This window comes from Artibeus jamaicensis, unplaced genomic scaffold, assembly GCF_021234435.1.
Source record: "Artibeus jamaicensis isolate MK-2021 breed Jamaican fruit bat unplaced genomic scaffold, CSHL_Jam_final contig_233, whole genome shotgun sequence".
Taxonomy (NCBI): domain Eukaryota; kingdom Metazoa; phylum Chordata; class Mammalia; order Chiroptera; family Phyllostomidae; genus Artibeus; species Artibeus jamaicensis.
The window spans coordinates 3971005-4110084 of record NW_026521486.1 but is presented as its reverse complement, the minus strand read 5'-3'; the positions used below and the strand labels follow the sequence as shown (position 1 = coordinate 4110084).

Genomic DNA, 139080 nt, shown 5'->3' with positions numbered 1-139080 from the left:
TCAAGCCTGGCACACAGTAGACTCCCAACTGGCTTCAGAAGGATGGCAGGACCCACATCCAGCAGGCGCCTGGGCTGGACAGCACTGATGTGACCAGGAAAGAAGAAGTGGGCATGGGGAGGGGGTGGGGCCTCCAGTCACTGATGAGTCTCTGAGCCCCTGGGCACCATGCAGCCACAGCCTCCAGGAAGAGGCAGGAGCCGGCCTGGGGCAGGAGCCGGCGGGCCCAGGCTGTGCCGTCTGGGCCTCAGGACCCAGGGCGACAGGAACCACAGCACATCCAAAAACCCCATTTTCATCAAAACTTTCCATCTCCTCTCACCCAACCCCGTGTGGGGCAGCGAACTCTGGACTTGGATCCATGGGCAGTCCTTCCCCAGGCACGCCCTTGGTGGCAGCAAATGAGCCCGTGGGAGGAGGGACAGAGGACATGGGCTCTGCTGGCCAAAGGCAGGGGGCCGCTGCCCGTGAGGCCCCTGGGCGATGGTGCATTTCAGCGCTCTGTTCTTGTCCAGGCATCCGTCTTGCCCTTCCTCCCATCAGCCCCGCCCTTCACCTCGTGCTGAGCACTGGTTTGCACCAGGGCAGCAGCAGTAACGCAGCACAGGTGGGCCACAACCGCACCTCCGGGCGGCTCCTAACCCACCGCCCGACACTTTTAATCAAGTCCATTTAATCCTCAGCACAACCCCGTGTGTGGAGGGTACAATAATCGCTTTTTACAGAAGAGGGCGCTGCAGCACCCTCTAGGTTAAAATAGAATTGCCCAAGGTCGGTCACACAGCTAAGAACCGTGTCCAGGGGAAGTGACTGAGGATGGCCCCAGCCTCTTTGCTCCTGACCACTGCTGCAGCCCATCTCAGTGGCAGGGGTATATACAGAGCAGAGAGGAGGGCTTCCTGGAGGAAGCGGCAGCCCTGAAGGAGGAGGAAATGGGGGAGTCCTAAGGGGCCACGTCCTCTTAAAGACTAAAGCTTTCCATTGAATGGCTGGTCTCTGTTTTCAGTTTAGTTCCCACATACACTTATTAAGTGCCTACTGTGTGCCAGGCAGTGGCAGTGCAAAACCTAAGTCATACTTTTGCCTTTAAGGCACTCCCTGTTTAGAGAGGAAAACAGACCCCCCACCCAGGATTTCCACCTGCCCCAGGGCAGCAAAGGCGAGCGCGTGAGTGTGCGGCCCGGCCTGGCCGCCGTTAGGTTCCAGTGCCGTCTCCTCCGTGCTTCCTCCCAGTGGCCCTGTGGGCGGCAGGTGCACAGGACGCAGAAGTGCCTGGGAAGGGGGCCACTCTCCGCCCTCCCCTCCCCCACCACCATGGGAGGTCACTTCCTTCCGGCCCACAGGCTCCAGCACCAGGAGGAACTCACCAGATGGAGGGGCCCCTCACGACGACCCTGGTGTCTGACACCCACAGCGTCCCACTCCTTCAGTCCTCGGGGTCCCCACTGCCCAGGGCTCTAGGACGCCTTGGTTGATTCCCTTGTCCCCTTCCATCCTCTTCCTCAGGCACCCCTACATTGGAGAGGGCCAGTGTGGAGGGCAGCCTCCCTTCCCTCCTAGCAATACCCAGCTTTTCCTTTGGGGTCCCCCTTTCTGCATCACAGAGCAATGGGCCCCTGCTGCACTGGGGGGCCCTGACCACCAGGCCCAGGGGCACAAGTCAGCCCCTGAGAACCAGCTGTGCCTCATTTGAAGGTTGCCCATCTAGTCATGAGCTGGGCTGGCCCACAGTGCACCAGCCTCCTTGCTCAGAAGGGAGTGAGCTCTCTGTTACCTGAGGTGTGCAAACCCACCCGGAGGCCATCCACCCTGCATGCTGCCTGGGCTGGGCGGCTGGCCCGACCCTCCCCAGAGCCCCTTCTGAGCCCAAGCTGCTCTGTATCTTCACCTGTTTATAAAGTATTTGTTTCATACCAGACACACTTCCAAAAGCTTTTTCATGTGCTGACCACTTCAGTCCTCACAGAAACCTCTGTGAGGGGGTAGGTGTTGCTGCCCCTGTTTTACAGATGAAGAAACCGAAGTTCAGAGAGTGCAAGCCACCTGCCCAAGGCCACACAGCAAGGAAGCAGTGGAGCAAGGACGTGAGCTCCTGCGGCTGTTTTTGATCACTGTGCTCCCTGCAGTTCTCTTGATTCTCCCAGTGGGGCTGGTGTTATATGCCTCACCCGACTGATCGTGGTGGAGAAAAACAGAGTAGGTGGCCTGCTTGGGGCAAGGCGGGGACCAGAGGCATACCTGGGACCAGAGGGCAGGGCTCCCCGTTGGCGAGTCTAATCCCCGGGGTTAGACTAGAATCTCCTTGCAAACTTGGTTGGGGGAAGCCAGCGAGACCTCGTGCCCACCACCAGCCCCCGTCACACTGCTAACAATGCCGACGCTGTGCAGAAACAGAGGCGGCGCCGTTCCCCAGCCTCGATTCCCTGTTCGTCCTGTGCCAAGGCCTTCTTAGGGTCAGGCCCTTGGTACAACAGTGTCCCTAAGAGACAAGCACTGACCAGGGGGCCCATCACTGGAGGTCCTCAGTGGCGGGCACTAATTGTCTGGAAGGCCCTCCACTAATCCTGCCACCCCCCCCCCGCCCCTCCTGCCACCACTGACGGCCTGGTTGTCCTATGTCAATGGCACCACCTGGTGGCTAACTGGGACACATTCACCTGAGATATCTTCCTCTCCTCTTCCTTCTCCACCCTGGAGGGCTGTCAGCTGCCTAGCAAGGCCAGGTCAGGGCTTGACAGGCAACAATTAGACTAGTGGAGAGGGGTCATGGCAGGCAGGACCAGCAGCGTGTTGGGGACTGTGGGAATGGAGAGCAGGTGTGTCAGCGGTGGGACCCCGACAAGCCTCTCTAGGGCGCTTCCTGGGCACCCACTGGAGCCTCCTTCAGAGCACGCCTGCTCTGTTCTAACAGGCTGCAGTGGCTGGGAACCCTCTATAAATTTTTCTGGGGGAATATTTCCTGGGCAGAGCCAGTGATCTGCCACCAGGCCAACCAGTCTCTGGGCCACACAGTGACAATGGTTCTGGGTAGAGGCCTCGTAGTGAATTCATCCTACAAGGGAACCAGCCTCCCAAGGAGGCTAATTCGACCCTTGCTGCCCCACACGGCTCTTTGGTTCTATGGGGCAGAGGCCTCAGCACCCCGTGGGCAGAGGAGTATGTGCGGCCGCCACTGATGATGCAGATTCCTGGCCCCGCCCCAGAGATTCAGCCCCAGGACACTTTGGGAGGCCAAGGGATCTGTATTTTAACAGACCTTGGTCCTCAAGTTGAGAAACTGCCCTCCTGAGGCAGACTCCCTGGGGTGTGGGCGGGTGACTGGCAGCTGGGCCACCAGCCAGGAAGAGCCCCTCAAAGAGACTTGGTCCCCCAACTCCTTCCTCCTCCCTCCCTCCCTCCCTCCCTCCCACCTGGGATGGCCTGCACGGTGTCCTGGGACCCTAGAGCAAGGCCCCTCAGCTTGCACCTCGTCCCCTAAGCCAATGGGGAGAGTTTCCTCAACTGCAGTGTGAAAGCAGTGAATACCCACCTGGTACCACGGTTTGATGACCAGCTGGAGTAACGGAGATGAAAGTATTTTGCAAAGAATAAGATGTTGGTTGAAAGTAGCTGTTCTGCCCGAAACCTTTACTGAGGGTCTCTCTGAGGGACTTGGGGGGTTTGCAGAGAACAGCAAGGGTCCAGCAAGAGGAGATGGAGCAGGTCGAGATCCCAAGAGTATGCAGTTATCCACGGACGAGGAAATCTGTGGAAGGGGGCAAGGGGGGACGCTGGGGGAGGGTGGGAAGTGGGGTGGGAGGGGGCAGGAGAGGGAGGCTCCCCAGCCAGTGTGGAGTCCGGCGTTGGAGCCGGCTCCCTTTAGGGCTCCAGAGGTGGGGTGCAGGGGGGCTGGGCGGCAGCAGGGGATTCTCCTGGGGACTCTGCCCCCGCACGGCCTGCCTCCCCAGGAGAGTTCGCTCACTTCTCCCGCCCTCTCCGCTCCTCTCTGCTGGCAGGTTCCTTCCCTCAGCTGCATGGGTCACAGACAACAAAGAACCCGGGCCAACACCTCTCATCTCCGCAGGGGTCCTGAAGTCCCTCCAGTGACCCACAAGGAATTTTGAGTCACTTGTTCCTTCCTTCAACAAACCTCTCCAGGGCATTGCTCAGGGCCAGGCCCCATCCGGGACACCCTTTAACTAGGGCAGAGCTTGACACCCACACATCTAAGTCACAACCCGGTGGAAACCCAGCAGGAAGGGGCACAAGCCCAGAGCGGGCCTCCTGCCATGGAAGCCCCGGCCCGAGCATTCACAAAGCCTTGCTGGAAGCTTCCAGCAGAAGAGGGCCGGCAAAAGGGGCTGGGGTGTTGTGTCCTGGCCCAACTACTGAGGCAGGACAGGGGCCCCAGGGAGCCTGGCTGGGAAGACCTCCTCCCCGTCATCCTCTCTCTCCAGTGTCAACAGTCTGATTAATAAAACCATTTATTTTTCAGTTAAAAATGACTGGTTTGGCGGTTAGTATTGATTTCTACTGGTTTCATTTTGTGTATACAGTTTTCAGGCACACACTGAACGAAGCCTCTTTCTGGCCGGTCCCGGAAGCCAGGTATCATTGACAATGTGGTATCTCCAGAAAGTCCCTCTCGGGAAGATGGCTCCTCTGGAAGTTTGGAAACCTCTGCGTTCGCTGGCGTGAAACCCTTCTGTACAAAATGCCCTCCACCCTAGAGGGATGCTGACATCTTTTTGGGACCAGAAATTTCCAAGGGACGTGCTGATCCACAAGAACCACAGTGTGTTCTCTGTCAGACAGGAAAAGGAAGGGAAAACTCAGCTGAGCCTTGACCTTGGACCGCCTAACCATGATGCTTTTACGAGGTGGGGGCAGAGCAGCAGCCCCAGGGCCCTGCGATGATTTCACTGGCCCAGCACCTTTCTCTGGGGAAACCCCCCCGCCCGCACCGAGGACCAAAGGAACCTGTTTTCAGGCTTCTCTCGTCTGACTTGGGTGAACAGATTCATGCCTGGTGGGACGCCTTGCTGGCCACGACTTTTCTTTCCTTCCTTCCCTCCCCACGTGTATCTGCTGACCTTTGTGTCAGCATCTCTGGAAGATGAGATGGACTCAGATGCCGCCGGTCCTGCGCTGACTGTAGGAGCCGGGGAGGGGTTCCTTGCTGGAGGCAGCTGAGCTCAGAGCAGGCAGGAGGTGCTCTGCCTGGTAGCGGAGGGCTGGCACCTCACTCCCCACCTGCAGCCTTCCTGACTCCTGGACCTCACCACCTGGCCGGTGCCTGGGGCAGGGTGGGGTGGGGAACAGTGACCAAAGAAGGGAGTGGAAACTCCTCTCTGCCAGATGCTGGGCTGCGTCCATCCAAAAGCCATTGCCGCCAGGCGGGTTCTATTGTGCATACATCTTACAGATGAGGAAGCTCAGGTTCTGCTGAGAGGGAAATTCGCTTCTCCGAGGCCACACACCCATTGAGGGCAGAGCTGGGGTTCGGATCCCCTTCTGCCTGCTCATGAGCACTGACTTGTGACGGTCTCTCGGGGCTGTCCACACTCCCCAGCTAGACTGAGAGCTCCGGCAGCCTGTGCCCTATCCCAGCCCCTCACCTGCTCCGCCCGCAGCAGCCCCCCCTCCCCAGGCGAGGACAGCTTCATCTTTGCAGGTGCTCAGGTCAACCAGATGTATCTCTTGAAGGAATGAACAAACCCGGAGAGGCATCCCTGCGTGAGGCCCTTTCCCCAGATACAGAGGTGAAAAAGGGCCCCGCAGGGAATTCTAATCAAATCACTGAGAGACAAATATGACTTTGGTTACGAACTTGTAGACAGTGGAGGTCAGAGTCAGAACACACAGGACTTGGCCCTCCTGGGAAAGAACTGGCGAACACAAAGAATTATAAATAGGCAACTTGGCCTCAGATGGAGAGCTCTCCTTTTAATTCAATTCTGCGGGTGGTTAAGGGGCGCCCCGGGGACAGGGTTCTGTGCTAGATGCTGAGAACACAGGAAAACTAAGACACCCCTCCACCCATCCCTTCATCCCCTCAGGCAGGATCCCAAACTCCCGAGTCACAGACCGCACTCCCAGGGACACAGGTGCAGAAGCCAAGGGGGACAGGAGACTATTGAGAGTCCTGGGGTCCAGGGGTAGATGGGTCAAGGCCACGGTTCTGGGCCTGGTGGGAAGGGTAGGAGCAGGCAGCCTTGGCTGCTTGGCAGTGAGGGTGAGGAAGAAGCTCAGCGGGCTTCCTAGGTCACCGCCCCACCTCATAAGTGTCTGCAGTTAGTTCCTCTCCCCCCCACCCCCTCCCTTTTCCCTCTCTTACCCTCCCCCTCCCCTCCCCTCCTTTCTGCCCTTGTTCTGTAAATGACTCTTGGGCTCACTGAGAAGCCCCCGCCGGGGGATGAGCCGGGGCAGTTTGCACCCCCAGGCCCTTCTCGAGTCTCCTGAGCAGGTCTCTTTCCTCGCTGCAGGTGAGCACAGGGTTTGTGGCCCTCTGCTTCCCCATCTCCAGGCCAAGACGTCCCTGGTCCTGTTCCTTTCCCCCAGCCTGGCTTCCAGACCCATCCCCATGGAGCACGCCTCCCACTGCAGCCCCTGGAGCCGGGTGGGACACGGACCCCCGTTCTGGATGTCTGCCTCTGGGGAGTCCCCCGAGTCCTTTTGGATCCCCCATTTCCTCTGAGTAGAAGGAGGGGCCAACCAGCTATTGGCGGACCCTCTGCTGCGTCCCCTCTGTGCCCCAGAAGCCCTTCCTTCCCCTGGGGGTGTGGGAGCTGCCCCCCCCATGGGCCTTTTGGCTTCTCACCTGGCGAAGCCCGAGCCCCGCCTTTCCCTGGAGCCCCATCACCGGGATGGTCTGTTGGGAGGGGGACTGTCTGGGAAGGCCCTCGCCCCCTCCCTTCTGTCCCACTATCATCCCAGCTCCTTGCATCACTGGCTGAGACCGTCTACCGGTCGTTTCAATTTAGAAAAAGGCTTTCTCCGCTCTCAGCGAGGATAAGCCTTTAGGCAAGGATAACGCTCAGGCAGGAACTGAAACCATCTTAGTGGAACGCACGCCAGGGAAAGACGCAGGAAGGGGTCAGGAGCTGGCTGTGTGAAGGACTCAGAGCCCCCGTGGGACACGGCTCCCAGCCTGAACCCGCGCCGAGGGCAGCGGGGCGGCCGCCAAGCCCCTGCTTCTCCATAAACTGCCACCTCCCAGCACAGAGGAAGCTGGGCCTGAGGCCCCCACAGTTTGGAAGGGTCTCTCACTGAAAAACATAACCCTCAATTACAAAGCCAAAATTAGGTATGACAGTGAATGTTAACTTCCTCTGCTAATGAGAATAGAAACCACAAGGCACACATTCTAAAAGGCTGCCAGATATGATACGTAAACAGCAACCCGGGAAAGTGACAGGTATTTTGTATCAACTGCCCGGCTGCCTCTACAGCACATAGCTTGTGTTTTGTCCACGCCCGTCACCTCTTGCTCCCGCGAGGATGCTCTGTCCATACACTACAGAGAAAAGCGACTTGGGCCAAGTTTCCCTCATCAGTGAGTGGTAAGAATTTAGGGTGGGTCAAGTTTCTCACACAGGGACAACTGTAAGTGTTCCTTGCATGGACGACACTGGTTCCCCCACGTGGACTGGACGCCCTCGCTGCAGGGGCCGATGAGGACTTTTGTGTCATCGTTGTGAGTGCTCATACTTGTATCAAATCAGCAAGACCTTTAAATCCATCATGTTCACTGGATTCACTCTTCTTCGCTCAGGGCTTCCAGAAACCGCTGCTCCCCGCCGATGAATGGAATGAATGAAAACCAGCTTTAGAGCGGGCAGAGACTTAACTGAAGTTGAAATGGTTCACGTTTGCAAACTTTACGGCAACGTATGACCATGGGGACACACTGCAATTACATACTGTCACTGAGGGGCAAAACAGGACTGGTTTTTAGTGAATGGCACTGACCAAGCAGGCAGGCACATCCGGGCAGAAGGGGCCTTGGCCATTCCAGAAAAGTGTCCCAAAGAGGGTGCAGCAGCCTGTCCTGCTGGTTTCTGATCTTGCTCGGGAGGTCCAACCTTGGAAACAAGCCTTCCAGGTAGAGGTGGCCTGTGACTTAGAGGAACCAGAGTCTGTACTTATAGGCAAGGGACTTGAGTTCAAGACCCAGCCCTGCCACTTCCCATCTGTGGGGCTGGGCAAATCCTGAGGGCCCTCTGAGCCTCGCCTTTCTTGTCAGGGAGGGGAGAGCGGTTCACATTATTCTGCCTTGAAAGATGAATGGAACCCTGGCTGCTGTGGCTCAGTGGATTGAGTGCTGGCCTGCAAACTGAGGGTTGCTGGTTGGATTCCAAGTTGGCACACAAGCCTGGGTTGCAGGCTGGGTCCCCAGTAGGGGGCGTGCAAGAGGCAACCACACATTGGCATTTCTCTCCCTCTCTTTCTCCTTCCTTTCTCTTCTCTCTGAAAACAAAGTCTAAAAAAGAAAGAAAGCTGAATGGAGAGGAAAGGCCAGAAGGATCAGAAAGTGCCTGTGGCCTGTGACAGACCATGCCTGCCTACGGGGTACACGGTAACAGCTCCCCCATAACAGCCATCTTCTTTCTGGGGAGTTCTGCCATTTAGGATTCTGCTGCTGTGGCCCCAGGAGCCCTCATCTATCCCCACAGGCACGGAGAAGCCGCACTTTTTCCAAATCAGGCTTCCAAGCCAAACGCCAAACTGGGCTGTGGTTTACCAGCAAGCCAGCCCCCAGAATCCCAGTCGCCCTGGCCTGTGCCTGCCCCTGCGCACCCTGGGCCCTCTGCCCACCAGCCCAGGCCAGCCCGTGCCACATCAGCAGCCAGGCTCCGAGAGGGAGAGTCAGGGAGGCCTCACTTCACTTTCCCTTTCAGGCTTGATGGATGATAGGAGACTCCACCTCCAGCTGTCAGACTCCAGGCCGCACTTTGCCTCCAACTCCACCGTGCTGCACCCGCTCCTCTTCATCCTGGCATCAAACGTCTGTTTGATCGGCTTTTCATCCATTTTCCCATCCATTTTCCGCAAATGTGGCGATTTAGGGATGTTCTGAATCTTGCAAGAGTATAAGTTGCACCTTGGCAATATATCAATGTGGTCCCGAACGTGACATTGCGTGGCTGCCTTGCTTCCAGCCAGACCCTGGACTCCCCCCGGCTCCCCCCTCCCAGCCCCCAGGGCCCCGGCTCTCTCCCTTTGCCAGAGCCTGGGTGAGGGACAGGGGGAGGCTGAACGATCGCTCTAGGGGAACCTGTCCACACGGATGGAGACGTGCTGCCCCCTGGAGGTGGGATAGGAAGGGCAGGGGTAGGAAAGGGGTTGCGCTGGGGAGGAATATGTGGGCATCTCCGGCCTGGATCCCACAGCCCCCCTGCTCAGCCTTCCGGACAGAGAGGGGGATGGGTTGAGCCAGCTGAGTGTTCTGCATCCCATGTCTTTAGTAATAAGCGAGCTTTCTCATTTGGTTTTACAAAGCATTTTCTCAGCCATTCTCTCCCTTGAGCCCAGAACCCAGCGGGGCCGGCAGCTCCTCGTGTTTTCAGAAAAGGGGGCAAGGGGTCTGAGAAGCTATGCCAAGTTCACAAGTTACTGGCAAGGGGGGAGCACAGGTCAGTCCAGTGACAGGAAAGGCCAGGAGCTCTGGGGTGGGGACCTGCTGGCGTCAGAGCCAGGAAGCCAGGGGCCCTAGCAGGCAGGGCTGCAGGGGCGGGAGCAGATTCCAGACCACAGCTTGCAGGGAAGCCCCCAAACCCCAAGGATGGGGAAGGAGGCAGAACAGAGGGGACAGAACCGCAACCCAGCGAGGGGTGCTGGGGGCAGAGCCAAGTCAGAGCTCAGCCGGTGCACTAATCAAAGATCTGCAAAGGAAAAGCTCCTCACCTGCACTCTCCCTCCCTGCCCCTCCCCCAAAGGTGTCTACTCCCTCAAGCTCACCTGCACCCTTTCTCACCCTCTGACCCTGCAAACACACAAAGCATAGAGCCGCAGGGGGAGCCCACAGCCAGCACCCTCGCCCTTTCTGCTGGGATGCATCTTGCTTGGGGCTGGCGGGCAGGCTCATGCACTATGGCAGCTCCAGCCTGCGCCTGGCTGCCCAGCCATGGGCTAAGTCAGGAGTGGGCCGGGCAAGGCTGCAGGCAAGCAAAGATCTACAGTGAGGAAGGAGAAAGGGGCCGCCCCAGGAAAGGAGGCCTGAGCGCAGGGAGCTGGAAGAAGCCAGAGAGGCACCCGGTCCACTACCGGACCTCTGACCGCCGGACGAGAGTCCCCCCAGGAAAATCAGAGCTGTTCTTGGGGGCGGGCGGTGGGGGCAGGGGAGGATGCAGGGCAGGCCAAAGCTAACAGAAGCCCCCTATTACAAAAGGGTAAATTGTCAGGGGCCTTTCTAATCCAGAATCACCTCCCTCCGATTTCCCTGGGAGCTTGCCTCATCACAGACACCACAGGGGAAATTTCTGGAAGAAGGAAGGAGGGAGAAGTAGCGGGATTTATTAGGAAGAGTGAGTTTGTGATACGCTGGTGCTAACTGGCCAGTTTAGCTCACCTCTCAGCCCCCTCCCTTGGACCGACAGAGGAGATAAGGGAGCACCCTGACCTGACTGAGGTCTGGGGGTGACAGCCGAGGACAAAGAAGTCTGCAGGGCCACCAGCGAGCACCGCACCAAGGCTCCAGCTTGCCTCTGACCCCTCGGAGCGTGTCTTACCGAATGTAGTGTGTTGGAGTGTGGTCCCCAAAAGACATGTTCAAGGAGTGACCTCCTATTCCCGTGAATGTGAGCTTATTTGGAAATCGGGTCTTTGCAGATATAATTAGTTCCTTTCACCACAAGAGGAAATCGTCATGGATTTAGGGTGGGCCCTAGATCCAATGGCCCGTGGCTTTGTTAGAAGAAGAGGGGACCCTCAGGGACAGAGGCAGAGCAGGAGTGACGTTGTTGCAAGCCAAGGGCCACCAGAAGCTAGGCAGGGAGAGCGAGGACCCTTTCCCAGAAGCCCCAGCGGCAAGGCCTGCTGACAGCTCGATTTTGGACGGCTAACGTCTGGAACAGTGAGGGAGGAAATAAACGTCTGTTGTTGGTGGTACTCAGGTCAGCCGTGGAAAACTGAGACACCGAATCAAACAAAGCAAACAAGGATCAATTGCAAGAATGGCGAGGCTTCTTAAGAGGAGGCAGGGAAGTGGATTTAGCACCTCCAGAGATGTGCTTGGAGCAGCCCTTTTACTAAGCAGCTGTAGGCGGGAGGTGGAGCAACTTTGACTGTAAAGCCATGTGAACTCGGGAAAAGTCTGGAAAACAGAAAAGAGCGTGACTCCCATTGGGCTCTGCAGAGCCGCGCTCACATCCCTGCTCTGTCGCCTTCCTTTCGACGTGGACGTCATTCACTTCTCTGAGGCTCAGACTGTTCATCCGCACAGTGGGGATAATAACCCCGGCCTCCCAAATGTGCGAGGGTGAACCGAGAAGACACACGAGGTCCCAGCCCGCACCCCGGCGAGGCGCTCACCTCATGCCACCTCCTTACCTCTCTGACAAAAAACAAAAAACAAAAAAACTCCATAATAGTGAAATCGAATTGGTTCCCAAATCCCTAAATTGGGTGTATCGAAACTTTCTTCTTTCATTTAGAAACAACAAGGGTTTCTCCTTTGTAACTTTAAAAAATTGTATTAAAAATTTACACGCAGTAAAATTCGCTCTTTTTTATTCAGTTCCCTGGGGCTTGACAAACGCCCGTGGTCCAGTAACCACTACCTCAGTCAATACAAAGAGCGTCCCTCTGCCCCCAAATTCCCTCCTCTGGCCCTTGGTGGTCAGCACCTCCCCAACCTGTTCTCCTTCTGCCTTTCCCAGGGCGTCCTGGAAGTGGAATAACATAGCAGAACTGATGGGGGCTACATCTGAGAGTAAACTATAAAAGATGGTGGCTTGCCAGCTCTGTCCCTGCCCCCTGCCCCCGCCCCCCTCCCTCTGTCCGTCTCCCACTCCCTTGCTCACTCTGCTGCTGCATTGGGAGCTGCTTTACAGAGAGCCCCACGTGGCAGGCACCGGGGCAGCCTCCCGCCAACGGGCTGCCAGGAACTGACTCCCTGCCACAGCCGCCTGCGTGAACTCCGACACAGGTCCTTCTCCAGACAAGCCTTGCGATGACGCAGCCTGGTGACACCTCGAGTGCCAGCTCATGAGACGCCCACTGCCAGAGGACCCTGTATAATTCCTCCGTTATAATTACTGTGTTCGCTTTAACACTTGGTGAGGACTTACATAAATTCGTGAGAAATATCAGTCTGTGGTTTTCTTTTTCCCCTACTGTCTTTGTCTGGTTTTGACAGCAGGGTAATACTGGCCTCATACAAAGAGTCAAAAAGTGTTTTTTCCTCTATTATTTTTGGGAAGAGATTGGAAGAGTTTCCCGAGGCAGGAACTTAGGTTATTGATTTCAGACTTTCCTCTTTTCAAACGTAAGCATCTCCACGCTGCGTATTTCCCATCCCCCTTCACTGCACCTGCACCCCGCAAATTTCTGCATGTTTTTATTTTCAGTTCTACGGAGGTTATTTTTTAAAGTGGCCCCAAGAGATGTTTGGAGGAGACAAAGACAGCATGCTCCTCCCCTCGGCAGCACAGAGGTGTCACCCGAAGGTGACTGTCCAGCCAGGGACTCCACTTCCGAGTTGTCCTCGACCCTGGCCAGACACTGTGAACAGCCCTTGGTGACGGAGGGAGGGCCAGGAGGAGAGCCGTACCATCGAACCTCGGTCCTTGAACCTCTTGGTTTTGGACAGTTCGGTTCTTGACCAAGTTCACGGACAAACGGTCTCAGTTGTCTAGTCAAACTTCGGACCTCGATTCTCTCCGGGACAGCCTTTTCACACTGACACCTCGTTTCACGCTGACACGTCGGTCACACGTCTCTTGGGCAGCAAAGGAGATCCCCTCGAACAGTTTTCCGGAATGAGTGAAGTTCGAGAACCGAGGTTCCACTGTATGTCCCTTCCAAGCCAATGTCGTTAAGAGCTACATGTTCTTTCTGCACTCTCACGCTCTGCACTGACGGATGAAGCCTTCAAGGGCAGCAGGGCCCAAAGACGGGAAGAGTGGGGGTCCCCGAATCTCCGTGTAGAGGAAACGATGAACCAACCACGAACACGTGCTGGTCTCTTTCATGGGTGAGAAACATCTCTTTTGTGTTAAGGCATTAATAATAGTTCAGGAATTGCGTGTAAGTAAGAGCTAGAATTTCCTTGCTGTTAACCTCAAAAATCCTCACTGCAACCTGAAAGACGCCTTCGAAGAGTCCATTAAGGATGTGGCATCCCCGAAAGTACCTGAACTTACAGATTTTATCCAGAATCAATTCTTGGGTATTAAAGGCCTTAAGTTTATGGCCTTATTATACCTACTATAATGGGAACATTAAAAAAACGTGGAGGGTTTTAGACATGAGAACTATCCAGGAATCCCAGCTCACCAGCTCTGGGGAGTGACTCACAAAAGCTCAGGCCCAGAGTGAGCACTGCCCGCCAGGCCAGCCCCGACCTCTGCTTTCCCCAGCTCACGTCTGCGAAAGGCGAATGTCTGGTGGCACAGGGGTCCCTGTGTGGTCACACTCTTCTGTTTCCTTCAGCCCCGTGATGGGTGCGTAGAGGTTGGGGAGCAGTGTCGATGCAGAGGTCACTGAGCCTGTCCTCGGGTCGTTGCGCTTCATCGTTGTTTGTGAGGCAGGACGCGGCCTGGAACCGCGCAGAAAACAGCCCCGTCTGCCCCCAGGTGTTCGTAGCGGAAACGAACACCCTGCTCCGGTCCGAGGCCTCTTCCATACCATCTGCAGCCTCGCCGCCGGCAACCTCTTTTTCAGCAAAATGTGCATATATGTGAAATAGAAAGTGGATGGTTCTGTTTTAAAAGTGAATCAATATCTTCCCTACCCAGTCCATCTTCTCCCCAGCACTGCCTTCCCCAGAGCTATTGAGTTTGAGTGCTATTAATTCCTATTGGCTTTATAAGTTCTGATTTATAGGACGAATTACCTGGGTGCACTCAGGAAGGAACCTGTCAGCCGGCACTGTGGTTTGATGCTGGCGCCCTGCCCCCCCCCCGGTTTGTTCATTCGGGGCATGGAGGGCCCTTGGACACCAGGTGCAGTGGGCCTCCCCTCCCCAGCCCGCACTGCTCGCGTAAAGAGGCCTCACGTGGCTTCCTTCCACGATAAGGTCAGAGGAAAGGAGTGCTCGGGGAGAAGCTGAAGCCGGCGGAGAGTCAGAGCTGTCCTCTGGCTTCCGGGCTGGCTCAGAAAGGCGGGGCGAGGTGGGAGGCTGGGGTCGCCTCCCAGGGCTGGGCCTCTGGATGCCCCAGGGCTTCCCTGTGTCCCAGCAGCAGTCCCTGCCCTCAGCTCCTGTACCATGTCCCTGGGGGCCCCCCGAGGGAGAAAGAAGACAGTCTATACAGAGCCAGGGTGCACGGGACAGGGTGGTGCATGGGGGAGCAGTGGCCAAAGGTTCAGGTCATGTGGAAGACCGGGTCACAGCACAGCTGGGCTGCCCAAGCGGGGTGTCCCCGCCATCTGATTTCATGCACTTTATAAAAATAACCTTACTGAGATTGAACTTATAAAACCATACGTTCACCTGCCTCAAGTGTATATAATTCAAAGGTTTTGGTACCCAGCAGTGGACCAAAGTAGGTTCACAGTTGTGTCACAAAACTCGGAGTTTATCTTGCATTATTATTTATTAATTGTTGTATAATTTTCCCTACGAACAACTGTAAGCCTACTTTTGCCCACCTGTATTTGCAGAGCTGGGTACCTCCCCACAGTCTAAGGTTAGAACATTTCGTCATCCTCCAAAGGAAGGCTGCTGAGCTGGGTGGGGGGTTGACTGGGGCCTGCGCGGCCCCTCCCCAAGCACACAAGCAACCACACAGCCCCGACTGCACCCAGGGCTACAGGTCCCTGGAAGTGACGGGACACCGTTTACTCCGTTTCTTAGATTCTTCTTTCTGGAGAGGGAAAGAACTGGCTCGTGAGCACGTGGGCCGTTTGTCTGCTGGCTGGCAATTTCGTGGCAGGGTGACAGAGAAATGTCACCAATTTATGAGTAAAAATGGACAGAGAGGCCACAGCACAGCAGAATCCAGAATTCTGAAGTTTCTGAGAAGTGGGAAGCGCGCAGACCACTATCGATGCGACTCATGGAGCAAAAACCGCAGCTTGTGGGCACCCACAGAGGAGTCCCAGGCTCCGTCCTCAGAGGCTCTGCAGGGTGACTGAGGGTGGTCTCCGCGTGCCAGGGGGCGCGAGCAGGTCTGCCCGGTTCAGTGCAGGCGGCACATTCAAACCCAAAGTCCTCAGCAAGGCCAGGACCAAGGAAAACGGGGACTCTACTGTGGCTCCAGGGGAAGGTGGCTCTGACTGCAGCCAGATGGCATTGATAAGTGTATTGATTAGATTTTTTCTTTTTAATTGTAAGAAACAAAACCCAATTGAACCAGCTTCACAATAAAGGGGACTCAGTTCTTGACCAGGATAACGTGAAAAAGCTCTCCCTATAAAAATGGAGCCATGCATGATAAAATGTAACCACGGGGTATCTCGTGAGGAGTGCAGGGCTGAGTTAACCAGCAGAAATGGGCAACCCCAGGGCCAGAACAGAGAAGGCAAAAGCAGGATGGTTGTATCTTGATTCGACTGGGCAGGATGCAGGAGCGGTGGAAGGATATCAGAGGGTGACAGGGCCCGGGCTCGGCCTCCGCATTGAGATGAGATTTGGGACCGGACATCAGATCTCAGCCGCAGGACGTGGAGAGTTGAAGCTGTGACTCCTTGCAAAGCCAGGCTCCTCCGAGGGCTGATCTGCGGGTGGAAGTGTGGGCTGGGGAACCTGTCCCCTGGCACCAGGGGACAACGAGGAAGCTTGTCCGTCACAGCACAGGCAACAGCAGTGGGGGCTTCAAAAAGGATCCTTGGAGAAATGCAGACCGCACGTCTGCACTCTGGGGGCCAAACTGAGATTGTGCGCGGGGTCTCAGAACCGTATGTGAAGAAAAAAAAATTGGTCCCATGCTGGTGGTGACTCTAAACCACCTGCTAAAAGCAGATGCAAAAAGGCTTTAGAGGGACACTCCCACCATTCGGGGAGCAGGAAATCCCAAAGGGAAAGACGAGCTCATCCAGAGATGGGCGCGCGGTGGCAGAGCCCAGTGTGTGCGAAGAAAGAGGCTGCCAGGGGCGCACCGGAGGCGCAGGGTCAGAGCCCCGAGACTACATCTAAATAGGATGTTGGTAATGACTGCAGGCCAACAGAAGGACTCAGGTGCTTGAGGAGATACCAACACATCATAAAAACAAGAAAAGACAGGTTTAGAACAATATTTACAGATGAAATGCTACAGTGTCTGAGTCTCGCCTCAAAATCATCTCAGGGCGAGGCAGGGGCTGTGGGCACAGTGTGTGTAAAACAAGCCCGGCCAGACTTGTTGAAGGCGAATAACAATAAGTAGAGAAGGATTTCCTATTCCCTCATCGCTAATTTCATATACATTTAAAATTTTTCCCATCACAAAAATTTTAAAGTAAAAAGCTCCATATAGACCTGAATAATGTAAATAATAAAATTTAAAACTCAGGACAGGCTTAATGGCAAATTGGACACAGATAGAGAACTGCTAAACTGGAAGCCATTTTTAAAATAAAGATTTTATTTATTTATTTTTAGAGAGGGGGGAGGGAGGGAGAAAGAGAGGGTGGGAAACATCAGTGTGTGGTTGCCTCTCCCTCACCCCTTACTGGGGACCCAGCCCACAACCCAGGCATGTGCCCTGACTGGGAACCGAACCTGCAACCTTTTGGTTGGCAGGCTGGTGCTCAATCCACTGAGCCACACCAGCCAGGGCTGGAAGACATTTAAAAAATCCAGAATGCAAAGTGGAAAGACAAATATCTGGAAAACTTCAGGAGAGACTGAGACTCGGAGGGTAGCGGACACTGCAGAGAGCCACTTGACATTGTCCAGCGATGCTCTGACCCAGTGTTTTACTTGCAGGCAAACATCCCGAGGGAACTGTCATGTACGAGTGTGACAGTTACGTGTAGGGGCGGTCGCAGCAGTGTCGTGTGTAGTCACCTGGGGTGGCCTGCTGGACCCTTGAATGCGGCAGCTAAACACGGCATCTAACCTGCCAGAAAGGATCCCAGCGGCCAGGACACACTTGTGTTACGGTGCTAATGCAGCCAGTTTTTCAAGCTTGGGCATCCCTGTTGTGATGGAGACGGGCAAGGGGGCAGTTGGGGACAGAGGAACATGGGGTGTCCAGTGGCTGGTGGTACAGACACGTCCAAAAGCCCACCCTGAACCGCTCACCTCTGTCCTGAGCCCTCAGGGTTCCCCTGTGACACAACACAGGGGACCAGCCACGTCCCCTCCCCGGACCCTAAGCCTAGTCTAACCAAGGTCAGTTGCAGAAAGTCCTAATGCTGCATCTGGTTGGTTTGGAAGCCAGGGCTAGATTTTGAATCTTTAATAAAAATGTTATGTGCTTGGCCAGAGCTGATTTATTTGAAGGTTACCTAAATTCCTCTCAGTCCATGGGCGATTGCTTCAGTCTCCAAGGTCGATTGATTCCTCCTCTCTCAGAGTGACCGCGGCCTCTGGAACTGCCTCTCCCCGCCCGTCTGGGCCTGGCCCTGCTCTGCCTTTCTCCCCCGGGACACCCAGAGCCTCGGGTCTTCCTGGCCGCCCACGCCCGTTGACTGTCGCAGCCCACTCCAGGAACAGGCGAAGGTCTGTGGCCTCCCCAGCCTGCATCTCGAGGGGCTGTCTGTGCTGGTTTCTCGTCTCAGGCCTGCCCCCGCCCCTGGGGGAAGGGCCACCCATTCGCACCCAGCGCAGAGTGTACACCTTTAGGACAACGCTGCAAACGTACATCCCTGACGTTCTGGATACAGTAGTTTCCAGGCAAGTGCTTGGAAACACCTTCACTGAGACCTTGGCCATGAGAATCGTGCGGTGAAAATTCAGTCATTGGCAAATTGAAACTAATTTCTAAGATAAGATCCAGCTCTGGGCTGCCTGTGTGCACACACGCACAGCCGAGTCCCCCCAGCCTCTGCAGGCTGCAGAGAGAGACGAAGACCCACCAGAGGAGAAAGGCAGAGGCAGTTTGTCCTGAACTCGCCGTGGCAACGGAGTGGGAAGGCTTCCCAGTGGGGGAAGGGAAGGCTCCTGTGGGCCCTGATCGGAGGCTGCTGGCCCAGGGAAGCTGCAGGCAGGCTCGATAAAAGCCCATGTCCTGTGTAGTTGGCTAAGGGGACCTACCTGGTTCCTTCTGGTTGGTCCTACGTTGGAAGAAGGAGATAAAATTAGGGGAGTTGTAGATTAATCTAGATCTGGTCGTTCTAGCCCCGTTGTTATAGAAGCTGGTCAGCTCCTTGCGTTGGCACCAGGGAGGGGAGTGTGTCTCCCTGTCAGTCTGATGGACGGCAGGCGGGCTTCCTGGGCTGTTTATTGTAGGTCAGCGGGTGGACGGTTTCCTGGGCAGGCTGCTGTGGGTCATGGGTCCAAAGTTCCACTTTTATATATGGTCTGGCCATTGTCCTTCTGCATATTCAGTCTCTCAGGATAATTATGTCAGAATTGGTCAAATACGTCCAGCCTTCACTTTGAAGGGTAAAGTGGTCCATTCAGCAAGTTTCAAAGGTGACCTCATTGAGTAGACATTATCTGCTTGCTACTGTCAGATCTCAGGCAACTTCACAAGAATCACACATCATCGAAAGGTGGCTGCCTCGCACAGACCTGAGCCTGTGCTTGGCAGTGCCTGTGGCCGGCCTGGGAGAGAGACCAGGGCGTCCCCTCACAGAGCTGTGGGCACCCCTGCGACCTCCCCACCTTCCCTGTCCGGGCCCCACGTGGCATCTTACCAGGCAGCTCCCGGGCCAGTTCCAATGGAGGACAGACCGTTGAGAAAAGCGGGGAAAGGAGCGTGTTAATACAAATCAGAAGCCGCGGGCTTTCCTCCTACATCATCAGGGCGCATACTTGGCAGCACTGCCCTGATGCAGTCGGGACGGGGTGAGTGCTTTGTACGTCCGTCCCTGGTCTCCCCCATGGCCTGACGCTGAATGGGGGTGATGCTCCTGGCTCTTCGGCGTCTGGCCCAGGTCAGCACGCGGGGAGCTCTCCTCTGAGAAGTGAATTCCAGATCGCTGGTGCCTCTGCTTCCCAACCTGGGCACTTCCCAGGCCATTACTTCACTGTGGTACCACATTTCAAACAAAGGTAAAAAGCTGGCCTGAGGGTGTGAGGCCAGGAGGCCATGCACACAGGGCTGGTGCGGCAGAGGTGCGGCCGGGGCCCTGGGCTTACGCCCTGCTTTGCCCCTGAGTCAGCCATTGCTTCTGGGAGCCCTTGATTTCATTTCCTTTGTTTCAGACGTCTTACCGGCACAGTGAAAATTAAAATAGCAACTTTTCCCCGGCCATTCTTTCACTCAAGATACGCTGAAGGCCTACTGGGTGCCAGGCTGGTGCTGCGCAAGAAGGACAAGGCCCCACCCTGTGGCTCTCCCCACCGCAGTCAGGTACGGAGCCAGTCAGCGACCACAGACCCGAGGACTCAGTGAGGGAGGGGATGTGAGCCTCGGCCGCCTTGCCCTCACCACCCATCCGGTCTGACAGCAAAGCCTGCCAGCTCCGCCATCGGACTCGGTGACCCACATCCACTCACAGGGTTCCTGGGGGGCCTGGGGGCCCTCCCTGGCCTTTCCTTCAGTTCCCACCACAACAACTAGAGCAACGCTTTCCAACGCAGACCAAATCACGTTACTGCGCTCACACTCTCAGGGCAGGTCCGACCAGCCTGCCCCTCTGCTCAGAGCGCGTTCCCACTCCGCGCCCCCATCATTCACTGTGCTCCAGCCGCCTGTCCTCGCTGCCCAGGGACCCTGCTGCGGGGAAGTGACCTGTGTCCAGGTGTGTGCCTGTCGGTCAGGCACGGTTATTAATCGTTCCATGTTCACTCTCGGAAGGCCCTGGTTCGGATGATGAATCATGCGGCCGCCCTGGCCTCTGCACTTGCTGCTCTGTCTGCTCCCCCCACCCCCCCACCGGCCTTTGCTCCCCTGCCTCGGCCACGCCTTCTGTGACTACGCCACTCATGCAGCGCGCTGCCCTGACCCGGGCAACCCCTCTCCTCCCCGCCGATCTGCTTTTCCTCCCTAGAATTTCTCACCATCTGCCACGCTGTTTATGTTTCTTATTTGTTCACTGAGTCCTCCATCCCCATGTAGACTCTGCGAGGGTGGGGACTTTTAGTGTCGTGCCCCCTGCTCTACCCCTGGGCCTAGAACAGTGCCTAGCACCTGGAGGTGCCCAAGAGAGGACTGGGAAGAGGTGGGTGCTACTCAGGATAAGGCAGTCAGGGAAGGCTTCTTGGAGGAGTTGGCATTGAAGTTAAGACCCATATTAGTTTCCTATTGGTTCTATAACAAAACACTACAAATGTAGTGGTTTAAAAAGTTATAAATTTAGCCCTGGCTGGTGTAGCTCAGTGGATTGAGCATGGGCCTGAGAAGCAAAGGGTCACTGGTTTGATTCCCTGCCAGGGCACATGCCTGGGTTGCAGGCCAGGTCCCCAGTGGGGGACACATGAGAGGCAACCACACATTGATGTTTCTCTCCCACTCTTTCTCCTTCCCTTCCCCTCTCTCTAAAAATAAATAAATAAAATATTTTTAAAAAGTTATAAATTTATTATCTGATCACTCTGGGGGTCAGAAGTCCAAAACGGGTCTCCCTTGGCTAAAATCAAGGTGCCGGCAGAGCTGCGATCCTCCCTGGAGGCGCTGGGCAGGCATGGGAACTTCTGCCCTTTCCGCCTGCTGGAGGTCGCCCACACTCCTTGGCTCCTGGCACCTGCCTCAGCAATGGTCAGCCAAGTCCTTCGGCGATGCTGTCTCTCTGGTTCTGAATTTTCTGTCCTTTTCATCTCCATTTAGGGACCTTTATGATTATGCTGGGCCCACCCGCCAATCCAGGATTATCTCATTATTTTAAAGTCAGTTGATGAGCCAGTTCCTTCTACCTGCAACCTTAACTCCCCCTTGCATGGAGCATAATATATTCAGGGGCCCAGGGAACACGATGCGGACGTCTTCGGAGGGGGCCACTCCCGAGCCTGCCACGGTGGGGATGCTACTTTGGATGCGGCGGTCAGGAAGGCCTCCCTGAAGAGCTGGCATTGAAGGCAACACCTGGAGGACAGGAAGGAGCCAACCGTGTGAAGACCCAGGAGACCTTTTCAGGCAGAGGGAGCAGCATGTGCAAAGACCCCGGGGCAGGGAAGAGCTGAGCATATTGAAGAGCAGAAGGGCGACCGGAGCGGCTGCTACATACTGAGGGAGGGGGAAGCGGTCCAGGTGAGGCTGGGGAGGAAGTCCGATGATGCAGAAACAGATCTCGTCAAGGCCCCAGGTTCCGGTGTTTCACCACTGCAGCCGGAGCTGGCCCAGACAGCGGCAATCCATGGCGTTCCCGGGCGTGTGCCAGCGTCTGTCTTCACAGGGCCACCTTCCCTTGGTGTCAGGGTCACTGTGTCCAAATGTCCCTCTTCTTTTAGGGACACCACATTGGATTAGGGCCTGCCCTACTCCAATGGAGCCCCACCTTAACTCGATTCCATCTGAGACCCTCTTTCCAAACAAGGTCACCTTCACGGGCTCCAGGCAGCCATGGGTGTTTGAGGGGCACCTTCAGTTCCTTGGGGCCCTCCCTTCCTCAGCCTCTCTGGGCCACCCCACCCATGCTCCTTGAGCTGTCCTTGCCCAGAGCCACTTCCTCAGACACACTGTCCTCTGTTGTGGGTCTGCATATAAGTTCCCCTTCCTCTTCAGCCTGCCACTCTTTCCCCAGCCTTTGATTCCAGCTACAACTTTTTTCAAATCAATAAGCCCTTCCACAGTGCATTTTCCCAGCAGACTGCATGCAGTTTAAATCCTCCGGATGCCTCCTTTCAGGTCTAATTCTCTCTGTAAAGTGCTTATCTTAGAAAATCTGGGTAGAATCTGAGTTTGATCTTGATACCAACTAATTAGTATACACACCAGCTCCCTTGGCAAGCTGGTTATAGCTACCAGAGGGCCGGCTGGCTTCGGGCCATGGCACACCGGCGGCTGGGGGAAGCAGGGCCTGAAAGATGGCGTGTCGCTCTCCATCTCGCCCCAGCGTCCTGTTAGTCAGGTGACCCTAGAACCCCCTGAGCCCACTGACCACCCTCCAGGGGGAAACAGAGGTAACTGGGACCCCTCAAGTTCACAGGACTTCCTCGAGGCCACAGCAAGTGAACGATAAAAGACTCCGGAATCCCTCCTCCCACTCTGCCTGGGCCAGGCCCGCAGCACCCCTGTCTTGGAAGGACTTCCCCTCAGCCAGGCTTGTAAGATGACAGCAGGCCCCGGCTGTGCCGGTGACAGCCAAGAGCCCCACCTCCGGTGAACTCAGGTCCTAGAGAATGTGCCCACTACTTCATGCCACACGGGCCCAGGGGTGTCCGAGGGGTGTGGGACTTGGGATGCCCCTGGGGTGGGTAGAGGACAGTGAGGGGAACTTGCCAGATGTTTACATTAGGTGGCAGCCCTTCGAACTCTGCCAGCCTTGCCTCCTGGCTCCCATTAGTGGGCTTGTACGTTTTCGGTCTGCCCGACTCTTGAGATGACTGAGCAGCCATCGGTCCCCGCAACAGTCAAAGCCACAATTTCCTCCGCATCCAGGTGGATGGATGCATAACAACTCTCAGACCTTCAGTGATCAGCGCTTTGCAACAAGCGTTTTTTTCTCCTACTCATTACTGCTGCTTTAAGAAGACAAGGGCGCCACTGCCCACTCGGGGCTACAAAGAGACACTTGGAAACCTTCTGCGGGAGGCTGCTCTGTCACCAGCAAAGGCAATAGAATACATTTTGAACATTTTTTAACATCTTCCCCCAGCTCTTCCAAGCAAAAGCATTGGAACCCTCTGGGAATTCACTTTGCAAGGAAAGAAAACATGGCCCGGCATCTCCCGCCCCACTGTCTGCACCACATGCGCCCCCGCTGGCATCACCGCCAGTCCTGAGGCGGAAGTCTCGGCGGCCAGGATGCGGGCTCCCACGGGTGGCATCGTTGGACTCAGGAAACACCTTGCTCTCTGCAATGGCTCAGTCTCTCTGTTTTGGAAGCAGCTCGGTTTGTTCCCACTGATCACGCAATCCGCAGAGGACCAGCGGAGCGCTGCAGCGCGCTCTGTTTTTCCCTTCTGGCCAGGCCCGTCAGGCTTCGCCAAGTGCCTTTGGCGCGTGCTTGAGGGATGGATCCCGGCGCTGTCTCCAGCATGAAGTTCCCAAGGGGATGCCCATCTCTCATGCTTTAAAAAATTCCTCTTGAAAAAAATTTAAAAGTCAGCAAAGATTCCAGCCAGCAGGCACTTCAGAGACGGAGAGCTTGGAATGACTCGCTCCAAACGTATCGGTAAACTGGCAGGGTCACTCTGGCCACTGATCTGCACACCAGCTGCGCCAGGGCGTCAATGCTGCTCCTGGGGCTGGAGATGAGGGTGTGGGACAATGGGGCCCGCTTAGGGGGAGGGGCCAGTTTGAATCAGTGAAAAGTCTGAATTGAACAAAGTGTAAGAAAATGTAACCATTTGAAATGATCCCTTTACAATCTGATTTTAAACTATTTAGGCATACTATAAAGAAAGGGCATATTACGGTAAATTTTGGGGTAGCCCTTATCGATCAGATGTGAAGGAAATGATGTTCTGACTCTTGTTCTAGATGCAAGTGAGAACCAAAGTGAGTCGTTTCAATGCCCATCACTACCCAGGAGGAATGAATATGCAGTATTTATCATCAAAAGAAGCATTCGTGGAAAGGAAGTTTTTCTTCCATTAGCTAAACTTATGAAACAGTATAATAAAAAATTTGTGAAAACATGACCAAATGACCAGCTTTTTAAAATAAATCAATATTTGGCTATTTAGAAGCTAAAGTATCCTTCTGTATCCAGAGTAGAAGGTGCCTAATGTCGGGAACCATCCTGCCTGGTTTCAGAAGCTGTAACCCCACCAACAGGCAAAAAGACCCCATGGCTAGGGGACCTGGGAACCATAAGCCACTAAGGAGACGAAACGTATCCTTCTGGCAGGGGTGCAGCCTTTGCCTCCTTAAGTTCCCCCTGCTTGACCCCTGGAGGATGGCTGGATAGTCAATGACGAGTAAGATTCCTCAAGGAAGGAACTACCTAAAGACAGGCACAGTCACGAAGGGGCCATCAGGGAAGGACTTAGGGGATGGTGGAGAAGGGACAAAAGACCATCCCCCCTTGACTTTATTATAGCCTGAGTCCTCATTCTATCTGTAAAAAGTCTCCTAATCTCTTGGCTGCCTTGCTTCCCCACTTGATTCAGGCCTGAAACAATGCTGAAGGCGGGTGCAGCCCTGTACTGGAACGGGCAGTTCCCGGTGGGGGGGGATCAGGCCTAAGAAAGAGTGCATAAAGTCCTGTGGAACCTGCTCTGCTAAGAATGTCCTCAATTTAAACGTTAAGGGTCCAAGTACAAAATAAGCTTGTTCCCCAAGATTTTACAGCCAATTGGCGTCAGCCTGTCCACCAGACCCTGACTCAAAAGGTCTGTCCACCAGACCCTGACTCAGGAATGTTATCTGTAAATCATACCTTCTTTTTATGATATGCATCCCCCTGCAAACTAAACTCAGTAAAAGCCCATTGAGAGAAAGGCTTGACACCTTTCTCCTCTGAGACACTGGAGAGCCTTTCCTTCCCAAGCAGATCATGTCTGGGTAGAATTATTCTCATCCATGGCAGCCCAGGGAGCTCTTCAGGTAGAGCACCCCCACCCAACATCCTAACACCAGAAAAAATCATTTTAACCATGACCTTCAACCATCTCCTATTAAATGTTCTTTGCAAATAGGACTTTCTAAGAAAGTTGAGATCTGGACCCAGTGTGTTATTCAGAGTTCGGCAGAACAGTTGGCTAAGGCAGAAATTGATCCTGAATGAAGGCCAAGACTGAGCATCCCCATCTGAGTTGCAAAATATTGATTAAATGCCTTTAAAGGAGAATCATTAAGGCCTCTGCCCTCATGCACCGCGGAGAGCCTCTATGGAGCGAATGTTTGTTTTTCCAATTTAAAAAATATTCACATGCAGAAGAAACATGTTTCAGAATCCTTGTGCCTCATAATTGTGTAATTAGAGAAAATGTGGGCCAAACTCTGCTTAAAATCGTTACCTTCAAAAGACATTCTGGATAACGATTATGGGGTAATGCCTAACTAACTATCCCTGGGTTATATTTTTGGTCCCTTTTATTTTCTATTTGCAAAGTCCTTTGTCAGCACTCATTTTATAGACAAGAGACCAGGAGCCCAGGGCCACCCACTGAGCCTGTGACAGATCTGGTGGCGAACACGCGAGCGGCCCCCAAGGGGGGCCCACACCCACCCACTCAGCTGTCTGCAGGACTCAGTATTTCAGACATGCGTACACAGCGTTGACCAGTTCAGAGTCTAAATGCAGCCTTGTTTTAAAGACTTCCTAAGGTTCCAACAAGGTTTTTGTAAATATTTTTTTTCTAAGATTTTATTTATTTATCTTTAGAGGGGAAGGAGAGGAGGGAGAAAGAGAAATATCAATGTATGGTTGCCTCTCATGCGTCCCCTGCTGGGAATTGGCCTGCAACCCAGGCATGTGCCCTGACTGGGAATTGAACCACGATCCTCTGGTTTGCAGGCCCGTGCTCAATCCACTGAGCTACATCAGCCAGGTATAAATCTTATCTGATGTTTGAGATCAATGATAATAAATCTCCAATATCAACCACATATTGAGATTGTCACAAAAACCGTAGGCCAGCACTCAGGCTTGCGCGTGGATGAACGGCGCACAGAGAGTGGAACTGAGAAATACTGCACACGAGCGAGTTCCTTGCGGCGAGACCAGCGCGCTGCTTGCGTATCAGGCGAACTTCGCGCAATTTCCTTGCATTTTAGGGTTCGGTACAGAATTCACTAAATACTGTACAAATTATCATATAATACTAATAATTACACACGTACATGGGTTTAACATTTTTATAAACCTATAACTTCATTGAAATATTGCTAAAATCATTTTTAATTGGGAATACAGAATGATACCTCATAGTATAATACTGCGTGAAAACTGAAGAATGGTGTATTCACATAACTCCAATGAGTTTTAAGAGTATGAAACTTTTTCCCTGGCTGGTGTAGCTCAGTGGATTGAGCACGGGCCTACGAACCAAAGGATTGAGGTTCAATTCCCAGTCAGGGCACATGTCTGGGTTGCAGGCCAGTTCCCAGCAGGGGATGCACGAGAAGCAACCATACATTGATATTTCTCTCCCTCTCTCCTTCCCTTCCTTTCTAAAGATAAATAAAGAAAGAAAAAAATTTTGAAGCGTATGAAACTTTTTTTCCCTTTTCCTCCAAAGTTTAAAAGATTACAGTCAAGAATACAGTGGGCGTGGTCTAGGAGGAAAATCTATAGGCTGTCAGGAGGTCCCGGGCAAAGCACTTCATTCCTGTAGGCCTTGACCTCCTGCTCCCCAGGGTCTAGGACTCAGCTCACACCAGGATCTGGGACCCGGCCTCCCCCTTCCCAAACCCCCGCACCCTGTCCCACCCCTGGGCCTCACCCGAGGAAGCTCCTTAAATTACTTTCCTTCTGTGTCCAGAGTGGGCCTCAAGCCACCGGCCTCCTGCACAAGGCTGACTCGACTGCCCCACGTGGGCTCAACGCATTTTGCTTAATGATTCAATGACCCTAGAAAGCACATACAGGCTATCGGAGGTGGCAGTGTGGCCGTGTGAGGATAAAGAAGGGGCATCCAAGCATCCGAGCAGCCAGCCACTAAAGAGAATGCTGGTCAGACATTTAATGTGCGTACTTCGCCTTTCTCATCTTTCACGTAAACATTCATATGTTTAGTGACATCCTCTGCGGGGCTGGCTTGCAGAGTTTACCAGGAGCAAAGGGACGGGGGACAGGGAGGTGAAAACCCCGACCTGCTATGTGCTGCTTCCACGGACACCGGAGGCATCCTGTGAGAGGGACTCGGGCCGAACTCCACTCTCTGCAGAGATGACGGATAGACGTCTTCCAAGAAGGGAGCGTGAGGAGCTGAAGAGCCAACTGCCGACCAAGCCCTAAGCAAGAGTCGGTTTTCCACTCCTTCTGGTCTGCATCTAATTCCGCAGGCAAGTTTCAGAAGAATACACCAGCAGTAACAAAATCCCCGTCTCACCCTCTCAAAAGCTATAAAGGAGGAAAGGAATTAATTATGCGGAAAGCAGAGCTGTAGGGACTCTCCATGGGGACCGCAGTGGGGGACCAGGACCAAACAGATGGCTTCAATCTTCCTTCTAAAAGTTTATTTATACGTACAACCACCATTAAAAAAACAAGTACCAAAAACAAGGCTGGCCAGACATCCCAGGAGGGGCACCGAAGCAGGATGTGGCCACCCGCCAATTGACTAGTAATACAAAGCAGTGGGCCTCGGGCGTGACCCCCCTGGCTGGGAGTACGTGTCCTGGGTCAGCGGGCCCTGTCCCCACACAGCCTGTCCTGTCCCGAGGCTCAGGCCCCAGCTGGGTGTGGTGACCACCCAGTTCCCCAGTCAGTGGAAAGAGCTTCTTGAGTGGCTTCCGTGCCCTTTCTAGAAGCCTCGCCATGTAGCCAGTCAGAGAGGAGCTCTACAGCGGACAGGAGCCCCTTTGGGAGGAAATCTGGGGGCCGATGAGGCCTGATCGCACCGCACAAGGAGCTAACGGGTGGGTCTGAGGAGGTCAGCCCTAGCACATGACTTTGGGGTCTCCAATCTGTAGAAGGGTGGGAGTGGGAGATGACCAGACTCACAGTGGGGTGGACACAGGTGGGCTCCGCCACCACCACATACCCACGGTGACTGTGAGTGGGCCACCTGTGCATGCAGGTGCCAACGCTACCCCCCGACACACACGGCACACCCTTTCCAAGCAGGGGATCCAGTAGCAACGCCACACTGACCACAGACGGGACACGGCCTTCAGAGCATGGGGGCCTATTTTGAGAAGTTCGTTGTCTTTTCCTTAAAATAATTATTGGAGCAGAATTCAGAGCCCCAAAATGTGCTCATTTTTTAAATTTTTTATCCTCACCAGAGGGCACAAGAGAGCGTGAAACATCGATATGGGAAAGAAACATGGACTGGCCGCCGCTTCCTCCCATACGTAGCCCAACTGGGGACCCAACCTGCAAGCCAGGGATGTGTCCCGCCCAGGAATCAAACCGCAACCTTTCAATTTGTGGGACAACACCCAACCAACTGAGCCACACCGATCAGGGAAGGAGGTGAATTTAATTTCTAGAAATACGCAAAAGTGATTGTAACCTGCCCGATTAAGTAGAGAAATCCCAAAGTTGGTCTCGATCAAGGATGTGACCACCGAAAACATTCTAAAGGTCACGGAGGAGGGTGTAAAGTACACCGTCTATTCCGAGGGGGGAAATATTTGGGGGTTGTACTTCGTATTTCAGATGTACTTCCACCTATTTTTAAAAAGCCTTCCAGGAGCCAAATCTCAATTGTCAGGAATCCACTGAAGTCTAAACTCCTGGGGTCCCCATGGTGGGAACCCCGCAGCCCTCTGCAACATTAATGAGATTAAGTATGAAGTTGCCAGAACTGAGGCCTGCCCCTCCTGAGTGGGCCCTTCGGACCTCATGCTATAAAGCAACAGTCAATCACCTTTCAAGTTGAAATACAAACCCTTCCTCCAGGGCACCGTGTGTTCCGTACTGTTAGTGAAGAGAGCCGACAGTGTATTCGCACGTAACCACACGCCACGGGGCAGCCTGAGCCTTTACGTGAATTAGCTTGCTCAGCATGACTCACCCTCACTCAGTGAAGGAACCAAGGCTCAGAGAGGTGAACTAACTCCTCCAGTCACAGAGCAGGCACGCGAGGGACCAGGATTCGAACCCACGCCGCCCAGCTCCCACGCAAAACCCTGCGCTGCACCCTCACAAAGCAGCTCTCGATGCAGTGGTTTCCTCGTTTCGGGGGGGCGGGGGGCAAAGGCAGAGGGGCCGACCGTGGTTCTCAGGGGGCTGCTGAGGGGGCAGCAGGGCAGCAGCACTCAGCAGGGGGGACGTGAGGCTGCCGGGAGCCACGGATTCCTACCCATTGCGGGTCACAGGCCCTCGCGGCGCCAGGGAGGGCTCGCGATCGGTCGCGGCGCGCACAGGGCACAGCGCACAGAATGTCACAGTCCGCGGAGGCTCAGAGGTGGGCCCCGCTCCCCTCCCCCCATCCTAGAGGCATTTCTCCGCATCCAGCCTTTTATTTTTTTAATAAAGATTTTATTTATGTTTAGAGGGGAAGGGAAGGTGAGAGGGAGAGAAATATCAGTGTGCTGTTGCCTCTCCTGCATCCCCTGCTGGGAACTGGCCTGCAACCCAGGCATGTGCCCTGACTGGGAATCGAACCCTGATCGTGGGCCTGTGCTCAATCCACTGAGCTACGCCAGCCAAGGCTTTACATCCAGCCTTTTAGAATGTTTGATTCGCCTACTCCAAAAACAAATGTTTAGAATTGTAAAGCACTTTTTTCTTCAAGACCGAATGTCCCTACCTCCTTGCCCCGTTCCCCGCTCCCAGCAACACAGAGCCATTCTGAGAATAATTCTGAGAAGGAACCCGTCTGAAACCCAGAGTTTGATCCCAGGAAGCAGCTAGCGCTGATCGCAGATTGGCAGCTGGAGATGGTGGGCTGTGAGTGTTCCTTCCTTTGTTCACTCAGTTTATAAAGGGCCTACTAGGTGCCAGGTGCTTGGGACACCGTGGAAGCAAAACGGAGAAGCCCCCCACCCATGCGGAGCTTCCATTCCAGCAGAGGGGGACACAGAGAACAGACAGGAATGTGCAGAGCAACTTTTACATCAGACAGTCAGGGTGGACCCAGGGAGCAGGTGACATTTAGCAAAAGACTTGGAGAAGGTGGTGGAGCTGGTCACATGGACAACTAGGAGGGACAAGTTTAAGGGGACTTGCTGTGTACGTGCACAGGACAGAATATGCCCGGCGCCTTCTCTGAGGCCGACGTGGCTGGAGGGCAGAGCGAAGATCAGGGTCAGCAGACGAGGTCAGAGGGGCACTGGGACTGGTGGTGACAACGGAGAGTGGCTTTTGACACCTGTGCGGATGCTGGCACTTAGAGCTCGCCGTGGCAAGGTTCTGAACGGTGCATCCCTCCAGCGGCTGCGTTGAAAACAGACTTCAGGAGACCACAAGGGGCAGCGCTCCAGGTGGGAGACGCGGGCTGCCGGCGGGCGGCCACCGAGGTGGCGAGGAGCGAACAGGGTCTGCGTTTTTTACCCTGTGGAGCCCAGGGCATCTCAGGGCAGGCTGGTTCTGGGGTGAGAGGAGAAGGGAGAACGGATGAGTGTAAGGGTTTGGAGGGGCTGTTGCAGTCACTGGGAGACGGCAGGCGTGCAGGCCAAACGAGCTGTGTGGGTGGGGACCTCCGGAGATGGGTGTGCCCCCGGGAGCACACAGTGCTCAGGGGGAGGTTCTGGCCGGAGATGTACAGGGCAAGCTGGCAGGTATGATCAAAGCCCCAAGAGATTGCTGCCAAAGGAGAGAAAGGGTGAAATTAAAAAATTAATTTCTGGTTCACGCAGAAACGTTAATTTCATTCAGAGGGGGAAGATCATGAATATATTCATTAGGACCTCACAGAAAATCAAGTTATCACATATAAATCTGGTACAAGCTGAACAGAGTAGATGATACAAACGGCCTCTTTCCCTTGATCCCATCCTGATTTGTATTTCAAAAGTATAAAACAATGATTTCACTTATATGTAGGATCTAAAGAACAAAACAAACTAACAAAACAGAAACAGCTCATAGATGCAGAGAACAGACTGACTTTGCCAGAGGGGAGCCATTTGGGGGACTGGATGAAAAAGGTGAAGGGATTAAGAAGTACAAAGTATTGGGTTGGCCAAAAAGTCCATTTAGATTTTTTCCATAAAATAAAAGACATATTTTTCATTTTCACCAGTAACTTTATTGATTTCGATATTCTGAGCATATTGGCTGTCTCCTGTGTGGTAGAACGTTGATTGTTCTCAACTAACATCTCAATTTGACCACTGTCCACGTCAACTGGCCCGCTGACTGTGGAGCACCGTCCAGGGAGAAACCTTGAGCACAAAACTGCGCAAACCGCTTCTGACGCATTTGATCATCACCTTCTTCACACGCTGCATAAATCTGTTTTCTTTTTTTTGCCCTTCAGTTGCATTTTTATCTTGTTTGAAATAATAAAGCATAATATGCCAAAAAGTTGCTTATTTTCTTCCACCTTCGATATGAAAATGGCTACACAAAGACTCACCAATTTTGATGTTTTTTTTTAATGCACTCTGATATGACAGCTGTCACAATACACTCCAACAAAACAGTTTCGAATGAAGTTGAAGATGACTCGGTGCTAGAGGAGCCGTCGTATGGGAAAACCAAATGAACTTCCGGACAACCCAACAGCGGTTGCAAAGCAGCCGCGGGGATGGGGAGCGCGGCTCGGGGAACGCGGCCAGTGCTCTCGGAACAGCCGTGTGGTCCCAGGCGGGTACCGGAAATATCGGGGGGACACTTTGTAAAGTGGGTGGTTGTCTAACCACTACGCTGTGCACCTGAAACTAATATGAAAGAATACTGTATGTCAACTGTGACTGAAAGACAGAAATGTTTTAAAAAGTAGAAAACACGCTGTTTCTCTTAGATTGTCTAAGCTGCTAGGCTCAGAACTATGCTGGCCACTCCAAATAACCTGAAAGTTTGTAAAATTTTTGCCATTGAAATGGGAAAGGTGAATACAATGTATTTTAAGGTAAAAATTTGGTTCTGAGTATGTTAGTAGACATCCTATCTCAGGACTTGCGCTGATGTAGCATTTAAGGGTTTATACCCCGGTCTGATTTGATGCTGAGAACACTCGTGAGGTGAGTGGGAAAGCGTCAGCCCTGAGTGCTGAGGGGTCCCCTCCCACGCTCACGGCACGCGAGAACGCCAACCTGCCAGGCTCCCGCCGGGCCTCTGGCTCAGGGCCCAGCTCTCTCTCCACGTCACGTGGTGGTTCTTCTCGAGCAAAGAGACTGACGGGGAGGCTCGGGAAGGACGGAGAAAGTCTGAGGAAGAAACGAAAACATGAGAAGAAGACACTCACCAGCTGAAGGAAGCAATAAAGAACGGGCGGGACGGCGGCTCTGGGGCACCCGCTGCTCAAGACCCCGTGGCTGCCCAGTGCTGCAGTCAGTCGGGCACGTATTCGTATTCGAGAGATTCTAGCCTTGGCCGGGAGCTCCGTCGGTTACAGTGTCGTCCTGATACGCAAAGGTTGCAGGTTCAGTGCCCGGTCAGGACACATATAATTACAACCAGTAAATGCATGAATTAGTGGAACAACGAGTCTCTCTCTCCCCACCCCTGCCCTCCCTGCCCTCCCTGCCCGCTCTCTCTCTCTCCAGGAGATTTTTTTTTTTTAGAGGGGAAGGGAAGGAGAAAGGGAGAGAAATATCAATGTGCGGTTGCCTCTCATGCGTCCCCTGCTGGGAACTGGCCTGCAACCCAGGCATGTGCCCTGACTGGGAATCGAACCGCGAAGGTTTGCAGGCCCGTGCTCAATCCACTGAGCCACACCAGCCAGGGCTGAATCAGGTTTTTTTAAAGAGACGGAAGTGGGTGAGATGCTGCAGACTGAAGGTGCCGGGCACAGCACGGCCACCCTGTCCTTACAACGCTCCTTGGGGCCTCAGTGAGGGAGGGAATAAGAAGGTGGATTAAACTGCTCGGCAATTATTAAGTTAATCAGTTACATGAATCAACTCAATATGAATTAATTAACTTAATTTTTGCCACAGCCCTGTAAGGTTTTTAATCCAATTTTATAGATGTGGACATCAAGGGGCAGAGAGGGCAAGAGTGGCTGTCACAACCGCCCAGCGTGTCCCTGTCAGGACCAGGACCAGGACTCGAACCCAGGCAGCAGGGCACAGCGCCTGAGGTATTAACACGTTTCTGCAAGGCTAGTCCTAGGACAGGAAGAAGAGTTCGGATGCCATTGAAAGAAAACCTCTCGGATCATGTTTGGAAAAAGCAGTTTCTGTGGAATATATGCTTTTTTGAAAATAGCTTGGGTCTGCCCTGGCTGGTGTGGATCAGTGGGTTGAGCACTGGCCTGCAAACTGAAAGGTCATGGGTTCGATTCCCAGTCAGGCACATGCCTGGGTTGCAGGCCAGGTCCCCAGCTGGGGGTGTGTGAGAGGCAACTAATCAATGAGAAGTAAACAATCAATGTACCTCTTACACACTGATATTTCTCTCCCTCTCTTTCTCCCTCCCTTCCCCTCTCTCTACAGATAAATAAGTAAAATATTTTAAGAAAGAAAATAGCTTGGGTTCATAAAATCTTCACCACACTGGACTTAAATGTCCATCAAGAGGGGACCACCAGCCATGCATGAAAAGCAAGGAGCTGGCTCTGCGGGGTGGCAGCGGAATGCGACAAAGACTCTGTCCTTGACCAAACTCTAGTCAGGCTCCTTGAAGTCCTCCTCTCCACTAGACCTCAACCTCAGCCTAGAAAAGCGGCAGCTTCCAGCACAATCAATTCCAGCGCCTTCCCTTCACACACACACACTAAGAATCTCAAGACTGTCCCTAGGATGAGGAGCCCTGGGCCACTTAAAATGCCTGAGAAAGCTCAGGCCGCCCAAAGAACTCACCGTGGGTTCCAGCCAACGCTAGAAGTTAAGCCTCTGAAACGGCCTCCCCAAACAGTCATTTTAGACCCTTCACAGTGGTCTTCCCTCAGTCCCTTGGCCATGGATCTGTGTCTCCCACAACGCAGGAGTGTCATTCTCAAGGACCTGAAGGCCATTCATTTGAAATGCCGCCATTGGGCTGGGTAGGGCCCTGGGCCCCGGGCTCTGTGGGAGGGCAGAACCCTCACTTCTGTAACTGCCCGCAGACACGGCCGGCCTCATGGCATGGACAGTGGCCAGCCGTCTTCCTCACTTTCTGCTGCGTTCACTCCTCTGACCCCCTCCCCTCCCGGTTCCCCCTTTACTGTGCCCGAGTCAGAACGGCGCTCCCGCTCTGCCCCAGTGCAGCTCACAGAATCAAACCTGTTCTTACCACGTTCTGATGCCCGGCTTGGTTAACCTCTGACACCTGCTCAGCAGTACACGCAGTGAAAGGTGCAAGGCGTGCTCCTGAGTGGCAGGGACAGTGTGGAAGTGACACGCTTCACTTCGCCAGGGGCTCTTCTGTGCTTGTCAGTGTAGCACTTACTTAATTCCTTTTTTGAAAAGAAAGAAAAGCATGCTCAGCCATACTTCTCAAAACTGAAATAATTTTAGGTAGCCCTTACCAAGCCTGACCTGACGAACTCATTCCACCCTCAAGGCTCCTTCGAAGTGGGGCTTTCTTGGACCCGGTTAGCAGATGAGAACCTGAGGCGCAGAGAGGGTGGGCAGCCCGTTAGGGGTCACGGAGCTAGGGAGCCAGGCCCAAACCTCACACAGTCTCTGGAAGACACTGTTTATAGAGACAAAGGCATGGGGACAGCATCTACGGGGACTGAGAAACAAATCTGTTCAGGTTTGAAGAAAGAGCCATAGGTGCGCTCTCCCTCCCGGAGCACGCCGGGCCTTCGGCGGCCCCTCTCCTTCCCCCGGGCCCCTTACTCCTGCCCTTCCCTCTCTAAGCTCCAAGGGCCCTCCTTTTGCTTCTGTAACTCGTTTCCTGAGTCCATGAGGCCCAGCTGGCTCACTGCTGCTTCCTCTCTAACTTTCTAAATAAACTTTCTTATAATTTGGAAAAAAAAAAGTAAAAAGAGCACATAGGCATTTTAAACCAAATATAAAACATTCATCACTTGCTTACGCTTTTGCAGATTATTTCTAAACAAAGAGAATGCAAGAAAAAGAACTTGTAAGGAGGGGAGGGATGGCGGAGGCTGAGAGACCCTGGGAGGGAGGAAGAGAGGCGATGGGGAGAGAGAGAAGGGGAGACAGACAAAGGGAAACGAGCACAAAGCTTTCTCTCGCCGGCTCTGGTTTAAGCTCTCAATAATTTTATCTTTCCACCAAAAGGAAAACAAAAACCCAAACTCATGGAAACTGGATACATTTGGCATCTAAGTAAACATGCTTCTTTTTTCATAATCAGATTTATCTTTAATTATGAAATTTCTTAATTGACTGAAGCAAAGCACCCATAAAACCAATTCACTCCAGCCTCCAAAAGAAACTAACCTTTATTTCAGAGATCGACTTCTTGCCTTTGTGAAATGTAAACTCCTGAATTCTCACTCTATGTTGTTATGAGTAGTACCCATTTTGAAACATTTCTGATTATTCAATTCAACGTGTGCTTAAAACACAAAAAGCCTGGCAGATATCCAGACTAGACACACTTTTCCCAGGAAGGACGGCCTGGGTCTAGAAAACAGTGGCCACAGTGTAGAGGCCTCCTGGGCTGACAGGTGAGCCTCACCGCCTTTATGAAACAGTCAGACGTCCCTCTCAGAAGATTCTTATACTGAGCAGCAAGCGAGCTGCCGACTCCCGTTCACCTTTCACCTTTGTACTCACCGGCCCTAACTAATTCAAGGATATTTTAAAATACCTTACATCTCTCACGGATAGTTTTAACTGTTTATTTCAGAGGCTAGGCTCGTAATGGTGATCATACTAATAGCTGCCATACATTCAGTGTATATACTACTATTTCGAAACGGTGCTGTGCCCTGACTGGTGCGCTCAGTGGGTTGGGCCTAGTCCCACAGAGTGAAAGGTCGCCAGTCAGATTCGCTGGCAGGGCACGTGCTGGGTTCTCAGGTGCTTACGAGAAGGAACCGACCCGTGTTTCTCTCTCACATCGATGCTCCTCTCCCTGTCTTTCTTCCTCTCTTTCCATCTCTCTAAAAATAAATGAATAAAATCTTTTTTAAAAACTGTGCTAAATATTGTGTGTGTGTATATATATATATTATTTTACTTAATCTTACAGTGTTAGGCATTTAGCGCAATTAAAAAATACTCATGCATTACAAATCAATAATGTATAATATAAATATTCAAATAAAATCTATTCAGCATGACATATTAAGCTTAAAATACACACCAAGAAGCTTAATAAGCAGTTAAAAATGCAACCTTTCAACATTATATATCAGTTTTCATCTACAGAGTAAAACAGAATTTTAACTGTTTCGATAAATATACTTCCCACAGGCTCAAGTCACATTAAGAAACTGCTATCTACAATGTCTTTTCTCACTGAATTATTTTTTAAAAAGCTGTTTTCATCTACCATCTATTTCATGCTAGACACTGAGCCAGGCACCCCGCTGGCATCATCGCGTGGATTAAACGGTGCAACACAAGCTTCTACGAACCTTGCTGGACAAAGCAAGTGCTCAGTAAACATGCCTATTATGATCTCAGTTTTCACGTCCCTAATAATTCCTAAGAAGGATGATGATGCCCCACCATAAATAAGGACTGGGGCTCAGTCCTGAGTGACCCAGCTAGTCGCACACAGAACCCAGCCAAGGTCAGGTGTGTCCCCTCTGATGCAGCCACTCCTCACCGCACACTTGATTCCAGAACATTCCTTTTAGTGGCTTTAGTGGCTTGTCAAAATAATAATAAATAATTATTATTATATTATTATAATAATTATTATTATTACATGCACTGAGTATAACCCAGGTAAGACACAAGGCACAACGTAGATTCCATGTGGACTGGAGAATAGGGATTTATTCCCGCGGGAATTGGAGGGGACCCGTGGGAGACAGGACCGGGGTGCAGAGAGTGCCAGAAAACCAAATGAAAATGGGTGCTGCCACCGCTTGGGGGAGGGGGGAGGGATCCTGCCTCCAACACAAGGTTGCTGAGAGCCAGATCCCTTACGAGGCCCAGGACTGACGCCGGAGGGTCAGTCTAAGGTAGGCAAGTCAGGGGTGCGGGCGGACTAGTAGCAAAACAGCCCGGAGAAAAACAGAAAATAACTGCAAACTGGGGTGAGTGAAGAAAACAGGGCGCCGCCAAGTTAGGGGTCAGGACGAAACCTTCAGATGTTCAGAAAGCGGCTTCTTATAGTTTTCCTACTAACTGTTTTATAATGGAAACCTGTGGACAAGAGAAGCTCCTTAAGACTTCGTCAGGTGGAAAAGAGCTGTTCTTTAGAATCTTTGACCCCAGGTGGTCCTTGAATCAAAAATGTTTAGAACCCGCCCCCCACAAGTGTATGTGTATTTCTCTCCATTTTCTCACACAAAGCGAGGAAAGGGCCCTTCTGCCTCTTTCTCTTAAGACCAAACCAGTGCCAGCCTAAATGCAAAGAGACGGTGGCCCCAGAAGGCGCTGGACGCTTTGGTGGCGCCCGCCGGGGTCCCCAGGTCAGCCTCGAGCACGACCGCGGCCAGGGCTGCAGTCAGGCGGGATGCCGACAGGGGGCGCTGCAGTCTTCCCGTGACTGGCCGGCGCCCGGGTTGCGGCCGCCCAGGCGTGCGCCGCTCTGCAAACCTGGGGTCCCGCCGCGCCGGGGCTGCGCGGACAGCGACTGTCCGCAGCCCCTGCTGCGTCTTTCCCTTTTTTGCGGGTACTGCCTTTAATCTCTGCAGCGCCCGTCTCTATCCTCGCACCCGGCCCACCACCTGCGCCGCCCGAGCCGCTCACCCGGGGCCGAATTCGGGGTCTGCGGAAGGGCGTGTGTTCCTTTAACTCCCTTCAAAAAGCCTCCGACAGACACCGCCCCTCTGCCCTCAAATCAGGAAGTTCTGTTTCGCCAAAACAAGTTTCACGTGTCTCCACCAGGATGGCGACGCGCCCGTCCCGCAGGATTGGGGCACGGAGAGAACGCCTCGACACGCACGCACGCGGCTCTGCTCCGCCGCCGTCTCCAGCCCGGAGCCGCTCGCCCTGCACTCTTCGGCCGCTCTGGGGCCCCGTGCCCGCCCGCGCGCTCTCGCCTCGCTCCACCCCGAACCCCACCGCCGCCCTGGAGCGCGTGCCCGGCCTCCCGTCTCCCTCGGTGAGCCGGTGCACCCCGCCTTCTCCGCGCCCCCTTGCGCACCTGAAAGCACATCATCGCCAAGAAACCACCCAAAGGGCGGGAGGGGCCGGTGGTGGGCGGTGGGAGGATCGAGTCGAATTGACTGAACCTCAGTGGGTGGGAAGCAGTTTCTTCGCCAGCCTGACCCGGGCTGCGGGATTAGGTAAAATACGCACCTCTATTTCCGCAGTTGCAGCTTTAGGGGCTTGAATGAGATTTTGTTCTGGAGACCAGCTGAAAGCCTCGGAGCGGCTCTGCCGCCTTCTTCCAGACTCTGAAGGGGGAGTGAGTTGCTGTTTCACCCCAGGGAATTCTTTGAGACCCGAAACAGGAGTCCTCTGGGGTGGTGAACCCACAATACAATATACAGATGACATAATATAGAATTGTATCCCTGAAACCTATATTATTTCATTAACCCGTATTACCCCAATAAACTGAATAAAAGAAAAAAAAACAGGAGCCCAGTGGGAGGGAGCGTGGGTAATGCGCCTCTGGCGGTAGTTCCTGCACGTGTGCGCCGCTGGCCGCGGGGATCCGAATGATGGGACCCAGGCAAGGACACTGTGATGGCGAGAAGGGTGAGAGAACGGAGCCCAGCCCGCGTGGACGCTCAGTCCGTTGACTGAGGCCCAGCTGGATGGGGCGTTTCACATCTCGTCCCTAGGGTCGTGGGAGAGCCTGTGTGAGGGAGATTCCAAAAGAAAGACGAGGTGCCAAGGCCAAACTTCACATTGCCCGGACCTGCCCTGCTAGTCCCCAGGCCGAATTGATTAACACCCCGACTTCCACCGAACTATTTTTAATTTAGTAAACATTCTTTGAGCGAGGCCCAGCGCTAGGCCCAACAAGGAAGGAGAGGTGCACACTGGCTGGAATTACTGCCATCGTCATAGCAACCACAGTTGTCAGGCCCCCCACCCCCACCCCGGGCCCTTGAACTGTAAGCCTCCCTCCTGCTTTGGGTTGAGTTCCCTGAGAAACAGAAATGGAGTCTCTGACATGCGCGCGCACAAAGCTTATTGGGCAGCGCTAAACGGAACTAATCCGGGAGGGAGTAAGAGAGGTTGAACTGGGCAGAAGTTAAACTGCGATGCATTTGGGAACTTTAGCCAATTCCATAGGGAGCTCAGGCGCTGGGGTGGTCCTTCGCACTTGTCCTAAATAAGGCAGGTGGCCAGCCCTTTGCAGCCCTGCAATGGACCGGTTATTGGCCGTGTGCTGCCCTGGGGAGGGCGTGCCCGCTCCCTTCGGTGAAGCCGCAAACCTCCGGCAAGAACTCGCTATGCGCTGTCACAGCGACACTCACTGGCAGCTGAAGGAACGGTGCCTCAGTCCCCGCAGGATTCTGCATAGCGCACCGCGGCGCCCACCACTCCTGGCGGCAGCCCGTTTCCCTCACCTCTGCTCGCTGCGCATCCGGCTGTTTCTCCTGCTACTTAGGCTCAGGGATGGGTGACGATCATCTCACAGCCTTTTTTTTTTTTTTTTAAACTTCCTTTCCTAAATACAAGCCCAACGACGACTATGACGAAACTAACAACCCAATTAAAAAACAAAAGACTTGACATTTCTCCAAAAGAAACATACACATGGCCGATAAACACAAGGAAAAGTACTCGACATCACTAGTCATTAGGGCAATACAAATCAAAATCACACAAGATATGACTGACACCAAAAGGAGAGAAAAAAGACAGAAAACACCAGGTATTGTCCAGGATGTGGAGAAATTGGAACTCCTGTGCGTTGCTGGTGGGAACGTAAAATGGTGTCAGCACTATGGAGAACAGTTTGGCCATTTCTCAAAAGGTGAAACACGGAAGTACGCCGTGACCCAGCAGTTCCACAGCAGTTCCTGTGTGTATCCAAAAGGACTCAAACAGGCAACAGTGTACACCAGTTTCACAGCGGCGTGGCTCACCACACCCACTACGGCTTTTGGCGTTCACAAGCAAGACCACTTGTACACATATCTTACTGCGCCTCTGGGTTTTACACCTGGGAGGGGAGCTACTGGATGACAGCGAATCAATCTTCAGCTTTGATAGTTGAAGCCAGACTCTTTCAAAGTGACACAATTTACAGCCCCCACCAGCAGTTTATTTCTTTTTTTTAAGATGCTATTTATTTATTTTCAGAGGGAGGGGAAGGGAGGGGAAAAGAGAAGAAGAGAAGCAGCAGTGTGTGTGGTTGCCCCTCACAAGAGCCCTAGCAGGGACCTGGCCCACAACCCAGGCATGTGCCCTGACTGGGAATCAAACCGGTGACCCTTTGCCTTGCAGGCAGGCACTCAGTCCAGCAAGCCACACCAGCCAGGACCACTAGTGGCCTCAGCTGCCCCACATCCGCCCCCACACTTTGCAATCTAGTGGGTATATGTTCCTGTTTGTTTACCAGTCAAGTAAACAAAAAGGAACGTTAGGTACTATTTCAACAGAGGGAATAGGGTGAGAAAAATTGGTTACAAAAAAATGTTGGCATGGAAGGAAGAGTAAACTAAGAAAGATTGCAAGATGAATAACGGCATGAGTAACTCCCAGCTCCTAGGACTGAAGTGACAAAAAAGGGGGCTTTGGGGGGCTCACTGAGGCACACCCGATGTTCTGGGGAGCACAGATGGGGCTCCTCTCAGCACTGCCACCACAGCTCGAAATATATGTTCACTATTTCTGGTACATTCACTCTGGCTTCTGAGAGCACCTGCCTGTGGTCTCAGACTCAGTGAATTGCACCCTTAGCCTCCTAACCCTTCCTCCCCTCGTCCTCACCTGGTGGCGCCCCAGGTCCCACCCTCTCACCCGAGTCAGACTCGTGGGAGTCAGCCTGACGCCTCCTCTTCCTAACTGCTCCCCACTCCGCAGCAGCCCAGACCCTGCCGTTCTACCTCCTGCATCTCTCTCATCTGTGCCCTCTTCTCCCTCCTGTCACCACGGCCTGCCTCGTGGCAGGGACACCTGACATGTCCCAGCATGTGGTCGCAAGCAAAAACCGCCTGCTCAGAAAATGGTTCTCTGATGAATCTGAAAACATAAGGGCTGGGGCACAGATGACCCACAGGGCCCCGTCCAGTTAGACATCGGGCAGGAGGAGAGAAAGCGGCCTCCCTTCCAGAGGCAACCGAAAGACAGTGCGGCTGCGCCGGCCGCACCCCTCCCCGGGGGTCCCTGCAGCCCTCCCCAGCCACAAGGACCAGTGGGGTGGCGGCAGTGAGACTACTCCTTAGAGGAAGGGCCGGTTTGCCAGAGGAGTTGCTCTCGCTGAATCAAGAGGTGTTGGTTTGGGTGAACCCCATTTTGTGACTTTTAAGGTCTAATGGAAGTGAGTTGAAAACCGAGGGTCCCTGGACAAAAGAACTCAAAGGTGCTGTGAGTGTTTCCAGAAAGGGCTCGGCTACTTAGCTCCCCCTCACCCCACTAAAATGGGGGGTTGTTTGCTGAGAAGAAATACAGAGCAGAGTCAGCTCCGTCCACCACCTCGGTCACAGTAGGGCTCTCAGGGAACAGGCCAAATGCTGCCCAGGTCCTAAGAGAGAGGGGAGGAGAAGACAGCTGACCTGGCAGAGGGCACTTAGGCCACTGGACAGGGCAGTGTCCACACTTTGTCGAGGCCTGCAGAACACGGAGACATCTTGTGACTCTGCATGGCAGAGCACGGGAGACTGTTACCAACCCAGAGACCAGCTGCCGTCAAAAGGTTTTTAACAGTCCCGGAGAGATTGAGAAACCACCCTGGAGTTTACGTCCCTCACTCTGAAGCCACTGGCGCCAGGACCAAGCACACCACAGGGGCCCAGCCCTTCTGTCCATCAGCCTCTTTCCTGCATTCAAGTCCTCCTCTGGACCCTTAGGCTGCTGAGACGCCCAGCTCACCAGCCCCTCAGTCACACCCAGCTCGGCCTTCACGGGGCACTGTTCAGGTAGCTCTGGACGCTCCCTGTCTCCGGGGCTCCGCGCCAGCCCTCCTGAACCTACACCAAACCAGAGGGTCTGCCCAGTGCTTGTTTTACTTTTTTTTTAAATTTTTTTTATTGATTATGCTTTTACAGTTGTTCTATTTCTCCTTTCATTCCCCTCCACCCTACCCCCCAACCCCACCATTACCCCCCCTTTAGTTTATGACCATGTGTCTCAAGTTCTTTAGATTCTATATTTCCCATGCTATTCTTGCCCCCCCATCTATTTCCTATCTTCTGTCTATGCTACTTATTTTCTGTACCTTCTCCCCCTTCTCCTCCTCCCACTCCCCTGTTGCTAACCCTCCTTGAGATCTTCATTCCTATGTTTCCACTCCTGATCTAGCTGTCCTTTTAGTTTGCTTTCGTTTTAGGTGTGGTTGTTCATAACTGTGAGTTTGTTGTCCTTTCACTGTTCATGTTTCTTTAACTTCTTTTTCTTAGATAAGTCCTTATTTCATATAATAAGGGCTTGGTGATGATGAACTCCTTGAATTTGATCTTATCTGAGAAGCACCTTATCTGTCCTTCCATTCTAAATGAAAGTTTTGCTGGATAGAGCACTCTTGGTTGTAGGTCTTTGGATTTCATGACTTGGAATACCTCTTTCCAGCCCCTTCTTGCCTGTAAGGTCTCTTTTGAGAAATCCACTGACAGTCTGATGGGGACTCCTTTGTAGGTGACTGTCCCCTTAGCTCTTGCTGCTTCTAGGATTCTCTCCTTCATTTTAATTTTGGCTAATGTAATTATGATGTGCCTTGGTGTGTTCCTTCTTGGGTCCAACTTCTTTGGGACTCTCTGAGCTTCCTGGATTTCCTGGAAGTCTATTTCTTTTGCCAGATTGGGGAAATTCTCCTTTATTATTTGTTCAAATAAGTTTTCCACTGGTGGCTATGCCTTTCCCCCTTCTGGTACTCCTATAATTCGGATGGTGGAGCGTTTAAAGATGTCCTGGAGATTCCTAAGACTCTCCTCATTTTTTGAATTCTTGCTTCTTGACTCTTTTCTGTTTGGCCATTATTTGCTTTCTTCTGGTCCACTCCATTGATTTGAGTCCCAGTTTCCTTTTCATTACTATTGGTGTCCTGTGCAATTCCATTCATTTCAATTAGTTTCGCCTTCATATATTTGTCTAATTTGTGGCTATAATCAACCAGTTCTGTGAGGATCCTGATGACCAGTGTTTTAAACTGTGCGTCTGAGAGTTTTGCTATTTCTTCATCGCTTAGACCTATGGGCTCTGGGGCTTTGAAATCTTCTTGCGCCATTTTTGGTCTGTTCTGGCCCTTTAAGTATGAGAAGCGGCGCCTTGGACTCCCAGGTCGCAGGGTTGTGACGCTACATGTGGGGGCGTGGTCAGAGCGGGAAATGGCGGCCCCCTCTGCTGTTTCTCACAGCTGGGTGAGGAGCAGTGCCTTAGGTGGTTCACCTGGGCTGGGCCACTCAGAGTCGCTGGGTTATGACGCTGTATGTGGAGGTGGGGTCAGAGCGGGGAAATGGCGGGGCCCTCCACTGCCGCTTGCCGCGGGGACCCGCCGGGCCCCGGTCCAACCGCTCACTCCCTCGCCTGTCCACCTGAGCACAAATGCACGACCACAGTCAACCCGCAGCCCCGCTGCCCCGCTGTTTCCCCCGCGGTCGTTTGCTTGGTTGCTGGCTCTGTCGCTCACTAGGTCCAACCCTGCGCCTGGATTCTGCGCGTCTGGATTCCGCGCCTGAGTCCGTCTGACCGAGACCTGTGCAACCCCGCTTCACCAGCCGCTGGTTTCGCCCCTTACCGGTCAGGCTGAAGAATTTGTTGTTAACGGACTTCCAAAAAGTTCAATTTTCCGTGTTCTGACTGTGTTTTCTGTTGCTAATATTTAGTTGTCTCTAAACTTGGTTGTGTGAGAAGGCACAGCACATCCACCTGTGCCTCCATCTTGGCGGAAGTCCCGCTTGTTTTTCTTAACCTCCACATACTTTGGGGTGTATTGCTTAAAATCAAGAACAGTCTCACTCATAGATGCAGAGAACAAAGTGATGGCAGCCATAGCCAGATGGGAGGGGGTTGGGGGGCTGGGTGGAAGAGGTGCGGGGATTAAGAGTATAAATTAGCAGTTACAAAATAGTCACCAGGTTGTAAAGCGCAGCATAGGGGATATAGCCCATAATATTGTAACAGCTGTGTGTGGTGCCAGATGGTACTGGGGTATCAGGGAGGGGACCACTGCGTCAGTTTTATAAACGTCTAACCACTATGCTACACACCCGAACCAATATAATGTAGAATTGTAACCAAACGCAGGTCCGGCCGCCTGCCACCATGAAAGCCAGTACTCAAGAGGCAGGTGCTGATGTAAAGGAAGGTGGTTTGTTTTCAGATGCAACACACCGTGAGGTCAAGTGGACCAGTCCATACCTATGACTCTGTGAGCCTCAGCTGCCCTGGGTCACCTATACTACGTGGTGGTGTTGGGACCTCTGGCCAAAACGGAGGCGTAGGTAGACACACGGTGCCTCCCCAGAGAGGCCACCCGGAGGGATGCCCAGACCAGGCTTGGCCCTCAGGCCTGGACCAGAGCAGCAGCCAACGGAAGGCAGGTTTGAGTATGTTTCTCATCCAGCTGGGATTTGTTCATAACAAGGTGAGGTGGGAGCATTTGAGATCCTGCTCCCCAGCAGATGTCGTTAGTTTGGCTCAAATAAACTTACAAATATGAACAATAAAAAGGCCCTGGATGGTATGGCTCAGTGGAAGGAGTGCTGGCCTCAAAGCAAAGGGTTGCTGGTTCAATTCCCAGTCAGGTCACACGCCTGGGTTGCAGGCTGGGTCCCCAGTGAGGATGCGTGAGAGGCAACCACACCCTGATGTTTTCCTCACTCCCTTTCTCCCTCCCTTCCCCTCTCTGAAAATAAATGAAAAAAAAAAAGTATTTTTTTAAAGAAAGAAAGAACGGTTTGAGGTGGAAATCATTTCCACTTTTCCCAGATGCACGCCAGCTGGTCCTCCTAACCACCAAGCTCACACATCACCATCTGTCTTCCATGTGCTGACCCTGGGGCTGGGAGGTCGGTGCTGACCCTAACCCATGGGGTCTGGAGGGCCCAGGAAGAAAAGCTCTGCCCAAGGGGCGCTCCTGGCAGGTCCCCTGACCCGAGCGAGCCTGGTCACTGTCCACGCAGCAATGTGGTTGGTTTTTTGGAGGTATTTGGAGACGCCCCTACTGCCTCCCAGGTGCTGTGGTCAACCAGAGTGCCTGACAAATGTACCCAAGGATGTAATGAGCCCTCAGGGCACCCCAGTCCTGGCAGGAGACTGACGGGCCCACAGGGGTGGTACAGAACAGCCAGAACGAGAGCCCAGGCCAGAGCCCTGCCCTGGCACGACCTCCCGCCAGCTGTGTGTGCACTCACGTGGCCTTTCCGGTCTTCCCCCAAGGCCTTCCTTCGTAACACGGGCAGTAACTCTGGTCCTGGGGAGCCCTTCCCACCAGCAGGCCCCTCTTCCAGGTCTTTTCCTCAAGCCAGGCACTCACCACGGGAGGGGGCAATGCAGGTACCATGCAGCGTGTCTGCGTCTCCCGTCAACCTTGGTTCATCGGGCTCCGTGGATATGGGAGCCTGTTCACGGCAAAGCACCCAGAAACACGTTCCCAGGTGGGCCTGAGAGGAGGACATCGCTGGAGGGGTCAAGGCCGAACAGGGGTGATGAGTGATAGTGGAGGAAGCGGCAGCTCCACGTGAGTGTTCGCAGAAATTCGGTATCTGTCTTGACGGTGTGGGACTACTGAGTGTGACTTAACAGCCAGTCTATTTTTTAAAGTTTTTTTAATCTTTATTTTTTTTAATTTTACCTTTAGACAGGGAAGGAAAGGAAATGAAATACCAATGCATGGTTGCTTCCAGTGCATCCCCTGCTGGGAACTGACCCACAACCCAGGCACGTGCTGTGACTGGGAATCGAACCACGATGTTTTGGTTCGCAGGCTCCTGCTCAATCCACTGAGCTACACCAGCCAGGGTTAGTCTTTTAATTTTTTTAAAGACTTCAGCTGCAAGCTGAGCCTCGGACACAGCAGAGTTCTGCAGCCCTCAGAGGGTCCTCAGAGAGAGCAGCCCGACAGCAGCCCGACGTGAATGAGCCCCGTGTAATCTCACATCTCCAGTAGAAACAATACTCGGCACTCAAGCATCCAGATGTCGCCCTTTCAGTAGGTAACCAGTGTAACAGAGCACTGACGATCTGACATTGTTTTCCACGCTGAGTCTTCACAACCCAGTGTGTGATCCAAGATGGCACATCCCGATTTGGACCAGCTCCCTTTTGAGCACCCAAGTCACGTGTGACTCAGTCACTTTAGGGGACAGCAGATCGTAAATGGTCATAGGACAAGGTGGTCAGAGGTACGTGGGTGAAGTGGCCCTTCCAGGTACCCCAAGTCCACAAGAGAGATGGGCTTCACACCCTCAAGCCGTGCCTGGTGCTGAGAATTCACTATGGTTTTTGTCTCTGCAAACAGTATTGCATTCAATTCACCAGCAGAGACCAACTGGTACCCTTCATGAAGCTGCAGGCCCACGTGAGTCTGAACCCAGCCCCCGAGACAAGCCGTGGGCGCTAGGAACCTCCAGGTGTCCCTGGCACGAGGTCCCCAGTTCTCCCACTGCGAGACCAGAGTGGCGTCTTTCTTGGGAAGCCTCCGGCAGCTGGTGCGTGGAAGGAGAGCACAGCCACGGGAGGGCGTGGGCAGCACGGCAGCTGTGTGTGAGACACAACACAGTGGGGTGATTTTCTGAGGTGATGAAAACCTTCTACATCGACTGTAGTTATGACTGCACAATCCTGTAAGTACAGTAAGAAGCATGGAAGGACACACTTAAAATGGGTGATCATTATCTCCCCAAAGCAGACTCCAGCGGTGCACGGCTCTACCACTCGGTGGCAGTCTGTGGGTGGTCCTGGGATTCCAAGTGCGCTGCGTACCGAGGGGCTGAATCCTGAATTAATCTGAGCTCAGAGGGGCCCTGATGTAGGGGGATCCTGGGGAACAGGCCAGGCCAGAGGGCACTGTCCGGAAGTGGACCAGAAAGAAACCCTGGTTTCTTGTTTTCCAGAGCAAGCCAAGGATGCAACGATGTGCGCAGAGAACTGCGACAAAAAGGAGCCAATGGTCTCATTACTGAGACGTTGAAATCAATCCTAAAAGAGGCAGGTGCAGGGCTCAGGGTGGCTGGGATGCAGAGGGGCATCAGGCCCTCTGGACTCCATACCACCATCTGTTCCTGCACTGGGACCCCCCGCCCCAGGATGTACCAGGCCTCACTCTAAGCTGAGGTCACAGGTGAATCAGGAGCAGTGTTCATGGGCACACGTCCTACGTTACTGTCCTCACACACACATCGCACCACGCCCTACTCACCCAAAGGAAAACCCACAATTCTCTAGGGACACAAACGGGGCAGGTGACCAGTCCCCTCAGTAGGTGTTGGCTGCAGGTGGGGTGAGCCTCCAAGTGGCAGGGCTGGGACTTTGCTGTGACTTGATCCCTGGGGAGTAGCTGGCATGTTATGAGAACCATCCACCTGAACACCTGACCCTGGGCCTCTGCAGACACTGACCTCGTGCAAGGGAAGCCTGGGCCTGGCTGGCCGGCCTGTCGGCTGGCTGGCCAGCAGGCAGCACCCTCCCACCCGGTGGGCCTTCTCCCAGGCAGGGACGAGTGTGAAAAACTGCCATTCTTCTCTGAAGGGGACTTCACAGAATCCTCAGGGCCAGCAGGAGCCCCACCACTGGCCGCTCCCCAGCCCCCCTCTCAAGAGCTCCCAACTCAGAAGGGCGCAGAACCCAGGCTTGGGCACTTCCCTCTGGATCAGGCCCTTCTCACTGACCCAAGGCCAGGGCCTGAATCCCCCACGGGCCTCCCAGGAGGCTGGGACCCTGGGAGCTATGGCTCATTCAGTCACCGCCCCACAGCTCACCATGGGGACTCCTGAACCGGGGCAGGCCCCACCGCACCTCTCTGGGCCACACCTCACCACCATCCCCTCCCTTCTCCAGCGGTTCCAGTATGTGGAAGTGCCAGGCAATCACTATGTCCACATAAACCAACCCGATCACGTGGCCAAGGTCATCAGCTCCTTCCTGAAGAGTGAGGACAGGCTCCCAGCCAAGCTATAGCCCTGGGCTCGGGGCTACACAGACACTCAGCTCCGGGGGCCTCCAGCCAGGCTGGGTGTGCTGAGGACAGTACTCCATGGTCGTGACTAGTGAGGCTGGCAGAGCGGAGGTGCGGGGCTGAGGCTGCTTACTCCCACATGCGTGATGTCACGGGGGCACTGTGCCCGGACTTTGGGGGTGCTCTGGGCTGGGGCTGATCATGTGCAGTGAGCTGGCAGTGGCTGCAGGAAGGTCGGACTGGCATGGACTTGGCCCAGCCTGCAGCCCAGCACCTTCCCTGCTGCCTGGGGCTGGGGAATAAATGGCTCTGGCGCCTCCCTGTCACGCTTCTGAGGCTTTCACTGTAGCGGGGCTTCTCCATCCAGGGAGAGGGGAGAATACAGCAGACACCCAGCTTTCACAGAGGCATCTGGAGATGGGCTGACCAGAGACCAGGAGCTGGAAGGAACCCCCTCCTGGGGCAGAGGTTCCTCAGGGCCAAGTCCTGGTGCTGACCAGGTGTCCCCACAGTGGGCCCAGGTCGGCTGAAGCACAAGAACGGAGCGGTGACACTGTTTTCAACCGGCTCCTGTGGGTGCACATCTTTGGTCCTGTTCAGGTGGCAGCCCGGCCACCCAGGCATCAGGGGGGCGCTCCAGGCCCTCTCATCCTCGCCACCCACCTGAGCCAGCTCAGTAGGGTCGGAACTTGCGTTGGGCCCGCATCAGTTCAATCCTCTGCTTATCCTCCTCGAACTTCTTGCGCAGCTGTGCTAGATCTGGGGGTGAGGGGAAAAGGGTCACGGCCAGGGTCAGCAGGGTCAGACAACAGGCCCCGAGAGAGCTGCGCCCTGCCGCCCCTTCCCGGGGTTCCCACTCCCAGCTGGAGCACTCAGCGCTGCCTCCCCCTGCCCCACGCTGAATGTGGAAAGGACACCACTGACTGCGGGCCCAGTCAGAGCCTCAAGGGGAGAAGGTGGCACGCCTGCCTTTTCAGGCAGAAAATGCACCAAAAGAAAAGGCACAGACAAAGCTGAAAGTCACCTGCTGCCTTCCTAACCCCCCCCACAAGCCCCAAAGGTAAAGGAAGAAGGCCCTTGGGGCCCAGGAGATGCCCGGGGGGATACCTCTCTCACGTGAGAGGAGTAAAGGGACTCCCAGCCCAGAGTGCCACAGAGTGCCCAGGGCCCCTCAGGAGGCTGGGTGACCAGGGCTGAGGGGTCTGTGGGGCCCAGAGGCTCGCTGCCACTGCCAGGTGATTCTAGAGAGCAGGAGGGCAGCAGTGGAGACACAGCAAGAGGGTGTGCAGTGCAGGGAGGAGCAGTGAGGTGGGGGGCCCCACGGGCAGGGGCAGGACCCTCTCCTCACTCAGCCTGCAGGGAAGCTGTGCTGCAGAAGGGGGACGGGGGATGGAGCCGCACACAGCTGCACCCCTGCCTGGAGCCAGCGGCCGGCGAGCAGCCCCTCGCTCTGAGGCACTCTCCACACCCAGCCTCCCGCCCCAGACACCCACGCACCCGCCCACGCATGCAGGCCAGTGGCCCTCTCTGTGCCCATAGCGAACACCCGAGGTCCACCCTCTGCAATCTGGCGCCAGCACGGACTGACTGCTCAGCGTCCCGGCTGTGTGGGGCCCACCCCCCAGCTGCCTCCACGGCACCTAAGCAACCCAGGGGCCCCCAGAGCCACCTCTGGGGAGCAACCACCACTCTGGTGCTGTGGCTGAGACCCCAACCCCAAAGGCCGTGGGGAAGTCTGGGCCTAAGGACCCCCTGGCCCTGCCCCCAGGGCCAGCGCCTGCCCCTGGACTCTGTGCCCTGTCCGTGGGGCCGGCACTGCGAGCTGTGGGACGGGAGGACAGGTGGGGGGCGCGCCCTTACGCTCCATCTTGGTCTGGCGGTGCTGCCAGGCGTAGAAGTTGAGCAGCTCCTTGCGGGCGCGTTTCCTCTTCTCCCTCTCCAGCACCCGCAGGCTGGCCGCCTCCGTCCGGGGCAGCGCGGGCCGCCGACCTCGGCGGGTCACCTTCACCCAGCCCTCGCCGTCAGGGACCCCTTCCTCCTCCTTGGCCTTAGCTTCCTCCTGCGAGGAACACGACCCTGTCGTGGCACCTGGACCCATTCCGCGGCCACAGGAGCGCCTCCCGGCTCCCTCTTCTCCTTGCCTCCTGACCCCGCACACCCAGAACCTGGGCCCCAGTGACACGGCTGCTCCCCCGCCCCGACAGGGTGCTGCTGCCCACGATGGGCGGGGGTGTGGGGCGCGGTGAGGACCCGCCTGCCATGTGACACCGCCTCCGCCTGCAGCAGATGGTTCCCTGCAGACCCTGGGACTGGATGTCACCACGTCAGGTGACCCAGACTCGGCAGGGAAAAGAGTCTGGAGTCTTTGCGGTGACCAGGACAGACTGCAACCCCACGCCCCCCGGAAGCCTCACCTCGGCTATCTTCTTGTCATACGTCTCCATGAACGTGTCCACGTCAACCCTCAGGGCCTCCGGGTCCGGGACGGAGTCTGTGTAGTCACGGATCCACTCTGAGGGAGAAGGGAGCGAGGGGGACGGGCTTCCTCAGGCTGACACTTGGGGCCCCACCCCAGGACATGCAGGGCCAGTTGGCCTATCACAGCACAGTCACGGAGATGACAGCCCGGGGGGGGGGGGGGAAGGAAGGCTGTGGTGGTGGCGCGCTGGGCCCTCACCTCTGCCCACGGGAGACCAGGCTTGTGCCCCCCTCACGCTGCCCTCAGGCTGGGCGAACACCTCAGACAGAGGCCGCCCCACCCAGCCTCCCCACCGGCCTGGGGCCCAGGACAGAGGCACCCACCCCCCAAGGTACTGACTGTGAACGCCACTCTGCACGGGGTGACTCTCCGTTGACACCAGCAAAGGGCCCCTCAGGGCCATGGCGGCCGCCACCCCACCGGGCTTCCGAAACACCACATAGGCCACCTGGAACCCCTGCAGGGAGCGAGTGGTGTCACCGCACTGGCAGCCCCCCGTTCTTCCAACCACCGTGTCCGGCACAAGGGGCTCTGCCCGCCCTCCCCTCACTTGTCCCTGAACCAGGGGCAGCGTGCTGGGCTGTCCCTGGACTGTGAAGATGACCAGAGGCGGATGGCTGCGCTCCTTGGTCACCCACCCTGTGCTGGAAGTCCCTACCAGGGGCCTGTCTTCCAGTCACGGGAGGGGCTCAAAGAAAATGCACACCCCCCAGGCCTGGGGTGAACACTCACGCTGTCCCGGGAGAAGGTGTGGGCTCAGGGGACACAGGACAATGACTACGGGGCCATGAGGCCTGAGAAGCAGCAGCTGCGGACGGGGAGCTTGGTGGGGGACCTCAGAAATGGGCTCTGAGCTTCCGCCCAGGACAACAGAGAGAGCCAGCAGGAAGCTGAAGGGTGTGGCGAGTCTGGGGTGCGGGTGGGGCTCTTCACCTGCCAGACCTCCTGGACCACGCAGGGAATACTTGGGAATGTCCCACCGCCGCCGGCGCCACCTCCCCCTCCCATGCTGGGGCGACTGCCCCAGCCCCACCCACCTCCCCCATTCTCAAAGACCCAGCGCTTGCAGGCTCACCGGAACGGGCTTGGGGTGGAAAAACTTCGACTTTGGCTCCTTCGGGCTATCGGTGAGCTCGGGCTTCCCGTGAAACTCCACTGACTGGACGGGGCCACACGGGGCGAGGAGGCGGGACAGGCACTCCTGCCACGGTCCCAGAAGCACAGTGTGAGTGGCTGCAGGGGGTCAGTGGCTCCTTGCAGGAGCCTCCCTCCACCCTGCAGGTCTGGGACCCCACATCTGGGCCTAAGCCAGGGGCACACAGGGGAGGCCTGGGCAACACACACCCTCCTCAACATGGAGGTTAACATCCTACCCTCCTGGGGCCCAAGACAAAAACCTTGTCAATTGGCACGACAAAAACTGTGGGTAAAAGTACCCCTTTGCTGGCCAGGGTGCTCAGGAGGATGGAGTGAGAGACGAAATTCGGGGATCAGAATTTTGGCTTTGACAGGACCCTTCGGGAAGCACGTGCTCAGGATGTGTTTGGGTTTCTCACCAAAGCGAAAGGGACCCTTCTCTCTCCCTGAAAGCGCATCCACCTGAAAGATTCGTCTTTCCTGTCAATTTCTTTGGATAAATGATCCCAAAAGTAGGAGTAGGTCCTCAATTAAAAAAAAAAATTATTACAGGCATTATACCCCTGGCTGGTATAGCTCAGTGGATTGAGCGCAAGCCTGCAAAGCAAACAACTGTGGTCAGGGCACATGCCTGGGTTGCAGGCCAGTTCCCAGCAGGGGACGCACGAGAAGCAACCATATATTGATATTTCTTTCCCTCTCTCCTTCCCTTCAGCTCTAAAGATAAATAAATAAAATCTTTAAAAAGAAACATATTACAAGAATAGATGGGGACATTCTGGCGTTATTCTGAGTATTCTTAGTTTATGAAGCAACCAAGTAAATCTCTCCACCTGAATCAGCCATTTACAATTCAGCAAGTTAAATCTATGCTGTTGGAGTCAGCAGGCTGCTCGGCCTGGCTGGGGGGAGGGGCGCGGGGAAGCCTGGGTGCAGGTGGTGCTGTTTCTGCACCTGGGCGCTGATCACAGGGCGTGTCCAGTCTGTGCCACGCCCGGGCTGTACGCCTCTGGCCCCGCCCTCCCCCTGCACACACAGCACTTGGGAGTAACGGCTAAAAATGACACCCTGGCCTCTCAGTGTTTTCATCTACTTAACTGCCATCCTTTATTTTTTAAGTGTTTTAACTATAATCTTTGAGAAACTGGTCTTTCTTTTTTGAAAAATAATAGTTTCCCTTCTGTTAATTTACATAATACTAAATTTAACAGTTTTTGTGAAAAACGGTTGATACACACAGATAGATTTAGAAGTAACTTTATCTTCTCATACTTTGCCTATTCCTTTTTTTAAAAAGATATTACTTATTTTTAGAGAGAGGGGAAGAGGAGGAGAGAGAGGGAGAGAAACCTCAAAGTGTGGCTGCCTCTAGCACACCTCTCAGTGGGGACCTGGCCCCACAAAGCAAGCATGTGATCTGACTGGGAATCGAACTGGTGACCCTTCGATACACAGGCCAGCACTCAGTCCATTAATCCCACCGGCCAGGGACTTCTATTCTTTACTATGGACACGCACCACTTTCACAACCAGGTAAAAAACAACATGCAACTGAAACACTTCTACGTAATCATAAAAAGCCTTGCACTTTATGTTCCTTACAACTGCATTTTTAAAAAGATTTCATTTATTTATTTCTAGAGAGAGGGGAAGGAGGCAGAAACAGAGGGAGAGAAACATCGCTGTGTGGTTGCCTCTCCCCCGCCCCCTACTGAGGACCAGACCTGCAACCCAGGCATGTGCCCTGAGTGGGGACTGAACTGGCGACCCTTTGTTCCCAAGCCACCATTCAATACACAGAGCCACACCAGCCAGGGCAGATATATTTTTAAAAGTACATTTTTTGGTGTGTTTTTTAAAAACAGATTTTATTTTATTTTTGCCATAACCCAGGCATGTGCCCTGCCTGGGAATCAAACCAGTGACCCTTTGATTCCCAGGCAGGTGCTCAATCCACCAGCCAGGGCCCAAAAGGACACATTTAGAAAGCAAATTCCCTGTCAGGAGGGAGAGACTGCCATCTAGACCCTTCCCTTGGGGCTTCATTTATCGGCCTCTGTCCCCACTAAGGACTTGGTGGGGAACAGTGGGAGCCTTGCTCTGCCTAAAGCGCCACCTGAGTTCACAGACTCCCTCCCAGATACCAGCTCACCTCTGTGCAGTACGGGGGCACATTGAGGACAAAAAGGGTCCTCTTCTGAGGCCAGGAAGACTTGGTGCCTTCTCGAACTCTGTGCTCTCTCATATACAGGTAGTGACAAAACTGCTGCTTTTCAGAGAACTTGATCGGAACCGCTGGAAAGAAAAGGGGCAGGGAGGGGTGGCACAAAAGTCAGGTTCAGGCTGTCCCTTTCTTTCTTTGTTTTTAAAGATTTAACCATTTATTTTTAGAGAGTGTGGAAGGGAGAAAGAAAGAGAGGTAGGGAAACATCAACATGTGAGAGAAACGTCAATGGGCTGCCTCTTGGCCCGCAACCCAGGCATGTGCCCTGACTGGGATTCAAACCCGTGATGTTCTGGTTCATAGGCCGGTGCTCAGTCCACTGAGCCACACCAGCCAGGGCAGGCTTTCCCTTTCTACTCCCATCTGCCTCCTTCCCCAAGACCTTCCTCCAGGCAAGGCCTGGGCAGGGTGCTCACAGGCTGAGAGTGAATGAGCAAAGCGTCTGGAGGAGGGGCCCCCAAGCTGGTGGAGGAGACAGAAGGCAAGCGGGCAATTATCACAGGTGGGCAGTGAAACGAGGGGAAAGGTCACCCCTGCTGCAGGGGGCAAAGGTCACTCCTCCCCCTAGAGGGGCAAACACCAAAACCCTTCCCCTCTCTGCAGGCCCAGCAGGCCCAGGGCACCTTCTCACACCATCAGCCCCCACCACTCCGCACACCTGCCAGCTTAGACCCACCAGCTCTAGACCTTCCACATTCTCTTAAGGTTCTAGATCTGTATTTGTATGATTATACGGATAATCCTTCATATTTTCTTTTTTAATTTTTTTTAAGAGAGCAGGGAAAGGAGGGAGAGAGGGAGAGAAACATCAATGAGAGACACACCAGTCACCTGACACCTGTATGCCGCCCCAGTTGAAGACAAACCTGCAACCCTGGCTTTTGCCCTGCTGCGGAATCCCACACGCGACCTTCACCCGCAAGGGAGGCTACTCCAACCAGCTGAGCCCCACGGGCCAGGACCCTATACATTTTAATCCTCATAAAGCTACGGGGGGGTTTCCGTTTCTCTCCCCACCTTCTTCGGAGGGCAGTGGGGATATAGCTTCCCTGCACTCACACAATGATGGGGAAGCCAGGCAAGAAGGAGGCAGGAAACAACATTGCACCAAATACCAAAGACACAGGGTGCAGCAGTCGCGGACACCGGGGGCCGAGGCCTTTAGATGAGCGCCCGGAAGGCCCCTTTCAGGGAGGCTGGGGCACAAAGCGGCCAACAGTCAGGGCACAGCTGTAGTAGAAACTCGGGGGAAAGGGCACCGGCAGGACGGGTGGGGACAGGCGGGTCAGCGGTGGCACGTTCGGATTGAGTGTAGGTGCTAAGGAGGCCGCTGCAGGCAGCTCAGGAGGCTGGGATGGGGGACAGAGGTGCGCGTGTGCGGCCAGATCTCATTTCAATCTCACTGCAGAAAGAACCTGCCGGCGCCTGGTGGAGAACAGAGGTAGGGACGAGAACACGAGCAGCAGACGCAATGAGACCGGCACGTCCGGCCCAAGGCACAGCTGGAGGGAGCCGGGCAGGGACCTGCAGCTGGAGGGACCAACGAGGGGTACAGGTGCTCACCGAGGGGGCGGGTGGAGAAGGACACGCCCGCGAGGGAGCGCGGACAGAGGCGGCTTCTCCCACGGGCAGCGCTGGCTTAACGGGCTCGTCCCGGGAGAGTAACCTAGACCACAGCAAGGTGCCCCGGAGGTCTCGGACGAGCCTGGGCCCCTCAAAATGCCGGGCCACCGCCGACCCCCAAGACGCCTCTGGGCAGAGCCCGGCCATACTTGGCCCGTGTCCCGCAACCCCTCACCTGAGTAGCCCAGTGGGCTCGGGATTCTATCCTCAGAGTTCTGCGGGGCACGCTTCTTCCTGCGCGCCACCATCTTGCCCACCGGAAGCAGCGCGGGCTGCTGGGAGTTGAAGTCGGAGGCTGGTAGCTGCGCATGAGCGAGAGCGCCGCGCCGCCGGTTGTTCCCGCCCTCTTGGTCTTGGGCTGGCTTCTCTGGCCCAGGTCATCCCAGCGCCCAGCGTTCCTTTGCCCAGAATGAAGTCAACGCGTAAATGTGCAAGTAACTTAAGGCGTGCACAGGGCCGTTCTCAGGTGCGAACTCACTTCCATTCGTTCATTCATGCATTCCACAAATACCAGTGAAAGTTCCAGGCACTGTCCTAAGTGCTGGAGATACAGAGGTGAAATAAAACCCAGCCTTCCTGGAATTTATATTGTATCGGGGGACAAGAACAATAAGTACTCATAGAAGCAAAATACAGATCATATGCAACAATGCAAAGTGCTGAACAGATAAATGAAGCAAGAGGGGAGTGTGGTGAGGGGCGGTGTTACAATTTTCAATTGGTAAAAGCTTCACTGAACTGATAGTTGAGCAAGTATTTGAAGGAGATGAGGGAGAAAGGCATTCATTCGTGTGTTGGGAAAACATTCTGAGCAGAGGGAACGGCAAGAGCAGAGGCCCTGAGCCCGGAGCCTTCCTGGTGTGCTAGAGGCTGGAGCGCAGTGAGCCAGAGGACAGTCTGAGGGGCCCAGCAGACCACCAGAAGCACTTGGTTAGTCTGCCTGTGTGGCTTGGGGCCACTGTGGGGTTTTCAGCAGCAAGGGGTGATGTGGAACAGTCATTCTGGCTGTGACATTGCAATTAGACTTGGAGGGCAAGGGTGGCAGCAGGATGGTGTAGGACACCATTGCAACAATCCAGAGGAAAGATGATGGCTTGGTCACTAGGGTGCTGCCCATCCCGGTGATGAGAGGCGGCCGGGTTCTGGGTGTGTCTGAAGAATTCCAATAGGAATTGCTGACAGATTGGACACTCAATGTGAGGGAAAAGGAGAAATCCAGGGCTAGTGTTAGTTTCTGTGTGCTTGGAACTGGAAGGCGGGGGCTGTCGTTTACAGTGCCCCGCCTTCCCCTGTGTGTCCCCATTCAGTGCAGAAGAGATGTCCTAGTCATTGTGATGGCTCAGCACAGGGGTATGCATTGCTAGCTGATGCTTCAGAAAACCATAGCCATTTTCTTGTATCTCGAGACTTTGTGGGTTAGGGATTTGGGCAGGGCTCAACTAGGTGATTCCACAGGGTATTGACCAATGGCCCTCGGTATTCAGCTGGCATGTGGGCTGGTCTGCAGGGTCCAAGTCAGCCTCACTCGCATGGCTGCCACCTTAGCTGGGTGGCTGGAAGGCTGGGCCCGTGTGGGACTGTCAGCTGGAACTTTCCCATGGCTTTCCCAGAACGTGGGCTCAGGAGGCAGTCCTCCTCCCTGGTGGCTCAGGGACCCCAGAGAGTCTGCAGGGGCAGGAAGTGGGGGTACTGCCAGTCTTTCAAAGTCTGGGCCCAGAAGCTGGCTGAGTCCCATCTGCTCAAATCAGTAGCATAGCCCACTCAGACTCAGAGGGGCACAGACCCACCTCTTACAGCAGAGAATGGCCACTCTTCTAAGCCAGCTTCATCCACCGCCCTCTCCGCCTCCCCCCCCCCCCCAGCCCCCAGTTACCATCAGCTGCTGGGTCTTTGTTGCCATCGGGTTGGTGAGATCTTCCCCATCCAGGCCCCAGTTCTGAGGATCGCTTAGGCTCCCTTCTGGGACCAACTGCTTTACAGTGGGTTCTCCCACCATCAGGCAGACCTGGGGACAGGGATTCGGGCACAAGGAGTTTATTTGGTAAGTGATCCCAGCAGACACCAGGAAGGGAATTTGATGCAAGACTACAAGTGCCAGTAGCTCCTTGGTGTGGGCCAATAGCCCTGTCCCCCGTCCCCCCTTCAGCCTTTGGAAACCAGTGGTTAAGTCCTTGGTGACCAACAGATATTTTTGTGGCAGCCATAGCTTCGATCTAACTTAAGGTTCCAGTGTGCGGACTCTTCATTTTTGTGCCTGGAGCATTCTTATTTTCCTGGGTGCACAGCCATGGAAGGAAGGTTGTTTGTTATGTGAAGAGTTTCTAGGTGTATGGAGGGGGAGGCTTTTCCATATTACCTGGTTCTGGTTGTTGTTGGAAGCAAAGGTCCAGTAATTTCATGTCCAAATGGCATCTGTGGGCAATTTTTTTAAAGATTTTATTTTTTAAATATTTTATTTTTTTAGAGAGGGGAAGGGAAGAAGAGTGGGAGAGAAACATCAGTGTGTGGCTGCCTCTCATATGTCTCCCACTGGGGACCTGGCCTGCAACCCAGGCATGTGCCCTGACTGGGAATTGAAGTGGCGACCCTTTAATTCAAAGGTCAGCACTTGATCCCCTGAGCCACACCAGCCAGGGCTGTTAAGAGATTTTTAAACTAAGATGGCCATTCCTTGCATGAGTAGGTGCAGTCTACGTGCCCTCTTGAATGTGGCTATACTTGGGACTTGCTCTGACAACAGAACGTGATAGAAGTCCTATACTGGGGTTTTGAAGCACAGGAGGGATGCTCATAGCTTCCACCCTCTTGGGATCCGGGCACGTGGAAAAGCTCACTCTATAGTTCTGAATGTGAGATTGCATATGGGAAGGGACGCTGCAGCTCAGGCGATGGTCACCTGCGTGAAGGTGCGTTGGATGTTCTCGCCGCAGCTGAACTGATGAAATGAAGCCACAGGAGTGAACACGTGGAGGAAACAGCAGTCCTCTCTGCTGTCGTGCTGAAACTGCAGCGTAGTGAGGCAGTATTTTTGTTGATTCAGTCAGTAATGTTTCTATGTTTTATTGAGATAGAATACACACAGAACAGTAACTGTTTTACAGTATATGTACCATGACTGGTGTGCCTCACTGGCTTGGGCGTTGTCCTGCAAACCCATAGGCTGCCAACACTATTCTGTCAGGGCACATGGCTGTGTAGTGAATGACCAAGGAACTACGAAGTGAATCTGACAAGCTCAGCAACCAAAAGTGACCACACAGGGAGATCTGATCATAAATCCCTAACAGGGCAGGCCATGGGTAGTCCCCAGGCCTCCAGCTTCCTTGGTAAAATGTGCACCTTTGCCCTAAGCCAGCTCTGGTTTCGTGTGTCTAGGCTAACACACTTTTGAAATGTCGCAGTAATCCTCTTTTTCAGGCCCCTCAATGGAGCATATGATTTTGTTGTATTTCATCTGTATTTACTGTGCATGTTCTCTTAATTTGACTTTATCTAATTCTAAAGATTTCCTGCTTTGCTTTATTCCTCTCCTTCACCCACCATCAGTGGATTTGTCATCTTTCTTGTGTTTCCTCCTTGGATTTTGAACGCATAAAAAGGACTGCCAAACTGCCATCTTCTGGGGCATTTCTCAATCTATTCCAAGCTTACTTCTGGGCCTATCTTCAGTTTGCCCAAATACCTCTAATAAACTCATAAAATTTCCTACAGGTGTGAACATTCTTCTGTCCACAGATGGATGGTCCACAGTGCTCTTTTCCACTCATCTATCAATGAATATTTGGGTCGTTTATAATTTTGGCTGTAATGAATAATGTTGCTATCAACATTTGTGTAAAATTTTGTACAGTCATTTTTAAGTTTCCTTGGGTATTGAGTAGGAGTGGGATTTCTGGGTCATATAGCAATTGTTTAATTTTGTTTGGAAAACTGCCAAATTTTTTTCCAAAGTGGCTGTACCATTTTATACTTTCAGCGGCGATGCATGAGGGCTCCACCTTCTCCACATCCCACCAATACTTCTTAGGGTCCAACTCTGATTGTTGCCATCCTACTTGCCAGGGTGTCTCTTGGCATTTTGATTCGCATTTCTTGATGACCAAAAGATTTGAACCTCTTTGCGTATTTTCAGTGGCCACTTGTCTTTTTCTTCCTCCCTCCCTCCCTCCCTTCCTGGAAATATCTACTGAAATCCTTTGCCCAGTTAGGTTGTCTTTTTATCATTTGAGAGGTAAGAGTTTTTTCTGGATTTAATTCCTTCAACAGAATTATGATTTGCAAGTATTTTCTTCTGTAGGTTGTCTCTTTCCTTCATTAAATTCATCCATTAAAGCAAAGATGCGTTTAATTTTGATGAATTATTTTTTGTGGGTATCCAGTTATCTTTGAACCGTTTATTGAACCGAGTACTCTGTCACTCAGTTGTCTTGGCACCTTGTTGAAAATTAAACTACCAGGTGGGTGGGGCTCTATGTCTGGACTGTCCATTCCATCCCATTAATCTGCATATAGGTTTAAATTTTTTTAAATTGATTATTTTAGAGAAAGATAGGAAGAGGAAGAGAAAGAGAAAGAATGATTTGTTGTTTCACTTATTTGATATACATTCCTTGGTTGATTCTTGCACGTGACCTGCCAGGAGATAAAACTGAAAACTTGGTGTGTGGGGTGACACTTTAACAGCCGAATGGCCTCAATAGGGCTTTTTGTTTTTCCTCAATCCCTCTACCTCACAAATCTACCCCTACACACACACACAGACACACAGACAGACACACACAGCTGTCAGACTGCTGTTTATCTATGAGTCTGTCTCTTGAACTTTTTAAAAAAGATTTACTTGTTTTTAGAGAAGGGGAGGGAGAAAAAGGGAGAGAAACATCAACGTGTGTCCCCCACTGGGGACCTGGCCTGCAACCCAGGCATGTGCCCTGATTGGGAATCAAACTGGTGACCCTTTGGTTTGCAGGCCAGTGCTCAATCAATCCACTGCGCTACACCAGCCAGGGTTCTTGGAGAACTTCCTGAGCCATTCTTTCAGGACAGGTGTGCTGGCAACAAATTCTCCTAGCTTTCCTTCATCTGATAATGTCTAAATTCACCCTAATTCCTGAAGGATATTTTTGCTAGAAGTGGATTTTTAGTCAGTATTTTTCTTGCAATACTCGAAAAGCGTGCCATTCCTTCTGAACTCCTGGTTCCTAATGAGAAGTCTGCTGTCATTCAAATTACTGTTTCCTACACACAAGGCAACATTTCTCTCGCTGCTTTCAAGATATTTTGTCTCTAGTTTTCAGAAGTCTGAAAACTGCCCTTTTCTTATGATGTGTCCTGGTGGGACTTTCTTTAGATTTATCTTATATGGGTTCCCCTGAGCTGCCTCAATCTGCAGGTTTTTATCTTTTGCTATTTCTAGGAAGTTTACAGCCATAATTTCTTCAACTCTTTAAGCTCTTCCTTTTTTCTCTCCTCCTGGGACTGATGACAGATTTTAGATTTCTTGTTAGAGGTCCCTGAAGTTATTTCTGTTGTTCAGCTTGTGTAATTTCTATAGCTTTACCTCAGCTCACTGTTTTCCCCCATTGTTTTTCTTGTTATTTTTCAACTCGAAATGGTTCTATTTCCTATTTCTTTGCTGAGATTTTTATTTACTTGTTTGAAGTGTGTTCATAATTTTTTTTGAGCCAGTTTGTGCTTTATTGACCCTGTGATGCTCAGGCCTTGACCGCGTACTTCTGCAGCGGGTACAGCCGCTCCTTCCGCTGCTGCTTCCTGGTCTTCAAGTCTACACTTGCTGAGCCGGCGGCGCACGGCCCGGGGTTTCCTGGGCCACAGATCCAGGGGCTTGTACTTCCTGCCCTTGTAGAATTTCCTAAGGTTCTCTTTCTGAGTCTGGTTAATGACAGTGAGAACATGGGCGATGGATTTGCCAACAACTCAGATCTTAGAAAGCTTGGAAGCCACGCCCTCTGTCACTGTGGTGACACGCGGCTGGGACAGTTCCACCCTTAGGTTGTCCAGCTGTTTGAGCAGCTCCTCCTTCTTCTTGCCGCAAAGGTCTCGAGCCTTAATTTCGGCCATGTCTGAACGAACCACTGCCGCCTGCCAGGAGAGAGAGAGCTGAAGTGTGTTCATAATTTTTTTTTAATTTTTACTTTATTGATTATGCCATTACAGTTGTTCTATTTCCCCCCTTCATTCCCCTTCACCCTGCACCCCCCACCCCCACCATTCCCCCCTTTTAGTTTATGACCATGTGTCTCAAGTTCTTTAGATTCATTATTTCCCATACTATTCTTGCCCCCCTATTTTCTACCTACCGTCTATGCTACTTATTTTCTGTACCTTCTCCCCCCTTCTCCTTCTCCCACTCCCCTGTTGCTAAATCCTCCATGTGATCTTCATTTCTATGTTTCCACTCCTGATCTAGCTGTCCTTTTAGTTTGCTTTCGTTTTAGATGTGATTGTTAATAACTGTGCGTTTGCTGTCCTTTCACTGTTCATTTTTTTTTATCTTCTTTTTCTTAGATAAGTCCCTTTAACATTTCATATAATAAGGGCTTGGTGATGATGAACTCCTTGAATTTGATCTTATCTGAGAAGCACTTTATCTGTCCTTCCATTCTAAATGAAAGTTTTGCTGGATAGAGTAATCTTGGTTGTAGGTCTTTGGATTTCATGACTTGGAATACCTCTTTCCAGCCCCTTCTTGCCTGTAAGGTCTCTTTTGAGAAATCAGCTGACAATCTGATGGGAACTCCTTTGTAGGTGACTGTCCCCTTAGCTCTTGCTGCTTCTAGGATTCTCTCCTTCATTTTAATCTTGGCTAATGTAATGATGATGTGCCTTGGTGTGTTCCTTCTTGGGTCCAACTTCTTTGGGACTCTGAGCTTCCTGGATTTCCTGGAAGTCTATTTCTTTTGCCAGATTGGGGAAAATTTTCCTTTATTATTTGTTCAAATAAGTTTTCCACTGGTGGCTGTTCCTTTCCCCCTTCTGGTACCCCTATAATTCAGATGTTGGAGCATTTAATGATGTCCTGGAGGTTCGTAAGTCTCTCCTCATTTTTTTGAATTTTTGTTTCTTCATATTTTCCTGTTCAGTCATTTTTTCCTTCTTTCTGGTTCACTCCCTTGATGTGAAACCCAGTTTCCTTTTCATCACTATTGGTTTCCTGTGTAGTTCCCTTCATTTCAATTAGTTTAGCCTTCATATGTTCCTCTAATTTGTGACTAAAATCAACTAGTTCTGTGAGCATCCTGATGACCAGTTTTGAACTGTGCATCTGAAAGTTTTGCTATTTCTTCATCGCTTAGAGTTATGGGCTCTGGGGCTTTGAGATCTTCTTGAGCCATTTTTGGTCTGTTCGAGCCTGTTAAGTATGAGGAGTGGAGCCTTAGGGGCCGGGCGTGGCCACCAGGGCAAGGTCACTGGGTTGTGGTGCTGTATGTGGGGGCGGGGTCAGAGTGGGGAAATGGTGGCCCTCTCTGCTGGTGCCTGCCGCTGAGGCCCACTTGGTCCCGTCTCACTGCCTACTCCCTTGCCAGTCTATCTGCGCAGTAATGCGGCACCACAGTCAACACGCTGCCCAGAGCCCTTGCCAGATCCGCGGGTCACTCACTGGGTCACTCACTGGGTCTGCCCTTTGCAACCCCACACCAGGGATCCGCACTCCTGAGCCCATCTGACCGAGTTTTCCTGTGCAACCCCGCTCCGCCAGCTGCCGGTTTCGCCCCTCTTACTGGTCAGGCTGAAGCATTCATTGTTATCAGACTTCCGAAAAGTTCAATTTTCTGTGTTCTGGCTGTGTTTTCTGTTGCTAATATTTTGTTGTCTTTAAACATGGTTGTGTGAGGAAGCACGGCGTATCCACCTATGCCTACATCTTGGCAGAAGTCCCATAATGTCTTGACTTTTATAATTATTGCTTTTAAATCCTTGTCAGGTAATTCCACCATATCTGACATTTTCATACTGCGTCAACTGTCTTTCCTCCAAGTTGCCATCTTCCTGGTCCTCAGTGTGAGTGACTTTCCCCTGAAGTGTGGACGTCTCGGGTATTCTGAGTACCCCAGATCTACTTCAAGCTTCGGCAGTGGGCCGTCTGTGACGGGGACGAACAGCACTTCATTGCTGCCCGGTGCGGGGTGTCTGGGTTCCTCACGAGGCGTGCTGGTACCCGGGTGGCAGTGTCTCCTAGTGACTTCTGGGCGGAGTGAGGGCTATCACCCCACCACACATCTGCTGTTAGCACCTGGGTTGGAAGGGGCTGGGGTGCCTCACCTCTCCTCATGTGGCCTCTGCTGATAGGAACCAGACATTCCAGTTTTTCACTTGGCCTGGCACCACCCCAGCAAGAGATTTTGGGGTACCCCCATACAGCAGGGAGGCTGGAAGTCAAGGCTCCTAATCTGGCCTTTGCTGGTGAAGCTCTGGGCTGGTTCTCAGTCTGCTTCCCTTTTCAGGTCCTTGGGGGGTTTGCTTGCTTGCTTCTCCAGCACACAATCTGGGATACGTCAAGCAAAACCAAAACTCGGGGAACTCAGTGGGAGTCGTTCCTTGGGTTCCAAGGTCCCCAACCATTTTCCTCTTCCCAGAAGTGGAAGTGTTTCATTTTGGAAATGTCAAATGGTGCGGCTGTTGTGGAGATTAATGATTCCTCACAACATTAACAATAAAATTAACATAGAATACAGCAACTCCACTTCTGGGTGAATGCCCCAAGGAGTTGGAAGTAGGGTCTGGAGTTATCTGTAAACTGCGGGCACAGCAGCATTATTCACAATAGCCACCATGCAGAAGCAACCTGAGGTCCCTCAATGGACAGCTGGATAAGCAAAATGTGGTGTCCAGACACAATGGAATATTATTCAGCCTTAAAAAGGGAGAAAATTCTGACACATGCTACCACACAGATGAACCTTGAAGACATGTCGAGTGAAAAGCAGCCACCAGAAAAAGACAAATACGTATAGCCACACTTGTGTGAGCAATTACAATCACAAAGACAGAGAGTGGAGTGGTGGTCGTCAGGCCGGCGGAAGGCAGACGGGGCGTTAGCGTCTAGTGGGTACAGAGCAGCGGCTCTGAGATGAAAGCTTTACAGGGACGGATGGGGCGAGGCTTGTACAACACTGTGTGTGTATGTAATACCAATGCACTGTGTACTGAAGAACGGTTAAGTCAATACAATGTCTGTGTATTTTACTACATTAAAAAGATTTTCCCCCAATGCACAGTTGCTCTAAGAGGTTAAATTTCTGTGTTTAACTTCTTTAAACCAAGACAAAAAGCACCATTCTGCCCAGGCCCAAGGCTCTGCTGGAGCCAACCATGCCCAACACCCAGCGAGGCACTGGGCCCCGGAGGACGTGAGCCCGTGCCTGGTGCCCCCACAGTGCCCCGCCCCTTTCCTCAGACGCGCAGACTCGGGGGCAGGCATGCTGTGAGCAACTCCAAGCCCAGAGTCAGTGAATGCAAAGCAAAGGCCATTGCCTGTTTCTGATCCCAAGAACCACAAGGCCACTTAGTAAAATCTATGAAGAAACAACAGCTCAAAGGTAGGAATAACAAACATTTATTCAGAAATGTATTAAGTAACAGAGTCTCCTCCATCCCTTAAGGCCTCTTCCTCTTCTTTTGAACAGAAGAGACACAAGATGGAAAAATGTAGGGAAGTAGCAAGTTAAGGACACAGGACTGGCCCACCGCCTTCTCTTCCCTCTTTTCCACGATGCCATCCAGACCAGAGGAGGCGGACAGGCTTCTTCCCACAATGGACCACACGGCCGTCCCAAGGATCAGGTCCAGATGGCCAGGGCTGCAGCTGGCTCAGCGAACTCTGGCAACAGAGCAGCTGGCATGGGACTGGAGGGAGGGGAGGGAAGAACCGGTGGGCAGGATGTTTCCAACCACCTTTTGGAGCCAAGGCTCAGCCGTGGCCAGACTGGGCTCAGACCTGCGAGATCAGGTCTTACTGTCTCAGGTGCTCTCCTGGGCCAAGAAGTTTCAGGAAAGTGTAGGAGGAATGTCTTCCAGCTGCTGAGAATTAAATGTGCACCCATTCAAAGGGGAAGAAGGGAACAAAACCTGCACCCTCTAAGAACAGGGAAGTGGAGCACCACCAGGCACATTCCTCGGACTGACCTGGGCAACCTCAGAACTGGAGGGCGGGCTCAAACCCCAGGTCTTTCCTGTCTGACAGATTTACCTCCGTGGAAACATGACTGTCTGGGTTTTTCTTCACTGCGCTGGCCCCAAACGGAGGTTCTCAGTGCCTCAGCCCCCTTTCTTTTCTAGGCTTGTGCCTTTCACAAATCTTGCTGCTGCCTCTGCAGAGCTCCCAGAATCCCGCTCCCCAACTCTCTCTGGCTTTGTCAGCTTGGCCCTTTACAGTCCAAAAAAACTGGTGGAGGACAGATAATGTCTCTGGAGCAATACTGTCAGAGCTGCCCTGGGTTCTACAGATTTGCCTGGCTCCCTGGAATCACGCTGAGGGACTGACCCACTGCCTGCCTGGAAGGGCTGCTCTACTCTCTCCATCCCTCCTCACCACCCACCACTCCCCTCCCCGCTATTGCCAAGGCAGGGATCTCTCTCTGGTCACTGACAGACGGGTCACTTATAATGATGGAGATCGTGCCCCTCGGTGGTCACGATCACATTTGCTCTCAGCACTCCTAACTATTGTCCTATAGATATCCAAGACCAGAAAGAAAGCGCCAGGAGCAAGCCCAACATCTCCCCTTTCAATAACCCTCCAAACCCCATGTCACAGAACTAGGGGAAAGCAAAATCAGGATGTGATTAGCACTAGGCTGATCAGCCTAGGTTGAAGGACCAGCGATGCAAACCCTCTCAGCAGTGACAACCAGAGGCCACAAGAGCTGGCGGGAGTGGGGGCCCTCCTTGACATAACCCAGTGGGAATGGGAGATGTGACCCAGGGATTGCCTTGGGTATCGCCTGGGGCAGTGCGGACCCTCAGGCCAAACGTTGGGGCGCCCTCTTCCCAGCAGAGCAGCAGTGCCCCCCACGCCACCACGCTCACCAGCAGGGCCCTCCGCAGGCCACACTGTGCTGAAAGGCTGAGAGGCCTGTGAGCTGACGCCCATGCTGGCCACGTCCACCCACCGGGCGGGTGGTGGCACAGCTCTGGAGCTGACCTGGCCCCCATCAGGATGGCAGAGGCTTCCATTCTCCATTTTGTTTGCAAAGTTAAAAAATACAAATGGAAGGCGAGCCCCTTACCCCTGGAGAAAGGAGTGTCCTTCGAATAGCCCCGCCCCATATGCCACAGAGCCACAAGAAAGTCACACGGAGAATTTAGGACGTATTTCCAGATAAGAAATCAGTTTGGGGCCGAGGTCAGTAGGAGAGACACTCTGAGCAACACGAACCTACCTTGGTGAGGAGGTGGAGGGAGAAGAAACACACTACAGGGAATGTTAACGTACAAGGAGCACAGGGGAGAACACGTCACAGAAAGGCAGTCCCGTCCAGCGAGGAAGCTCTCTACCCCCTGCGAGGGGCTCCAGCCCCACGGCCCACTGGTCACCAGCGTCGCTTTGGGAAGCAGAGTTGCTCTCCTCTGCGCCCCCTCTGGCTGCCTCACTCCCTACTCAGAGTTTGATCTTGAACTCTGTGGGCTGTGGGGTCGTGGAGGCCCCCGAGGACTTGAAGAGCGCCTTCAGGATGGTGTCCGGGTCCACTTCGGCGGGAGGGTGGGACGAGGCGGCAGGGTTCACCCTGCGAGGAAGCTCACTCTCCTTCTTCACCGAGGGGCTGTCACTCAGCCGTCTGTGGGGAGCAGTGGAGAGTCAAAGCTTGTCAGTTTCCCCCAAACAGGGAGGGACCCCCATTTACTGAGCACCTGTAGCCTACAACCCTCTCCAACTCGCTGATGAGAAAACCGAGAGGCATCCTAGGGGGGGCCGAGGCCCAGCCGTGGCCAGACTGTTTCTCCTGGGCCAAGAAGTTTTAGGTGTAGAAAGCACCGCATGTCCCTCAGGGAGGGCTACACACACACCAGTGCATTAAACATGCCGAGCAGTCCTGAAGCAAAGAGATCAACTTAACCCTGCTTAGCCCCGTGGTTCCCAAACTTACTAAGCCATAGGAGACACACTTTTCAGAATACAACTTAGTTCTGGAATACAAGTTTAAGAAACTTGTCCAAATTACACAATTCAGTATCCGGGGTCCACATTTTGGTCTTCCTAAACTGCGGTCTCTTTCGGGCCTGCTCTGCACTGCCCTGCCCACCCCGGCTAGTCTAATACCCTCCCGGGGTCTCGGCCTCCTCATAAAGGGTGTCCTGTCAGTCTAGACATTCTACGCATCTCTGTCCTGGGCCAGGCACGCGCACGCAGGTGTGCGAAACAAACCAAGTGGCAGCAAGAAGCACTGGCTCCAGCGAAGTCGACCACAGGAGGTGGAACTGTCCATTCCCTTGGACAAAGCACCCAGTTTTGCAAAGAGGGGCACATCCGGCTTGCTCTCCACTTTCTTCTCAGATGTTTCTAGATTACTAGGCTGGGAACAGGTCTTAACGTCAGCCCCTGTGAGGCCAATCCCTGCGGTAATAACGAGACAAGCCACTTCGCACAAATCTAAGCACCCTGGTTGACAGACTGCCCTTGGAGCACAGGAACTAGACTGCGTGGGGCTGTGAGGCAGACAGTGTACCCCTCGGATAAAGAGGTCATCCTGCAGAGCAAGCGGGGAGAAAGCCCGCTCCCAGCACCGCTGCCTCTGGAACTTACAGCAGGATGGGTTGGTCTGAGGTGATAACGTTCCCGTTCATGTGAAGGTTGCACTTCATTGGCTGCCCTGAAAAACCAAAAGAAAAGGCTCCGCCGTGAGCTCCTCACGCAAAAGGACAGGGCTGCCCCTGTCACACCGGAGCCAACACACCCGCCGCCAGCAGCCCTGGCTCCACAACAGGGATGCGGCTGCCAGGCTGCAGCAGCAAACCCCAGGGCGTGAGGTCCGCCACACCTTGGCAATGACAGCACCGAGAAGCAAAGTGGCAACAGACTTTGCTTCACATAGGAGGGGAGCAGAGTGGGAGAGGAGGGAGAAAGGGGACTCAGCGTAACAGCATCCAACCGTATCTGTGCAGCAATCAGTAGGGGAAATGTTTATGTATGAAATGAAGTGAAAAGAGGATTCAAAAGTGCATGTCTAGACTTCTACTTCAGCCGTGAAAGATTAACTGTACTGAGTACTGCACTCCCACTGTATATAAAATGTGATCAGGAGACTAACAGTAATTAAGATAATTTTTTTTAAAGATTTTATTTATTTTTAGAGAGGGGGGAGGGAGAAAGGGAGGGAGAGAAACATCAATGTGTGGTTGCTTCTCACGTGGCCCCCACTGTGGATCCAGCCTGCAACCCAGGCATGTGCCCTGACTGGGGATCGAACGGTGACCCTTTGGTTCACAGGCCAGTGCGCAATCCACTGAGCCACACCCACCAGGGCTTTTTTGGGAAAATTTTCCAACACTGAAAGAAACCCAGCAGGCTGCTGTATCTCCCCACACCATGTCCCTCCCCTTTCTTGGAGCGTGAACAAGACCTTCACTCTCCACGCCTTCTCCTCTCTATGAATGCTTTCCCAGTCCTCTTCACCGACCGCCCTAACATCTTGGTGGCCCAAACAGGGGCACTCGCTATTCCCCCTCTCTTCTGTCCTCCTGAGAGTGGTGACGAGGGCAGCAGTGGGCTGCGGAGGCGCAGCCGGTCTGCCCCCAGCCCTGTCTCTGTGAGGGTCGGAGAGAGGACTACGACCCGACCCTCCTGTCTCTCCAGACTCCACGACAGCCGCCTCCTCACCCACCTTCGCAGCCAGCGATCGGCCTGGAAATTAGTGGAAACAACAGAACTTACATCTCGCTACGGCCAAAGGCAGAAAATAACCCTGAACCAAGCTGCAGCCTCAGGTCACAACACCCCAACAGCCCAGGGGCAACACAAGAGCGACTCCCACCCTTTTTAAATCAAATTATAATGCAATAAAAGCTCCAAGCTCCAACCCCTCAATGCATGTCTCCACATCATGCCCCTCTACTTTCTTGGAGAATGAATAAAAACTTTACTCTCTTAAAAAACAAATAACCCAGCCCCTGCCCAAAAGAAACAGCAGCACAAAGAGAGGGAATGGAACCGTAACATTCCTGTCTCTCACTGGAACTAAATTTGTATTCATCTGAAATGGATTCTGATACACTTGTCTCTACAGAAGATACACTTCGGATTCAAAACACAAAGGCTGACACTAAAGGAAGACTCAGCACCCAAGCGGCAACCCTAAGGGAGGAGAGGGGCACTTTACAACTGATAAAAGGGTGAATCCACTAGGAAGAAAACAATCAGAACAAGCATAAACAGACACTCAACTAATAACAGCCTCAAATACACGAAGCAAAAGCTAACAGAAGTGAAAGGGGATGTAAACGAACGACAGTTGAAGGTTTCCATGCTCCATGTTTACTAATGGGTAGAACGACCAGGCAGAAGACCAGCAAAGAACAGGAGACTTGAACATTATAAATCAACTAGACCCAGCAGACATCTACTCAACAGAAGCAAAATATACATTGTCCATAATACTCACAAGATAATCTGGGAAATTCACAAACATGCGGCAATAAAACAAAACAGTCCTAAATAACCAATGACTCAAGAAGAAAATCACAAAAGAAATCGGAAAATACTTTGAGATGAAGGAAAATAAAGACACAGCAGGTCAAAACTTACGGAAAGTAGCTGATGCAGTGTTCAGAGGAAAATACATCCCTCTAAATGCATCCTTTAAGAGTGAAAAGACAAACCACCTCATCGGAGAAAATACTGACAAACCATTTATCTCAGACACTCATATGAAGAATATATAAAGAACTCCCAACAAACCAAGGTGGTGGATTCAATCCTCAGTCAGTTCACATACAAGAATCATCCAATGAATGAAAATGTAAGTGGAACAACAAATTAATGTGTCCCCCCACCCCCCACTGCTTTCCCCTCTCTCAAATCAATCAATCAATAAGTTTTTTTAAAAAAAGAATGTATAAAAAATTCCGGTAACTCAAGAAAAAAGGCCACTCGAGACGTGAGCAAAGAGCCCTGTCCAGCGTGGCTCAGTCCGTTGAGCGTCGTCTGCACACCAAGGCCCACAGACTCTGTCCCCACCAGGACATACGCCCTGGTTGCAGGTTCAGCCCCCAGGTGGGGCACGTGCAGGAGGAAACTGACTGATGTTCTTCTCTCACGTCAATACTTTTCTCACTCTTTCTCCCCCCCAATTCCCTTCTCTCTGAAATCAATAAAAAAATAATAAAAACAAGAATTTTTTAAAAAGTGAGCAAAGATTCTAAATAAACATTTCTCTGAAGAAGACACACAAATGCCCTGGCTGTTGTGGCCCAGTGGAATGAGCATCGGCCTGAAAACCAAATGGTCGCAGGTTCAATTCTCAGTCAGGGCACTTGGCAGGGAGGGTTGTGGGCCAGGTCCCTAGTTTGGGGCGTGCAAGAAACAGTAAACTGATATTTCTCTCTTGCGCGTCCACGTTTCACTCTGTCTTTCTCCCTCCCTCTTCCCTCTTCTTTTTTTAAATTTTATTTACTTTTTAGAGAGATGGAAGAGAGGGAGAAAGAGAGGGAGAGAAACATCAATGTGTGGTTGCCTCTCACGTGGCCCTCATGAGGGACCTGGCCAGCAACCCAGGCATGTGCCCTGACTGGGAATTGAATCAGCAACCCTTTGGTTCTCAACCCGTGCTCAATCTACTAAGCTACACCAGCCAGGGCCCTCTTTCTTTTTCTTTTTTTTTTTTTTAATTTTTTATTGATTATGCTGTTATAGTTGTTCTATTCCCCCTTTATTCCCCTCCACCCTACCCCCCATCCCCACCATCACCCCCCCTTTAGTTTATGACCATGTGTCTCAAGTCCTTTAGATTCTATATTTCCCATGCTATTCTTGCCCCCCCCCATCTATTTTCTATCTACTGTCTATGCTACTTATTTTCTGTACCTTCTCCCCCCTTCTCCTCCTCCCACTCCCCTGTTGCTAAACCTCCTTGAGATCTTCATTCCTATGTTTCCACTCCTGCTCTAGCTGTCCTTTTAGTTTGCTTTCGTTTTAGGTGTGGTTGTTAATAACTGTGAGTTTGTTGTCCTTTCACTGTTCATGTTTCTTTAACTTCTTTTTCTTAGATAAGTCCCTTTAACATTTCATATAATAAGGGCTTGGTGATGATGAACTCCTTGAATTTGATCTTATCTGAGAAGCACCTTATCTGTCCTTCCATTTTAAATGAAAGTTTTGCTGGATAGAGCAATCTTGGTTGTAGGTCTTTAGATTTCATGACTTGGAATACCTCTTTCCAGCCCCTTCTTGCCTGTAAGGTCTCTTTTGAAAAATCCGCTGACAGTCTGATGGGGACTCCTTTGTAGGTGACTTGTCCCCTTAGCTCTTGCTGCTTCTAGGATTCTCTCCTTCATTTTAATCTTGGCTAATGTAATTACGATGTGCCTTGGTGTGTTCCTTCTTGGGTCCAACTTCTTTGGGACTCTCTGAGCTTCCTGGATTTCCTGGAAGTCTATTTCTTTTGCCAGATTGGGGAAATTCTCCTTTATTATTTGTTCAAATAAGTTTTCCACTGGTGGCTGTTCCTTTCCCCCTTCTGGTACCCCTATAATTCGGATGTTGGAGCGTTTAAAGATGTCCTGGAGGTTCCTAAGACTCTCCTCATTTCTTTGAATTCTTGCTTCTTGACTCTTTTCTGTTTGGCCATTATTTGCTTTCTTCTGGTCCACTCCATTGATTTGAGTCCCAGTTTCCTTTTCATTGCTATTGGTGTCCTGTGCAATTCCATTCATTTCAATTAGTTTCGCCTTCATATATTTGTCTAATTTGTCAGTATAATCAACCAGTTCTGTGAGGATCCTGATCACCAATGTTTTAAACTGTGCGTCTGTGAGTTTTGCTATTTCTTCATCGCTTAGATTTATTGGCTCTGGGGCTCTGAGATCCTCCTGCGCCATTCTTGGTCTGTTCTGGCCCTTTAAGTGTGAGAAGCGGCTCCTTGGATTCCCAGGTCGCTGGGTTGTGACGCTGTATGTGGGGGCGTGGCCCGAGCGGGGAAATGGCGAGCCCCTCTGCCGCTTCTCACAGCTGGGTGCGGAGGAGCAGTGCCTTAGGTGGTTCACCTGGGCCGGGCCACTCAGAGTCGCTGGGTTATGACGCTGTATGTGGAGGTGGGGTCAGAGCAGGGAAATGGCGGCGCCCTCCACTGCCGCTTGCCATGGGGACCTGCCGGCCCGGTCCAACCGCCCACTCCCTCGCCTGTCCACCCTCGCACAAATGCGCGACCTCAGTCAACACGCAGCCCCGGGCCCGGCTGTCTCCCCCGCGGTCGCTCGTCGCCTGGTTGCTCGCTGGGTCGCTCACTAGGTCTGACCCTGCGCCTGGATTCCACCGGCCTGAGTGTGTCTGGCCGAGTCCTCCTGTGCAACCCTGCTCCGCCAGCCGCTGGTTTCGCCCCTTACCGGTCAGGCTGAAGAATTTGTTGTTAACGGACTTCCGAAAAGTTCAATTTTCTGTGTTCTGGCTGTGTTTTCTGTTGCTAATATTTAGTTGTCTCTAATCTTGGTTGTGTGAGAAGGCACGGCACATCCACCTATGCCTCCATCTTGGCGGAAGTCCCCTCCCTCTTTCTTTAAAAATAAATAAATAGCTACTTCTGGCCAAAATGAAGGCATAGAGATACTCTGTCTCCTTGCACAACCAAAAGAAAGACAAAAGAATTTAAAACAAAAAAACAAACAACCAGAAATGCCAGAAAATCAAACTGGACGGAAGTCCGACAACCAAGGAGTTACAGAAGAAACATTCATCCAGATTGGTGGGAGGGGCGGAGACAGGCAGCTGGGAGGAGGACTGGGAGGGTGAGGTGGCAGCTGGCAGGCAACATCCTCCCACATTCCTGTGCGGGACAACTGGGGAGTGAGACAGACCATGCAACCCGGGGTTCCAGCAGAGAGGAAAGAAAGCCTCAAACCCACTGGCTGTAAGAACCTATGGGGGGTTGCAGTGGCGAGAGAAACTCCCAGTCTCACAGGAGAGTTCACTGGAGAGACCCACAGGGTCCTAGAACAGACACAAGCTCACACACCTGGAATCAGCACCAGAAGGGCCTGGCTTGCTTGTGGGAAGTGGGGGAGGTGACTGAAAGCTGGTCCAGAGCCAAGCAAGCAGCACAGTTTCCTCTGGGACCCCTCCCCCACATACAGTGCCACAACCCAGCAACCTGGGTTGCCCCGCCCTGGCCAATACCCAGAGCTCTGCCCCTTACAACCTAACAGGCCAGACCACACAAAGAAATTTGGCCCAAATGAAAGAACAGATCAAAACTCCAAAAATACAACTAAGCGAGGAAGAGAGAGCCAACCTGTCAGATGCAGAGTTCAAAACACTGGTAGTCAGGAGGCTCACTGAAATGGCTGAGTATGGTTGCAAAAAGAGAGGAAGAAGTGAAGGCTATGCAAAGTGAAATAAAGAAAAATACACAGGGAACCAACAGTGAAGGGAAGGAAACCGGAATTCGACCAACGATTTGGAGCAGAAGGAAGAAATAAACATTAAACCAGAACAGAATGAAGAAACAAAAACTCAAAAAATGAGGAGAGGCTCAGGGACCTCCGGGACAACTTGAAACGTTCCAACATCCAGTCATCGGGGTGCCAGAAGGAGAAGAGGAAGAGCAAGAAACTGAAAACTTATTTGAACAAATAATGAAGAACTGCCCCAGTATGGCAAAGGAAATAGACTTCCAGGAAGTCCAGGAAGCTCAGAGAGTCCCAAGGAAGTTGGGCCTGAGGAAGTAAATGCCAAGGTGCATCATAATTACATTACCCAAGATGAAAGATAAGGAGACAATCTTAAAAGCAGCAAGAGATAAGGGGACAGTTACTTACAAAGGAGTGCCCATAAGACTGTCAGCTTATTTCTCAAAAGAAACTTTGTAGGCAAGAAGGGGCTGGAAAGAAGTACTCAAAGTCATGAAGGCAAGGACCTACATCCAAGATTAATCTATCCAGCAAAGCTTTCATTTAGAAAGGGAGGGCAGGGAAAGTGCTTCCCAGATAAGGTCAAGCTTTTAAAGGAGTCCATCACCAAGCCCTTGTTATGTGAAATGTTAAAGGGACTTATCCAAGAAAAAGAAGAAGACTAAAACTATGAGCAGTAAAATGACAACAAATTCACAACTATCAACTACTGAATGTAAAAACAAAAACAAGAACGAACTAAGCAAACAACTAGAACAGGCACAGAACCACAGACATGGAGATAACATGGAGTGTTATCAGTGGGGAGGGGCAGGAGGAAGAATGGGAGGGAGGTACAGGGAATAAGAAGCATAAATGGTAGGTACAAAATAGACGGGGGGGGGGTGGGGTGGGGGGAGGGGAGGGGGGGGGAGGGGGAGGAGATTAAGAATAGTACTGGAAATGGAGAAGCCAAAGAACTTACATGAATGACCCGTGGACATAAATGAACTAAGGGTGGGGTGGGGCAATGCTTGTGAGGGGTGGTACTGGGCAGAGGGGAATGAAGGGGAGGGAAAAAATGGGACAACTATAATAGCATAATCAATAAAATATGTTTTAAAAAACCCTTTATTCCCTAAAAGAAAGAAAAAACGTAGTAGATACACAAATGGTGAAAAAGCACATGAAAAATGCTCAACATCATCAGTCATCAGGAATGTGCAAAGCAAAACCCCGCTGACCGTGTCTTAGTAGCTTCTGTCCCTCCCTCCATTGCCACCACAGGGCCTTGCTCCTCAGCAAACACGGAAAGAACAAGTGATGGGCAGAAGGAGCACGGCAGACAGAGCTCTGTATGGGCTCTACTGAGATGAATAATGGGAATCTGAGTCCAGTGAGATTCACTCATCAAAAGCACAGCTCACCAAGGCGCCAACATTCAGTTGAGGCTCTAGGCCATTAAGGAGCCTGTGTCCTAGCAGTGAGCAAACCAGCATGTGGAAGCAGGAGGCTATGGCACTTGGTATACTTGCCGAGACTCATTAAGAGAACCATCCACAGAGAAATGGTGCTTCCCTGCTGGCCCGCTGAAGTGCTAGGGCTGAGTGAGCACCCAGGGCCCTGTGGGACTGGCAGCTGGCAGCTCAGCACCAGCCAGAAACTGCACCTCCCTGCCTGGTCTTGGTGCACAGAAGGCCCCAGTGGGGCAACTACACGTGGATGACCCCCCACCCACCTCAAAGGAGGGCCTGTTCAGAAGGCTGCCGCCTGACGGTCAGCAATGAGGAGTGGGAAGGTGAAGCAGCTGCCCGCTCCCAGACTTACCGTCCAGACACCGGTTGTTGTATTTCTTATATGCAGTGATGGCGTCATCCTTCTTTACAAAGACCACCTCCGCTACCCCGGGATGGACTAGCCGAGCCCGCTTCAGGGCTCCACATACACAGAAAAGCTCCTGCGAAGAGCAAACAAGTTAGGGTTGGGGGAGAATTTCGGGCTGTCATCCTGCCTGCCTTCCTGCCACACATTCTGAGGGCTCCAGGCTGACTGGTGTCCACACTGCAGCTGAATACACCCAGTGCCCAGGATTGCAGGGAGGCTTCCCTTTAGGTGGTCTTCCCGGGACATCCACAGGCCTCAGCATGGACCAGAAGAGGGGAGAAACTATGCTGGCAGTGAGAAACACGCCTGAGCTTACAAGCCGTGGAGTCCCTGTGACCTTCAGTAAGTCACCCTGAAGCCCTCCCGCCTCAGTGCCCACCTCCCTCCTTCACGGGGTAACAGGGATGGAGAGTCTCTCAGAGGGCTCTGCCATGAGAATGAATGTCCAGGCTTATCAAAGGCAGTGGCTGGTCTGATGCACAGCAATTTGTCAGAAATAAGTTTTGCAGTTCTAGAGAAGGATCAACTGTCCCAGCTTGAGGACATTCCTAGGACAGAGGACTTTTAGTGCTAACCAGGAGACAGTAAAACCAGGCTAGCTGGGCACCCTCAGTCAGACTGACGGCAGTTCTGTCCCTGGACTCTGCCTCTCCTGGACTGTGTGACCTATGGCTCTAGCAAGTCACTAACTTCTGTGACAACGTTTTCTCTCCAGAAAAGGACTGGTCTTGCCTACCTTCCGGGGTTCTATACAGCTTAACTGAGATCATTGTTAAGGGAGTGCTTTGGATACATACTGCCATCCTCTTTCCTCTAATCCCTCCGCATTTTACAGCCCAGGAGACTGAGGCCAGAAAGGAAATACGATGTGCAGACAGAGCACAGAGGCTAATACCCAAGCCATTTCTTTACTGCCACTGCTGTTTGCAAGGCTGTTAGGAGGACAGAGACTCAATTTGTTTTTAATAATAAAGGAGAGAATATCAAGTATCAAAATCAACCCATGGAACTGAATTGGGTATGATCCTAATTTTATTACTGTCTTTCTTTTAGCATGACCCATTTGGGTGGAAAAGAAGTGAGGACGACTGCTATTGGCAGTTTTCACTGGGTGATCATTAGAGGCAATTAGTTTCTCCACTATTCTGTATTTTCAAAGATTCTGCGTACAGAGTGCCTGGTACATAGTAAGTACTCAATAGACGGTAGCTATTATTACTTTTACAATCAGGAAAAAATTGCTTTAGTTCTTTATCACTTACCAAGTATTACACAAAACCGGCTACCACCCCCATTCTCACGTGCCTGCTCACTGGAGTGCCAGCTGAGCTCTAACAGCAATCACACAGCCTCTGGCGTTCCATAAAATCATTAACAAACACAGTGGCCAGTGTGGGCCGTTCCAGACCCTGGGTTCCCCTGCAGGGCGAAGCTGAAGTCTTTAGCTGCGTTCTTTTTGTGATCTGACAGTTCAGAGTTAAAAGGGTACCTGGATTTCTAAACTAACAGCTTTTCTGGGTGCCTGAATGAAAATGGGGTTGAAAAGAAATCCTGGCTGGATTTGGGTCCCTGCTCACCAGGCACCTGAATTGGGTTTTGCCTATGACTACCAAGGGGTGGGACAGGATGGACCAGGAGGGCAACCCAGAGGGGTCACCCACCAGATAACACCAACCCATAGCACTTCTTTTCCTCTAGAATCAGCATGTGGAATCTCTGGAGGAGGCACAAGTTCTGAAGACTCACAGGAAAATAGGAGCGACTAGCTGAGGCCCCACAGGACCAAAGGAGCCCACTCAGGATACATCCCGGCATGAGCCCGGGCCCTGGTGCAGAAGTGGCACAAAAAGCTAACACAGCCCCATGACTGCTACCCTCTGAAAGGCCTGCTTCCAAGGCTGGCCTGTGGCTGGGGTCTGGGAACCGAGATTCTGGGAGGGTTCCTGCCACTCTGACCGACAAGAACAGCTCACGGGGCCTGAGCTGTGGTTTAGCTGAACGCCTGCTTTCCTCCCGGGAGTCTGGAATTTTGGTGTGTGCCAGGCAGAGGGCGCCTGTGTGACCAGTCCCTGATGAAACCCCTGAGTCTCTAATGAGCTTCTCTAACTCACAGGCACGATCACGACTCACTGCTGGGGGAATAAAGTGCATCCTGTGTGACCCCACTGGGAGGGGACTCCAGAAGTCTGTGCCTAGTGTCCTCTGGCCTTTGAATGAGCCCTTTCCTTTTGCTGATACTGCTTTGTGTCCTGTCATAACTCTGAGCCCTGACACGACCCTGTCAGAATCGGAACCTGGGGGTGGTCTTGGGGATCCCTGACACAGTGGTCAAATTCCGGCAGGGCAGAATACTCACAACGATGTCCTCCTCGGTAACTCTAGGGTGCAGGTTATTCACAGTCATCTTGGTACCTTCCAAAGGGCTGAGGATAGGCTGCCACAGACAAGCGTGTTAGCAGAAGGCAGAGAAAAGCTGCTCCAACAGCAGACCTCAGCACAGGCCAGTGGCCCAGAGGGCCCACTGCCCACTAGAGGCCCCAGCACCCAGCATGTCCCCATACCCCAATGCAAAGAGACAGAGTCTCTTGTTTCCCAAATGTTCTGGGCCACCTTTCAGGCCTCTGAGCCTCTCTGCCTGGAATGCCACCCCCATTTCAAGACCCACCCAGCCCAGACAGGATCCGCTCCCTAACACCTTCCCAGATGTGCCCAGTGGAAATTAGCCGCTCTGTCCTCAGCGTTCCCAGTAGCTCTCCTCTGGGCACAACTGTTGTGTCATGAGACACAGTGCTCTGTCCAAACCTCTGTCTTCCCCACTCGCCTGCAAGCGCTTTGCGCAGAGGGGCCGCTGAGTCTTTGTTTTGCTCATTTGTAAAGGACGTGGCAATGCCTGCCTCAGAGAGGTGCTGCGAACGCAGCAGGGTGAACAGAGCACACTGCCCACCCAGCTCAGGCCGACTGCTGCGGTCACTGCCTCTCCTTCACCTTCACCTCACCTCAGCAGGCGGCGGCTCTTTGGGGGAATCCTCCTTGTTCACTAGTGTCCTGGACATGTTGGTCAAGGCTTTTGTTCGAACCGAGGAAGGGAGAGCAGGCGCTGTGTAGGCATCATTCTGAACCACTTTGGTGAGAGGGGGGGCCTTAGATATGGAAAGCCTGGAACTGCTCAGCCCAGCCTAAACAAAGAGGCAGACAGCAACCTGAGAGGCTGGCAACCTGGATGCCCAGCTAGGGGCTGACCAGCTCCACCTGAGGCCTCCCAGTTTCCCAATTCTACCAGTGGCCTAAAGCCAGAGGGCTGCCAGCGACATCCCACAGGGAAGGGGCGGGAGGGGAGAAAAAACACAACCTGCACACACGCCCACAGAAGACACTTTCCAGTGTTAGAAGCCCTTGGCAAAAAGCTTCCACACAGCCCTCCCCAGGATCCACAGGCTCACGCATACTGTTTAGACTTTAAATACCCAACAACTGGGGCTGGTGAGAAGGCCGAAGCTTGGGGTCAAGTGTGTTCCCACATATGCTTCTTTCACAAGGGACTGATCATCAGCTCCAGGCATAACTCCCAGCTTTCTGGTCTTTGTCTGGCCATACAGAAGCACCACCACACGTAGGTCTGGCCCTAGCAGCTGCCAGACTGTCAAAGACACACTGGTAAAGTCTGCACACGGAGACCAGCAGATACAGTTTGTTCCCTCCCCCCACAACCCCTAGCTGGGGATGTGGACCCTCAGGAATATAAAGCAATAAAGTCCCTGGTTATCAATGTGTCCAAGGAAAAGGGTGCACAGGCAGAAGTGGCAGGTGGTCTTGCTGTCTGGCAGGCACTGACTCGGGGAGGGAAAGGAGTGAAACTGCTAAGACTATGGCACAGGGTTGATTCACCAGTTTCTCTGGCTTTAGATGAACTGTGCTCCCTGGCTGGGCTCCACCTTCCTTGAGCCACTTTCTCGGTTTCAAGAGCCAGCGCAGTGCAGTGGTCACACTCAGGCCCAGGAGCAAAACTGTTTCTGCCCAAATTCCTAGATTCACCCCTTACAAGTTGGGTGACAATGAGCAGGTTTATTTCACCTGGCTGTGCCTGACCCCTGCACAGGGGCAGTAATGGCACCTATCTCACAGCAGGGGAGGGAGGAGGTGTCTTAAATGAGTTAGAAGAAACAGCATTTCAGGGATCTCAGTGAGGGTTAGTTACTGAGCCAGAACCCTCTACAGCAGGCCCAGCAGTCTAGTTATTGGAAAGGCCAGCCCCTCTGTAAGGTACTGGCATTAGTCACCTTCACACACCACTTACAGAGATTCATTGATAATCAGGAAATTGGTCCACACATTCAGTGCAGTGACCAAAACTGAATCTCTGGGCCTGACAGCAAGATAAAGGCACTTGGTTTGGATGCCCACGGGCCTCCCTGTCTGCAAAGACCTCCCTTATGTTCCCGATGTTGTGCTCTCCTTCCCTGCATGGTATCTGACCAGTGTCCTAGTCTATCAAACTTTCCTTGCAAGCAGGCTGTACCTGGTGGAACCCACTGGTAAGGTTCAGGTATTTTGCTACCATACTAACCAAGGGAATACAGATTTAAGACTGGGGTCAGAGCTGCTGACCATGGAGGAAAGGGGAACATGTAGCTTGTTCTGCCAGAAATAAAAGAACCCCCTATGGGGTCATTAACATTTCTCCCAAAGGGTCTCAGACCTCATTAGTTGTGGGACCTTAAACAAATCACTAGACTCCCCTGGTCTCAGCATTTACAGAACGAGGGTTTGGACTAGTTCATTCTGAAAATCTTAAGACCCAAATGAAGAAATATTCCTGAGCTGAAAAGCCTACTTCCCACCACCTCTACCCTCCACCCGATTAGACACACACAGTGAGCGTACGAAAAATGTAAAATGCCCTACCACATGGTGGAGAAAGCTGCCCGAGACGGCAAATTTCATCTTACTCGGAATGGGAGCTGCAATGTCATCATCTTCGTCCAAGTCATACACATTCTGAAAAGACACAGATACAAGCTACTGGGGCATACAGGCTGTCAACCGAGGTCTAGAGCGAGGACAGCAGGAAGAAGACACTGGAGTGATTGAGGGGCAGGGGTGGGGGCACCTGAGGACACTGGGGCTCAAGTCCAGACAGGTGGCTCCCCACCCACAAGGGCCTGAGGGAAGGGCTGCAACTTCCAGGTGCATCAGAAATGTCTTTCTACAAGTGGACAATGGCTAGGAAAAGTCCCCCAAATATCTATTTATATCCTTTGGCTTGGAAAGCCCACCCCAGGCAATGTGATCTACAGAAATAAGCCTAAACCCTAGAAAAGGCATTATCCACAAAGATGTTCAGAGCATTTGTAACAGTGAAAAATACAGTAAAACGGTATAAATCAACTGGAACGTCAACTCAATGGATTATGCAGTTATTGCAAATGCTGCTTACAGTAAATGTGAATCACAGACAAATGCCTGAGTTACAGAGTGAAAAAAGAATGACACAAAATGAAATTAAGAATATAACCACAAATATAATTGACAACCACGTGTCAATTAACTGATAACGGCATTTAAAAACCAAGAAGGAACCAGGCCAGAATGTCAACAACAGGTGGCTTTGGAGAGCAGGAGCACAAGGATCTTACTCTTCTCAATTTCTTTCTATTTTGTAAATTTTTTGTATTAAGCACATATCAATTAAAAATATAGCATACTTTTGACACCATAAAACGCACCTAGGTTTTAGAGGAAAATAGGGGAAAATTTTTGAGGCAAGAAAAATATGATAAAATATTTAATAACATAAATAACAATATTTCACCAATGTAAATGTAAAGCTACATTCGGACTACAGGATGCACCCCTTTCCTCCCAAATTTGGGGGTGTGTGTCCTATAGTCCAAAAATATGGTGTATGTTTTCAATTTGCCTCTCTGTCTCTCTCCAGTTATCTTTTTTAAAAAAAATCTTTTTAAAAAGATTTTTTATTTACTTACTTTTAGAGAGAGGAGAAGGGAGAAAGTGGGAGAGAAATATCAATGTGTGATTGTCTCTCACACGGCCCCAACTGGGGACCTGGCCCGCAACCCAAGCATGTGCCTCGGCTGGGAATCAAACCAGCAACCCTTTTTGGTTTGCAGCCTGTGCTCAATCCACTGAGCTACACCACTCAGGGCGCAAAACTTCTTAAGACACATAAAACACAAAAAGTCAAATGTAACCCCACCCCAATTCTTCCAACTGTGAACAGTGGGCTCAACATCAGGCCCAATCAAGCACATGGCTGTGCACACGGCTGTGCACACATCTGCACACATCCACACAGGACACACACTCACATTCTACCTGTTTGGACTGGTGATGATTGACGACATTAATCCTCATTCCAGCAGAATGGGCATGGGGTGGGGTCATGGCCTTCTGCTGTGGAACCTAGAAACACCCACTGGTCATAATTCATCCCACAGGATCCATGTGCATGATCACTGAACTTGAAATACAAGGGACACTAGTTTTGGTCTTTGGTAAAAGGCCCTGCAGAGTGCCTCATACTCAAAGTAGGAGAGTGACAGGAAGCTCTGTCGTCTCACAGACCAGGTGATCATGCACGAGTAGGGCTCAGTGAGCCTGGCTCAGTGAATGCTGCCTGCTGCTACTCCCATGACCAATGTTGCTGTGAAGATGAAATGATATCGATATTGTCTCCACTCCCTTTGGGGTGGTGGCTGTGCAGGAGGCCAGGGCAAAGCACGAGGAGCCAGGTCCTCCCAATGACTAGCTGTGTAACTCTGGCCATAGTAATCCACATCTCTAAGACTGAGGTTCTCTAAGAAAACTTGGATAATCACCCCAGAGCAGCAGTGAGGAATACATGAGGTCATACACGTTAAGGGCCTGCTCCTAGCACATGCTCAACAAAGGTTTTGTCTCTTCCCTCCCCAACTACCTCACTTGAGAATGTCACTTCGTTTCTCTGGATGTCCCCCTCTTTTATATAAAACTGGGTTAATACCTTGCTTTCCTCATATGGTTACTATACAAAGACTTGGGGGAGCTGTCACTTGACCCAAATACTCCCAACCCCTGCTCCCTGCCAGAATCACTGGCTTCCAGGAATTCATGACAAGGGCCACATATACCTGGATGGTTTTAGTGAGCTTCAGAGCTGGGGTCACTGTCCCGACAGGGGGATTCATGAAGGCAGCAGGGGAACTCCGCTTCAAGCTGAGCTTCTCTCGGGCATCAGCTACCTGGTGGGGCTTCGGGGGCACCGTGCCCTGCTGCTTGCGGGAGTTCAGCATCTCTCTGGCATCCTGCACTTTCCCTTTGATCCGGAAACGGGCATCTTTCTGCAAAAGCTTTTCCCGGGCATCTTTGACTCCCAGCTTGAGCCGGGCATCCGAAAGGCCAATCTTCTGCCGAGCGTCAAACCTCTGCTGGAAGGTGGCTGTGCGTGCTGGTTGGCTGAGAAAGCTCTGCTGGATCCCAACATGAGATCGAACTCCTCCAACTCCTGGCCTGACATTGAGCCTACAAATAAAAATTGCAATATTAAGTGGATCTGGATATCGACAGCAATAATACTGAGAATAGAGGAGGCTGAAGAAGCCAGAAAGCTGCTCCCTGAGGAAACAAATATTGGGTTGGCCAAAAGGTTCATGTGTCTTTTTTCCTGTAAAATAAAATACACATTTTTCATTCTTACCAATAACTTTATTGATTTGGATATTTTGAGGAGGTCACTTATTTCCACGTAGTGTAACACTGATTGTTCTCGACATCTTTTTTTTTTCACATTTAAATATTTATTCACAGACTCATTGTTTGAATTATGTATTTATGGATTGTGAGAAAGTGTTTAGGGTACTCCACATACTCTAAAAATTTTTAATGATCCAAGCAACTCCTTTGAAGATCAGCTTTTCAAATTCATCAAAAAACCCTTGGGTCACATGTGTGCTCCCAGGTAGTATTCAGCTAGCAGCCGTCCATGCGTGAAGCATCCATCTTTCACCTGCAAAGGTGGTGTTTATTCGATTTCCACCAAGTTCTGCACCTTGACATGGCTGTTATGATCTAAATCTTAAGTGACTCCTCCACGCTGTGACAGGCCATTCCCTTCTACAAAAAAATCCTCGCGCACATTAAAAAATTCCTGGCATACACGGTCGATGACCAATAAACTCAAATGCACTCAAACCGATGTCCCTAACTCCTGGCGTGGGAACGCAGACTGCGGTCTGCTTCAGGCCTCGAGAGGTCCCACCGACAATGAGGCTGAGGACAGGCCACGCCGCTGCCATCCCAGCATTCAGGGTTTGAGACCTCGGACCTAGTCGGGCTGCTGTGGGCACGCTGCTGTGGGCACACTGCTGGGCTCAGGGCAACCACGCGACTTGCCTACCGCCCCTGCTGGCAAAAGGCCACTCGGTAGCGCTTCCCATAGCCACCGCTATCCAGGAATCACACAAGCCACTCCTCACAGCTCGGGAACAAGGGAAAGAAAGCTGTTCTCAACATCTTGATTTGATCACTTTCACCTTCAGCTGAACTACCCAATTGTGGAGCATCGTCCAGCAAGAAATCTTTAACACAAAACTTCTCAAACCACTTCTGACACATTTGATCAGTCACAGCACCTTCTCCACACGCTGCACAAATCTGTTTTTTTATTCATTTTAGTTGAATTATCTTTCTTTTTAAAATATATTTTATTTATATTTTTCCTCAAACAGGTAGTTTTATTTTTTAAGTATATTTTATTGATTATGCTATTAGAATTGTCCCATTTTTCCCTCCCCTTCATTCCTCTCTGCCCTGCACCCCCTCCCCCCAGCATTACCCTTATACCTTTAGTTCTTGTCCATGGGTCATTCATATAAGTTCTTTGGCTTCTCCATTTCCTATACTATTTTTTTTCTTTTTCTTTTTAAATAAAGACTTTATTTACTTATTTTAGACACAGGGGAAAGAAAGGAAAAAGAGGAGAGAAACATCAATGTGTGGTTGCCCCTCAGGGGCCCCTACTGGGGACCTGGCCCGCAACCCAGGCATGTGCCCTAAGAATTGAACCAGCTACCCTTTGATTCACAAGCCGGTGTTCAATCCACTGAGCCACAGCAGCCAGGTCCTCCTATACTATTCTTAACTTCCTCCTCCCCCCCCCCCCCCGGTCTATTTTGTACCTACCATTTATGCTTCTTATTCCCTGTACCTCCCTCCCATTCTTCCTCCTGCCCCTCCCCACTGATAACACTCCATGTTATCTCCATGTCTGTGGTTCTGTGCCTGTTCTAGTTGTTTGCTTAGTTCGTTCTTGTTTTTACGTTCAGTAGTTGATAGTTGTGAATTTGTTGTCATTTTACTGCTCATAGTTTTAGTCTTCTTCTTTTTCTTGGATAAGTCCCTTTAACATTTCACATAACAAGGGCTTGGTGATGGACTCCTTTAAAAGCTTGACCTTATCTGGGAAGCACTTTCCCTGCCCTCCCTTTCTAAATGAAAGCTTTGCTGGATAGATTAATCTTGGATGTAGGTCCTTGCCTTCATGACTTTGAGTACTTCTTTCCAGCCCCTTCTTGCCTACAAAGTTTCTTTTGAGAAATAAGCTGACAGTCTTATGGGCACTCCTTTGTAAGTAACTGTCCCCTTATCTCTTGCTGCTTTTAAGATTGTCTCCTTATCTTTCATCTTGGGTAATGTAATTATGATGCACCTTGGCGTTTACTTCCTCAGGCCCAACTTCCTTGGGACTCTCTGAGCTTCCTGGACTTCCTGGAAGTCTATTTCCTTTGCCATACTGGGGCAGTTCTTCATTATTTGTTCAAATAAGTTTTCAGTTTCTTGCTCTTCCTCTTCTCCTTCTGGCACCCCGATGACTGGATGTTGGAACGTTTCAAGTTGTCCCGGAGGTCCCTGAGCCTCTCCTCATTTTTTGAGTTTTTGTTTCTTCATTCTGTTCTGGTTTAATGTTTATTTCTTCCTTCTGCTCCAAATCGTTGGTCGAATTCCGGTTTCCTTCCCTTCACTGTTGGTTCCCTGTGTATTTTTCTTTATTTCACTTTGCATAGCCTTCACTTCTTCCTCTCTTTTGCAACCATACTCAGCCATTTCAGTGAGCCTCCTGACTACCAGTGTTTTGAACTCTGCATCTGACAGGTTGGCTCTCTCTTCCTCGCTTAGTTGTATTTTTGGAGTTTTGATCTGTTCTTTCATTTGGGCCAAATTTCTTTGTGTGGTCTGGCCTGTTAGGTTGTAAGGGGCAGAGCTCTGGGTATTGGCCAGGGCGGGGCAACCCAGGTTGCTGGGTTGTGGCACTGTATGTGGGGGAGGGGTCCCAGAGGAAACTGTGCTGCTTGCTTGGCTCTGGACCAGCTTTCAGTCACCTCCCCCACTTCCCACAAGCAAGCCAGGCCCTTCTGGTGCTGATTCCAGGTGTGTGAGCTTGTGTCTGTTCTAGGACCCTGTGGGTCTCTCCAGTGAACTCTCCTGTGAGACTGGGAGTTTCTCTCGCCACTGCAACCCCCATAGGTTCTTACAGCCAGTGGGTTTGAGGCTTTCTTTCCTCTCTGCTGGAACCCCGGGTTGCATGGTCTGTCTCACTCCCCAGTTGTCCCGCACAGGAATGTGGGAGGATGTTGCCTGCCAGCTGTCACCTCACCCTCCCAGTCCTCCTCCCAGCTGCCTGTCTCCGCCCCTCCCACCAATCTGGATGAATGTTTCTTCTGTAACTCCTTGGTTGTCGGACTTCCGTCCAGTTTGATTTTCTGGCATTTCTGGTTGTTTTTTTGTTTTAAGATTTTATTTATTCTTAGAGAAGGGAATAGAGGGATAGAGAGTAGGAGAGAAATATCAATGTGTGGTTGCCTCTCCAGCACCCCCACTGGGGACCTGGACTGAAACCCAGGCATATGCCCTGACTGGGAATTGAACCAGGGACCCTTTTGTTGGCAGGCCAGAGCTCAATCTCCTGAGCCACTCCAGCCACGGCTGTTGTTTGTTTTTAAATTTGCTGTTGTCCTTCTTTTGGATATGTGAGGAGGCAAAGTGTATCTACGTACACCTCCATCTTGGCCAGAAGTCTTTCTTGAAATAGTAAGGCATAATATGCCAAAAATGTTATTTTCTTGTATCTTTTTTTAAAATATTTTATTTATTTATTTTTTGAGAGAGGGGAAGGGAAGGAGAAAGAGTGGGAGAGAAATATCAATGTATGGTTGCCTCTCATTTGTCCCCTGCTGGGAACTGGCCTGCAACCCAGGCATGTGCCCTGACTGGGAATCGAACCGTGATACTCTGGTTCGCAGGCCCGCGCTCAATCCACTGAGCTACGCCAGCCAGGGCCTATTTTCTTGTATCTTCAAAATTAAAATGGTTACATAAAAATTCACTAATTTTGGTAAGTTTATTTTAAATGCACACTGATGCCAACAGCTGCCCCAATACAATGCAATCTAACAAAATTGTTTCTTTCAAATGATGAACTCGGTGCTACTAAAGCCATCTTACAGGGGAAAAAACCAAACTCAGTCTCTGGCCAACACAATAATTAATAGAGACTTCCTTCCCAGTTTTATGGCTTCTAACTTTGCATTGGAAACAAAATTAGGAAGGAGTGACTAGCAATTTCTATCACTAGGTAAAAGTGGGTTTTGCTCCTGACCTGACTCATTTGGCTCAGTGGGTTGGGCACTGTTCTATGGACCAAAAGGTCACTGGTTCCTTTCCCAATGGGGGCACATGGCTGGGTTCCTGGCCAGTCCCCAGCTGGGGGTGTGCAAGAGGCGACCGATCAAAGTTTCTCTTCCTCTCTTTCTCCCTTCCCCTCTCTGTAAAAAATAAATATATTTTTAAAAGTGTTTTGCTTCCTATACCAGGTATTCTGAGACACCATTTGGGGCAAAGGGCATTCCAGACAGACTGTGGAACATGCCAACTACAGCCCAGCTTGAGGCTTCTTGCTCTTGCAGCTCTGGCAGCAGGAGGCACTGAGCATCCCTGCCTGCCCCTCGCCCCGCCCCCCCACCCCCCAGCATTCTTTCACTTCTCCCCTATCACTTCCACAGCTACAGGGTCTCTCCCAGGAGCATGCAAATTCTGGACAAGTTGCCATTAAGGCACTTACCATGCTGCATCTCAGCTATCTGTTTACAAGCCTGCTGCATCTCCTGCAGGACTAAGAGCTTCTCAGGGGCACACCCTGTATTGTAGCTCCTCTCCAGTGTCAACCAGGCACCAGGAGAATGACAATGGCTCAAAGAGCTTTCTGATACAGAGTTCCTGCTAAGTGCTAAGGCCCCTACGGGGCTCCTATAAATCATTATTCTCCCAAGCTTATACTCTGTTAGTTGCTACCACTTCTACCTCTTCTGTGTAAGAATCGTATCAGAGGCTGAGACTGGACCACAGAGCCCACGATCTTTCCATTATAACAGGTTCCATGCTTCCCTCTTTCCTACTCCAAGCCCCAGGGGAGGTGAGAGAGAAGTGGTGGTGTTATAGGAAAACGAAGCAAACAGACACCGAGGGATTCTGGAGTACGAGGTTTATTATTTAACATGCACGGGCCCAGAGGAGTCATTTCCAAATTCTGAGCCCCGAACAAAGGATTCTTGGGGAATATATAGATTAGGGGTCTTCCTGTCTACGTGACAAACGTGGGATACAGAAGCAGAATGTGACAATTGTTCTATCAGCAGGGGTGCTAGTCCCAGCCCTACTGACTATCCGGCCACCCGCCCTCCCAGACGGCCCCATCATTCTCTCTAGGGCGCCTGGGGCCTGGGCAAATAAAGGTTAAACAGAGGTTTTTCAAAGTTTCCCATATCAGTGGCAGCCCCCAAAGTGCTTCTCCTGAGAAGACTGCCTCTGCAAAGGCAGCCCCCTATCCAGCCCCCACCAACCAGCACAACACCCTGCTAGGATCCTGGCCATCAATCACTTGTCTAGTGCCTAACCACACAGCCAGGGCATATACAGTAACCCTGGCCCTGACCCTAAAAGGGGACCCTACCAGGATCTTGCCTGCCCCTAAGATCCTAACTCTTACAGGAGCTTCAGGAAAGGGCATTACAAATGGAACCAGGCTGCATAAACATTAACAGTGGAAGACTTAATTGATGAGCATGTCCACCAGGGGGATCAGACACATCCTAATCCAAACCTGAGCCTGTCCTTAAGATTTCCTGTCTTTTGCTGTGTTCTCCAAATCCCACCTCCTCCTATCACCTGGGTACCCTCATTATCAAGGGCTTCCAGACACTTGCAACTAAAGGAGGTAAGATGCTGTTATTGATGTGGTACTTGGAAAATTTTAATTTTAGGTAATGGTTAATAAGCATTAGTAGTGAATGCATGTAAAAAGCTACTGTTTCAGACACTGAAGGTATGGCCTACCTTGACCCCAGGTGACCACAAGCAATTTAACCTTTGTGTCCCAGAAGAGACCATAAGCAATCAAGATGGCATCTGAGCCACTGTGTTTCAGAGAGAAACATCCCACCGCCAAAGAAAATCATCCAGGACACATGGCACAGACAGAAAATCACCGGTAGACAGAAGAAAGAATGTTAGAGAAACTACCAGACTGAAGCTTTTATCTGATTAAACTGTTTCCTGAATTCCAAATCCCTTCCCTATACTTGAAAGGATATATAACCTGCTGTCTTCTGAGATTGCCAGCCATCTGAATAAAGCACCCATATTCAGTCTGTCTCTGCTTACTGGTTCTGGTAGTAACAGGCAGCATGAATGTTGACTTTTCTGGTTTCATTATCATGTGATGCGCTGTGTGATTTTACAACACCACGAAATACAACAAATCTAGGCCCCCATGGCATCAATTACGCATTCAAAAACTAAAGCTAGCCCTGGCTGGTGTGGCTCAGTGGGCTGAGCCTTGTCCCACAAACCAAAGGGTCACTGGTTCAATTCCCAGCCAGGGCACATGCCTGGGTTATGGGCCAGGTCCCCAGTTGGGTGCGTGGGAAAGGCAACCAATCTATTCTTCTTTCACACATCAATGTTTCTCTCCCTTTTTCCCACCCTTAGAATCTTTTAAAAAAATAAAACAAAATCAGCCCTGGCTGGTGTGGCTCAGTGGATTGAGAACCGGCCTGGGAACCAAAGGGTCACTGGTTTGATTCCCAGTCAGGGCACATGTCTGGAGGGCACGCAAGAGGCAACTACACATTGATGTTTCTCTAGCTCTCTTAAAAAAAAAAAAAAAAGAAAAAAAATCAATGGCTGCACAGAGACAAGATTCTTGAAAACAAATTTCATCTTCTTAAACAGAGAATGGAGAAAGGGGCAGATTAGTGTAGCAACAAATGACGGGCAGCGATTAGGCCTCTGTAATCTTAATTTATTCATATTCCTCAACCATTTCCCTTTCTGATAATCAGTAATGGCTATTAAGTACGCTCCTGAGAATCGACAGGAGCCTATGGTTGGTAAGCAATGTCCACTGTGGCCGGCCACCTGGCTATCAAGATATACAAAAATTTTTATAAAGAAGATGATCTCAACAACGTTTTTCAGCACTTACTAAAGGTCCATAAACTTTGACATACCACTTTTAACCCTCACAAGTCTGAGAATTAGGTTACTATCTGTATTTTATAGAGGAGAGAACTGAGATTCAAGGAGAAAATCCCAAATCGCACAGCTATAATGGTGAAGGCTGGATTTAAACCTCACTATATCTAGTTCAAATACCAATAAATTAAGCACGGGTCAAAAATAAAGACCAGAGCCCTGGCTGATGTAGCTCAGTGGATTGAGTGCTGGCCTGGGAACCAAAGGGTTGCTGGTTCAATTCCCAGTCAGGGCACATGCCCGGGTTGCAGGCCAGGTCCCCAGTTGGGGGCATGTGAGAGGCAACCAATCAATGTTTCTCTCTCACATCACTGTTTCTTTCCCTCTTTCTCCCTCTCTTTCCCTCTTTCTAAATATAAATAAATAAAATCTTTAGGGGAGGTAAAAAAGAAAAAAAGACCACAACTTGAAGGGCGAGTACTGTCCACAAGTTAAGGGAACTCTGAGGACTTGTCATGCCCAGGGAAAAAGCCGACTCCCCAGTGGCCGGAGGGCAAGTAAGCGCACACCCTGAGGATGTCCACACACTTAGGACCCCCACACCACACTGCTTGTCAGGCAAGAAAGACCAGAAAGTACCAGCCTTGTGCTGCAGTATTTTACCTACTGGAACAGTGCAAAGGTACACTTGGGAAAGGGAGGTGATACAGTTCTATGGTGAGTAAGCTAATTCCCCTCAATTCCAGGCATTTAGTTCCCTGGTCACACCAGTTCTTTTCCAGGTCTTTCGACTGCTCTCCAAAACAGCTTCAGCGGGGTGCAGTGCTCAGGCTTTTCATAACCACTGCTCCTGTTCCTGCATGAAAAGACGGCTATTCATGCCCGCAGGTTTGGTTATAAGGCAAGCATTAGTCATCAAGAATTTCTCAAATAAACATTCCTGCTAGAAGCAGGTCTCTAAAACAGAGACTCAGTTATGTCACCCTGCTGCCCCAAGAACTGTTGCGGGTTCCCTAACGAAGCTCAGCCCTTCAGTGGAGCCCCTGGTCTGGCCCCAACTGCTGCCTGCAGACCATCTGATGATCCCCAAACACACTCTGCACCTCTGGCCTCAGTAAATGTTTGGGAGGAGGGGAGAGGGACGTTTTGAGGAAGTCTCTTCACTGCCCCACCCTGTCGTACTCCGAACGGTGCGGCACTGCACTGTTTCCAGACACTCGCCAGGACTCCGCAGTCCTGAGCAGGGTGCTGCGGGTGAGAGCACCAATGCCCCCCTGGAGCCTGAACACGAGGACGGCTGGACAGGGTCTGTACGTCTCGGCTCTATCTGTGGAGGGCAGAGTGGCTGCTGGTCTGGACATTCGTCCGGTCCGAAGGATGCAGGCCAAAAACTGTGGCCTAGGTTATTACAAAGTGGATTTTAATCCCTGGGGTCTCTGTGTTAGAGTACATGTGCGTCGAGGTCATCTTTATAGGGAAAAACAGTCTGGCTCTATCACTGGGGGTCAATTCTGAGTTAGTACTTTAGACAAATGAAGAAAAACAACACATTATCCTCCTACCCTCTTAATCTTGTGGAGATGTTTTATTTTTAATCTTAATTCTTCCCCTCAGTTACGTAGTGAGTACTGCCCCTCTTCTTTGCTTTAGTTATACATCTCCTTTATCTTATTTCAACGGGAAAAAAGCAATGAGGACCCAGACCAGGGCCCTGGCCTGAACTGAAAAGCTCCCCAGTGCCCCCACCCCCACCCTGCCGACAGGGCACGTGGCCCACGCCCACTCAACTCCAGCACACTGGAGGCCCAACTTTCCCACCTGGGCTCCCTGCCACCTTCATCTAACTACATGGATGCGGTACACAGAGAGCTACCTCTGAGAATTTAATCAAACCGGAGAGTTCTTACCTAACCTACTCAATGATGCCCTCGCATCGAAGGAAGAAACTGGTCAGAGGGACAGGCCTGTACAGCAGGGGGCGCCCAGTGCTGCCCCGAGGAGACTCATCAGGGCGTCTAGAGCAACTGAAGTCACTACAGATGTGCTGTGTGTGGGGGAAAAGCAACGCCTCACCGCGGCCGGGATGAAGCGGTACTCAATTAACTGGGGCCCACAAAATAATAATGACCCATTTCTTGACCTACAAGGCACAGTGAACACTGCAACAGAATGGCCGCTCTGAAGTACAAGTGCATCCCATGCCCTGTGGGGAAAAAGGTTATTTACACTTCCACAGGCTCAGTCTTTTGGTGTCTTTATTTTTCTAAAATAAACACAGGTTCTTCCTAAATTGTTAAGATCAAAGTTCTTCAGATATCCAAGCAATGTTAAACCAAAGTTCCCAGTAAGGAATCTTCTAAAAAACATGAAGAACAGACTATATTTACTGTAGGAAATGACACTGGCTCAGACTTTTTACATTTCTTGACAGGGACCTCGAGATCTAGTTTTTCTCTTCACTGGCTGTGAAGTAAACTAAAAATGGAGTTTTCTGGCAGGTTTAACTCAAACAGAGCGTGCAGTCCAGCTTCTTCCACACCAGTCTCCCGCCTGCACTTGCCCCTAATCCGATCTGCACATGATAGCAAAGCAATATCCTCACTGAAAACTAGTTGTTACTTCTTAAACACTTTCAATAAAAAGAAAAAAGCTAACATCTATCGAGTACTTAGTGCTCACTTTTTAAATACTTTAGATGTTTAATTCACTTAGGCTTTACAACAGCCTAATGAAATAAGCACTGCCAACATTTCATAGATAGGGAAACAGTTAAGCAACCTGCAAAAGATCCTACGGAAAGTGGGAGCAGCAGGGAACTGAACAATAGCGGCCTGGCTCTAGGGCCCCAGCGCTTACCCAGCATGTCCGCAGGAGGGGTTCTGGCTTCCACTTATTTTTTTATCCTCACCTGAGGACATTTTTTCTTTTTTTTTAAAGATTTTATTTATTTTTAGAAAGAGGGAAGGGAGGGGGAAAGAGAGGCAAAGAAACATCAATGTGCAAAAGAAACATTGACTGGTTCCCTTTCTCATGCCCCCAACCCAGACTTGCGCCCTGACAGGGAATCAACTAGTGAGCCTTTGGCTTGCAAGATGAGGCCCAATCCACTGAGCCACACCAGTCAGGGCTTCATTGCTTTTAGAAAGAGAGAAAGGGACACACAATGACTGGTTGCCTCCTGTACGCAACCAGACCAGGGATCAAATGCGCAACCTTTTGATTATGGGTTGATGCTCCAACCAACTGAGCCACATTAGCCAAGGTGGGCTCCTACTCCTTTAAGGAAAGGTCTGTGATAATTACCATCACTTGCTGAACACTTACTGCCTGGTGCAAACTTTAAAATATACATTCTTTTTAATTTTTTTTATTGATTGATTTTTGAGAGAGAAAGAAGGGGAAGAGAGACATCAATCTGTTGTTTCACTTACTGACACATTCATTGGTTGTTTCTTGTATGTGCCCTGACCAGGGATCAAACCCGCAACCTTGGTCTATCCGGATAAAATATGCATTCTTATGTTCTTATATTTGACCCTCCCAATGACCTACTAGCAACCATTGATAAGAATGAGGAAACTGCCCAGCTCAGAAGTCATCTAGCCGGGGAGGCGCAGAACCCCACAACTCGGCCTGCCAGGCTGCCGGCACAGTCCCTGCTCTTCGCCCCATAGGCACACAGGCGGCGTTCCCGCAGTCGCACCCACTACCCCACTCGAGCCTCTGCCCACACCCACACCAAAACAGTACAGGCCCAGCAGACAGAGACCACCTGCAGTCAGGGCCTGCGGGGCGGGACTGCAGGGGGCCTGTCCTGCGATGCCCGCTCCTTCTGCAAATGTTGAGTAAAACTGCGAAACCAGGACAGTTTATAGAAGTGGCCTGAGGATGCAGCACCGATTCCACGCCTTCTCCTAGAGGAAAGACCTAGGAGAGAACTAGTCTCGAGGAATGGCTAGGGGAATGAGTACTGAGAGGCTATCATGAACCAGAAGCCAGGTGAAGCGCTGGCCAGTAAACTGGGGTGGGGGCAGGGGCACATTTTAGACAACAAGGGAAAGAATCTGTTCTTGTCACAAGCACGGAGCGGTATTAACAAGCATCTGCTGAGTGAATGACTGAGAAAACAGTATGTAACATCTTTACAGCCGGCTGTGCACATTTAAACTAATTTGGCGTGCTCTGGAAAACCGCCAGCAGCTCACGCCCCCTCACTCGCACAGGTGAACCGGGGCTTGCACAGGCTGGAGGCGACTGACAACACTGGAGGGGCCCGAGGGAGGTTGGGGCACAACCTGCAGATCACCTCCGAAGCTCCTCGCTCAGCCGAGTTTTCTCCGAGAACCGAGCTACAACCACCGGGCGGCGGCCAACGGGGGCGGAAGGGGCGGGCAGGAGAGCGTACAGGGGCAGAAACGGGGATGGAGCGACACTGGACTCGGGGCGGTGAGCCCACCATACAACACACAGATGACGTGTTACGGAGTTGCAGACCTGAAACCTCGGTAACTTTATTCACCACTGTCATCCCAATAAATTCAACTAAAAAACAAAAAAGAAAGAAACGGCCGACCTCCGGCCGGTTTTCCTGCCCACGCCCGAGGACGCCTCCGCCAGGGTCCCGCCGCGCTCAGCCCCGCGCCCCGCTCTCCACGGCCGTAGCCTCGGGCTCCGCGCCTGGAAACTGGGGACCCCGTTCGTAACGGGCCGACAGAGCTGCGAACGAGCAGATGACATCGTGTGTACACGAGCGCGCCGCGCAAAGGAACGCGAGTGCTAACGGCAGCGGCTCCGAGCGGGGAACCGAGCGCAGGGTATACAAATTAAAGGGCCGGGCGGAGGCGGAGCAAGTCGCTTCTCCGCTGAAGTTCAGTCGTCCTCACTCGGGGCCGCGCTGAGAGCAGGAAAAGCGCGGCCCAAGCCCTGTCTTGAGGGAAGGGGGCTGAGCCGGGCAGACCCTGGGGACCCCAGGGCACCCCGGTCCCGCCGCCGCTGCGGACAGCGGCCCCACCAGCCTCCCCCGGCCCGTCGGAGCGACGGTGCCTGCAGCCAGTAGGCGGCCGGATGTCCAGGCCTGCGGCGGCGGCGACGGCCGGGCCAATGAGCAACGCGGCTACGGCAGGGGGCGGGAGCAGGCGGCCCCCCACGTCGCGCCGGGGCCTCTCTGTCCTCAGCCCCGAGCCCCGCTAGGCCGCGAACCCTAAACCCCGAAGGGAGAAAACGCCGCTCACCGTCCTTTTGCCGCAGCCCCGCGCTTCCGGATAAGCTCGTCCAAGGAGATGTCCGCCATCTTGCACCACAGAGCAGCTTAGATTGCCTTATGCCTAGACCCCGCCCCTTCAGCCGCTACGGTGGGACTGTTTCCGGCGCTCGGTCGACGAACTCTCGCGACAGCTCAAATGAGGCAAGAACAGGAAGGGGCGGAACGCTCTCCAGGAGCCTTAGCGACACAGTCTACTTATCTGCATACGTAGGGTCAGATAGTTATCGTTCTGTATTCTCCCTTGGACAAATAATATGAAAAGCGACATAAAGTATTAAGTAATATTAAGACCAACCTCAAAGAAATGGGAGTCTCAGTTCAATGAACAAGTTTGATACTCACCGTAGTACTAATAGGATTAAAATTCATTATGTACGAAGTAACAGAAGCGTACTTTTATGCCTTAAACTTATGAGTAAGGAAAATAACGATTCGGGGTGACGCCCGAATCCTCACTGCTAATGTGAGACGAATTTTTGAGCGGGTAAAGGTTGCCCCTAAGGTGACCCGCCTACTTTGCGGGATGCCTGGGAGTCGCGATCTGCCCGTCCCTTTACGCTTAAAAAGCAGACGGACTTGTAAAAAGCACAGTACTTGCGTTATGCTTTTTTTTTTTTGAGTCAATATTATTTTGTAGTTGAAGTGTGAAGTCTGTGAGCAGAGAACAAGTAACGCAGGTTGTCGCAGGAGATTAGATTAGCGGAGGTCAAATAAACTCTCAGAAGAGGGTCCTACCCGTAGAGGTACCCCCGCTCCGAGCTTGGCGTACTCGTCGAATCGATAAGAACATACAACGTCTTTAGGAAAGCGCCGACGAACTTACTGGTCTACGAATTTTCTGTTGGTGTTACTATTTTCTTAGTCTAACAACACCGCGAATGGAGTTAAGTATTGGGTTTTTTTTTTTTAATTAGGGTGAAATTGGTTAATAAGGAGTCATCTATTCTTGACAGAACATCATGTTACAATAAAAAAAATCTGGCACCAGATGTTCCATGGAAAGACTGGGTAGTCATAAGGTCTGAGGTTGGGCACCAGAGGAGAACCCAGGTCTCAACTGGGCAGCGTGATTGGGTGCTGGCTGGCCCTCCCTTTCTCAACTGAGAACAGCGACCACCAAGCCCGCCATCCCAGCGGTGCGTGCCTCCAGGTTCGGCCTCAGCCTCGGGCCGGCTGGAACGTGGTGGTCAGGTGTGGAGGTGTGGAAGAACTAGGGAGCGGCCAGAGGATGCAGGAGTGAAAGCCCTGTAGCCCCTTAAGTGGAATGTAAAAAAAAAAGTCAGTTCAATGATTTTTTTTTCAAGTCATCACAATAGAACCAGTAACTGAAATCAACCTATTCTGGGTTCACAGCGGGGTAGCCTTTCCTCAGGGGCATTTCCAAGCTTTGTGGGGTCCTGTTTGGTTGTCTGAACGACACGGATTCGGTCACGTGGAGGTGGGGGTCAGTTTTCCCTCGCTGGTGACATTCCCGGGGCTGAGAGGCCTGCTGCGATTCTGAACCGGGCTTCACTCCATTTCTTGTATGAACACGCAGGACTTTTTATCCGGTGTAAAAAAAAAAAACAAACACGGAAATGCCAGCAATGCAGCTGCTCAGTAGCCAAGGAAATGTTTGGAAACTGACGGAGGATTGCGCCCTGCCTGGGAAAATTTGGCCTGCTTCCTGCCAGGAGGCAGAGCCTTGGAGCCTGGCTGCACTTGGGGCTGTGACAGTTCAGGGACCTGGCATTTGGGCAAACCCCTGTTCTACCCTCCTTCTGGGAGTACTGGTGCAGCATCTACAGGCTGGAATGGGCACCATTTAATAAATTCCTTTTCTTTCTTGCTCTTTTATAGTATAATTGGTGATATTACCTGTGAATTCCCTTCAGGAGGGTAAAGGGGTTGTTATGTATGTTATTTTGAAAGGATATCAGGTCTGAGGGGGTGGAAAATCACAGACCTAGTTCACGTACCCATTTTACAGATGGGGAAACAGACCAGGGGAGAGCAGGGAGACCAAGTCCAATTCATGCCCTTCTTCCCTGCTCCTACAGACAGCTTCTAGTGGGCTCAACCAGGTGTACGTTCAGACCTTGACCCTCAGCTCAGGCCTGTTTTCTCATCCTCCAGATGGAGACAGAAATGAGGAGAACTACTGTGTGCCCATTGCTCAGCAGAGCCCAGCATACAGTAGGTGTGAACAAGGACTCTTGGGGCCAGGGATTCCCAGGTTCAGTCCTTTTCCAGACCACTGGGGACAGAATAGGTGAGAGGAGAAAAAAGGGGCTCCCCTGGCCCCCAAAGTCCAGCCTCTCAGGTTTCTTCCTGTGAACTCCCCACTCCACTCCAGCCACGCTGGCTTTCACTATGTTACCTGAGCCTCCCAGGGTCCACAGCCTCTGGCCCAGCCTTCTGCCTCCAGGAATCTGTCCTAAAACAGCCTGGAAGGAGGGTAAAGATGCCAGTTATTTACGAGATCCACAAACTGAGAGCAGCCTCACTGTCCAACCATAGGGGACCCGCTACACTTGGATTTATGCTAAGAGTTCATCTGACATTAGGGGTAAAGGCAGCAGCCAGAGAGTGGACACTGTGGTTTCATTCAAGTCACGTTTGCCCCTGGGTGTCTGGTGTTATCATTTTTCCTGTGTACACTTTTCTGTGCTCTCTAAATGCCAAGCTCTGCACAGCCCCTTCCTGTCCCCCTCCCTGCCACCCCCAGAGGGACACAGGTCATAGCCTCAAGAAACCACACGAGGGTTAATATTAGCAAAGTTTTATTTCAACTTCTTTTCTGCTCATAAATGACTGAAAAAGCCGATATGCAAAGGCTGACCCACTGTCGTCTGAAGGCAATGTCGAGGCCACTGAGGATGTGGCTCAGAGAGGGTCTGCTCAAAAATCTCCCCCACACTGGGGTGCAGGCAGCAGGACGGGTAGGTTTGGGACAGAAGAATAAATACACATGAACTGTGTCTTAGCTCTGCCATCAGGGTTGGTGGCCCAGGACACTGAAGGGGTTGAACTAACCACCAAGCTGATAGCTTGGAGCTCCCAAAACTGCTGAACATTTGCACGTATTGGAGAAAATGGGGAGGCTTCGGGAGGGCCCATGTGCCAGCCAGAGGGGCCCTCGACCAGCCCCCTCCTCCCTGGGCCCTGAGGTGGGGGCGGCCTCTCACCCCCAGCAAGCCCTGCCAAGGACTTTTGGGTAGTAACTGTATTTAGTGTCAGGTGCTAAGGTGCTAAGGCCTGGCCTGGCCCTGAGGCAGGCAGAGAGGCGGCAGGCAAGTCCCAAGGTAGAAGCGGGGGGTTCCTCGGCACCTACAAGCCTGGGCTGCCCGTACGTTTCCTTACAGACTGTGGTCTGCTCTGGGAGGGGTGGGTGGTACATGGTGTTGATGGCCTTGGCCCAGGAGTGTGGGGCATTTGGGGTGAGGGAGGGACAGGACCTGGGACTGGGCATCACTGGTAAGAACTGGTGAGGGTCAGCCAAGAACCTGCCCCAAAGGTGGCTGTGGTGGCCCACTGTGACAGAACCCTGTTCCCAAAGGGGCCCCTTGGGGGCCAGCCCAGCAGAGTGGCCACCCAGGCATGGGCAGGCCAAGCTGAGCCTGGGGCCGTATGAGATAAGGGGGAGTGACCTTATAGATGGCAGGAAGGGGCGGGTGCCGACAGGGCACGTGAGGATGAACAGCGGGGGGGGGGGGGACGCAGGTGGCCAGTGCCGGCCCTCAGAAGGAGAAGCAGCGCTCCTGGGGGTGGCCCACGCGGTCCAGGTTGGGCAGGCAGGCGTACTGGATCATAGGCGGGGGTCCACACATCAGTATCAGTGGCTCCTCTTCTGGGGGAGGCAGGTGGTCCCGGATCATCTCCTCATTCACAAAGCCCTCGCTGTAGTCCCACGCTGCGGGGCAGGAGATGGTGTGAGCCCCAGTGTTGCCCGGGGACTGCCCACCTGCCCGACACCCTCCCCGGGCCGGTGAAGCTCCCACGTGAATGCCTCCCTTTCAACAGTAACCTCTTCAAAGAGAGAAGAGGTTAATCTGAGCAAACCCTCCCTGATCCCCTGACCTGGCCTGGCTTGCCCATGACCCAAACACAGCCCTTCACGGTTTCCATGTGGCCTTGCAGGTGGCCCTCAGAACTGCCCCGTGGGTGGACAGGGACAGGGTTCATGATCCCATTTTACAGACATGGAAACTGAGGCCCAGAGGACCCAGAACTGAGTTGTCCAAGGTCACACAACGAAAGATACACTCGGCCAGGATGTGAACTCCAGGTCCCAGACGTCTGCCCCCATGCCAGCGTCCGCCCCAGGCTGGCCAAGGTGACATTCTCCACTGATGCCTCTCCCACACCCCCACTGTGTGACCCTTGCCCCCAGCAGAGTGTCGGCCTGTGAGGAGCCCCGTCTGGGTCACGGCTGTGTTCCCATTGCCCAGACAGCCCGGTAGCTCAATTAATAACGAAGGAAGAAATGACCCCAAACAAGCAGCCGAGGAGCCTGAAAACAGCAGGATCCAGGTACAAACCAAAGCTCCCAACGCAGCAGCACCAGCTCGCTCCTGGTCCTGCCTGCCCCCCCACCTTCCACATGTACGCACACAGCGTGTCTCCAGGTTTCACCCAAGATCTGGAACCTTCTTTCATGCCTCCAAGTGACTGACAGTGCCCATGGTGAGGCTGGCAGGGGCTCTTGTCCACCAGGAACTGACGTGCTGCGAGGGCTGCTCCCGGAGGGGACCACCCAGCCCGGTGCACAGTGGGTTAACGGGTGCACAGTGCACAGTGGGTTACTGGAGGCTGGCAGGGCTCCGACAGGAGGAGGGGGCTGACGATTGGGGATCCTGTTGGGGGTACAAGACAGGAAGAGGAGACGCCCACCTCTCCTCTTTAGCTCTGGCTTCCAATCTGCTGGGCAAAGGACCCCTGTGTGCCTCAGTTTCCACATTTGTCCTCCCAGTGCTATCCTGCCTGCCGCAGAGGGGTATAAGGTCTAGCGAGAGGTCTCCCGCCTTCTTTCAAGTTGCCTCTTCTTTTGGATGAGTGAGGAGGGGACCTTGCATGAAGCTCGCCTTCCCTCACAGTTCTTCAATGTTCAGTGGGGACAAATACTACTTGGGGACTGAGGGCACATGTTGGCCATGCAGCCACGGTCCTCTCAAATGACCCCTGAGGGACAGACAAATGGAGGGACTGGAGGATGCCCACCATCGGGGCACATGCGACCTCCCCTCTGAGGAGCCACCGCTGACCACGTCCGGATCCCACTGTGGGTGCCCAAACCCAGGCCAGCCCCTGAGCGCTGGCCCGTGGCTGGGGTGACCACCCAGGCAGATCCTCTAGCTTGGCTCCGGCGGGGCGGGGGCAATGGGGATGAGGAGAGAAGCGGCAGGTAGAGGTTCTGAGGACCAGCAAGAGTGTGGGCAGCAGGTAGGAGGGGCAGGAGAAGCGAGGAAGGGATACCGCCTCTATTAGAGGGGCCCAGTGCTCTGCCAGGACTGGATGAAGCTGGGGACGGCCTTGTCCTCCGAGGCCCTCTAGCCCTGAACACCTGGTTATCTGACTTGTCTCTGTTTTTCACTAAAGTCCTTGACTTCCACAGAAACACAGCTCTGTAAGTCCAAGGTCAGGAGGAGGTGACTGGGGGACCTGGCCTAGATGGACGACGCCCACTGTACCACCCTCTGTCCGCTCTATGGCGGACCCTTGGGAGGGGCTGAGACACTCGCAGCGGGTCTTGGCCATGGAGTGCTGAACAGTGCAGCATTCTGTGGCTCACAGACGCTGATCTCAGTAACCGACCACATCTCGCTTTTCACTTTGGCCGCTGGGGAGCTCAGAATGGTATGCACGGCCCCTCAGCAGCACATGTGCATCCCAGTCCGTGTTTTTGTGCAAACCTCATTTCTGCTTCCATTTTATGGCCCTGCCCTTGTTTTTCTCTCACTCCCACTTTCTATTTGTACCACTGTGACTCACCCTATGAGTCTCCTGAAGCTGCCCAAATCCATCTGGAATGAGGGAGGGCACGGACACGTACCATTTTACAGTGGGGCAACAGATGTGAAAGGACTTTGTGAAAAACCACGTGGAGGGAAACTGTGTTTGCTAATGTACGAAACGGGCAGGTCTGTAAGACACACCTCGGTTTTACAAGGACTTTTAAAGCTAGTGTATTTCTCTTTATATGTGTACTGAAGGCGGCTTTGTGGAGAAAGCGTAAGTCAGCCGCATGTGCCGCGTGAGCTGGCCCCTCTCCTGCTCCTCTGCTTAGCGCCAGGACAGCTGGGCTGGCCAGTTCCCATTTTCTTTCTCAACCTCCAGAAGTCCAGCTTATACCCCATGTTAGAGCAATAGCTGAACTGCTCTTGAAATGTGGGTCAGTCGGGGTAACAATAAACATAAGTGTAAAATGATAGGAGAAAACCCACGGTACCTCCCTTGGCCTGTAACTGGTACTACTCTTAAAACAGTCCCTAGGAGGTGGCCACTTTGGTCATGGCGCTGCCATGTGACACCAGCGGGGGTCGGCGTTGGCCCCTCTTCCTGTGGACTGGGCCTTCCGCTGGCAGCAGGGAAGGGGCCCGCGTGGCTAACGGCCTACCCTACCACACTGTCAGTCAGAACCCCCAACCACAGCAGAGCTGAACGGCCCTTCTTTCTCCCCCTTTTGCTTGAGACCTGGGGACAAGATAAATGTCCCCTTCTTCACTAAAAGAAGAGCAGCTCCAGTCGGTCTCTCAGAACCCGCGTCCCCTGCCCGACCTCCACCCCCACCCCTTGCCGACCCCATCTTCTCCACCGCTCCTCTGTTCTGTAACTGATGAAGAAACCTGTCTCCTGTCCATCCCGCTCGAACATCAGCCCACGGGGCCAGGTGGCTCTGTGCACACACGCACAGCTCGGATGGGCTGGCCCGGGACGGCCGGTCCAGCCAGAGGCCTCAGGATACGGCTGCAGGTCCACCTGTCCATCCAGGCCCAGGCCCGGCTCTCGGCCAGGAGGCCCAGGACCTGACTGACCCCCGGGAAGGAGGCTCTTCTCTCAGAGATGGGCCCAGACCACCCGGCTCATTAGACGGGCACCAGCCCCCGGAGCCCATCTGTTCAACTCTGGAGAAGCAGCGGGGGGTGCCTTCCCCGCACTGTGGCTGACTCCCCGGGAACTGTGGGGCGGTGTGAGGCGTGGAGGCCACGCCAGGGCAGGGTGGCAGACCGCGAACAACAAGCTGCTGCCTCTATGAGTACTTCGAAAACATCATTTCTGCCCTGGCTGGTGTGGCTCAGTGGATTGAATGCCGGCCTGTGAACCAAAGGGCCACGGGTTCGATTCTCAGTCAGGGCACACGCCTGGGTTGTGGGCCAGGTCCCTAGTAGGGGGTGCGTGAGAAACAACCACACTTTGATATATCTCTCTTCCCTTTCTCTCTCTCTAAAAATAAATATAATATTTTTAAAAGTTTTTTTAAAGAAAGAAAACGTCATTTTTAACATTTAGAAACTTCCCATGAAAATGCAAACACAGCTTCTCCTAAAAAGTGGGAAGGCCCGGGCTACAGAACTGAGGTCCTGCAGAGCCGACTGTCTGCCGCTGGGAGGGGCTGCCCCGCCCTGGACAGGCCAGATGCTCGCTGGCTGGCCACACTCCCCACCGCTCCCTACTGTCTATCAACCTGAAGCAAACACCACTGGCATTACCTACCCAGAAGCCTGACCTGCTGCTTTTCTCCCAGCAAAGATACTGCTTTGCATCCACATCTACCTGAGGCAGGAGAGTGAAGAGGTTTAGCTCCCGGAGGGCAACCTTGTGACACTGGAGATAGAGCCATTCACTGCCTCCTGTGTGGTTCTCCTTCCTCCACAACCATGTGACCTTGGCAAAGAGCTTACCACTGGACAGGTAGGACCATAAACCAGCCCAGCACCCCACCCCCGCCCCAGGCAGATGACTGAAGAGAAAATGGGGGCAAAGTACCTAACAGGGTACACACAGTGGGAATATTAGCCCTGGCCCCGGCAATGGCCCTGGAGACTGGGCCACAGTGACCGCCCCCCCAGCAGGGAAGGCCAGCTTCCTTTGTCCAGCAGGGGGCAGTGCAGCCAGGGGAAGGCCTGGAGCTCTGGAGGAGGAGCAAGTGAGTCCAGCCCTGCCTCTGGGGTTTTCCAGCTGTGCCATGTGGGGCACTTCTTCCCTCTCTGATCCTTCTTTGCACATCTGGGAGGTGGCGTCACACCACCTCCCCCTCACAGGGCCACCGTGAGAGCACGCACCTCTGACGCCATGTGAGCAGAAGGCTCCACACTGTGGGGGACTCAGCACGGAGCTGCCGGCCAGCGCTCCAACCCCGGCCCACCCGGGGCTCCCAGCGCTCACCTTCAGGGGCCTTGTCCACCGTGTACCAGAGCTTGAAGCGCGCAGAATGCTCGTTCCTCAGCTCCTCCAGCTCGGGCCGCAGCAGGATGTCCTTCTCCGTCTGTGCGGGGGGACAAGTCCAGCGGTCAGGAGGGGCGGCGGCAGGGACTGCCCACCTGCGGGCCACACCCTCGGCAAGGCTCCAGGAAAGCAGCCGGGCTGAGCTCACGGGACTCCTGAAAACGCTCACTGCCCCCCATCCTCCCATCTTGCCTTGGGAGCGGATCAGGCTGCGGGTGAAGATGTGCGCTCCAAATGCAGTTTGCAAACGGTTTTTCACGTCGTGGGGCACCGTGTACAACGTAGTTGGTGGGAGTCGAGAAAGTGGGAAACAGAACTAAAGATGGGAGCGCTGAACTCCAGCACAGAGATTGGAAGGAAAATGTGCCAAAATATTCATCGGGATGGTCCCTAGGGGGTGGTTACGATACTTAAAAGAATGAGTGGTTCACTTAAAAGAATAAAGGTTCGCTGCCCTCCTCCCTCGGACAAGCCTCGGCTGTCCATCCGCACTTAGGGAATGACGAACGGCTTGCAGCCACAGAGCCCTGTAGGGTTCGGTCCACTGCCCTCTCCTCCAGGAAGCCGCCCTGGACCCCCCAGGGGAGACGACGGACACTGCCTATCTTGTGACACCCCTGCCCACACTGGGTAATAACAGTTTAATCTATGCCAATCGGACTGATGGAAAGTAACTCTGTTCTATGTGTGTGTGTGTGTTTGTTTTAATCCTCACCTGAGGATGTTTTTTTCACTGCTTTTAGAAAGAGAGGAAGAGAAAGAGAGACAACGATGTGAGAGAGGGGCCTCCACTGGTCAGACCCACAACCTAGGTGTGTGCCTTGACTGGGAATCGAACCCGCAACCTTTTGGTTTCGGGATGATGCTCCAACCAGCTGAGCCACACCAGCCAGGACAAAAACACTGATATGCTTGCACTTTTCCAGCGGAGGAGCCGCCCCATCGGCCTTTCGCTGTGCAGGCTCTCCGCTGACGGACGTCTGTCTGTCCACCCACCATCATTCATTCATTCACCAACATTTCTTGTGAAAATGCTCAGCACTAGTTTTAAAGCTTCAATGTTTTAGGTTGTTTTTTTTTAAACATGTACATCTTTAACCTAAACTTCATGTTACTACGAAGGCAAACCAGGAATCTATTTTGTGTTTTCCAAATGCATAGCGACTAAGCCAACACCCATTTTCTTTTTCTTTTTTGTATTTCTTACTTGTTCACTTATCAAGAGAAACTACTCCTCAGCTCAAATATGCATAGTTCAGGAACACAGGTCAATGACAAACTTCCTTGGAATTCACCCCAAAGAAATTCCTTACATTCCGAGATCATTTTGCCCTCTGAAAGATACCAACCAGCCTTCCTCGTGATCTGGAAATCTTTCACGGAACCGTGACTTCTGTGGAAAAATATGGAACGCTTCAGGAATGTGTGTGCCGTCCCTGCGCGGGGCCACGCGGATTCTGTATTGTGCCAATTTTAGCATGTGTGCTACCGAAGGAGCACCCAGCACCCATTCCCATCTCCCTGCAATCCGTGTAAAGTCTCACACACACTCAGGCCTGTCTCTAGGTCAGATGAGCTCAACAGAACTTTCCGCGGTGACGGGCATGTTCTCCATCTACGTCATCCAAGGCGGTAACCACTGGCCACATGTGGCTCTGGAACCCATGCAATGTGGCAGGTAAGACTCTGAAAGTGAGTTTTTAATCTCCATCTTGATTCACTTAAATGTAAACAGCCACATGTTCTAGCATGTTCCAGCACAGTCTAGACTTTCACTGTGTTACCCAGAATGCGTCAGGTCCAGGAAGCCCAGGCCTCACGTGCGGCTAGAGAAGCATGTTTTCATCACTGATGCTTTCTTAGTATGCTTTAACACCGAGGGTGCTAAATTCTTCCTTGTTACTCCTTTTTCAACACCTTCCTGGGTGTGCATGTCTGTGGTGCCTTCCAGACCGTTCTGCATTACCTTGTCACACAAAAGGGGGGAAATTCCCCGCCGAGAAAGTATTACTCTTCCAGGAATCGACATCCTCAGGCCACCGGTCCCTCTGTCCCAGAAGCGCCCGGCTGCCCTCGCCTCTCCTATACTGTCCTGCTGAAAGGTCGTGTTCCCTTCAGGGTGAGGCTCGGCAGGGACCACAACCCGCCTGGGGCCAAGTGGCAGTTCTCACTCAGAGTGTCACCTATGAACCCCTGGGGTCCTGGGGACCCTTCGGGGGGCCCCTGAGATCCAAACGATGTTCATACAAAACCAGGACTCTATGGACGCTCTTCACTCCTGCTCCTCTGGGAAGGCCCGTGGAGCTTCCCGGGACAGCGGGACCCGTGCCACCGCACCGAGGGGATGCAGACACAGACGCGGAATCCAGCGGCTCCCCTGAGCCAGGCATGACAAAGGCTCCCAAAAATGTAACACAAAACAATGTTCTCCAAAATATGCAGTGACGTTTCATAAAAGACGCTCTGATTCGAGTGCGGGTCCTACCACGTCCTGTGACGCTTGTAGATGAGCCCTCCCTGGGCCTCCATGTGCAGAGCTGACAGAAGTGGGGAGATGCCCCGCCCTGCAGAGGTGACAGGGCCAGCGGCCTCCACAGAGACGGACCCGCACGGCCACGTCAAGTGGCTGCCTGCCCTCCTGCCCTGCCAGCAGCTGGGGATTTCTGGCTCTTTTCACTCCCCCTGAGCCTTGTGAAGGTTGCCTTGGGTGGCCACCAGGCAATTTTCCGTAGCTGTGCCCGAGTCCGAGGACCTGAGGCAAGCCCCAGTCCCTCTGGGCTTGGTGTCCTCACAGATGGATGGTGCACAGTCTGGGCCAGGCGAACCTGTATCTGAGAGGCACAGAGGCTGGGGTAGGGCCCCGACACTGCAGGCAAGGAATGTCTCATCTTGGCCTCCCCCCTGAAGGGACATCGCTTTATAAAATCCACGTAATGGGTCACGAAACACTGAACCAAGAAAGACCTGTGATGACCTTGCTCATTCCAGTGAGGGCTCAAAGCCCAGAGAGGGAAAGTGACTCGTCCAAGGCCACACAGCAGGCTGGGGAAGGCAGACAGCAGGTATGGGGAGGAGGACATGCACTCAGGAGTGACGAGACCAAGCAAACGCTGCCCCAACACCCCCAGCCCAGGGACCTCATGCAGAGGGGCTCTCGGCCCACCTGTGACAACAGCCCCTCTGTCTCCAGGCCAGCCCCAGCCCCAGCCCCGGCCGGCTTTTGCCCACTTCATTGCTGGGCTCTGGGCCATTCACAGAGGGGCTCTGAGGTTTGCAGGAAGCAGTCGAGGGAGCAAATCTCAGGTGGGGGCTCCAGCACCCGGTGCCTCTCCACCCGCAGGCGTCAGGTCAGACACTGGCTCTGCGCTGAGAAGCCGCCCTCCCGCTGCCGCAGAGGCCGCCTGGGCGTGCTGTGCTAGAGTGGCCCTCACATGTCAGCCGTCCGAGCATCCCCACAGAGCCGTGCGGCTCCCGGAACACCCCGCCAGGCCCCGAGTCCCCTCTCAGCAGGAGCTGGTCTGCATGTCTCGCCAACGCCCACTGACCTGGTTGGCAAAGAGCAGGTGGCACACGGTGTGGTCGTCTGGGTCCTTCAGGATGGCGCGGATCACCTGCAGCATCGGAGTGATGCCTGCAAACGGCAGCCCCCAGGGCCGAGTGAGCCGCCGCCGTGTACTCACAGGCCGGTGCCAGGCCAGTGCCTGGGGGAGGGGCGACCCGGCCGGGGTCCCTGCCTCCGGCCGCTCACAGCCACTCGTGCCCGTGCCCCTCCCACGCCCTGGCCCCTCTCCCCCAGGGGACTCTGAGCCTTCTCCGGGTCCACACACCTGTCCCTCCTGCGATCATGCCCACACACTTCACCGTCTTGATGGCTGGGTTGGATTTCTTGTCTGGACGGATGGCAAACTTTCCTGGGGAAAGGAGGAGGGGTGAGGCCCTGTGTCTGGGGGTCAGATGGGCTAGAGAGAGCCTGCCTCGTTTGGGGGTCCGAGGCGCAGGTGGCCACCACACAAGCCGAGCTGGTTAGGGAGAGGGAGAGGATGGTGGGATGCTAGGACTGACTCAAATGCCAGAGGGACACAGGACGGGCTCCTCGTGCAGACGGCGTGGGGCGCGGTGCGGAGCCTGGCGCACGGGAGGCCTTTCAGCGCAGCCCTTCCTTCCGCTTGTTTTCAGCCAAACGAGGCTGGTCCTCGGGCCGAGGCGGCCCCCAAGGGCAGCCAGGCTGCGATGCCCTGGCCAGCCAACTTATCCCCTACACAGCTGGGGAAACCGAGGCCTCAGAGAGGAGACACTTGTCCGAAGAGTCACCCACACGGACGGCAGCAGCGTCAAGCCCCGCACCCAGCATTCGCAGCCTGCCAGGCCCTCAGGGGGTTCCAGCCCGATTCACCTTTGCCCTGGTAGACCAGCAGCCCATTCGGGCCCCGGAACTCAATGGTGTCGCCAATCTCCATGCTTTCCAGGTACTGGGACATCTTCCCTCCGGCAGGAAACTTGGGATGGGTGTCTTTGAAGTAAACCTGAAAGACACACCCACAGTCCTCAGTCTCCCGCTCCCAGGGTTGCTGGGGTGTGAGCTCTGGGCCGCAATGGGAAGTGACTCTTAGGGGCTCTTCTGCAGCCTGTGTGTGGCCCTCCCACACAGTGCCCCATCCACCCATCAAAACTTACCCACCTGTGCCCCGTACCCCAGGAGTCTGCCCTCCTCCTAACCCGTCCTTGGAATACAAAATATCAGCCTGGTGCATACAAGGCAGCCAACCCCGTGGCTCGATTTGATGTATTCATGTTCCACCAAGAACCCTCTGTGACTCCTTCCAGCTGGGAGATGCCAACGGCGGTCAGCACAGCAAAGCTAAAGGCTCCGGGAAGTGGGCGCAGCCACGCCCTCCCCCGCTGGACGTCCAGTTCTTCCCATTTTGTGCTGTTATAGAAACATCAGTCTTAGAACAACTTCCTGCCCTGTGCCCTTGGGGATTTCGGCCCCGGAAAGAAGGAAGTCTACAACCCTCAGAGGAAGAGACCGGGAGACAGAGGAGCAGCAGCTCACCCAGCCCAGAGCGGGGAAGGCTCCCAAGGGGCACTTTCGCTGGGGTTTGCAGGGCAAGCAGAGAAGGGGAAAGACGGCGGGGGAGGGCAGGGTGTGCAACGGCCAGGTGGCCTGAAAGGGCTGCGGGTCAGGGGAGGGAGAGATGTGGCCACAGCCCAGGGATGTGTCTGTGTGGAGGGAGGGAGAGCAGGGAGAGGAAGGGCGGGCAGAGCACACTGTGTGCCAGGCCGGGTCTCTGACCTTTATCCAGGGCCAACCGTGCCAGCGAGGTCTCCCCACCAGGAAGGGCCTGGTCATTGTGAGCTTTCTACCCTGCACTTGAATCTCCCCAACGCCTCCACACCCGGCTGGAGTGATGTCCGTGAGGGCCGATGCCCAAACCCTCACCACCGTCCCTTTGCTTCTGGACGAAGCCCCAAACTCTACCAGGGCCTCCAAGGCCCTGCCTGGCCCCACTGACCTATCCCAACTTTGACCCACTGCCCTTTAGCTGCTTTAGTCCTTGTGCTTCCTTGTGACCTCAGGGCCTTTGCACCTGCAGCGTCCTCTCCTTCCCTCTTCACCCGGTCTCAGTCGCCAGCCCTTGCCTCACTGCTGCCCGCTCGGGGAGCAGCTCTGGTGCTGTTGCAGGCGCTCAGTACCACGCCTGTGCCCTGGAGGCACCACTGATCTCCGCAGGACCACAGGTTCACTGTCGGCTCTCCAGCTGAAGACAGGGTCCCTCGACCAGGCCTGGGCCCCCCGTAAGGGGTCTAAATGACACTAAGCTGGGAAGGGACTCAGGCTAGAGCCAGGACCAATGGGGTGAGCTCCCTTCCTTCCCTCACAGACCTAGTGCCCGCCCCTGAGCGGGGGCTCTGCCTCTGTCCTGCCATCCATGAATGGCCAGTGAGGGGCCCCTGGGGGCCCGAGCAGTGCAGTTAGGACAGTGACTCTGGGCCCAGCCCCTGCCTTCTGCCGAGGCCCCACATGGCCGTTGTGGAAAAGCACAGTTGGCTATTCACTCAGACACCAGGCCCAGGAAGCACCAGGCCTTCAGAGACCAGGCTGCGGGGGACAGGGTCCCCGGAGGCCTTGGCTATGACGTGGTTACCCTCGTACCTGGCCCCGCGTGGCGGTGGCCCCAACACCTCACCTTGATGACCAGGTCCACGAAGCCCTTGTCGTCATCACTGGAGACGGGCGTGTAGGGCCGGATGACCAGGTTTCCGTCGATTCGAGCCGAGAGGTAGATGTGCTGGCCTGCAGGATGGGGAGAGGGCACCTGGGTCAGAGACTACCCCGCAGGGCCTACGGCACCTCTCCACCCACGGCCCTGGGCTCGCCCAGCTCTCCACGCCTGCCCTGACTCAGCTCCCGCTGCCCCTCAGGGCCGCTTCCCACCGTGTCCCAGCTTCCTGCCACCGCCCTGTTGTTTGTACTGGTGCCACTGCCAGGGACACCGGGGCATTTCCTCTCCCTTGACACTTACCCTTGAAGGCCCACGGCAGCCACCTCCTCCGTGAAGCCTTCCCTGCTCTCCCTAGTTGAAGTGCTAAGCGCCCACCTCTCTGACCAGCACCCGCCCCCGTGTGGGCTGGGCTGGGGCCGCACTCACCAACAGGGAGGCCCAGGATATGCTGTGGGGATGGCAGGGCAAAGCGGAACCGCCGGGTGTCATGGCTGATGACCTGCAAGGAGGCCCGAGCTGGTGGATGGCACCCAGGGCAGAGGGGCCACCAGACCTCAGAGCCCCCACCCTCCCCAGTGCCCCCAAGTCTTTCAGAGAGCGACACTGATGCTGTCGTGTGTGGACACACGGCCTGCACCCACGTGTGCGAGGACACGCAGGTCAGGCGCAGGCTGGGGGGCTCTGTCCTCGGTGGCCCATGGGAGAGCAGCGACATGCCCAGGGCCACACAGCTGGACCCTCAGAGCAGGAGGTGAGCTCAGGACTCTGAAGGGAAGCAGCCGGATGGCCCAGAAAATTCCAGGGACAGAAGGGAGGGATCCGCCTCTGCCGCCGGACTGAGCAGTATCCTGAGGTGGCAGGACGAGCTCAGGGACTGGACTGGCGAGCCTGGGGCGAAGCCGAGGCAAGGCCCCGAGTGTCCAGGCCTGCACGCCAGAGAGGGGTCCTGGAAACCACTACTCAGAACCAACTAAGCACCGGGGCGGCGGCGGCTGGCGGCAGAGGGCAGGCGGCAGGGTAGCCATGCCTGGGTCCATGGGCGGGAAAGCGGCAGCCATTTCCCCTCCAAGGCTGGGGCAGAGGCTGGTGAAGAGGAAGAAGCCGGGATTAAAGCCCCAGAAACCGCCCCCAGATGGTCTTAAAGCGAGGCCAAGTAAGCTGTGGTCAGAGCCGGGAACCGAACCAGACGCCCTGATCCTGACCGGGGCTCCAGCAGACAGCTGGGGTCTCCCCTGCACCTGGTGTGGCCAGGACGATGAGAGTGGGGGGGGCGGTTGGGAGGACAGGTTAAGTGTCCAGCACTTGTTCGCAAAAGGCCACAGGACATGGCAAGGTCCACGAGAGAGAGTGTTCTCACTCGGGAGGGGCTGGGGGACACAGACGTCTCCAAAGGCACAGAGCGTCACTCTGAGCACCGCTGCAGAGTGTGAGCAGAGGCAGGTGGCCTGCTCCTCAGGAAAGACGCCGGGCAGCCACCACCCGGACAAGGGCCTTGTTGGTGGCTGGCAGGCCTCTCTGGCCCAGCAGCCCCGGCCTGAAGCTGCCTCCCCCGGGCACCTTTGCACTCTGGGTAAGAGCCCGAAGGCTTCTGGGAACAGATTCCAGAATTATCATCGACCAGTCCTGGGGTTCAAGGTCAGAAACCCACAAGCCAGGCGATTTGGGGAGGAAGCACAGAAGTGCGGGAAAGACACTGCTGAGCACTGTGCCGGACGGCCTCTCTCGGGGCACAGCAGGGTCAGGAGGCCGGACCGGGCCCGGCTCAGCCTGGCGCTGCCGTCCAGGAGGCTGCCCGCCGGGACAGTCAACAGAAGATGCTCGGGGACCTTGTCATCACCTGGTCCCGTCCCGCTGGGAGATGAGAGCAGGCCACAGGGGCCCTTCCCCAGGCTGGGCCCACGACGGCACACAGCGACAGTATCAAAAGGCGGCCCTGACCTGTGTGGCTCAGCGGGCTGGATGTCGTCCCAAAGTGAAAGGCTGCCGGTTCAATTCCCGGTCAGGGCACATGCCTGAGATTTGGGCCAGGTCCCCAGTTGGGGGCATGTGAGAGGCAACCAAGAGAGATGTTTCTCTCCCTCTTTCTACCTCCCTCCCCCTCTCTCTAGAAACCTTATGATTTCATCTTAGTAAAAAAAAAAAAGTGTGTAAAAACATATCAAAAACATAAGTTGTCTCATCTGGAAGGTGGTGACTTTTTTTTTTTGCCTCTGCGACCTCCTGGGACAATCACAGACATACAACCCATCGGTCTGAAGCCTCAGCTCTGTACGGGGCGGGGCGGGGCCGGGGGGGGGGGGGATTTGGGACCCGGGTGGAGCCCGGGGCAGGCGACTCTCTGTGCTGGGTGACTCAGTTTCCCCTGTGACACCCTTCCTGGGGTAGCTGCAGGGACCAGAAACAGCATCAGGGAGGGGCTTTGACAGGGGAGAGTAAGGTGCACAGGGCAAAGGAGGGTGGGGTGGTTTGCCATCAGGACCAGAAGGTTAAACAGGGCGCCGTCAGACAAGGCGGCAGGAGCGAGCCCCTGGGAGGGGCAGATGGAGCCCCACAGAGAGATCGCGGACCACCTGGAGGCAACAAGCGCCAGGCCCTGAGTACAGGCCCCTGGGTGCGGGGGTGGGGGGGGGAGCCCTTGCCTTCAGGGAAGGGGCAGTGGGATTTGAAGCCCCCGAGACCCCTGGGAGGCCTGAGCCTGGGCCCCGGCTTTCCCTCTGCTTTATGGCACGACCTAAATTACCCTCCTCCCCTCTCCCTCTGTTCTGCCATCTGTTAAAGGGGCACCTGAGTCCAAAAGTCCTAAGGAGTCCCTCCGAGTCAGACCTTCTGTGGGGTAGTGCGTGCGGTTCAGAGAACGTGTTCTGTGGTCAGAGACTGGGGTTCAAATCTCTCTGCTACTCATTGGTTGCCATAGAAACAGACACCACCTTGCTTTCCCCATCTGTTAAAGGGGCGGATAACAGGACCTACCTCAGAGGAGCCATGTCCTGAGCACTTTGGAGGCAAAGGCTGTGATGCTGGCAAAGAAGAGGTGCCCTGGGGGTCTCTGCCCCACGACCCCCGCATGGCCGGCACTCACCTCCTTGTCGATGAGCCGCAGCGGGTACTTGATGTCCGGGCTCTCAAGGGTGATGGCCGGGCTGGAGCGCTGAAACAGCTTCATGAGCAGGCCGTAGAGGAACCAGACCGGGGAGAGGACCACGTGGCCCAACTGAAACAACAGGGACAGGCCCACCGGGTCAGCACGGGCACGGGGAGGAGCCGTCAGCTGCCCTTCCCTCCAACACACCAGTTGGGTCACAGCTTCCTGCCTCTGTCCTGCTGTCCCCTCTGTCGGGAACGCCCTCACCACCCTTCTCCAGGGAACCCCCGCATGTGTTCTGGTGCCGGCTGGGAGAGGTTACAAAACCCAGACTCATGACGCCCAACGGTGCCTCACAGAGGCCTCGGAAAAGCCCCATTTCCCTGAGGAACAGGGCAAGGAGAGCTACACAACAGCGCATGCCCCCTCCACCTCGGCTGCCAGAGAGCTCGGTCAAGTTCCCAAGTAACTGTGCTTATCCTTGAGGTCTGCACCTGTGCTCCCCCAGCAGACCCCTGAGCCCGGGGGTCCTGCCTTCAACTGGGAGCGGCAGCTAAGGCACTGAGCTGTCCTGGCTGCCTGTGTGACCCTGGGCAAGTCCCTTGCCCTCTCCGAGCTGAACTGGACCAGGTCATCTGTGGGGGTCTCCAAGTGCCGACGAGGCACCACTTGGCACCAGGCTGAGCCCCGCCCAGGGCGTTAACTCACAACAACCCTGTGAGGGCCCGACTGGCATCACCAGCATTTTCCAGATGAGGAAAAAGTTCGGAGAAGTGAAGCGACCGGCCACAGTCACCTGAGGCCACCTGCCTCTGCAATGACACTGCAGCATCGGACCCATGCTCAGCCTCCCCAGTGGCCAGGAGAGGCCCCTCCTTGCCAGGCCCTGCCCCCCACAGCTCAGTCTTGTATGGGCCCTAAAGGGTGGTTTGGATTTTTCTAAAACAAGCCACGAGGGGAGTGGGAAGAGGCGGGAAGGGCGCCGGTCGACCCCCCGAGAGCACAGCCCTGCCCGTGCGCTGATTTCAGACTCTGGCCCACAGAATGTCCCTGGTGAAATGTGACCTCGGGCCCAGGATCAGACATTGACGTTGAGTCCATGTTACTCCCATGATTTGCTCATTGCCCTGTGGTAAAGCAAAAGGACGTCCTTGTTCTTAGGAGAGAGACACAGAAGTACTTAGGGGCAAAAGGACACCCTATCTATGACACTCAAATAGTTTCAAAACACGCACACACAATAAAACACACACAGTCAGTGTTAATGTTTGGTCCATTCGGATGAAGAGTATGCAAGAGCCCCAGAGTATCGCGGTTCGATTCCCAGTCAGGGCACATGCCTGGGTTGCAGGCCAGTTCCCAGCAGGGGACGCATAAGAGGCAACCATACATTGATATTTCTCTCCCTCTCTCCTTCCCTTCCCTTCTCTCAAAAAATAAATAAATAAAATATTTTTTAAAAAAAGTGGGGGCTGGCGTACCAAAGAGTGAGTTCCGGACCCAGAAGTTCCCACCAAACAGTGGTTCTCAAACTTGCTTCCAGCTGTTCACCCCCTCCTCCTGGGAAATCTTGACTCAGTTCCCTCACCAAATGGCTGTGTGTATTCTCATCCTAATCCTACGAGGTCCCCTTTTTGCCTTGGCTGCCAGGAAGCTTACAGCTAAGTTCCTTGCTTCCATGGGGGCCTCTCTGCTTCCTTTGTGGGGCTCCAGAGGTACGGTACTCTGCAGAACAGACATGGAAGTGCCCTGCCCTATGGAGGGCTAAGTGAGATGACCTTCACTTCTCAAGGCCAAACCCTACTGCCCTCCCCCCTTCCTGGAAGGCCTCCCCACTCTCTATCAACCCGAGGAGGCCTCTCTGAGCCTGAGCATTCTCTTCTGTAGGAGGAAGGTGAGAGCCATGGCCCCGCCTACCTCCCGGGTAGATGCAGCTGGGATAAGAGATGGGGGTGCCCAGGTCACAGAATGCTCTATGACCTGGGACTTGTAGGTAGATACACAGGAGCTCTTCCTGCCACCCTCACGGGGCCCCCACCACTGGGGATTTGGAACACCCAAGTGAAGGAAGGGCAGAGGTGCCAAGATCCCTCGCCCGGCCTGGCCCCTGGCCCCCAAACCAAACCAGTGGCTTCAAGTTGCCTGGCTGCAGCGGAGGTGACAGGCCCTTTGTTGGGCTCAGAACAATGTGCGTCTCTCCCAGGCTGGGTGCAGCCAAGGCCTCGTCCCACGGGGCCCTTGGTCTGCAGTGCCCACGGTGTTATGGATGGAAAATCAAGACAAATTCACACGGACTACCAAGTCCTGTGGAGGAAAAGGGACGGCAGGGCTACTCCCTCAAGGGGGGAGCTCCTCGGAGTGGCCTGGCAACTCTCTCAAGGGGAGAGCGCCCTGACCCTTGCCTGGACAGGCTTTTATTGGGTTTAATTTGCACAGGAGTTTAGGTACAGCTTATTAATCATTGTCAGGCACTAAACAGTAGATAGCATACAAAGAACTATTAGGGCTTCTTCTAAGTCAGGGTCTATCAGCTACAAGGCTACAAAACTTTGGGAAAACAAACTCATTTTCTGCTCGGGCCTTTATCATTTAACTAAGAGCGTTCTTATCAAAGCAGGCTGCACAGGGTTTTACATGTCCTTTCTCAGGCCTGATCACCTGGGGAGCCCGCCATTCCCAGCACAGGGCTGCACCGCCCTCTCTCATTGTTTCAGGCTTAAGTCAAGCAGGGGAGGCAGATAGCCGAGGAATTCTGGAGACTTCTCGCAGACAGAGGACTCAGGCTTCGTCAAAGCTGAGGGGCGAGGGTCCATCACCCCCTTTCTCCGTAGCCCCCCAAGTCCTTCTTTGGGGCTTCCACGTGATCGTGCCTGTCTTTGGTGGTTCCCCCCTTGGGAATCTTACCCGTCATTGGCTAAGCACTGGAGGCCAGTTATGGAAAAAGGAGCAGAAGCAGCGCTCCTGCCAGGGAGATGAGCTTTGTCTCCTTAGTGGCTTATGGTCCGAAGGTCGCTCACTCAGCCTTAGCCATGGGGGGTTTATAGCTCCTAAAACCATGGGGGGGGGGTTTATAGCCATGGGGGGTTTATAGCTCCTGAAACCATGGGGGGGGGGGGTTTATAGCCACGGGGGGTTTATAGCTCCTGAAACCAGGCAGGGCGGTTCCCAGCAGTCTGCTATTGAAGGGTCTAAAAAGAAGACTGGGGGCCTGCTCAGGGCCACCTGCCTGTTTAACCAGCACCTATGATGTTCTCAGTGCTGTGTGGTGCTTCACCCCACCCAGGTCTCACATAACGCCCTGTCGGGCAGCCCTGAACTCGGGGGTCCCCAGTTTAGGACCACCGGAGAGAAACTGCCACCCCAGTCCCCAACTTCCTCAAGTACACGAGGGTGCTCCCTTGTACGGCTAAGGAGGAAATGAGGCAGGGAAAGGCCACACAGAGCAAATGTGGCCAATGTCCCCAAGGTGACAATGCTCCAGGTATGGAACATGTCATGGGAGTAGGTCATGGGAGAATCCTCACTTCGACCCCAGGCCCTAGGCGCTGTGAGGAAACTGAGGCCCAGAGAGGATCAGTAACTTGTCCCTAGTCACACCAAAGCCAATACTCAGGGGACCACGCTTATGGCAAGTGACAATGTTGTCCCTGTTTCTTCAGAGAGACTGAGTGACTTGCCCGCGGTCACACAGTAAGTCGGGGTGGCACCAGGACTCAACCTCAGGCCTGACGAGCATGAAGGGTCTTCTGGAACCCGCTCCCAGGTGCCTTCTCTGTGCCCCGACCCCCACGCCTACCATGCTGCCTCCCACAGAGAGGCCCCGCTGCCCAAACCAACAGGCTGCTGCACCCACTCCTCAAACATCCCCCAGGGCTCCCCACTGCCCACACTCAAAGCCCCTACTCATGGCCACACCACCAGCCCCTGGCCCTGCTTGCCTCAGGCCTTTGCACACCAGATCGCCCTTCCTCTCCCCTTAGCCAACCTATGAACTCCTCTTCATCATTCAAAGCCCAGCCCAAATGTCAACTCTGCCCGGACAGCGCTGGTTAGCTAGCTCATCGTGCCAGAGGTCGGCAGGCTTCCACAGCCTCCGCCCCTCTCTGTGAACTCCCTGGGGGTGAGGACCAGTGGCTCTAAGCCCCTCCCAGGTCAATACAAGAAGCCACATCCACGGGGAACACTGTTTAGGAAAAAGTTGAGTGACATTAGGTTCACAGGAAATCACCATTGTTGGGAGCCCTGGAAATGAACTTACATGACATTGAGAGCCAGCTGGGCTGTGTTCGGGGCTCCCAGGAGTTTACTATTCCCTCAGCGCAGCAGTTTAAGCGCAAGGCCAAGTTCACTAACAAAAGACCCCTCAACCTGCAGCTTGCCTCAGTGTGCAAACACCTTTGCTTGGATTTCCTCATGACCCCCAGTAACGGGAGACAGGCCAACTGTGTTCTTCACTTGACGAATGGGGAAACTGAGGTTCAGGGAGACCCAGGGTGGATCCCCAGCTTTGGTTCTCGACTTTCTGTTGCTCACCCTACTTTTCTCGGCTGCCCCAAGCCCACAAACGCTGGCCTGTGGTACGTGCTGGGCCATGAGACAGATTCGTACGTCAACAGCTCTGAAGGCCAGCCCTGACCACGGGCCTCGGCCCTTCTGGGTGCCAGCCCCGGGGACAAATGCCTCACATGTGGTCACAGTCACCACGCAGCAGCGGGCCCGGTGGCAGAAGCCCCAGGGGGTCAGGGAGACCTGTGTGTCTCATCCCTGGGGCATCCCTGGGGGTCAGAGCAGCGACATTCAATTACTATTTGTGGATAAACTTGGGAGGGGACAACAAGTCCCATCCCCCAGTCTCTCTTTGACTCTAGTCTGGAAGTTTCAGGAACAAGGGCAAGAGTCCAGATCCCTCCCCAGAGAGGGTGGGGCACACATGACCCATCCTGTCCATCTGAAAACCCACAGTCCTCCCGAGAACATAGGCTTCCTGGCTGTGTCCTCACCTGTGGGCACACCCACCTCCCCGAGCTGTGGTGGGACTGGAGCCACTGCTGGGCAGCTGGCAATGGCAGTGGCCTTCCAGTCCCTGCTCCCTATGACGGAGGGCTCCGCAGGGCCAGTCACCCTCCAGCCCGGAAGGCGGAGAGGTTACAACCCCTATGGCAGGTGAGGAAACAGGCTTGGGCAACAATTCCGAGGACCAGGACTGGAGGCCGGGTGTCTGGCCTGAGTCCACGCAGCGAGCCCCAATCCACGCGGCCTCTCTGTGCCCATGGGGACGGCCTGGCCATCCAGAGAGCAGAGGAGGACTTCGTATGCCCCCAAATTCCTATCTGGGGAGGCAGCTGTGGGTACACTCTCAGTCCTTCAGGCCACCAACACCAGTAGGCACACCTGCCAGGGCCTGTGCTGGACCTGGGGGACCCTGGTCCAGGGACTCCACTCCTGAGGAACGCAAGCTACGGGGGGAGACAGACTTGGGGAGAGAAAAGGGTGCAGTGGAGGGGTGAAGGCTTGGTCTCCGGAAAGTTAGAGGCTTTACCAGATTCACAAGGCCGTTCCCATGATTTGGAGAAGGAGCACCCCCCCACCCCTGCAAGCAGTAGGCAGAGTAAGCAGAAGGCAGATGGCCGAGGCCAAGGCCTCCCCCCAGGTCCTCCTCTCCATGCTGCTTGTACACATAAACACAAGTATGTACATGTAAACATATGTCCACACACATACCCCCATCCCAGCCACCAGGGGGTCTGGGAAACAAAGGCCTCCCAGGACTTGGCCTGAGGCTCTGCAGGCTGGGCTCTGTCCCATCAGGAAACCAACCCCCCCCCCCACAACCTGCCTTTCCTCACCTGGACAACACAGGAGGGGAGCGGGGGGAAGGGGGTGCCAGAGGCGCAGAATGTCCCTGGCTCCCCCACTACACCTGAGGAGCTGGGTAGCCCTGCTCCCCGCCACAGGGCGTCCTGCCCAGCTGCTCACCCCCTGGAAGCCCCACTGGGACCCTGGCATCCACTCTGCCCAGGTGAGGTCTGGCCCTCCTCATACACCTGACCTGGGCAGAGTAGATGCCAGGGTCCCTGCGCCAAAGCTTACCTGCTTGCTGCCTGCTTGCCAGCTGTCCCACTGGGGTGTGTGGCCACCTCCCTCTGGGTCCCCTTCTCAGGAAGTGGGAGGGAGTGGAGGAAGTTCTGCAAGGCGGGGGCAAGGGCTCCCAGCTTGCAAGTGCAGAAGGCAACCAACCCAGCAGGAGGGGCAGGTGGACAGCAGGGCCGCCCCCTACAGGACAGCTCCAGCCCTGCTTCCCAGGGAACACAGAGGAGGAGGAGCTGCCAGGGCCGGTGGGAAAGCCTTCAACTCTACCTGTGGCCAAGGGCCCGCTGAGCACTCACAGCTGGGCCAGGGGCAGGGGAGCCACAGTCCCCCACGCTCCCCCCACCCTCCGGGTGGCAGGGAAACTCAAGCGCCAAGCCCTCAGCGGAGCCCCGCTGGAGTGTGGGAGGAGGCCTCCTTCAGAGCCTGCACATCCCAGATAAGGTGCCTGGCGCAGCAGCCCAAGCTGGCCTCCTGCAGACTGCATGGCACCCCTGTGCCAGGCTGCCTGGTCAGGGTCTGCTGTGGGGGTTCTGGGCCAAGAGGGGGTCCCAGCAGGGCCCACCAGGAAGGGGCAATTCCCACCAATGCTTAGACAGACGAGGTCTCCTGACTCCAAGATGGGGCTCTGCCCCTCAAGTGGTGGCTGCCAGAGGGCCTTGGCTCACGAGGGCCTTGGCTGACAAGGTGTGGAACAGCCACAAGTTGGGAATAGCGAGGGAGCCAACGACAATGGCTAGAAGGGGAGAAAGCACCATGGGGGTGGGGGCCAGGGGAGGGCAAAATCTGGGAACATGGTCAGGACCCTACCCTGAGGTGAGGTTGTACACTTTGCCCTGGGCAAGGCTGCCCCTTGGTCTGAATGTCCCCGTCCTGGGCTGGGCCACACGTTCCTGAGCGTTTGCTCAGGAACCCTTTGGTTCCCAAGGAGCCCTTTGCATCCTTTGCACCCTTTGGCCCTATCCTGGAGGAGCCTCAGCAAGTCAGAAGGAGGAGGCAGGTGCCCTCCAAGTCCAAGGCGCCTGGCTGGAGGGGGCAGGGGGAGGTGCTGGGCCCATTCCTCACAGTGCCAGGCCCCACCCCCACCCAGCCAGCACCCTGGGTAGGGGGCTGCTCTCTGACTACAGTCTCCATGGGGAGCACAAGCCCCCACCCCCTCCACAGTGGGTTTTGAGACATCGGAGACAGGAGGTGAGTCTGGTGGGAAGGAGGGAGGCCCTGGGCCGACCCAAAAGTGACAGTGTGACAGTGGACTTTGGAGCGCCACAAGCTGCTGGCCCAGTGTGAGTTCACGTCCTTCATCTGTAACTCGGCCAACAGCACCGGGCCCCTCGCCTGCCACGTTAGCAGCAAGCTTTGCTGGGGTAATGGGAGAAGGGCCCGGGGCGGCTGCTGCTAAAAGACATGCAACATCCCTTCGGTCTAGTGACATCACACGCATTCACACACGCACTTCACTCTCACATTTACAAATACTCAGACACACACATTCACCCTCTAACACTATTCACACACGTAGACGATCCACCCACAATCACACTCCCACACACCTGCTCAGCCAGTCACATACATTCAGTCTCTCAGAGGCACACCCTCACTCACACACACACTCATGCACACTCACAGTTCACACCCAGCGGTCACCCTTCACATAGCCAGCGTCACACACGTGAGCACTTACACCAACGTGCACTCACATTCACACATGCACACGCTCACATTCCATTCACACTTGCTCAGGCATACTTTCACAAGTCACTTTCACAAGTCACACACAGTCACACTCAGCTGCACACTAACTTCTAGATCACAGAGGTTCTCTCACACTCGCGCGCACGCACGCACGCACTCCTCCCCATTCACAGGACCAGTGGGGATGAGGGCAGCAGGCAGGGCCACCAGCTGGTGCTCGCCTCTCACACGCCCACGGGGCAGGGAGCGGGTCCCCCATCGGAGGCCAGGGCGTGAGTCACCGCGGCCACCGGCACGCCCAGACCAGGGAGGGGCGAGGTGGAGGGCCGCCGGCCGGGGTGCGGCCGGGTGGGGTGCCTCGCCCCCACGCCCCGACCCCGCCGCCCCGCCCCTCGTGGCCAGGTCGCAGTCAGCGCCGCGGGAGCCGGATGTCGGATGTCAGCCGGTGCGCAGCGACGCCGAGCCCCGCGCCCGGCGCCCTTCGCCGCCTACCGTACTCAGCTGGGCCCCCATGGTGGCGCCGCGCTGCGCTCGCTCCGCCGCCGCCGCCGAGACAGAGGAGCCGCCGCGCCCAGGGCCCGCCCCGCGGTCGCGTCACTTTCGGAGGAGGGCGGGACCCAGTGGGGCCCAGTCCGGGCGCGGGGGCGGGAGGTGGAGCGCGGGCCGGTCCCATCAGCGTCCGCTCCCGGGTGCACTTGGAGTGGGCTCCCCGGCAGAGACGCACTGCACGTGCTCTCGGCTGCGCCCGCCGGCTGTGCGTTCTCCTGTGCGATGCTGACCGCCTCTGGGCCTCTATTGCTAGCCTAAAGGGAGGAAGATGGCGCCCCCCTCCCCCAGATGCGTGCTAAAATAAAATCCGGAAACTCCGCCGCAGCTTCCCAGGCTTGCAGGGGCAGGCTCCGCCTGGCCGGGCCCTTGATGGTGCTTCTGAGCACGTGGCTAGGCCTCAGGGCATTCCTGTGCCGACTCTGCTGAGTTCCTTCTCACTTCCAGGCCTTTGAACAGGCCATTCCCCCTCCTAGGAGCCCTATTCCCAGCTTCCTCAGGACCACCCTGGTTTATTGTGTGGGTATCACATCACGTGTTCCGTCTCCACAAGGCCTGCCCCTATCCCCTATTCAGGCAGACCCTGAGGTCTCCCTAGCACTAACTAGTGAGCCGAAGTCATGCTGCGTTTACCTTGGGGAATGTCTGGCCCCAGCCTCCCCCCTCCCAATGACCTATGGGGCTCCCCACTCGGCTTTGAAGTCTCCTGCTTATAGTAGGCGCTCATAAATACTTGTGGAATGAGTAAATTTAGCAGACACTGGACACTTCCTCTGGGTAGGCCCACGCTGGCACCAGAAGCACTCTCTGGCCCTACCCTCCTAGAATCATGGTTTTGGATCCGAATCCCAGTTCCTGGTACTCTGACCAGCCGGCCTGCAGTGGGCGTGGCGTTCCGACAACTGGACGCTGGCCAGGCAAAGGAACTGGGAGAGCCTGGGAGTGGGAATGGGGTGGACAGGCACAGGGTCAGCAACGCCAAAGGGGCTGATATGGCCAGAGCTGGGGGACAGTGGTGTGATGTGAGGTCAGGTGAGACAGCGTGGGGGCCCCAGGGGTGGGGGGTGGAATTGGGCTGTAGGGGAATGTGGGAAGCCCTGAAGGATTTAGGCAGGTGGAGAGTGACTCCTGGCTTTGAAAGGGAGCTGGGGATAGCGCGGAGGGAGGGCCGGGGAGGGGGGTCTGCCGCCAGGGCATGCGAGGGTCAGTAGATACTATTTCACTTCTCGTGATCACTATTTAAATTTTTTTTGAATTGATTCCATCTGGTGTGGCTCAGTGGATTGAGCGCCAGCCTGTGAACCAAAATGTCACCGGTTTGATTCTCAGTCAGGACACATGCCTGGGTTGTGGGCCAGGTCCCTGGTTGGGGCCGTGTGTGATGAATCTACCACACGTCTGCCTATGTTTCTCTCCCTCTCTTTCCCCCTTCCATCCCCTCTCTCAAAATAAGTAAGTAAAATCTTTTTAAAAAATTAATTCCAGCCCTGGCCGGTGTGGCTCAGTGGGTTGGGCATCAGACCACAAAGCAAAGGGTCACTGGTTCAATTCCCAGTCGGAACACACGCCTGGGCTGCGGGTCAGGGTCCCCAGTGGGGGGGGTGTGGGCGCCAACCACACATTGATGTTTCTCTCCCCCTCTTCCTTTCCCCCTTCCCCTCACTCTAAATATAAATAAATAAAATCTTTTTAAAAATTAATTCCAGAGAGAGGGGGAGGGAGGTAGAGAATCATTGGTGTGAGAAAGAAACGTCCATCAGTTGCCTGTGCGCGCCCCAACCAGGCCCCAGACCTGAAACCCAGGCATGTGTCCTGACTGGGAATTGAACCAGTGACTCTTTGGTGTGTGGGACAATGCTCAAACAACTGAGCCACTCCAGCCGGGGCACGCAATTTGAATATTTCAAAGGAAGTAATCGGATAGGAAAGCTTGCCTTCCGCACCCCTGAGCGGAGCTTCCCACTGCCAGGGGCCGGCTAGTCAGCCGCTGCAAGAGGCACCCTTTCCACGGAGCCTCCTCGTGGCCACGGGCGGCCTCCGCTTTTCCTGGCGCTGCTGGCTACGCTGGGATGGATGGTCACCACGGATGTACCCGTCAGCGTTAGAATGGAATCCGTTCTGCTGCCTGTACTGTCAGTTAACTTCTATGTGTTTGTGGACTCAAAAAGGACATCGTCCCCCTAAAGTTATGTATATTGTCACTGCTTCTCTTCAAATCATGTTAACTGGCCATTTCTTTCCTTCTTTTTTTAAAAAATATTTTTTTTATTTATTTTTAGACAGAGGGGAAGGGAAGGAGAAAGAGAGGGAGAGAAACATCAGTGTGTAGTTGCCTCTTATGTGGCCCCCACTGGAGACCTGGCCCACAACCCAGGGATGTGCCCTGACTGGGAGTCGAACCAGCGACCTTTCAGTTCGCAGGCCGCACTCGGTCCACTGAGCCACACCAGCTGGGGCCATTTCTCTCCTTCTTTATCTGTGTGGGTTTCTTCATAATCGCTTCTCTACGTAAAATCTAACACCGTTCACAACATTGGTCTTGCTGGAACGAATCCTGCCCGTGTTTACACTCCAGTCCACTGACACACCTCACCGAGCACAGCACAGAAGGAGATTTCATGCCCAGTTATATCTGGAAGCTTCCCTTGAAAATGACCTGCCCTCCAGGTCTGGCCTCACTCTGGCGTTGGCTCCTGCTTAGCTGTGTGACCCTGTCCATGGCCACACATGAACTTGGGGAGGCCACACCTGGCACGGAAGTGGACAAAGGCTGAAAATGAAGCCAAAATGGGGAATGCATTTTGTGGGCCTGGGGCACCCACGTGGCCAGAGCGGTTGCTTAGGAGCTTTGGACGGTCATGACTCCTGTGTCACCGGACACCCCCTGCAGCCGCACCCTCTAGGCGGCTTGGTCCCGGGCCCAGCAATCCTGTCTTGCAGCTGTCCCTGCCCCTGGTGAGGGACTGGCCCAGGGGCATTTGTTTTCCCCAGTTATTGAGTTGGGCCTCAACTGGAGGGTTTCTTCCTGGGATTTGGACTCACTTGCAATAGCCAAGTGAGACCCCTTTTCCCTGAATCTCCCTCTTTTTAAAGATTATTTTTTAAACAGAAGGGAAGGGAGGGAGAAAAACATGGCTTGCTTGCCTCCCACAAGTCCCCAGCCAGGACGAGGCTTGCATGTGTGCTGTTGGAGAACTGAACAGGCCACGTTTAGATCCCAGGCTGGCCCTCAACCCACTGAGCCATGCCGGACGGGGCTCTGAGCCTCCCTCTCCTCCCTGCCTGTCTCATCCTGCCTGCACCTTGGAAGGCAGGGGTGTCCCTTGAGGGGTGGTGGGCGGCCACTGCAGGTTCAAGTTTCTTTGGAGAGGGAAGAATAGATTTCTTCCCAGACCCCTTGGGGGCTGCTCACCTCCTGCAGGAATGTAGGGCGGCCTCGGGGGGTATAGCGTGGGGGCAGGAGAAGACCTGGGACTGCAGGGAAGAGGTGGCTTCCTCCTTGCTCTTGGGACTCAAACCAATTGGGGCAGGTTCAGCTGCCACCCACTGTGTGACCACAGGCCAAGGCCCTCTGTTCTCAGGCTCCTCCTCCAAGAAAAGGCGTTGGGCTGCAGGGACTTTAAATAGGGACTTTAAATAGGGACTCTCCTACTCCTGATGTTTTATTCTGGGTGCACGCTCCCTCAGACTTTTACTTGGAAAAATGTCCCATGAACAGAGAAGGGTGGGAAAAGTAGGATGAACTTACCAGTTGTCATATTTGACACCCACCCCCCTTACTCCCTATCGATCTGTTTGCTTTTGCTGAACCGTGGAGAGTTAGCCGCAGTGTGTGAGCCTTCGCTCAAAGCTCTCCTCCCCGGGGTCTCCCGAGACCAGGGCCGTTCTCCTGCCCCCCCACTGCCATGGTCAACTTCAGGAACTGTAGCCCGGGAACAACACTATTCCCTCCTTCCGGGTCCACGTCCCTCCTGGCCCAGCGGCCCCGTGATGTCCTTTCTGGCTCAGTCTCTAATCCCTGGTCAAGTGTCATTGTGTTGACTTGGCAGGTCTGTTCAGTCTCCATAAATCCAGAGACTGGGATCAGAGGCCCGGTGGCGAGTCCTCCGGCAGCTGGCACCTGCCAAGTCTCCCCACTGTGAAGGGAACTTTCACTTTGACGCTGTGTGAAAGTTTCCTTTGATGATTCCAGCTTCTGTTGAAGCTCCTCACCTGAGTTGTTCTTCAGGCGGCTTCACAGGTTTACAAGGTGTATTGGGGAAAAGAAAAGACCTTTGTCCTGCCTGGTCAAGGTCCTTCAGTGAGACAAAGAACAGGGCTGCCCCGCTGGCCCTGGCCCCATTGCCTTCTGGGCGTGTCCAGTCCTCTGCTCAGGTGTTTGGCCCTAGGGCGAGGCTGGGAGGCGGGCAGAGAAACCACCTTTTCATTACTGGGTGGAGGAAACCGCGGCCCAGCGGGCAGAGAAGTGGGCGGTAGGGAGTGGCTCCTGCCCGGGAGCCTCCAGGCTCCAGCCCCATCTGTGGACTGGAAAGGAGCCTTCCAGGCTGATTAGAGGGCAAGGTTCGGGGTTCAGGTTGGTGCTGTGTGACCCCCAGCAGTCGCCCTGGTCCCCATTACCTGTGCAGGACTGAGGTTGCCAGATTTAGCAAACTTCCCATCTCCATCTGCATGTCAGATAGCCAGTGGACAATTGTGTGGTACGTGTCCCAAGTATCTCACTCAAATGTACTCATACTAAAAAGTCCTACTAAAACCTCACGATGCCCGTTCAATTCTCAGAGAAACGAAGAATGATTTTGTCAGCCACGTGCGGGAGATTGAAGCACATGGCAGGTGTGATCCGATGTGAGAAGTGATGCAGGTGACGCTGGTGGGGCCGTGAATGCTGGGCGAGCTGCTCTTCTGGGAGGGTCCGGCAGCCCTGGCAGGCCACTGCCAGACAGTTCTAGAAAGTTCCCTCTAGCTATGCGATGGTAGGGAGCGTGGACAGAGGGGAGCAAAAGGAGCGAAGGCTGGGGAGCAATTAAGGAGTGGCTGCAGTGGCTGGAGACATGTCAGGAGGCTCAGGCCAATGGTCAGGGAATGGAAAGGGCATTCGAGAGAAAGGACTGATGGGGCGGGGGGCCCACCAGCTGGGGAGGGAGAGCAGAGGCTCCAGCCTTGTGCGGGGGCAGGTCTGGGGGACAGTGGGCGTGGGCAGGGAAAGCCTGGGGGGTGACGGAGTCCGGGCTGTGCAGGTCCTGAGGGGCAGGGCCCACGAAGGAGGGACGCGGAGGCGGGGCAGGGGGGCAGGCTGTGCAGTGACCTCCCAGGGGGCACTTCTGCCCACCACTGCCCCCACCTCATGTTTGCTACCTGAGGAGCTGGCTGAGAAGGGAGGGCAGGGTCTCCCCGACTCCTGGAGGGGAGAAGCCAGACCAGCCAGACCATCGCCCAGCCCTGGCTGAGTGTCTGCAGGGGCCCAGGAAATGATTCGCTGGGAGCTAATGAATTAACCCCCTCCGGCATTTGCAATCTGAAGAGGGAGCTTGTTTAAAAAAAAAAAAAAGAAGAGAAAGAGGAAAAAGATGAAAAAGATGAAGCTTTTGGGCAGAGACTGAGGTATTACTGAGGAATTGCAGGCACCTGCTCAGACTTCTAAGGTGCTTCAGTGGGGGTAGGGGTGCTGGGGGGGAGAGGGAGAAGATTCTTGCCAGTGTCACCAAGCCTGTTCTGCTGAGGCCTCTGGGGAAGCCACACGGTCTGCTCTCTCCCTGCCAGCACTGGTGACAGGCGCTCTGTGTGGCAACCACATCAGGATGTCTCCTGGGAAGTATTCAAAGCAAGCACAGTCCCAACCTCGGGCATCCAAACCCTGTGGAGGCAGTGGGACCTGGCCAGGGCCCCTGGGGTGGGCGAGGAGCGCCACACTATCTCTTACCCAGGTCATCCTGCCCTCACCTTAGAGAGGAGAGGCTGTGGCTCAGAGAGGGAAGAGCCTTGCTCAAGGTCACACAGCTGGTGGGCGTGGGGCTGGAGTTTGAACCTGGCCTATTTGCGTCTGAAACTCAGCTGGTTCTGGTTTCCTCTTGGTTGTCACTGGCCAGGGCTGCCTTCAGTGGGTTGCAGGGACTGACTTGGGGTGGGCGGCTCTATGTCGCTGTCCCAAATCCTGTTTTCCCCAAACGAGAGATTTTCAGATCTTGGCTCTTCCTGTGTGACCTTGGGCAAATCATGCCCCTCTCTGGACCTAAGTTTCCTTGGCTATGAAATGGAGGAGCACCTACAATCCAAGTAAAATTGAGCTAGGGAAAAGGTTGCAAACTGCTGCCCAGAGGGGGCATCCAGCTGGGGAAGAATCTGGATTCATTTCAATCAATTGCCAAGTTAGAAACTGCCAAGTTGGCTTCTTGTTACACATCTGAGATTCTTGTTGGACCAGCTCTCAGCTGGGGGTTATTTTTGCAACCTCTGATGGAGCTGATTCTTCTGAGATCAGAAGATCTCCCCCCAACCCCCCTATAGAATGTAACTGTCCTGTGCCCTGGCCCCTGGGAAGCAGGAGACTGAAGGGCTAGGCTCCACTCTGCCCCACCCAGCTGCCTGACTGTGGCTGGGCACCATTTCCTTCCGGAGGGTTGAAATGGTTCACCTGAGTCCTCACAGCCAGTTAGTGGGGAACTGGCATTTGAAACCAACTTCTTAATGTTGTATTTTGATGAACAGAAGTTCATGATGTGAATGAAGTTCACTTTATCAGTCTTGTGTTGAAGGTTGGTGCGTTTTGTGCAGACACGCCGATCTGAAACTTTCCGCGCGCACGCCCACGCGATCTCGCCACAGTTCAATACATGGAGTACTACCATTTATCTCACCAAGTTCCGTGGAAAGGTGTTTAGCTTTTTCCTCATTTTTCACCATTTTGGACGAAACTGTGGGGAATACCCTAGCAGGCACGTTTGCATTTTCTGATCACTTCCAAAAAAATAAATGCTTGGACATGGAATTTCCTGGGCAAAGAGAGAGCAAAGTTTAAAGACTCCTAATCAGACAGCCAAACGGTCAGTGGCACACTGCGTGAGTTGGTATTTTCTAGGGCTGTCATAACTACTGTGACAAACTGACTGACTTCAGCAAGCAGACATTCATTCCAGCGCGGGGTCAGGAGGCCAGAGGTCTGAAACGGAAGCTGGTTCTCTGAAGCTCCCAGGGAGAAAGTTTCCTGTGTTTCTCGGCTAGCTTCTTGGGGCTGCCTGCTGTTTGTGTGAGGGGTGAGCAGCCACCCCCCCCCCCCAGGGGGCTCTCCTCGGGGGCAGGAGCTGGGCACCTGGGTGTGACTATCTCTGCACTGACTGAGAACGTCCCAGCACAGTTCCAGGCATGCGCAGTGAGCTGGAGCCTGAAGCAAAGCGAGCCACCAAGGAAAGAGGCATTCTGGGTCCCCCTCATGGAGTCAGTCCATCGCTGGCCTCAGCCTCTGAGCCACCTTCCGAGCCTGGCTGCCTGCTACAGAAGGCCAGACTTCTGAGCTCTGCCATCCCCGTAACCCGCGTGAAAACGCAGCCTGAACAGGCGGGAGCGGGACTGACCGGTGCAGCATCGCTGGGGAAAGTCAGTGTCCAGCTTTCAGCAGCACAGGAACAGACCAGAGCCAGGCTGCTCTGATGAGCAGACTGGCAGACTGTGGATGCCGCGAGGGTCCCAGAAGGTGTAGGATCCAGAATGTTCCTGGTTGAAGAGCTGATGTTATTGAGGGCTTCCGGGGTGCCAGGTGCCCTTATCATTCACTTAACCCCCACAAGAAGCCAATGTGGGTTACTGCGGGGGGAAACTGAGGCACCAAGCTATTTCGTGAGCGCTGGAGGGGATGCAAAGCCAAAGGCGCTGGCTCTAGAGTCCAGGTTCTTAATATGAAGCGCTACCACTTGGGGCAGAAACTAGATTCAAACAAGCCACGCAGACAGGAGTGTCCCAAGGGCCCCTGAAGTAGCTCACCAAATGGAAAGGCCTTGGGAAAGGCTGGAGAATGACGCGCCTCTTTGCCTATTCCTGCCACAGATGGTGTCTTCCCACTTGGGTGGGCCTCCCCAGGCCTGAGTAGAGAAATCCTAGGGAAGGGCTCTGATTGGTCTGTTTTTATTACGTGTACATCTTTGGACCAATCAGTGCCGCCAAGAGGCTGGCACTCTCCAATTGGGTCAGGTGCCTAGCCCTTAGCCAATCACTCTGTGAGGGAGGTGGAGTCAAGTGGGGGAAGGTTGATTCCCATCAGGATGACAGGGCCCGTGGGAGGTGAGGGCGGAAGGATGCCCAGGAGAAGGGGACAGCACTCCTGTGACCTCGAGGGGAATTGAGTAAGATGGCCGCCACCCCGTGAGAGTCACCACTGGATCCTAGAGCTGGAAAAGGCTTCCTCCCTGACTTGCTGTGTGTCTTGGGCAAGGAGAGGATGGGAGGGTGCTCTGAGAACCTGAAAATACCGCGTAATTTTCTGCAAACGAAGGAGGAAGAGCGACACGGCAGAACACCGCACTCTGCCAGCTGCCATGCCTCTGCGGAGGGATAGGATCAGAGATATTAATCTGGGCTTCTCTCCGTTTCTCCTGTATTTTCCCCTTTCCCTCCCCTGCGCTCACCACCCCAGGGAACGACCTGAGCCAAGCGGAAAGCCAGGAGCCTGTCTGGAGTGGGGAGAGGGTTCCCAGCGTGGACAGAGCTCCCTGAGGACACACACATGGGAAGAGAGGCCCCCAGCCCTGACCAGGGAGGTGGGCCCAGGGCTGGGGCACGCGGGGAGAGGCTGAGGGAGGCCCCTGGATCCCGCAGCCAAAGGCCTTGCCCCCAGCACTCCTGGGGCCCCTGGGACATCCCGTGTGAGTTAGAGAAAGGTGGCCCCTCTGGGAGGTGCCCCACGCTGGGATCCCTTGCTGAGTGGCTGCGCTGGGCTTCCTCTCCCACCTCTGCTGGGTTCTTGCTCATCAGGATGAGGTGGTTCTGACTGTGCTGTTTTCTGTGTGGGCCTTCCCCATGTGCATGTGTGACCAGGGCCCAGACGGTCTCCCCAGAAAAGCTTCCCAGGCCCAGCCCAGTAGGGGTGAGGAGGCAGGAGGGAGCTGCTCGATCCCAGCTGCCCGGTGCTCGTTTGTGAAGACCAGAGACCAGCAGGGCCAGCAGCAGCCAGTCTCCCTCCTGAAATTAAGATTCTGGTGTTGAGGCTTATTTCCTGCTGGCTGGGCAGAGGTGGGGTGTAGAAGTTGAAACTGTCTTTTAGACAACAGTGTCCCTGGCACAGCTGTGTGCGTGGAGTGAGAGTCCTATCCAGTCCACGCCAGGGACCTCGTTTTATTCTCACAACCACCCTGTGAGGCAGGAAAGCCGGTCCTCGTCTCACAGATGAGGAGAGCGAGGCAGACTCAGAGAGGCCGAAGAGCCTGCCCAGGGTCACACAGCCCCCCGCACAGCAGAGGCCCAGCAGACACCCCATCTGTAATTTGTATCTCCCCTCCTTCCCCTCCCCTCCCTCCCCCTCCCCTCCTCTCCTCTCCTCTCCCATTTTTCCTTCTTTCACTCATTTGACAGTTTTAGCAAGTGCCAATTATACCTGTCACACCCTGTGAGACCAGGGTACCCGGTGCGGAACAGGCAGGTGGGAGACAGGACGGGGGAGCTGAAAGCGTGGCCTCTCTGAGGCCGAGCTGCGTCATCTGTAACTCGGCTGTGATGGTGGTGTGCACGGCCTCACCTGAGCAGGGCTCTGCCCCACCTCGGGGAGGGTGGGCTGTCTCCACGAGTTATTCGGAATTTTTCTGAGTGAGACATTTGTCTCCTCACGGCACTCGAGGCAGGGCAGTAAGAAGCCAGGAAAAGTTGTGGGCAAGTGGGATGAGAACACTGAGACAAGAAAATTACACAAGGCCAAACAATGTCAACAATGTACAGCCAGCTGGTGAATCGCAAGACCTTCCCTTCCCCAGCCAAGGACGCTGGAGAGCGAATGGTTTACGCCTCTCCTTTCGAACCAGAGCACACGTCGCTTAAGTCACCCCACTCTGGGAGCTAGAGGACAGAGACCCAGCCTAACCCAAGGACAGATGAAGTCAGGGGAACAAGTAACAAAGACCTGATAATGTCAGACAGACCCAAGATGACAGTGAAGTAGAAGGCTGACCAGAGAATAATCCCAAACTCCCCTATGCGCTCACTTGGGTGTATCAGCGTATTAGAAATGCACCTGGCTAGCTGACGAATATTCCTCTGAAACCCTCCCCTGAGATTCTCACCTGCAGGAGGGAGCGAGAACCCCTAAGACTAAGATCCGAGGCGGGCTCTCTCTAGAGCACACCCACACCCCGTCTTATTTTCAGGCATGAACTTTTTACTTTCTCCTAAACCCTAAGGGCCCCATGAGACTGGCAACCAGGGGAGTGGCAGGCAGCGGCAGCTCGACCTGGGCTAAACCCCTGATTCTGTCTCCCTGGCCTGCCCTCTAAGCCCCCACCATCTCTCTGACTTCCCAGCGAGCTCACGGCAGCCCCACCGTGGCTCACTTCTTTCCTGTCATGTTTCTTCAGGGCCGAAGCTGCCCACTGCCCAGGCTCTGTCCTTTTGCTCCTTCTCCCCTGTGTCCTTCCTTTGTCTCACTGGCCCCAGCTGCGAGAAACACCCCCCAAATTCCCTGGACTCGTTTTGTGGAATCTTTCCTGCACCACGTCAAGAACCCACGCCACGCACTGCAGGCCGGCCCAAGGCAGGCCTGCTCCAGACCTCGCCCCTTCCAGTGACACATTTATGTACTTAACACTTATATCAGTGTGAACTCATGGGGATATTTTTTATTTTTACTCTTTGATGGGTAGGTATTTTAGAAACTTTCCTACTTTGGGATATAATCCTATTCTTTCCTCTGCACCCCCATTGTTCCATCTTTGGCCGTCAGCAGCTCTTCCCCTGGGCCGGCGCCCGTTTACGCAGGGCGTGTGTCCCCCAGCACGTCCTCGGGGCCTGGCCTCTGTCACTGACAGTGTGCTCCAGGCCCCTGCTGCGCTCTTCCGGCCCAGTCCCAGAATCTGCCATTTCTCCAGGGGGCCTTGGCTCCTTTGATTCAAGAGTGGTGTTAGAAACCACCGTCTGACTGAATAATATTCCACCATATGGGTAAGATATCCTCCTATACTTTATTTGTCCATCTGTCTGTTCGTGGACATTAGGCTGTTTCCCCTGCTGGGCTGTCATGAGTCATGCTGCTGTGAACATCTGTGTTTGGATTTTTGTGTGGACAAGTTTGCATTGCTCTTGAGATGTACCTAGGCGAGGAATTGCTGGGTCGTACAGTAATTCTGTTTACCTGACTGAGGGACGGATGAACCGTTTTCCCCGGCGGCTGCACCAGACGACATCCCGCCCCCCCAGCAGTGCGGGAGGGGCCCAGTTTCTCCATATCCTCAGCAACACTGGCCCGTGCCTGTCTTCTTTTTTAACCCTCCCCCAAGGACATGTTTTTTTCATTGCTTTTAGAGACAGAGGAAGAGAGAGAAACACTGATCAAGAGAGAAGCATCTCCTATGTGCCCCGTTGTATTATGTCCTTAAATTGATTCTGTTTTTCCCTTGAAAAACAAACTTTCTGTCCTCATCAGTAGAGAACAAGTACCACTGGCCAGAAATAGAAAGTAACCACACAAATAAGCCCAGTGGAAATAATGTGATTAAACTGTGGCTGGAGGCTGTTGCCGGCCAGAGGCAGGGGGGGGGGGGGGGGGGTGCTGCTGTCCCTGGTAACACCAGGGCTTGGCCAGGGTTGGGGAGCCGCCTGTGGGCTTGCACCAAACCGGGGCTTTCTCCTCCTCCCAATCAGAAGGCTGGAGAGACCCTGAAGAGACAGGAACTTGCTCTCCGCCGGACTCCACTTTAGTGACCGAAGGACCCTCCCCCAGCCCCAGGGGTACACTGGAGTGGCGAACCCAGAAGTGCCTCACGCACAAGGGTGTTGGGCTTTGGCTAAAGGCCTCCCACTGCCCCCAGCAGCTCACCTGGGCAGGTCTCCGACGGCAGGTCCACCTGTGTGAATTCGGGCCTGGTCACCCCGGGTTCTTTGTCAGTGTTTTGGAGCCTGGTCAGCAGAAAGCCAAGTCTCACAGCCCACTTCTGCTGGAAATGCCAGGGGCAAAGGACCCAGCCACGACCCCCTGTGAGGTCCCGTCCCTCGAGGCCCTGTCTTATCTGGACACACCCTACCCCACAGGGGACCTTGTAGTTTGCACACTGGCACACTGCAGGGAGGCCTCTGAGGGTGGGCCTGCTTTCAGGGAGCTGAAGGTCAGTGTGTGTGTGTGGGGGGGGGCTCAGGTCCAGAAACAGGTGGTTACAGAGAGAAAGGTGCGAGAGTGGAGGGGAGGCTGAGGGCCCCCCCATGAACCTGTGAGCAGCCCCATGAAGTCACAGCCACACCTGGCTTCAGAGTGAAGATGGAGAAGAAAAAGGAGTTTTCAAGATGTCAAGGGCCTGGCTGGCCAGGGAAGAGGTTGCCAGACGGCATCCCGCACTTGTGCCAGGGACAGTGAGCCAAAAATGGCACCTGGGGTTCTTGGGAGGGCTCCTGGGTGGGCGTGGAGGAGGTGCACCGGGAAGGAGTCGTGGGGCCCTGCAGGGAGGCATCCTAGGCCAGCCCAGTGGAAGAGCTCCGCACGAAGCTTGCGTCATAGCCCTGTTATCTAGCGCCCCCAGGTGGACAGTTTGAGAATGGGCGAAAACGCTGGAAAAGGAAAGCGGCATTGCCTTGACTTCCCAGACGCGATAAAGTCACCACGTGGGGCTGCCTCAGGCAACCCCACCCAAATCTGGCCTCCACCACGGTCCTGCTCCCGGACCTCATGGGGGTAAAGGCGAACTCGCGGTTTCATTATTTGTAAACTGAGGTGCAATCCCAGGAGGCCCTCAGCTAGTTGGAGGTCTCCCCAGCTCCCCACAGTCTGTTTTTGCTCTGGCCTGGCCAACTGGTGACCGAAGCTACACGGTGACCTTTCAGGTCTCAGAAAATCCACAGAAGGCTGAAATACTAACATGGCCATTGAAGGCAGGGGACCGTGGCTCTGACAGACGTCGCTGTCACCCCTGCAACCTGAACGGGCCTGGGCTAGTTATTTCCCCTCCTTGGGCTTCCAGCTGCTCATCTGTAACATGGGGTAAATGAGATGGTGTGTGAAGCACCCACCATGGAGACGAGCCTGGCTTTTTCCAGGTAGGATTGCTCGGAGAATTTCATCACGGTAAGTTAATTTCAGTTTAATGAGACAATGCACATGCAACTTGCAGCCTGGGCAGAGTCTCAGTGATGCATGCTGGGCCTGCTGGGGCTCTGAGACACCTGCAGGCTCAGCTGTTCCGGGCGGGGGCCAGGCAGGCACGGCCTGGAGGTGGCACCCAGGCCTGGAAGCAGAGAGGGCCTGCTCCTCCCTTGCTGCCGGCCTTTGTGCCAGCCTGGACCCCCAGGGGGCTTCCTCGGGGGTCTCCACCTCAGCCAGCACAAACACAGAGGCACCAGGCCCTGTCTAGGTCACACAGGGACCTGGGATGGCCAGGATGAACTTGACTCACAGCTCCAGGCTCCTCATCTGAGCCAGATGCCCACTGGCCCTCTCTGTGCCCACTTCGGATCCACCGGACGAAGCCCTGCCTGGGCCTGGAGGTGTCTACCTGCTCCCCGCTCTTTCAAGTCTCTTCAGAGAGGGGAAGAAAAATGTCTTTTCTTCTACCTGCTAGGTCTGTGGGCCTGGGCCTGCCCAGGCCCCCGCTCACCCCAGGCCTGTCTCCCATGGCTTCAGTCTGTGTTTACAGGAGGAACACGGGTGGCTGCTGAGCTGACTCAGCTCCTCCTGAACGAGAGTGGGACGTGGGGGCCACAGAGGCTGTGTGGCCCAGGGGCAAGGGCTGGGTAAGGCCTGGTAGGGGCCCAGGGGTGCGAGATGTCCCAGGAGCTGCAAGGTCACAAGCATTCAGAGCAGACAGCACTTGGGGACATGGACAAAGAGCATGGCCTACTCTGTCACCTGCCACTGTGTGACCCTGGGCAAGTGACTTGACCTCTTTGAGCCTCAGCTGCTGAATTGTAGAGAATCCTCTTTCACCGCACGAGTGTCCGACAGGTGCTGAGCAGGCGTTTGATGAAATCCAACACCCATTCCTAGTTTTAGAGAAAAGAGTTTTTAAAAATAGGAATAGATTTTATGCTTTCACATGATAGAAATGTATAAATATATGGCACCAAAGCCGGCACTGCATTTGCTGGTAAAAGCCTGGGTGCAGGCCCATTACCTTCTGGGATGGAACCAGGACCTCCTGTCGCCGCTGCTGCTGAATGCTGCTTTGGGGACTAACCCAGGCAGTGAGGCAGGACACGTCCCTGAGAATGAGTGCTGGGAACACAGAGGCAAAATTCTCATGTTTTTCGATTATTACCTACAAAAGCTAAGAGAAGCCCTGGCTGGTGTGGCGCAGTGGATTGAGCACCAGCCTGCGAACCAGAGGGTCACTGGTCTGATTCCTGGTCAGGGCACATGCCTGGGTTGTGGGCCAGGTCCCCAGTGAGGGGTACGAGAGGTAACCACACATTAATGTTTCTGTCCCTCTCTTTCTCCCTCCTTTCTCCTCTCTAAAAACAAATAAATAAAATATTTTTTTTAATCTAAGAGAATCAATTAGAAAAACTATCACAAACTTTAGATTTAAAAACATCAGTATTTGAAAATCAAGTGAAACTAGCCTGTAGGGTATTACGACGGTGATTATATGTACATATACATTTGTCCAAACCTGTACAATGTACTGAGAGGGAGCCCCCATGGACTGGGTGACAACGATGTGTCATTATCGGTTTGTCGACTGTAACAAGTCAACCACTCTGGGGGGGAGCGTTGACGCCCGGGAGGCCGGGCCTGTGCGGCAGGGGTTTTGTGGGACTTCTCTGTGCCTTCCGATTTTGCCGTGACCCTGACGCTGCTCCAAAAACAAAGTCCATAAAAAAGTCAGTCGCCTATATATAGATTGCATTGTTGATAAGTAGTAATCAATTAGAATATGTCTCTGATGAAAAGAGCTCATTCATAATGGCATTTAAGAAAAAAGAAGTAAAATGTTAGGAAATGGTTTAGCAAGGATTGAGTAAGTTCTGGCTGCAGACAAGGCGTAGTGGGAGACTCACACAGACAGGCTTTCTTCTTGGCTAAGAAACCCAACATCATCAAATGTCTGTTTTTTCTGAATTACTTATGAATTTAATAAAGTCCAAACAGGATACTGAAAAACTTCATCAAATGACTCATCCAGAAGAGTGAATGTGTGAAAATAGCTGGGGAGATTCTGAGAAGGAAGAGTGACAAGGAAGGACTGAATCCATTAAGCTATTAAAAGATGTAACGTGCCCTGGCTGGTGTGGCTCAGTGGACTGAGCACTGGACTGCCAACCGGAGGGTTGCCTGTTCGATTCCCAGTCTGGGCACAGGCCTGGGTTGCAGGCCAGGTCCCTAGTAGGGGGCGCACAAGAGGCAACCACATATTGATGTTTCTCTCCTCTTTCTCCTTCCCTTCCCTTACTCTCTAAAAATCTTATAAAAAAAAAAAAAGAAATGAGTGATCAAGTGATCAAGCCATGAAAAGACACAGACTAACTTTAAATGCATGAAGCTTAGTTTAAGAGGCTGGTCTGAAAGCCACACACTGTGTAACCCCAACTGTCTGACATTCTGGAAAAGGCAAAACTACAGAGACAGTAAAAGCACCGGTGGTTGGGGAAGGGTGCCAGAGTGAGGCAGAGGCTGTTGGGCAGAGAAGCTGTTCTCTGGATACCGTAGTGGAGGCTACAACGTTGCGTACTGGTCAAAGCCCACAGAACGTGCAATGCAGAGAATGGACTCTAATGTAACTTACAGACTTTAATGAATAATGGTCTGTCAATGTCAGTTCACCAGTGTGAACCAACAGTATTGTTCTAACGAAAGATGTGAACAACAGAGAAAGCTGTGAGCAAGGAAGAGAGGGGGTATATGGAAACTCTGTAGAACCTACTTAATCTGAGACTGACCCCCCCCCACAATAAAGTCTATTGATAAAGACAAGAAAATGAACCCCGAGATGGACAGCCTTCCTCCATGCGAGACCAGCCCTCCCAGGCAGGAAGGGGAGGATCCCTCTGGGGTCAGCTGGAGAGGTACTGGCTGGATGTCCAGGTCCTCATCCCAGCTCGTGAGTCAGGCGAGCCTCTCTCCTTCCCGGGGCCAGAGACCTGCGTGTCGAGGAGACGCCCTGCCAGGTAAAGGGGTTCAGAACACGCCTCCCCAAAGACGCCGCCGTGGCGTGCTGATGACTGTGTGCTGGAGGCCGGTGAGAAGCGGCAGGCGCAGGAAGGGCTCGCTGGCCTCCCGTTTCTGCCAGAAAGTGGGCCGTGGACTTTCCCAGGAGGAAGGTGCCCTCCCTGCGCCAGGAAAAGCCCACTCTTGTCCCCGGAAGCCGGGGGTGGGGAAGAGATCAGATGAGGGAGCGCGCAGAGCCGGGTGCGCGCCTGCTGGGGGCGCGGGACTCCAGGGGACGCCCTCCGACCAGGAAAAGGATCCTGCGGTCGCTTCCATCCCGAGTACCTACCTCCGAGAGCGGGTGTGCGCCCAGTCGGTGTGGGCTTATTCGCCCGCCCTCATCCGCGCTGCTCCAGGAGATGTTCCAGGTTATTTGACGCCTGTTCCCGCATCCTGCACCGCACCTCAGCCCCCTGGGTGGGAGGAGAGGCTGCGGGCCCCCGAGGGCAATGCTGTACACCGGGCGATGACGCTCCGGGGAAACCGGACGACACAGCAGAAGCTCTGCCCAGGGGCGGCTGGACAGGTGGGGGAGGCCACCGGGAGGACGAGGGGTTGCCTGGGGGGAGGAAATGTTCCCGGCCGAGGGCACGGCCTGAAGGAAGGCCCGAAGATGGGAGAGCTGGGGTGCCGGGGCCTTCGGAGCCGCGCATGGGGGAGGCCAGTGGGGCCCCGGTGAAGGGCTGGAGCCCTTTGCGGAG

General features: G+C 53.6%; 4 protein-coding genes, 1 long non-coding RNA gene, 1 other non-coding gene and 2 pseudogenes across 18 annotated transcripts in view; 1 reads left to right on the top strand and 7 right to left on the bottom strand.

The window, feature by feature from the left end:
- Window positions 1-32117: 32117 nt before the first annotated feature.
- LOC128626886 (uncharacterized) lies at window positions 32118-37990 on the bottom strand. Of its 2 annotated transcripts, none has more exons than XR_008390991.1 (4): window positions 37827-37990; window positions 36001-36061; window positions 34273-34435; window positions 32118-32264 (listed from the first exon to the last, which is right to left on the bottom strand). It is a non-coding gene; the product is annotated as an uncharacterized LOC128626886 (long non-coding RNA). The 2 variants fall into 2 exon arrangements; XR_008390992.1 differs by lacking the exon at window positions 32118-32264 and adding an exon at window positions 32309-32459.
- Window positions 37991-45709: 7719 nt separating this feature from the next.
- Window positions 45710-56035, bottom strand: RRP7A (ribosomal RNA processing 7 homolog A). 4 transcript variants are annotated; one of them, XM_037160563.2, is made up of 9 exons: window positions 55954-56031; window positions 55719-55821; window positions 54084-54226; window positions 51870-51995; window positions 51134-51251; window positions 50730-50827; window positions 50176-50374; window positions 48979-49074; window positions 45791-46982 (listed from the first exon to the last, which is right to left on the bottom strand). In XM_037160563.2, exons 3-8 carry the CDS (start codon window positions 54174-54176, stop codon window positions 48989-48991), a joined length of 720 nt encoding a protein of 239 aa, XP_037016458.2. In that variant the 5' UTR covers window positions 54177-54226; window positions 55719-55821; window positions 55954-56031; the 3' UTR covers window positions 45791-46982; window positions 48979-48988. The 4 variants fall into 4 exon arrangements, with proteins under 4 accessions (XP_053518092.1, XP_037016456.2, XP_037016457.2 ...); XM_053662117.1 differs by lacking the exon at window positions 55719-55821 and having other exon boundaries at window positions 45710-47339; window positions 55954-56035; XM_037160561.2 differs by lacking the exon at window positions 55719-55821 and having other exon boundaries at window positions 45790-46982; window positions 55954-56035.
- Window positions 56036-61492: 5457 nt separating this feature from the next.
- Window positions 61493-61861, bottom strand: LOC119060188 (60S ribosomal protein L35-like; annotated as a pseudogene).
- Window positions 61862-65337: 3476 nt separating this feature from the next.
- Window positions 65338-96088, bottom strand: POLDIP3 (DNA polymerase delta interacting protein 3). Of its 2 annotated transcripts, XM_037160373.2 has the most exons (9): window positions 95972-96087; window positions 83345-83735; window positions 82551-82637; window positions 81120-81212; window positions 79214-79393; window positions 78574-78651; window positions 76161-76290; window positions 68542-68608; window positions 65338-67576 (listed from the first exon to the last, which is right to left on the bottom strand). In XM_037160373.2, exons 1-9 carry the CDS (start codon window positions 96028-96030, stop codon window positions 67399-67401), a joined length of 1263 nt encoding a protein of 420 aa, XP_037016268.1. In that variant the 5' UTR covers window positions 96031-96087; the 3' UTR covers window positions 65338-67398. The 2 variants fall into 2 exon arrangements, with proteins under 2 accessions (XP_037016268.1, XP_037016269.1); XM_037160374.2 differs by lacking the exon at window positions 82551-82637 and having other exon boundaries at window positions 95972-96088.
- Window positions 96089-96401: 313 nt separating this feature from the next.
- Window positions 96402-96551, top strand: LOC119060619 (U12 minor spliceosomal RNA). The gene has a single exon (XR_005084617.1). It is a non-coding gene; the product is annotated as a U12 minor spliceosomal RNA (small nuclear RNA).
- Window positions 96552-98748: 2197 nt separating this feature from the next.
- Window positions 98749-122112, bottom strand: LOC119060265 (NADH-cytochrome b5 reductase 3). 2 transcript variants are annotated; one of them, XM_037160286.2, is made up of 9 exons: window positions 122005-122112; window positions 113731-113862; window positions 111078-111150; window positions 110616-110722; window positions 108821-108950; window positions 108255-108338; window positions 107973-108058; window positions 104368-104467; window positions 98749-99895 (listed from the first exon to the last, which is right to left on the bottom strand). In XM_037160286.2, exons 1-9 carry the CDS (start codon window positions 122023-122025, stop codon window positions 99723-99725), a joined length of 906 nt encoding a protein of 301 aa, XP_037016181.2. In that variant the 5' UTR covers window positions 122026-122112; the 3' UTR covers window positions 98749-99722. The 2 variants fall into 2 exon arrangements, with proteins under 2 accessions (XP_037016181.2, XP_037016182.2); XM_037160287.2 differs by lacking the exon at window positions 122005-122112 and adding an exon at window positions 119824-119923.
- On the bottom strand, window positions 105827-105927 carry LOC119060627 (uncharacterized; annotated as a pseudogene).
- A 13093-nt stretch (window positions 122113-135205) lies between the features above and the next one.
- Window positions 135206-139080, bottom strand: part of LOC128626894 (uncharacterized) — a 12125-nt gene continuing 8250 nt past the window's right edge. For 4 of the 7 annotated variants that reach the window (XM_053662133.1, XM_053662132.1, XM_053662134.1 and 1 more), the window contains 3 exons: window positions 138669-139080; window positions 136347-136447; window positions 135206-136215 (listed from right to left, as the gene is read on the bottom strand). The exon at window positions 138669-139080 is cut by the window's right edge. In XM_053662133.1, coding sequence (XP_053518108.1) covers window positions 135864-136215; window positions 136347-136447; window positions 138669-139080 — 865 coding nt within the window. In that variant the 3' untranslated portion in view covers window positions 135206-135863. Of the gene's footprint in view, window positions 136216-136346; window positions 136448-137615; window positions 138333-138668 lie in introns of those variants that run through there. The other 3 variants (XM_053662135.1, XM_053662137.1, XM_053662136.1) reach the window with 3 other exon arrangements.

Bases quoted from the DNA above. Each gene is read 5' to 3' on its own strand.
- LOC119060265 (XM_037160286.2), bottom strand. From the start codon at position 122,025: ATGGGGGCCCAGCTGAGTACG. The intron at 113,863-122,004 runs GTAGGCGGCGAA...CTGTTGTTTCAG, and splicing joins TGGGGGCCCAGCTGAGTACG to TTGGGCCACGTGGTCCTCTC. The intron at 108,339-108,820 runs GTGAATCGGGCT...TCCTTTCCCCAG, and splicing joins GCTGGTCTACCAGGGCAAAG to GAAAGTTTGCCATCCGTCCA.
- POLDIP3 (XM_037160373.2), bottom strand. From the start codon at position 96,030: ATGGCGGACATCTCCTTGGACGAGCTTATCCGGAAGCGCGGGGCTGCG. The intron at 82,638-83,344 runs GTATATGTGGCC...GGGTGTTTCTAG, and splicing joins AGCTCACTAAAACCATCCAG to GTTCCACAGCAGAAGGCCAT. The intron at 67,577-68,541 runs GTAAGTTCCAGA...TGCTCCCCACAG, and splicing joins TCAGACCAACCCATCCTGCT to ACGGCTGAGTGACAGCCCCT.
- RRP7A (XM_053662117.1), bottom strand. From the start codon at position 56,026: ATGGTGGCGCGCAGGAAGAAGCGTGCCCCGCAGAACTCTGAGGATAGA. The intron at 51,252-51,869 runs GTGAGCCTGCAA...CGCTCCCTGCAG, and splicing joins TCCACCCCAAGCCCGTTCCG to GGGTTCCAGGTGGCCTATGT. The intron at 50,375-50,729 runs GTGAGGCTTCCG...TGTTCCTCGCAG, and splicing joins ATGACAAGAAGATAGCCGAG to GAGGAAGCTAAGGCCAAGGA.